Source organism: Callorhinchus milii, unplaced genomic scaffold (genome assembly GCF_018977255.1).
Source record: "Callorhinchus milii isolate IMCB2004 unplaced genomic scaffold, IMCB_Cmil_1.0 Scaffold1, whole genome shotgun sequence".
Taxonomy (NCBI): Eukaryota; Metazoa; Chordata; class Chondrichthyes; order Chimaeriformes; family Callorhinchidae; genus Callorhinchus; species Callorhinchus milii.
In genome coordinates, this window is record NW_024704742.1 from 47032149 (window position 1) to 47148074 (window position 115926).

The window sequence follows — 115926 nt, forward strand, 5'->3', positions numbered from 1 at the left end:
CAAAACATCTCAAAGCACTTCATAGTTTTTTTGCAAACTCTTGTGACTTGTGAGGGAAGGCAGAGAGGTGGGAGGACAACTGAAGGCACGATCGAAGAGGAAAGTCTTGAGACCGGCCTTGAAGGAGGCGAGGGAGGGAGCGGACAGGTTGGCAGGACTCTCTCAGCATGCATTAGAGTGTTAGCTGACAATGAGCACAAAGTGCCAACATGGAGATTGAACCCACAATCTTCTAAGTTAAAGGCGAGAGCGCTACTAACTGAACCAGGCTGACACCTGCCAATACAAAGCCTTATCATGTCCGAATGCTTCAAAGCACTTAACTCCACCAACAACTTGCATTTATTATAGTGCCCTTCATGCAGGTTAGTGTCTCACTTAATACTTAATACAGTAAAACCGTGTGAAAATTTATGGACCTCACCTACAGGGTAGATGAGGGCCATAAATTTTCACTTAGTCTTATAATGGGACGCGATCGCTGGTCACCACTTTTGCATATTAACATCCCTGATCATATAACCAGCAACATTATTGTACATGTACACAGGGGGCTGGCTGGCTGGCTTTTTGCTCACTAAAAAAAGGCTGACTTTACCAAGTTGCCGCCAACATCACTTCCTTCAACACACCCGTCTTACAAATGAACCTGAGTTACAACAAAGTCTGTTTGTAATGGGGTTCTACTGGAGAAAGAATTCCTTTGTTTTGGGTGAGGTAATTTTGGGGGTGCAAGGAATATTGTGTAGCTAATGTATTCAGGAGCAAGAGAGTCAGAATACATGGCAAGGTATGTGCAAATATCAAGATTGTTGAAGTTCGTAGGCAATTGAGACACAATTATTAAGGATCAGATAGTTATTGGGATCTGAGACAACAGAATACGTAGTAAGCTTCTAAACCAGGAATATTTGAATTGTAGACAGCATTACAGATAATAAATGTGGAAGAGACATCCAAAACGCCAAACCATTGCTCAACCTAGGCGTCCAGTTTGACCCCCCCAACTGTCCTTCCTCCCCCACATCTGGTCCCTGACTAGACCCGCTTTCTTCCACCTCTGCCACATTGCCCCACCTCCAACCGTACCTTACCCCATATGCTGCCAAAACCCTTGTGCATGCGTTTGTCACCTTCTGCCTGGATTACTCCAACACACTTCTCGCCGGTCTCCCCAGCTCCACCAGTCACAAGATCCAGCTCATTCATAACTCTGCCGCCCACATACTGACCTGGACAAAACTCCACACCCACATCTCACCAGTTCTGGCCAGACTTCAATGGCTCCCCAGCACAGAACGGATCGACTTCAAGTTCTTCACACTCGTGTTTAAATCCCTTCACCCTCTGGCACCTCCCTATCTCTCCGACCTCTTCACTCCCCAATCAACCACCCAGCACATCCGCTAAACTGGCACCGGCCTCCTGCTCGTCCCTCGCACCCTGGAGGTCATGCTTTCTGCCACTATGCCCCAAAATGCGCATGGAAGACAAATCCAAAAGAGACTTGTGAGAAATGTGGATTAGAATATTCCTTCAGGTGATGCCAGCAGAAGGGAAAGAAAATTATATTTGTAATAAATTTGGGCACTATGCAAGGAAATGTAGAAATAGGCAACAAGAAACTGAGAAGAACTGTGATAGCAGAACAAAAGAGAGTTCAAAGGAGAAAAGGATGCCAGGCAGAAATGAAAACAAAAGGACAAACTGACTGCAGAGAACCAGGATAGAGCAAGTCAGATCAAGGTGCAGCAAAATGATACACAACTCGGATATGGAATCCAGCCGTTGTGAAAAGGAAGACGGGTACATTATTGATGCGATGGTACTTAGAAAGAGAGGGAATGCAGAAGAAGAGGATGATGATGATGATGATGACAAAAAAAATCAGACTGAGTCTGTGAAGAAACCATCCAGAGGCAGGAAGCCAGTGAGTGAGATGAAAAGTACAAAACCTCGAGGGAGAAGACCGAGGGCTGAGAGGTTACCTTATGTCTCTAGCAATAAGAGCAGCTACAGTGGCAGCGATGGAGAAAATTAGATCAGTGACTGGAAGAAATCTGACAAGGAATGGAAAAGGGAGCTGGAGGAATGAAACAAGAAGAAAGAGCTGAGGGAAAAGGAATCGAGGCAGAATGAGAAAAGGAAAAGGAGCAACAACAACAACAAAATTACATTTGTAAAGCACCTTTCACGTCGGGAGGACATCCCAAAGCGCTGAACAGGGATCAGGACCTGAGCATGGTGGGGCAACATTGGTATGAGGGAGAGCAGAGAGCCTTGAGGTGATGAATGCGTGTATGAGGGTTTCAGCGGCCTGAGGGGTGAGGCAGTGGCGGAGTCGGGCAATGTTGCGGAGGTGGAGGAAGGCAGAGTGGGTCATGGCATGGATATAGGGGAGAAAGAGAGTTGAGAGTCGAACAAGACGCCAAGGTTCCTGACTGGCTTGATGAGGTGGAATGTGCTTCCATGGATGGTGATGCTGTCAGTGCCTGAGGTGCAGAGGCACTGGCGCGAGCCAAACAGGACAACCTCGGTCTTGCTGACATTCAGCTGCAGAAAATTGGCTCTCATCCAGGACTTGATGTCTGACAGGCAGTCTGTCAGGACATCAGTTGTCCTGGAATCAAGGGTGGAGCCAGAAAGATAGAGTTGGGTGTCATCCAGAATTGGGTGTCGTTGAAGAACTTGGGTTAAGCATGAACACATGTATATCTGCAACAAGACATACACTGGAGCTGCATAAATATTGTTACTTGTGAGCCAGGTGTTACCCTTGTGAGATCTGTGTGTAAGTCATAGAATAGACATGCACAAGTTGACTCTCAGAAGTTTCTTTACCAGGTTTTTCTAGTTATACTGTAATGACAAAATACGCTTTCCTCCAATCAATGCAATAATCCTTGCATTTGATAGAGCACTTTTCATGTCTTCTAGACGTCTCAAAGCTCTTCACAGAATATACTGTAAAGTGAATTGACTGTATATTTGTGGGTGAAACGCGGCAGCCAATTGCGCACAGCAGTGTCCCACAAACAGTCGTGGATTGAAGTGACTAATTTATTATTATTTTTTTCTTGAGGGATTATTATCAGGCGTGTAGAGTAAGGAAACTTGCGCAAGGTTTCGTCCTGCCGGGAATCAAACCCAGGTCTCTCGCTTGCGAGGCGAGTGCTTTAACCACTGAGTTGTAGGACTCCAATGTACTGTATTTCTTAGAATGAAAGGTTAAATTACTAGCTGTGCACCACTGAAACACTAATCCAACACGCAGACTTGTAAAATTCAGTCATTAATTTCAACACATCCTCAAATACACCGGCCACTTTGATATACTAAATAAGAGTAAAGCACGTGGTGTTCCTGGGAAGATTTATCAATCAGGTTGGTGTAAGGAATGTTGTGTTCAGACCATGTCTATGTTAAGCAGAGGCTGACGAGATACCAGGGAAAATGGTGGAGGCTAGTATACTTGACTCATTTTAAAAAATGACTTGATGCTGTTATGGGGAGGCTGTAGGATGGTTATTCTGGACAAAAGGTATCTTCATCCAAACCTCTCTTGTAATATTGTCAACCACCTGAAAGATGCTAACTCTGAGAGCAGCTACAAGAAGGCAAAGAGCCAGTGGAACCCTGCCTATGCGTTTGTATAGTGCCTTAGGACGTCCTCCCGACATGAAAGGCGCTATTCTAAATGTAATTTGTTGTTTGTTTTTGTTGTTGGGAGAGGCACTTTGAACAACTTAGTATAACACTACTTATGTACATGTTTGCAATGCCCTCAGTCTGAGTATTGGACAAAATGTGGGTCCCATGTTAGTTATCACACACACAATTTGTTCATTGGAACAAGTCCCCTGACCTGAGTAGAATGGTTTCTTTCATTGGTTTCTGGAGTTCAGTGATGGCTCTAGCTGTTTTGCTGGAATCGGCAGAGACCTGCTCCAAGGACAGTATGCGATGATCTAAACTTGAAGGAAAATAGCTAAATTGGATTGTCATGTTTACCACTGAATCTGTCACTCTTAAGAATGAAACTTGCTATATCAAGGCTAATGTAATCTTGAATACCAACCAGTGTTGCTGAGCTTAGTGGAACATTGCCATCTCATGACATTGCAATACTAACATGTTATGACATTGTGATGTCCTTTATCAACCTGTGCAGCTTGCAAAAGCATTGCAGCGAGCCATAGGGAGAGTTTATTTTGCTCCTACCATATATTCGTGGATAGGTGGGGAGGGAGAGGAGGTTAAGTATTATTCTGCTCTGTTCTATAAGTTTTCCAAATCCCATGGCACTATTTGAAAAGAGAAGAAAGTTTTATCCAGGTGTCCTAGCCAACAATCCACCACATTAATTGATCATTCTCTTGATGGGTGTTTGTGGCATCTTGCTAGTGCAAATGGTTGCCATGTTTGCCTTCGAAAACTGTCACTACACAGGAATTAATTCATTCATTTTGAGATGTTTTGACCTGGTGAAGTCCTATAAAAATGAAAGTTCTTTCTCCTTCACTCAGCTGGGAGAACAGTTGGGAATGTTACAATTGGTTCTTAATGTCCCCAGAAGTAGGAAAGGGAAATTCAGGGTTCCAGCTCCTGATTGCTTGGTGAAGGAGGAGGAGGAGGAGGAAGCAGGGAAGGTACATCATTAGTGGTAGAAAACTAACCTCTCGTGACAGTCTAACCAGCTAACGTTCCCTATTAATAGGTGAACAATCCAACACTTGGTGAATTCTGTTTCACATTGATAGGAAGAGACATTGATGGATCTTGCATTTATTTAAAGCCTTTCCTGTCGCTTTTGCTGAAATTCTTGTTTTTCCATTTTAAGCTTTTGCCTTATTTCCTCTTTGGAACTCCATCTCACAACCCCTTCATCTTGCTGCCTCTCTTGCTTCCTTCAAGGCATGACTCAAGACCCTCCTTTTCATCCGTGCCTTCAGCCTCCCTACTTCCTCTCTGCCCTCCCTCATCCCAACGCTGCCCCACTCGCTTGGGTCCTGAACCCCGAGAGTTCAGTGCCTTGGGATGTCCTCCCGACATGAAAGGCACTTTACAAATGTAATTTTGTTGTTGTTGTTGTTCAAGAATAGATTTTATTCCTTTTTGCATTACTTCTTGGAACAGGTATCTGATGTGGGTGTATTTTGTGCTGCCAGTATATCAGCAGCATTTTAATGCAAGCCACTTAAATTGCGAGATACACGTACCAAACCTTCTGTATTTAACAGCACTAACACAATGTTCCACTTCACTTTGAGTCTTCACAGGAGTTAAATTATCCTATCACTGATTTTTGAAAAAACAGAGCCGTATGCATTATGTATTCTGCCTTTGCAGAATTATATATGTATGTTCTCAGTTACCCTACAGACCTGTTCAATGCAGACATTCTCGACTGTTGACTTCAGAAGATGTAGCTGTTTGGAAGTCATTGCATAGCTATATTTGTTTTGTGTGGCCAAGACGTGGGTAGTCGCAAAGTATTTTTCTGGCAACAAAAGCTGATACAATCTCCAATTTAGATATGTCTAAATATTTCTCAGGATTTACACAGTAATTTTATAAACACAAAGGTGCTTTGTGTGTTGCGAAGATTGTTCCCTTGGGTATCCAGACTGAATACTTTGGTTCTTTGGAAATGTGCCTAATAGTACAATCAACGTCATAGTTTTTTAAGTCAAAAGTATATTTACTAACTTTGGGTCCACGTATAATAATAAAAACAATCATCCTTGCATTTGATATAGTGCCTTATCACATCTTCAATACATCTCAAATCACTTCACAGTATATATTGTAAAGTGAATTGACTGTATATTTTGTGGGCAAAATGCAGCAGCCAATTGCGCACAGCAGTGTCCCCAAATAGTCGTGGATTGAGTGACCAAATTATTATTATAATTATTTTGAAGGCATTATTACAGAAAAGCAATCTTCCAACCAACTAGCAACCAGGTTCCTACTTCCTGCTAAGTAAATAGAGGAGTGGAGAGTAAGAAAATTTGCCTAACGTTTCGCCCTGCCTGGGAATCAAACCCAGGACCTTTCGCTTGGAGGCGAGTGCTTTAATCACTAAGCCACAGGATTCCACTAAGACTGAAGAATGCTTTAATTCCTAAGAAATATTCAATTTTGCAATTAACCTGGTGAACTACTGTCACCTCAACAAATATATGAAGTACCAGTCACCCAATCACTCCTGGTTGAGGAGAGAGGCATAGTCCTAAGACATCCCAGATGTATGAAGAGGGAGAGAGAGAGAGAGAGAGAGAGGTGTGGTAAATTAGGATTGAAAGTGTAAAGGAAATTAGAAGATGGCGAGACATGCTAATTTCTGCCTGGGTTACATAGGAAACAGTTGATGCTCTTAAAGATGGCACTGAGCCTGTTCAGTTTTAATAATAATAATCCTTGCATTTGATATAGCGCTTTTCACGTCGGGAGGACGTCCCAAAGCGCTTCACAGAACACACTGTAAAGTGAATTGACTGTACTATGTACATGGATAATAGAAATTCTCATTAGAAACACAAACCATTAAAGTCTGATAAATATACTGTTACACAGAGAATCAAATCCTCATGGGGGAAAAGGGCATGAGTGGTGGTGCTATAACACAGGACTGTTAAGATGAAAAGCACAGGGGTGAAAAATGGGACATTTCATAACAGATTAGATAATTATCAAACCATTATCAAATCTGTTATCAAACATTGCAATATGACCCCACAAATGGTTACAGGAATTGTCTTATTAATGATTTCTCAGCAACAAGAAAAAAGCAGTTGGTCCTAATGGTCAGAGTGTAAAATCTTCCAATATATTCATTCCTATCTGTTTGCTCCATAGTTTCTCCTTTCTCAATTGCTGTTTGATGTGGTTCTTTAACTAGATCCATTTTCCTTTCCCCTCCTATCCATAAATTTAGTTTGACTTCTCATCTTTCTGTAGTTTATTTTTTACCTTTTCTGTCTTCATATAACATTTTATATCAATAATTTTAATGTTTGCTATAAATTGGATTTGGAGCAGGTACCAATTGGGCAGCATCACTGCTCTAGTGATCACCTGGAACAGAAGGTTGGTCTAGGAGTTATATGATTTGTAGTATAAATAATATTAATAATAATCCTTGCATTTGATATAATAATAATAATAATCCTTGCATTTGATATAGCGCTTTTCACGTCGGGAGGACGTCCCAAAGCGCTTCACAGAAGACACTGTAAAGTGAATTGACTGCATATTTGTGGCCAGAACGTGGCAGCCAATTGCAGCCATCAGTCGTGGATTGAAGTGACCGATTTATTATTTTTTTAAAAGAAATTATTACCCCTAGAAAGTGAGCTGCCAATAGAATAACAACTCGGTTCCAACCCAGTTCGAATAACAACCCTGTCACCCAACAGAGGTGTGTGGAGTAAGCAAATGTATAGGATATAAATTGATTCTGGCTGTACTTCCCTGTAGCCTCTCGAAAGCTGTGGGGTGGTCCTAAAATTTTTCATTGGATTTTGGTTTCATGCCATTAAAGAGTCATTTGCGCATTTGTCTCTTTTACTTCATGGCTGTGTGTAGGACATTGCTGTGTGCAAATTGGCTGTTGTTTTTGCCTACAAAATACACAGTCACTTTACAGTAAATCTTGTAAAGGGCTATGAGATATCCTCCCAGCATGAAAGCTGCTATATCAAATGTAAGGATTATTATGAATTAAAAACTATCACTCAATTTTGTTTTGTGTTTTGCATGTCCAAAATAATTTTTCTTGACAGCTTCAACTCAGAGGTGACCTCAAAGAAGTCTATAACATTTTAAATGGGATTGAAAAAGTAAACCCCAATCAATACTTCAGGGTTTACTTTTTCACAAGAGGACATAGGTTTAGAGTAGTAAAGGGCAATTTCAGGACAGACACGAGGAAGTTTTTCTTTACTCAGAAGATGATCAATGACTATAACAGGTTGCGAGCAAAGGTGGTAGAGGCCAGGACACTTTTCTTTTATTTTGCATAAATGTTTTGTGAGATTCATTCTGTGTGAAAGGCTCTATATAAGTGCAAGATGTTATTAGCATGTATTTTCCTCTGTGTTTATTTTCCATTATATTTCCTCCATTATTTCCAAATCATTTTGCTTCAGTGTCTTTTTCAATATTATGGTTGCGTTTTAGGATGTGTCAGTTTTTATTTCTTGCTTACTTCCTGTTCACTGCTCCTGTTTCTTTTGGTTCTGCTCGGAGTGCAGTGGTCAGGATAATCACGGAAGTAATTTGTTGTAATAAACTACTGAAGTGAACTGATGGATCGCTTTTGTTTTCACGGTGACATCTTACAGACACGGAAGAATGAGCAAGGAAGTGTTGGGGGCAGAAGAAGAGGAACCAAAAGCGTAAAAAGCGTATAGCTATAAAAAGTGACTATGAACGATGAAGAGGTTTGTGAGGATTACGGAGCCTTGAAGTTAAATTATACAAAAAACAAAGTATTGGTTTAAGCCTTTGGGAGACAGGGTGATCTCAGTAGGTTGGTGCTTACTTCACCACACAGTCATAAGCGATGGGTTTGTGTCCAATGGCCTACAAAAATACACAGTGACTGCAATTTACAGCGAATCCTGTGAAGAGCTTTCAGATGTCCTCCTGATGTGAATTGGCTGCCGCGTTTCACCCACAAAATATACAGTCAATTCACTTTGCAGTATATTCTGTGAAGCACTTTGAGATATCTAGAACACATGAAAAGTGCTATATCAAATGCAAGGATTATTATTATATGATTAATAAATCACCACATTGCTAAAATGTTGCAAAAAACTACTCTGAAGTCACAGGAGACATTCTGGAACTCTCTCCCCCAAAAGGTTGTGGATGCTGGATCCATTCAAATTTGCAAGACTGAGATGGTTATCTATTTGTCAGGTCAGGGTATCAAGGGATCTGGGGCAAGGGTGGGTAATTGTAGTTGAGGTACAGATCAGCCATGATCTTATAGAATGGTGGAATAGGCTTGAGGGGCTGAATGACCTCCTCCTATTCCTATGATAACGGCTTCTTGTAAGTTCTGTAACTTACTGAAAAACGTCTTCAAAGTTAAGACTAAATTTAACCAGAATTGACCAGAACAATACAAAGGTTCACCTATAAAATACTTAGCAATTACACTTTGCAGCATATTCTGCACAGTCACACCACTTTACTATCTTATGAAGCGTTTTGGGATTTCTTCTGACTTAAAAAGCCCTATAACAAATATAAGGATTATTATGATTATTATCGTATGAAATGTAAGGTATATTTGTTTATTATATAGTACTCTAGATTTGGCCTGAGCACAACACTATACCATGTCTTCTGAAGGACCAGATTTAACTTAAGTTAGCAATGTAGTCAAGGATCCTGTTTTGCCTTATATTACTGCATCACAGTATTTGGACATGCTGGGCAATGAGTAACCTAGGCTTCTTTCCAATTCTCCCTTGGCTATCCCATCCTTTGAGGCTGATAAATGTAAGTATCAGGCTGCGCAGGGATCTGAACACCTAATGTTTGGATTCTAAATCGAATGCTATCCTGCCAGTTAACATTTCCATTAAGAAGAAAAATTGATTGATGGAAGACTTTGCATTTTAAATGTATTTGAAGATTTGCATTTCAATTTACACAAAGCTTGCTCCTGAAAAAAAAAGCATTCAGCGCTGCTCTCAGGGTAGAATCTATAAAATAAGCGAGATTTCATAGAATCATAGAATTATACAGCACAGAAGGAGGCCATTTGGCCCATCGTATCTGTGCTGGCTCTTTGAAAAGAGCTTTCCAATTCAATTCCACTCCCCTGCTCTCTCCCCATAGCCCTGCAAACTTGTCCTCCCCAAATAATTATCTGCTTGTCTCTTAAAAGTTGCTATCGAATCGGCTTCTACCATCCTTTCAGGCAATGCATTCCAGATCCGAACAACTCACTGTGTGAAAAAAATTCTCCTCACCCCCCCCTCTGTTTCGTTTAACAACTATTTTAAATCGGTGTCCTCGGTTTACCGATCCACCCGCCAGTGGAAATAATTTCTCCTTATTCACCCTATCAAATCCCTTCATAATTTTGAAAACATCTATTAAGTCTCCTCTTAACCTCCTAATTTGTAAAATGTCAGTGTAAATACACTGAGGTAAACATGACAGCCTTTCACGGTGTGTTCCTTGTGCTAATTAACACAAGAAACATGTTATAAAATGCCATAAACTTTACCCCACTGACTTTGAAGAGCAAAACAAGCAGTCAACTGAGAGTTTGGGTTTCAAATATAATATTTGGCACTTGGAACATTGACAAGGCTGAATTTCTCAACAAGTGACGATTGACCTTTTAAGGCTGAAATGACTTTGCAAGAAGCTGATGTATGCGTGCAACAAACTCCTGGAATGCAACACTTTGGTACTAACACAGTCCTGCAGATATCTTATTCTAAAGATGCGCAATTGGCTGCCGCGTTTCGCCCACAAATATACAGTCAATTCACTTTACAGTATATTCTGTAAAGAGCTTTGAGACGTCTAGAAGACATGAAAACACTGTACAAAATGCAAGGATTATTATTATAAAGACATTTAGGTTTCTACAACAACAACAACTTGCATTTAAATAGCGCCTTTCATGCCGGGTAGTGTCCTAGATCGCTTAACAGTGAGATTTGGAAGTGGGGAGGGAGGGGGCAAGGAGGAGGGATTGGGGGAGAGAGTTTTAGAGCTTCAGGTCGTAGTGATTGATAGCACGGCCACCAATGATGGAGCGAAGGGGGCAAGGGATGAACAGGAGCTGAGGCCGGACCTGGCTGAGCAGAGGCAGTGGGGGATGAGCAAGTTAGAAAGGTAGGGAGGTGCGAGGGCATAAATAGATTTGAAAACGAGTGAGAGGATCTTGAAGTTGATCCGTTCGAAGTTGGGAGCCAGTGGAGCCTGGCAAGGACTTGTTTAATGAGGATTTGGAGTTTTATACGGGTTAGTATCTGGGCGGCAGAGTTTTGAATTAATTGTATTTTGTGTATGGTGGAGCTGGGGAGGCCAGCGAGGAGGACATTTGAAAAGTCCAGCCGGGAAGTGACAAAGGCGTGGACGAGGGTTTCGGTTGCTGTGGGTGTGAGATACAGACAGAGGGTTTCTAGGGACCCTTTGGCACAGAATAAGAGAAAGGTCTTCAGGTGCGATCTTAAGAAGGGCAAAGCGGGGGCAAGGAGTAGAGATTGAGGCAGTGAGTTCCTGAGTTTTGGGGGAGAGTGGCTGAATGCATAACCACACAATCATTTTAAGGGGATCGGAAACAATTTCACATAACTCAGCACCATGCTCTAATTTTTTTAGAGATGACCTATCTCAAGAGATTGAATGGATGGATAGAATGGATTATATCTGCCCTGTGAGGAAGGGATTCCGTTGAGATGCTGACAAAAAAATTAGATTTATTACTTCTCTTTGATAATATTTCCTGCAAATGTGATCTTCCCGGTTCACGGCAATAGGAATGGTTTGAATTAAGACTCATGCAACTTCACACTTACGAGTTTGTTGTGAATTAGGAGATGGAGCATTGACGAGATCATTTTGTCAAGCTTCCCGTTGCTCATCCAGATAGAAATACCCTACCCTACCCTGGCCATGGGGGCGTTGGCTTGCAGTGTTAGCAGGAGCTGAGTGGGAAAAATCTCTGCTTTCCAGTGACTGACTGACCTGTTTGTCCTTCCATAACTCCTGCCGATGAGCCAGGCTGAGCTGGGCTGTACTGCCGTTAGCAGAGCCCTGGAATACCGCTGACCCGCCTGGCTCAGGAACCAGGTGAACGAGAGAGAGAGAGAGAGACCACTCCAGAGGGTGGAATTAATTCTGAGAGTCAATTGCCAAGTGAGCCAGATTTATTGTCTGAAAGCAACCGTGCTTTCGATGCATAAACTTCCCCCTCTTCTCCAACCCCCTCTCTCCCCCACCTCACTCTCCGAATAAATGATCTGATTCTCCTAAGCCCAGTTGTCCCCCTTTTAGGTAAGTTTTCTAACTCACGCACACATACCTCTGTTTACGTAGCAGTAAGGAGGAACCCAGTTGCTAGTCGATTGGCAGATCACTTTGAGACAGAAAACGTGAAAGGGTGCTGTATCAAATGCAAGGATTATTATTATTATTATTATTCACTGGCACTTATACTACTGTCCTACATATCAGAACTATCTATTTCTTCCATCGGTTCCCTTCCCCCCATTTACACAGACATTATTGCAATGGTTTAGGAAAATAGCTTTGGAAGAGGCAGATTATGGTCAACTCCATGGGTATTTAACTGAACAACTTTATATTTAGACCTATAATTTGAAAATTCAAACTTTATACACTAGTAGACTTTAAATCATTGCAACCTTTTTTTCACCTAATCATAGTGGGATTAAATATCTGGAATGATATTAACACTGGATATAAATGCAATATCCTCTGGTTCTAGGTCAAGTGACAGTTTTAGCATTGAAGATGTTAAGTCACTGAACTCAGCAATGATGGGAATGCAAGTACTCACATTCTGGTCTGTGGTTTGAAAGGCTCTAGTAATAAAGCATATGATACAAGTTGTTGGATGATATTTCAGCTGTAATCGATATTGCTTCTGTTTTGAATAGTAATAAATCTCACCTTTGGGGACTGTGAAAGCGAAACACTGCCAGTAGTTAGAAGGTTTTGAGAAACTATGCAAAAGTGGTATTGTATTTAGAAAATATTCTAGTGCTGTGAATAATGAAGTTTGCATTTTCATTTTTATTTCCCTGGCTAATCGGTGACTCACTCCATAGCTGTTTATGGGGCATTGCTGTGTGAAATTGGCTACCCTGCTTTGCCACAAGTACACAGTCAATCCACTTTGCAGTATTTCCTGTGAAGCACTTTGAGACATCTCAACTACGTGATAAGGGACTATATCAAATGTAAGGATTATTATTATTAATTTTTATTTGAAAGTGGTGTTGAAATCAAATATAAAACAAGTGTTAATCCAGTGCAATGACATCTAATAGGCTTGCATAAGAACAAATCTTACAAACCTGTTCATCAAATTCTCCCTCCATCTGTGGGTAAGTGAGTTATTATAAACCCTTGAAATTAAACAAATCAACAGATTGAAGAGGAAATTAATGCATACAGGAGATAGAAGGCAATAGAGGAGTATAGGAAGGGTGGAGACTTGTGTAAAGTACAAACACCGGCAAGGACTAGTTTGGCTCGAGTGGCCTGTTTCTGTGCTGTAATGTTCTGTGTAATTCTATGACTGGGAATTGCCATTATCTGGTATTTTGAACTAACTTCCTACCCCCAGAACAGGAGACCCTGCAGGGCTGAGTTCCTGGCTGTTTTATTTAATAACCTCTGCTTCATAATAGTTATCAGGAGAGTGGAATGGCTATTAAATCTGGTTAACCCAGCAGTTACATTTCATGAATACAAACAGTCAGGGGATGAATGGACAGCCTGTAACAATCTGTGCTTACTCTTTAGGAGATAGTGGGATGAAATTTGCGGTGTTTCATAACATGATAATTAACTTAATGAACATATTATGAAACCCTGCTAATTTCTCCCCAGTTAATCTTTTGACAGTCAGTGTAATCCAGAGATTAAAAACAAGACCCATTACCAACAACAACAACAAAATTACATTTGTATAGCACCTTTCACGTCAGGAGAACGTCCCATTACCCCTTATACAGTGATGGTATTCATCCTTTAAAAGCAAAACTTTGTAAAGAATTTCAAAAACGTTGACATAAAAGAAATAATTCATCTTTGTTAGTGGCATATTAAACAATAGATATGGGAATATCTTATTATTAGCAAGTGAACAAAACTCAGCTAATAAGAGAAGACTGGGCACAGATTAATCTAGTGCTGAAAGAGAGAAACACAAAAATAACCCCTTTCAGATTCAGAGAAAACTGCTGACAATACACAGGCATTTTCTGTTTTTATTTCAGTTTGCAGCATTAATTTTTTTTATCTCTTGGAAGACACTGGCTTCATTTATGGTTTGTTTTCTGGCGGCAGGAACAACTATCTGGAACTTTTTTCTCATTGGAACAAAGGAGTGATGTGATAGAGGTCTTTAAAATGATGAGGAGTTTTGATAGAGTCATAGGCCAAAGGCACATCTTCTGGCTGTGCATTGCTATCATTAGCTGCTAAAGCTTCCCATCTTGATTAACGGTGTGTCCTTTGCTCACACACAGAGAGGTAGAGCACATAATGCAGTCGATGAGGGCATAGGTCTGTTAGAGGAGAATGCAGCTCTTTCAAGCATCATCTGTCTCCCGGGGGTTGTCATATTTATAAAGTCCACCAAAATATACCATCACTGTATAAAGGGTAATGGGACGTTCTCCTCGTGAAGATAGGTCCCATATTCAGCGGCACATCTTGATCAGGCAACAGATGTTGGGGTATATTTAAGCTACATTCGAAAGATCCAACACATCGCAGGGTATGGAGTCAGCACAGGAACAGCAATATACCTATTTCAGCCGAATGATTCCAAACTTGTTGAAGGAAAGTCTAAAGTTGCTCTTTAGTTCCCAGAATTTGAGTTAATGCATCTATTGCCAACACTGACACATCTATGAATAACATATGAGCAGAAGACTCGTTCTGCCATTGTGTGGAGGAGATATTCTCAGGCAGGTGACTCTCTTAAAAAGCCATTTTCCAAACAATTTCCAGTACACTTTTAAACTATGATTTCTTCCCTTTTCACGGACAGTGGAGGCTGAACAATTGTCAACATCACCTGCTCATTAAAAAGACTAACGCTGTAAAAACTTTCATTTCAATTGTGTGGCTACAAATCCTATACACCTGCAATATGTAAGTGTCAAAAACGAGACAGTTTTTTGTGGAATGTGACATTGCCACAAGCTTAGTGTGGTCTGTTATCTAAGCACATCATAGATAAGGATGGAACTGTCCTATGTTCCTGCAGCTTTGACCTCGAAGAAATGTATATTTATGACTGTTGAAAAAACAATTTCTACATTTAACTTGACTTACTGCCCATTATCATTTCTTTTTCAAAACTTCAATGTTCAGTCGATATATGAAAAAAAACTTCCAGAATACCAGTGAGATGTGTAAGAATCATAAAGGTGTGCTTGTCTTAACACAGACGATAGGGAAGGAATTTATAAAGTTAAACAAGATAAATTAAGGCTTTGAGAATACTACTGCTATACTTGTTACGCAAAAAAATGCCTCAGAATTTCTTTGTTCTGAACAAAGATGTGACCACTGAACAATTTCGGATTTAACTCTTCTGCTGAACCAACAGTAACAACACTTAACACAATTACCTGTGAAGCACTTTGAGAACGTTTCAACTAAAAGTCAGAAATTAGGCCAGGAAGTATTTCTTCACAGAGAAAGCTGTAGAGTTGGAATCAATAGGGATGTTTAAAAAAGAGATAGATATTTGAGCAATGCAGATATTAAGGGCAAAAGGGCAGGGCATTGGGATAAAAAAAATCCTGTTCTGTTTTCCAGTATTTCTGTTTATAGGCACTATACAAATGGAAGGATTATTATTATAATTATTGAATATATTATCAAACATCACATTGTTGGGCTGCATTCCCTCAGTCATTTTCACACATCATTATTATCAAAGCTGGATTCAAATGTTAAGCCAGGCACGTCCGTAACAATTTGTTATGCACATTGGATATAACATGAAGAATAGTCCCGAATGAATAACAGACCAAAGAAGAACTAGCAAGTATAGTACATCATAATTTTGAGCTAAACAGTAATGTTACTCTGTTACTTTGTGATCAGTTTCTCTGGCAGGTATTCTCTTTATATTGTGAGAAGAAATTATAATAATGTATCAATGTCTCAAAGAGCTTTAGAGTAATTACTGTTAAGCCGAATTGGAAATCAATTTTGTACAGCAATGCTGCCCAAAAAAGCCAGATGGTGAATGACCAGATTACTTTGGAGGTTATTAACCAGGGAACCGTGAAAAAAAACCTTCTCTTTTGAATAATGCCATGGGTTATTTAACGTCCACTTGAACAGGCAGATTGGACCTCAGTTTAACATCTCACCCAACCATTCAGCACTCCTCTAATCCCTGTACTGTAGTGTCAGCCCGGACTGTGAGCTCAGACTCTCCAAAGTGGGGTTTGATTTAACAAACCTCTGACCCAAAACTGAGATTGTTAAAAAATTTTACACAATTGTTTGCTCAGTTTTTAAACTCTAACAGCTGACAAATATTAAATATGTAAGTATTAAATAAGTATTAAAGGTAGGTTTCCTCTGATACAGGTGACCAATGCATGGCAGTATCATAATAATCCTTGCATTTGATATAGTGCCTTATCATTTGTCAGGAATTACTGTAAAGTGTAGGGGCTGTATATTTGTAGGCAAATTCAGCAGCCAGTTTGCACACAGACCTTTCCTACAAATAGTCATGAAATCAATGACCAATTTTATTTGTGGGATTGTTGGCCAGGACACCGGGGAAACTCCCTTCTCTTTTTGAATAATGTCTTGGGATCTTTAATGTCCATGTGAATCATTGTGTAGATATGACATCTTCTTACACTATGGTTGCTGTGGATCCTGCTTTAGCTTTACCTGTATGGATGAATTAATTTGGCTAGTTTAGGTCTCATGTTGCAAAGTTGCTAGGAGATTGTTATGCGAGATTTTACCGAGAGCAGCACTCAAAAAGAAACAGCTGTTAAGAGTTTACAAACTGATCAAACAATAATGCAAAAAAAACTGTATCCCACAAAGTGATTAATGAAGTTTACAGTTTAATTCATCTTATTTATATTATAAATGTATATTGTATTATTATACTTCACTATGTGACTTGCCTGCAGATGTTATAATCATCGCACCCCAAAATCAAACTGTGGCTGTGCCAAGTGATTGCTGGTCAAACAGAATAAAGTGTTCACAAATCTGCATCAATTCTCCTAGAACAGGAGAAAGGGATTACTTGGGTGAAACTTGACATTTTGTAGTGATCCAGCCACTGTATTACGAAATGAAATAATAATGCTGTAATTTGATATTGGTTCATAATTTTGAAACATCTCCAGCCCATTTGCGCACAGCAATGTCCCACAAACAGCAGGGAGATTGCAGAGTATGGGCAGGAGCACTGTAACATCAGTACATATCAAGAACTTAATTTTCTGGCTACCCATGATGGCCCAATCTTCTGTGACAGATATGTAGAGATGTGACAGCGGAAAGTATACTTCTTTTCTTGCCCAAGAAACAGCCCGAAAGCAATAAGCTGGCACCAGTTATTGGGGACACCATTGGCTGCTGACAAATGCAAATGCAACATTAACTGAGCACTCTTCAGGGACAAGTGATTTGTTTCAACTGAACTTCTCTTGTGGTCTTGTGTTTGTTCAAGGAGGAGGAAAAAAGAATTAGTTTTGTTATCTTCAAGATGTTGCACCTTGATTCAATTTAGGTCATTTGTGTTTCGTCAAAAATTAAAAGCCTTCAGAGAGGAAATGGGAGGAGACTATTACAGGAAAGTATTTTATAAGAGAGAAAAAAATCCTTCTATTCAAAAGTCCTCTGTGCTTCATTTGTTTTAACATTTTAAAATGGGACTCTACATAGTCTTGAAATCAGAAAACATTAACTCACACAGAGAACTGGGAGGATATGTTGCCTCTCAGAAGATGACAAATCGATTGGGATGTTTAAAAGGCAGATTGATGGATGCTTGGGAAGCAGTGGTATTAAGGGATATGGAGAAAGGCTGGGAAATTAGATTAAAAGATCTGCAATAAAAATCAACATTGAATTGCCTCCTCTTGTCCTTGTATATAGACTTGGAAATTTCATTTATTTGACCATTGCTTGCCTGAGCAATACTGCAAATACTCCACCAATTAATACATACGTATAACTCAATTACTGAAGTATTTTTGGTGCCAGTTTTTAGTGTTACTGATGATTCACGTTCAAAACCTACCTCAAGACATACTTTTTTGCCTTAACATTAGGTCATCTTTTCCTTCCTCACTCTTTAGCTCCCACCCATGTTTCCACCAGCCTCGTGCCCTCTGTTCCACCATTGGTGTCCATGTTTTCAGCACTACGCCCTGAAATTCTGGAAGACTCTTCCTCTATCTCTTTGCTTTGTCCCTTCGTTCTCCACCTTCAGATTGCAACTGAAGACCTACCTGTTTGACCTTGCTTACAGCCACCTCCCCCCAGCTCGGGGTCATGAGGGGCGCTATATAAATGCAAGTTGTTGTTGTTGTAGATTGTGTACCCAGCAAGCAGTGTGAAGCACTTCAGATATCCTCCAATATTAAAGACACTATAAAAATATAAACTGCATTGTATAATGTTAATACTGTGGTGATCAAACTGACCTCCTTTCAAGGTGGGATAATTTCACTGATTGGTGATGATTACAATCATTGCCAGTAGCAGAGTTTTCCCTTCACAGACTTGAATTTGAGATAATTTTAAACACACCAATTAAAAAAATGATCATTTACACCGACATCTTCAGCGTCAGAGCTGATTTAAATTCCTAACGTAGTGCCTCTTAGAATCCCTAATAGAATCAATTCTATTTAGTTAGGGCAGATCAAAGGTCTTTATTTGAATCAAATTAGCCAGTTTTAATAATTCCAGACAAATGGGAACCTTTACTTCATTAAATGAGAAGCTGATACACTGTAGGGGGTGAAGGACAGATCTGGAATCTACACATCGCTCACTGGGTTGTCTATCTTTTACATATTTGCTTATGTTAATGTCTGCTGCTTCCGTGATGTACAGGTGCCTGCACAACAATTTCGGCTGTGCATACTTTGACATTATTACCAGGTACATAGGAACAGGAGTAGGTCATGTTACCCATCTGTCATTTTATTACTTTATATTGTAATTTCTCTTTCTCATCCAAATACCCCACATTTTGTTTTATCCTTTCATACCATTACTTCCCAAGTACCTCTCTGTCTTTTAAACTTTTAAACAGGCCAGTTGATCCACAAACGGCTTTTCCTCCAGCCCCCGCACTGTCTCATGCGGTGTCCCTCAGGGCTCTGTCCTCAGTCCCCTCCTCTTCACCCTCTATATGCTCCCCCTTGGTGACATCATCCGCAGACATGGGGTTAACTTCCACATGTATGCGGATGACACCCAACTCTACCTTTCCTCCTCTACCCTCAACTCCACGACCACCGATGTCCTGACAGCTGCCTGTCCGACATCGAGTCTTGGACGAGAGACAACTTTCTTCAGCTCAACGTGTGCAAAACTGAGGCCCTCCTGATTGGCTCACGTCAGCGCCTCCGCACCTCAGGCGCTGACAGCATCAGCATCCAAGGCTGCACTCTCCACCTCTCAAAGCCGTCAGGAACCTCGGGGTTCTGTTCGACCCTGAGTTGTCCTTTCTCCCTCATATCTGCGCCACAACTGGCACCGCCGTCCATCACCTCCGGAACATCGCCAGACTACGGCACTACCTCACCCCTCACGCTGCTGAAACCTGGTCCACGCCTTTGTCACCTCAAGGCTGGACTATGGGAACTCTCTCCTCGCCGGCCTTCCCGGCACCTCCCTCCACAAGCTGCAGGTCATTCAGAACTCTGCAGCTCGTGTACTGTCCCGCACCAGGCTTCGGGACCACATAACTCCCACCCTCGCTCGCCTCCACTGGCTCCCCATCCCCCAGAGGATCGAATTCAAGATCCTCATCCTCACCTACAAGGCCATTCATGGCCTTGCTCCCTCCTACCTCTCTGACCTACTATCCCCCTACCTACCTGCCCGTACCCTCCGTTCCTCTGGCTCCGGTCTGCTCCACATCCCCCGCCCCAACCGCCCTACCATCGGTGGCCGGGCCTTCAGCCTCTCAGCCCCAAGATTCTGGAACTCCATTCCCCAGTGCCTTCGCCGCCTCCTCCCTTTCCTCCTTCAAGGCCGGTCTCAAGACCTTTTTCTTTGACCGTGCCTTCAGTACCCCTCTCGACTCTCTACCCCCTCCTCGCTCCCTCCCTTCCCTCCCCCTGACCATTTCCCCCCTGCTCGGGTCCTGACCTAACTGTACAGCGCTTTGGGATGTCCTCCCGACATGAAAGGCACTCTATAAATGGAATCTTGTTGTTGTTCTGGATCTACACTCTTCTAGGGCACTGCCAGTTTGGTTCAATTGGGAACACTCGCAGAAAAGCACCTTGAGATGTGAAGTGAGTCTCCTGCAGGGAACCCCATGTACATCACATATTGACCCACCAGAAGTTGGCTGTGAGGTAACCTTGGGTTAGAACTGAGTTCTCAAGGATTGGCTTGACGAACATTAGGTTCGCTGGAGGAAGATGCACGTTACTTCTCAAGATGTTTTTTTCCAGTGAGAGAAGCCATTTACTGTTTTCCTAACAAGCACTTTATAAACACATTATCTTTTCATTCAAAGGTCAAAGCCACCCATAATTTGGTAATACAATACAAATTTACAGCATCTTCACATTGGGAGCATGTCCCAAGGTGCTTAACCATCCTGAATTGGCATCTGAACTGGGGATGGGATCTGAGGAGGTTGGGGAGGGGGAAAATAACTGAAGAAGTTGTCAAAGAGGTAGATTTTATTACAACTTGACAATCTCTCTCTGAAAGCTCAGAAAAATATCTGGAGGTCAATTTTATGTTAGAGTAGAGAGCCAATTACCAATGCTATTTGGGACCAGTTCCAATATGCATTAGCAAACTGTGTGGATAATTGAACATTACACAACATACAAATTGGTTCAGTGCTAACTGAAACAATTGTGCCATCAGAAGTACCGCACTATGCTAGCCCTTTTCTCATTGACTTTCTCTGCATTTATCTTTGTCTCTGACTCTAACCCTACAATGTACAAAACTGAGTACAAATATTTAACCTCAGGCCAAAGAGTCCAGTTGCATGAATTTATGTGAGGTTACTTGAGTGATTCTCGCTGCACTAATCAAATAAAAACATCCTACTAACCTTGGGTGCATTTGCTTAAATCTCATTCAGAAATACTGCAAAATAGATGCTCTGAAGGAGATGTAGCAATGCTCTCGCACATTTTATGGTGAACTGTGTTGTCCACCAGGAAGCTCACAAAGAGTTCCTGATACCTGCCATATACCAAGTGAGGGCTCAAACCTGCGCTTGTCGGATGTTAATTGGCCAATAAGTGACTATCCACCTTGGGGGAGGAAAGCAGAGTCTGACATGCAGAATCATCACCCTGTGGGCACACAGCTTGGTCCCACTCCCTTACCAACACTCTGGGTGGATTTATTATATCAGCCAACCCTGTAACTGAGCTGGAAATACTTGATGTTGCATTAATGGCAGAAACAAGTTCATTTTACAGATGCTGACATACATTACCCAGATGAACAAAGCGTTTGAAAGAAGTTAATAATAACCCTTTGAAGATATTTGATATTTAGAGGGAGCACTGACAATGAAACTCATCTCTTGAACATATTTGATCAAAGCTGTCGCACTAGAATATTCTCTCATTGATGCTTTGAAATGTAGAGAGCGATTCTGACTCAAGTGATCCCATGTGGTGCCTCATGCACAAAAGGCCGCTGATAATTAAATCATATCTTTCGTTTAATGTGTTGATCAGATTCAACTGAGGTGGAATTGATTGAAAGGAATGCAGAATCAGAGCAAGGAAGTCATTGATGAGACCATCAAAGGTAGTCAGTATAGCACCCAAGGTATGGCAGCATCTCCACCGCTTCGATCAAATTGGAAGAAATATAGATAGTGATTCCTCCTTTATCCAGTTGTCCCACCAAGGAGCAGGGTCACTACCAGATCAAAACATCTGATAGAGGAGTGAAATTGCTTTCTAAAGAAACTTGACACATTGAAGATCAAAACATCTGATAGAGGAGAGAAATTGCTTTCTAAAGAACCTTGACACATTGAAACATTTCAAAATGTTTTACAAATAACCAGGAGTAACAATTGTAGTATTTCACGCGCCACATTTTCAATCCCTCCGTTTTGTGTCAAATATAGTGACTTTTTGTTGTGGGCAAAAGCCCACAAAGTACATAGTCACATCTCTTTACAGCATATCCTGTATCGAGACATCTCAACAAAATGCTAAAGAGCTACATCAAATGCAATGATAATTGTTATTATTAAATATAATGTTTTAAAGTTTATTCATTTACTTTTTTTTAGTTTTGCGGGGTTTCCCCCTGACGTGAAAGGTGCTATACAAATGTAATCTTGTTGTTGTTTCCTGTACAATTTTCTCTTATGAAGGTTCTGGCTCACACTGGTTTATAGTGCCAAGGCTATTAGTTGTCCAGCATTATCTCTCCCAAGTGACTAATTTTCATTTATGAACCCAGGTATTAGAGCTGAGCCTGGCGCTGTCCTCATATAAGGTTGATATTGACGTTCCAGTAGGAATACTGTGGACAGTGATCAGGAACTACAAAATCTGATTAATCACGTCTGGGACACCACTAAGAGTACTACAGTTGTCCATAGAACAAGGGCTAGAGAGATAGAACAGAGTTCCTTCTCCTGATTGCTATCCAGAAAGCCTGACTGGAAGTACCTTCGTGTGTATGGACATCAGAGAAAAACAGTTTGGAGCTCAGCTGTAATTCACTCTTCCCCTCCACCACCCCACCCAGTTGAATAGCCAACAAACACTCATTGTCAATAATAATAATAATAATCCTTGCATTTGATATAGCGCTTTTCACGTCGGGAGGACGTCCCAAAGCGCTTCACAGAACACACTGTAAAGTGAATTGACTGTATATTTGTGGGCGAACGCGGCAGCCAATTGCGCACAGCAATGTCCCACAAACAGTCGTAGATTGAAAATGACCAATTTATTATTGNTTTTGGTTTTGGAGGGATTATTATTAGGCGTGTGGAGTAAGGAAACTTCCCCAAGGTTTCTCCCTGCCTGGAATTGAACTCAGGTCTCTCGCTTGCAAAGCGAGTGCTCTAACCACTGAGCTGCAGGACTCCACGAGATACCAAGCAAAGACACCAACCCCAGCTTGACTTTGGCTCCATTTCCCCCAGCTAGTAGCAAGTCAAAATAACAACAGTAATAATTATAATAATCCCGCTCTCTCTAAAATAAATACTTAAATCAAGGTTTACATGTGAAGAGTGGTTCATTTTAGCTAGCTTCCAGAGAGTGAGCATCACCCCCAGAACTGTATTCCAGTAGAAAGATAAAGAAGTCAAATGCCTCAGGAAAGGGAAGAGGAAAAAAATGAGTCTGAAATGTTTTTATATTGAAAGTTATTAATTCAATATAAAGAATCCACTATTAAGCAGTGTGGCGAAGGAGGTGGAGGTTTTTGTTTGGTATGTAAAGGGATAATCTAGTTGCTTACTAACATAATATGTCAGCTTGGCTCATTTGGTAGCATTCTGGCCTTTGAGTCAGAAGATTTTGAGTTTAAAGTCCACATCGGGACTTTGAACTCACAAATCCAAGCTGACACTCCAATGCAATTCTGGGGGAGTGCTGTAATAATAATAATCCTTGCATTTGATATAGCACCATATCACGTCCTTGAGAAGACTCAAAGAGCTCCACAGGATGTATTGTAAAGTGAAATGACTGTATTCTGTGGGCCAAACGCAGCGGCAAATTGCGCACAGCAATGCGCACAGTAATATCACACAAACAGTCCCACAAATTTAACCATAAATTTGGTTAATAATTGATTAACCAAATAATTGTTTTTTAATTTTTTTAAAAATTCGGTGGGTTTACTATCCAGCTGTACTGCTGGAGGTGCTGGGATTCAGATAAGACATTAAACTGGGGACTTGTCTGCCTGTTGAGGTGGAAGTTAAAGATCCCATGGCACTATTCAAAAAGTGAATGGAATTTCTCCTGGTGTCCTGGCCAAATAAAGTTGGTCACTCACTCCATAGCTGCTTGTGGGACATTGCTGCGTGTAAATTCACTGCAGTGTTTGCCTACAAGAAAAATACACAGTACACTTCACAGTATCATTCTTATCAAGTAAGGCACTTTCAGACGGCCCCTAAATGGCACTCTATCAAATGCAAAAAGTATTATTATATTTCAGCTGTCTCCAAGGGGAGGCAAACATCATCCTTACCCCATGCAACATTGGTATGTTTGCTTGAAATAAGTAGTGTGGCTTTGGTGACAACAATGTATTCTTGAATAATGTAAAAACAGCTGTTTAGCACTTCAGGTGTAATTAGCTTGTGAAAAGCTACTAAGCTTGCGTGAATGGAGCCTACAAAACAGATGGTTGTTTTGAGATTTCACTGCATATGAATGAGGGCAGTAACTGTGGTACATTGCACATGTCACAGTACAAAAGAGATGTTTCCCCGCTCCAGTGTTTGATCATCTGCCTCACCATTAAGCAGGGCAAGTTACAGAATAATCTGGGAAACCAATGAATAATATTTTTGTGTGAATAAAGGGTTGTTGTCCGTTAATATCACTGAGCGCTCCAGGTTCACTTTCAGTTCAACTGAAACGGGTTACCAGAAGTTTTACACCACATTCACACCGGCAGCAGCATCAATTTCGCCCACAAAATATACAGTCAATTTCCTTTACAGATATTCTGTGAAGTGCTTTGAGACATAAGGCACTATATCAAATGCAAGGATTATTATTATTAATTTTGTTTGAACATCTTATTCCAGAGCAGCTGAAGACAGAAACCGATGTGTATCATTATCAAACTGCTCTGTTTACTTGCAATGTCTAACTCTTTGACTGCGCTTTTGGTCATTATTCCCCACCTTCCTCAGCTCCCACCCCCGGCTCAGGTGCCAAATCAGTGTTGATGAGCACCTTGGAACATGAAAGGCGCAAGCAATATAAATGTGCCATATTTGTATTGTATTGCAATAGCACACAGCGATGTCCCACAAACAGCCATGGAGTGAATAACATTTTCACATTTCCATGTCTGGTATAAGTTTAATTTGATTTTGTTTCGTATTATGCACAGCTCGTGAAACAAAAAGCAAAGCAAAACAGAATATGCAATATAAATAGTCATAATAAATCATTACTAGTCCAATTAAATCTATAAATTACCACAAGAATTCCATCAATATCCAAAGCAAACTCAGCTTCAGAAGTAGTAAACCAACAAAGAATTAAACTGTTATACAATTGCAGAATACATCTGGAATTGTTTTCATTACTTCATTCCTTTTGCTCTTGCTTTCCTGAAGAAGTTGACTTTTACTGAGGAATTTGTCCGTGGGCACTGTCAGCTTCAGTATCTCACCCAAGTGGCCTTTCTTCATGTATGAGTCAGGGCCAGTGAGTTCAAGAGCATATCTATCTGTTAGGAAAGTAATACTGCTGAGCTTGATGCTGTTCTCATCCAACGTCCACAAACTTGCACTCCATAGCAAGGATCACTAAATAGCAAATACAATAATCCTGCCTGCTGTTTCCCTTTCCTTCAGGTAGAAGCACTGTGAACAGTAACCCAATACTCACCAGCAAACAAAACCTTACTGTATATTTGCTGTTTAGAATTGCAGGAACGAGCTCACAAATAAAATTTAACTGTTTAAGAAATCATCTTGACAATTGAAGCAATTGAGATTCAGCCAGAGATTCATTCAGCAACTATTAGAGGATCAAAATACTAAACAGAGGTCAGACTGAGGTTGAAACACAACTTCAGAATGTGTATGTGCTCTTTATTAGCTAGCTCAAGTGTTTTTCAACCTTTTAGGGTTCAGGATTCATTTGCAAACCTTGATGGCCTGTATTTATTACCTTAAAATAAAGCTTATTACACTGAATTTATTGAAAGCGCACATTCAGCCATCCATGGGTCAGTATAAATATACTCAGATATTTAGAGAACAAATGATAAATGAGATTGCTTCAACCAGAATAATCTAGACTGTTGCATCTTACAAACAAGAAGCATATGAAAGAGAGGGGCTTGAAGAGGTATGGGGATAAGATGAGCAGTGAGATTAAAGTGCTAGCTTTGCTCTGAGATGGTGCATGCTTGATGAGCCAAATGGCCTCTTTCTGTGTTGTAGATTTGTGTTTCTAACAAGCTTGCAAGGGGAGTGCCTTTTTTGTAAACCGGATTGTACTCTGGCATTTATTTAATTATTAACTTGTATTTTGGAGTAAAATTTTCAAAGAACAAATCTTTTGGTTTGGCAGAGAGATTGTGGGTTAATACAGACAATACGGTTTATCGCATGTAATGAAGAATACTAATGATCCTTTTCATTATTTGTTTATAATGGCAAGTCTCAAGGTAAACATGCAATGAAAAGAAAATCACCGTTGATAGTGATCAGCATGTGGTAGACCGCAGTATTGAATCTTGAGTTCTGACTATTTAACAAGGAGCTTCAGTTTAGACTACAACAGAAGGGAAGAGTCATGTGTGGAGATAGGCAAAGCAGACAGAAATAGAAAGAGACAGAGCACGGAAGAAAGAACTGCAAATAGAAATAGATCAACAGCAGTTAAAAAAGGGTGGTGGTAAAAAATAGTAATAGTGTAATAACAAAGGAACTGTCAGAACAGACATGTCAAAGTTGTGTCAAAACAACAACTGGAGAAACAGATTGAGTGAGAAGCGTGAAGGAGGTGCGAGAGACACTTGAGAGATGCAAATTGGGAAGGATGAGTGGGAAAAATGAAGATTGAGAGCTGCCGAATGTAAGATTACAGAAGAAACACCAGAGCAGGATATTGAGATGGAGGGGTCGAACAAACCAGATGAACAATGTGCAAATTGTGAGTATTTGAAGATGTTTATTTTGCAATGAAAACAAAGGACAACAAACTGCAAAATAAGTCAGAGAGCAGAACAGTAGCCAGTGCTTTTTCACACCTCAGGGGCTTTAAGAAATAACAACAATAACTGTCTTTTAACCTTGGATCAACTGAATGGAGGGGAATAAATTTGATTGGCCTGGAAAGGCTCTACATTTTTTAGCCGTGGCTTCCAGGCCACATTTTCCAGTAAACACTCGTGTTCCCTGAGCAGGCAGTAAGGCACTTGGTTTGTCACAATTGCCCCCAACTAAATCAAGCTTTTAAGCATCCTCAATATGCAAAGAAGAAACCCCATGTACAAATATAGTGCACAAATACTATTCAGCAAAGCAGTTTGCCTCTTTGGCATACATATTGGAAAATCGATCTCTGTTATTGAGCGGCAGGCCTATCGTTGAAATTCATTCAGTCGCATTTAAGCTATGAGACCAACAATTTTGAGCGATTTGTGAATGTCCACAAATCTCCTAAAATCAAAATGTTGCCTTCACCACCAGTTCTTGTTGTATATGTCAGAGTGTAAAATGCAGGTTGAGCTAATAATAATAATAATCCTTGCAATTGATATAGCGGCTTATCACATCTTTGAGACGTCTCAAAGCACCTTACAGAATATACTGTAAAAAGAATAGACTGTATATTTTGTGGGCAATTATCATGTACAATAGGAGAGTTCTTTGAGATATCTCAATGCTATAATATCACGAGCTTTGCAGAAATGAATTGGAGTTAACAAAATGAGTCAGTATATATCATATGGAATAAATAATATCAGTTCTCTTATGAAGGCATATGTAGAACCCAAGAACCAAGGCAAATCTGTGCACAAATTAATAATTCATCCACAAAACATTTTATATTGTGTTCTTATATATATTTCAGTACTTGCCTTTTTAGCAAAGAGGTCAGGTTTAGGTGAGAGAAAGAATGTAGTGGAAGTACGCAGTGGGTGTGTTATAAAGAACAATTGGCAGCTGGGATCACAAGTGCTCAGAAACCTGTATTATGTTTGAGTGTCAGAAGGAACAAAATACCAGTTGTTTTTGATGGGGAGGAGGAGGATGTCAAAACCCTAAAGAGATGAATATGCTGTGTACATTCTAAGGTAAAAGATTTAAGAAAATGTAAAAAATAAAGCACATGAATAAAACATTGTGGTTTTACTATGTAAGTCCCTGGTACATATACATGGCATCGACTGCAAGTCGTGAGTTTAAAATCACTCACAATGGTTAAGTTAATGCAGTGAGAATTCAGAGGTGATATTACCCAGACACCATTCAAAGAAGCATTCCTGAACTCTATAGACTGAATAGAGTTTCACCTGCACTCTTCTTCAAATTTGAAATTTCTAGTCATTTCACATCCAATAAACCTTGTGTTCTTCCCACATGTGTGATTTTACTAGCAGTTTACTAGCAGTCCACTGTTTTCTTCTTCTGTGGTGAGGAAAATAATAATAATAATAATAATAATCCTTGCATTTGATATAGCGACTTATCACACCGTTCAGATGTTTCAAAGAATTTCACAGACTATATTGTAAAGTGAATTGACTATATATTTTGTGAGCGAATAGCAGCAGTCAATTGAGCACAGAAGTATCCCAGAAACAGTTGCAGATTGAGAGACCAAATTTTTATTATCATTATTTTTTTCAGAGCGATTGTTACTCGGAAATGGATCCATCAATCAACTAACAACCGGGTTTCTATTTATTGCTATGTAAACAGAGGTGTGTGGAGTAAGGAAACTTACCTAAGGTTTTTGCCCTGCCAGAGAATCGAACCCAGGTCCTTTCACTTAGAATAGAATAAAGAGAAAGGGGTGGAATATAAAGACTGGCACAGACTAGTTGGGGCGAGTGGCTGTTTCTTGCCATATCACTCTACGTGACTATGTAACAAAGGTAATTTGGTATCTTCAGGATGCAGTCAACAGAGTTACCACGAGCATGGATTGCCCAGGCAGGTGGCATTTCACTGGAGACTATTATGCAAGTCACGCAAACCATGCGTAAAATCTGCTGGACATAATGACACGAGCTCCCTGCAATGACAGCTAAAAACTCATTGTTTCCTCACAGACACAGAGGCAGAAAGGAACTCGCTGAAGGAGCATGTGTACCCCAAACTACGGGAGTTCTGCAGGGAGAACTATGGCCTCGAATTCCAGGTAATGGACCCAACATTTATTGCCCCTGATATTGATTTCATTGATTTGATGGAAAAATTCAAACTTGTAGTTTAATATTAAAAAAATTACCCACAAAATGTTTTCCCATTCTTGTGGGATAACAGCAAAACCACAGAACGCAAGCTACCTGTAATTCAGCATCATTACACTAAAAAATTATTTGCCTTTGGAAATATATTGTTTAATTTGCACTTAATTAATTTGGGCGTCGTAGTTTCTTATTTTATTCTGCGAGTGGGAAAAGGAGCTAAAGTCACAGAGAACAGCATTCAAATAATTGGGCTGGCCTTGGGAGCCACAATTGTCCTTGTATATCCAGCCCTGCAGTTTTTTGCAACTATTCCCTGGGTGGGAGGCCAGACATTTCTAGCATATATCTGTAACCACTCATTAAGAGGTACTCAGGATTGGTGATGTTTCCTCCAATCTTATACATCTCCACTAGGAACCTCCTCCTATCAGACCAGAACATTTCATGGGTAAAAAACAGCACAGCCCGGACTTTACAGCTATTTTGAGATCATAGTTTTGAAGAGTAATAACTTCAATAGCTTGGTACTTGGGCTTTGATTCTGCGATGGAAGGACCTACGGGTGGGTATTCTCCAGGGATGAGATCAGATGAGCCGAAGAACCTTTTTAATCCGAATCAATCTTATAATCTTGTTAAGAGTTTCAATTTGATTTTTGTTTCTGTTAAGTAATGCAGGCTATAATGTTACACTCTCACCACTAGGGGGCATCACAGCTAACCATTCTGCAGTGTACTCTGGGTAGGATAATTGTAAAATTATTTGACTTTTCATCTAATTTGGGTTCACAAATAAATTGAGCCTTTTGTTTTGCTTTTAATTTGGAGAAACATTGGTGTAAATAACGTTCCTTTAATGGACCATTCTCTGGCTTTTATTATTTCATATAACCTCACTGAAACCTGGGTCACCTTCCCCCTGACCAAGGCTGCACCACTCACTATACTCAACAGCTTCCACCATACCCCATGACCTAACCGCAGTGGTGGCGGTTTGGCTCACATCTCCCAGTGCCAACTCAGTCTATCCCTTCTTCAGAACCTTCCCCTCCTTTGAGCACCTTATCCTCTACCATCCCTCCAACTTTTCCCTCAAAATCCTCCTCGATTATTATCCCCCAAACCCTCCCCCACCTTTCATTCGGATATCTCCACCTTCCTATCTTCCCTCTTCCTCTGCTCTGAACGCCTCCTATCCTAGGCGACTTCAACCTGCACTTCACCCCCCTCCTGCTCCATCTCTGCTGACTTTTCTCTCCTCTCACAACCTCTCTCTCCACACCCACTCTGCCACCCATATCCATGGCTACCTACTCGACCTGGTGATCACCCGGGGCCTCAACATCTCTGACCTCACCATCATCAACAAAGCGATCTCCGACCATTACTTCATCTCCCTTAACTCCTTAATCCCTCTCCCCACTGCTACCCAACCCACCTCTATCTCCTACCGCCCCTCGAAAAGAATCTTCCCCCTCTTCCTGCTTTGGAGTCATCTGAATTCCTCCCACCCTGGGCTTCCTCCCACAATGACCTAGCCTCCTCGGTCACTCTCCTCCACAACTCCCTCTCCACCACTCACGATTCCCATGCTCCCCTCACTTCCTGAACCATCTCTTACTCACAGACGTCACCCTGGTACACTAGCCACCTCCGGTCCCTTAAGGCTCAGGTGAGTGCCGCTGAACGCACCTGGCTCAAATCCAACTTAATAGTCCATCAGCAGATCTGCCTGGACCTTATCAAATCTTACCACTCCACCCTCGCCTCTGCTGAATCGTCCTTCTACTCCAAGACAATCTTGGAGGCTAAGGACAACCCCAGGCTCCTCTTCTCCATCACCAACCAGCTCCTCCACCCATCCTCTCATGCCTCGCCCATCCTTACCTCAAATGCCAACTGCGAGGTGCTGCTGGCTTCCTCAAAACCAAAGTCGAGGGGATTCGCTCATCTGCCTCTGCCCTTCCGACTACTATTCCTTCCCCATCTCCCTATCACAACCATTCCTCCCTCCACACCAGCGAACCTGTATCCCACTCCTCTCACCACCACCACCATAACCCATATGAAACAGATTACCTGCTCCCTTGACCCCATCCCTACACCTCTCCTCAGCTCCCAACTCCACCTCCATTCCCCTCTACTCACTGGCATCATAAAACTCTCCCTGTCCACTGATACTGTTCCCATCCCTTTAAAAATGGCTGTCATCACTCCTATCCTTAAAAAACTCTCCCTGGACCCATTCCTGCACTCAAACTACCGCCCCATCTCCAACCTCCCTTTCTTCTCCAAGGTCCCCGAACAAGTCGTTGCTTCCCAGCTTCGATCCTTCCCCTCCTGCCACTCCCTTCATGAACCCCTCCAATCAGGTTTCCATGCCACCCACAACACAGAAAGAGTTTTGGTCAAAGTGACAAATCGCATTTTGTCTATCTACGACCAGGACTCCCTCTGCCTCCTCGTCCTCCTTGACCTCTCTGCTGCCTTCAATACCATTGACCGTTCTATCTTCATCCACCGCCTCTGCTTTCACCTCAACCTTCATGGTTCTGTCCTTGAATGGTTCAGATCCTACCTTTCATACCATCTCCACTCCATCGCCACAAACGGCTTCTCCTCCAGACCCCGCACCGTCTCGTGTGGAGTTCCTCAGGGCTCTGTCCTTGTTCCCTCCTTTTCAATATCTATATGCTCCCACTTGGTGACATCATCCACAGACATGGGGTCAATTGCCACATGTATGAAGATGATACCCAGCTCTATCTCTCTGCCTCCACCCTCGACTCCAGGGCCACTGCTGTCCTGACAGAATGTCTGTCAGACATCAAGTCTTGGATGAGAGCTAACTTTCTACAGTTGAACATCAACAAAACCGAGGCTCTCAAATTGACTTCCATCAGCACTTCCACACCTCAGGCACTAACAGCATTACCATCCAAGGATGCATAATCCACCTTACTAAGCCAGTCCAGAACCTTGGCGTCATTTTGACCCTCAACTATCCTTCCTACCCCAGATCCGTGCCATGACCTGCTATGCCTTCTCCCTCCTCCGCAATATCACCCGGCTCCACCATTGTCTCACACCGCAGGCCACCGAGTCCCTCATACGTGCATTATTACATCGAGGCTTGACTATGCAAACTCCCTGCTTGTTGGCCTCCCCAACCCCTCCCTCCATAGGCTGCAGATCATCCAGAACTCTCCAGCCTGTGTCCTCTCCCGCTCCTTGTCCCCATTACCCCCATCCTCACCCGACTCCACTGGTTTCCCATCACACAGAGGATACAATTCAAGATCCTGGTCCTCACCTTCAAAGCCCTCCATAGTCTTGCTCCCCCCTACCTCTGCGATCTCCTAAACCCCTACCAACCTGCTCGCTCCCTTTGCTCAGCAGGCTCTGACCTGCTTCACGTCCCCCACCTCGCCCACCCCATCATTGGCGGGCGGGCCTTCTGCCATACTGCCCCCATCCTCTGGAACTCCACCCCACAGTCCCTCCGCCTCGCCCCCTCCTTTGCCTCCTTCAAGACCCATCTCAAGACCCTCCTCTTCGACCGTGCCTTTGGTCACCCTTCTTCGGCCTCTGCCCTCCCCGATCCCGAGCCCAGCTCAGGTCCAAAACTTTGACTGTCCAGCACCTTGGGACTTCTTCCCGACGTGAAAGGCGCTTTACAAATGTAATTTTGTTGTTGCTGTTTATCTTCATAAAAAACCTGAGACCTCTTACTTTGTCTAATTGTAGATCCTTTGTCACCTCTTCCCATTGTAAGCACCAGTCCAAACAAAATGTCAAGCAGTATACATGTAAATGGATGTTTAGAGACAGGTTATGGGACAAAGGTTATTGAGGCTCCAAACATATCCTGTCATCTCCTGCAGCTTCACCTCAGGGAAGGTGGGAACTGTTATCTAGAAGGAAGTCTGAACTGGAAAACCTGTTGGCATTTTATGTCTTATCATTGTGGAAAATCAGATTGGGTATCAGTGTGGATAAAGTATTTTAAGCATAATATGCTCATTTATTAAAATCAAATGCAGTGTCATCAAACTGATGTTTCCATCATGAAAGTGGGCATTGAATTTTACAGTTTCTTGAAGTAGAGCATCATACACTGAACTGGTGTCCCAGGTGACAATTTATACAGTACTCTGTATATCACTTAAGGTATCGCCCTATTGTACTAATGGCATTGACTTGTCAGAGGATGTGCACACTCCTCCTTCTCGACTTTGAAGCAGTGGTTGATCTTGATGTTGGCTCGTTGCATTGAGTAATCATAAACAGTTTAGCTTCTCAAAAAAAAAAGTTAAAGCAATACTGCATTTCATGCCATTCCAATCCACAAATTTGGAATATCCCATGGGCAGCAAGAGTGGCCCCAGGCCCAGCCTTGTGATAGAATTGGGAAAGCCACCTCTGTGGACCAGCCACTTGTCTTTAGGTGTCAGCTTGGCTTATGTAGTCACAATCTCACCTTTATTTCAGACTTTAGTGGGTGTATAAGCTTGGCTAGCACTCTCGAAGAGTGGAATGGAGGAGCATTATATTGTCAAAGGTGGCATTGATCGAATCAGATGCTAAAAGGAAGTTCTGCCTGCTTGATCAAGTGGTTGTTAAGGATTTGGCACTATTCAAGAAGAGAAGGGAGTTTCTCCTGATAGAGTGGCACACAATCCTTCAAATAAATTGGACATTCATCTCCTGACTGTTTGTAGGATTTGACTGTGTGCAAAATAGCTGCCTCATTTGCCTGCAAACAAGTTACTACATGTTACAGGAATTATTATGATATGCTTTGAGGTGTTTGAAACAAAAGTAAGTTTTTCTTTTGTTAGCAGCAAGACAGTGGTAATTAACACAACCTGGATTGCGATTTCAGCCCTCTGTTGCGATTCTGTTCTAATGTAGCAACAGCCCTGCTTCAGTTCCTTGGTCTCAATGTACTGCATCCAGTTTTCCTGCTGGCCTGAAGACACTTAACGTGGGCTTTCACACAGCTACAGCTAGCAGCAGGAGGGCAAAAGGAAGCCTTGTGCTTGAGATGGTCCTGCCAGCTCCAATCTGTTTGCACATTGTAGCAGTATATGAGCTGCATGGCTCTCTGTGGAGCAGAAATTACTACACACATCACAGCTGTTTTTTTTAACGCCTCTCTTAGGTTCATTTCTTGTCAGATCGTATCCGTAGCAGATATAATAATAATTTTTGAATTTGATATAGGGCCTTATCATGTCGTTGAGACATCTCAAAGCGCTTCACAGAATATAGTGTAAAGTGGATTGACTGTGCAGTTTTGTGGGTGAAACGTGGCAGCCAATTGCACACAGCGGTGCCCCCCAAACATTTGTGATATTTAGGTCAAATATCAAAAATGAGGCTTTCATATTGCATCTTGTATCCCATTCTCATTAACTTCAGCTTTAATGTTGTTGCGTTGGATTTTTAGCACATAAATATCAGCTGAAAACTTACATTCTAAAACCCTGGTGTAATCAGCAAATGCATCACTATCTAAGTGCAGAAATACATTCAGTTCTTCTGGTAATTCTCACTTGGAAAAGATCATCATAAACACATTTAACTGTTTGATGTGTGAGAATTAGCACAATTGTGTACACACTAAAGAGCAGCATCAAAGTTTTCTCCCCATACATACACACACACACAGACACACAGTCACACAAACTTACACAACATGCACACGCACATACAACATGGACACACACACACAAACGCATACAGGACAGGGCAAGGAAGAGGGACTCCAGGATGGAGTTTCAGAGAGCACGGGCAGATTGGCTGAAAAATTGGCCATTAGTGGTGGGCATGAAGCAAACTGGTGTTCCCTTAGTGGAGAGAGCAGCTAGGGTGGTAGGGTAGAGGTAGGGTAGGCAAGGCTTGGAGGGATTTGAACATGAGTGCAAGGATCTTGAATCTGATTCATTGGAGAATGGGGAGTCAATGGAGCCGAGCAAGGATGGGGGTGACAGGGCTCACAGAGTCTGGTGCAGGAGAGGACACAGGCTGCAAAGTTCTGGATGGTCTGCAGCTTGTGTAGGGAGGAGCTGGGGAGTCTGGTGAACAGAGTGTTTGAATGGTCTTTGAATGTGAAGACATTAATGAGGATCTCAGCAGCCCATGGAGACCCAGACACACATATACACACATATACAGACAGGCATATACAAACCCACACATACACACACAAACATACATCTATGTGCATACACAAGTATATGGGATAAAATCTACAGGCTTTCTTAACCCATGGTATTAATTAATGGCAAAGTATGAAATCGTTGGAAATTTGTGATTTAAAGTTGTCTTATTTTATGCCACTATTTAAATGTACTCACAATGTAATCCCTGAGCAGGTATTCAGGCTGAGGGTTATGATGGGGTCAATAGGGAAACATTATTTCCACTGGTCGGAGAATCAGTGTTGAAAGCAAATCAATTTAAAATAATAAACAAAGGGACTGATTAGGAGGAGTTGTTTTACACAGATCATAGAATTATACAGCACAAAAGGAGGCCATTCGGCCCATCGTGTCTGTGCCGGCTCCTTGAAAAGTGTTATCCAAATCAATCTCACACCCCCACTCTCTCCCCATAGCCCTGCAAACTTGTCCTCCCCAAATAATTATCTACTTCTCTCTTAAAAGTTGTTACCGAATCGGCTTCCATCACCTTGTCAGGCAATGCATTCCAGATCCGAACAACTCACTGTGTGAAAAAATTTCTGCTCACCTCCCCTCTGTTTCTTTCAACAACTATTTTAAATCGGTGTCCTCGGGTTACCGACCCACCCGCCAGTGGAAATAGTTTCTCCTTGTTCACCTATCAAATCCTTCATAATTTTGAAAACTTCTATTAAGTCTCCTCTTAACTTAACTTAACTCTGCTCCAAGGAGAAGAATCCCAGCTTCTATTTACCTCCTGGTAAATCTACCCTCTCCACACACAGTCCACTCCCCCCTCACACACACATAGCTCACTCCCACACTCACACAAACAGCCCACTCCCCTCACACACACATAGCTCACTCCCCCTCTCACACACATAGCTCACTCCCCCCCTCACACAAACAGCCCACTCCCCCACCTCACTCACAGCCCACTCACACACAGCTCACTCCCCATCTCACGCAAAGCCCGCTCCTCCTCACACACACAACCCGTCTCCCCTCATACAGCCTGCTTCTTTCATTGCCATGTTTTTTTTTAACAATTACTTTTTGCACATCAATTTGCAGGTGATAGATGTTTACTGGGGACTGGACCCAGAAGAGTGGGATAGCCCAGAGCTCCATAGGACCCGGATGAACCTCCTAGAAGATTGCCTGAAAACATCTGCTGGTCCATGTTTTGTTGTGGGTATATCACCATTTACCTGTAGCTTCTTGAACTTGAAAGCATGATTTGTGACTTAAAATGTTTTCAGCGATTGTGTGTTCTTTTCCATTGTCAGGCTCCGTGCTATTCAATGCCTAGAGTTATATAGTAAATGAAACCTTTGGAAAGTTTGAGTAGACTCTGGAGCAGATGAAAATATGTTTTGCAGGGTAACCCAAAAAAAGTGATGCCATTACAATGTCTAATAAGTCTTAAAGAAATGATGATATTTTGGTGTTTTTTTAGATAATAGGATAGGTATCGCGATTTTTTGGTCACCTTGTCATAACATGTCTCAATTTTCCTTCTAATATTACTAGTGATAGTACGGCACATTGTATTCCACTTGAATCTCACTTGAATATTATTATAGATATAGTGCTTCAGGTCAATTATAGTGAAGTGAGGCAGACACAGCATAACAATATGGACATTGTACGGCAACCTGGCTCAGTGGCTGTACTCTCGCCTCTGAGTCAGAAGGTTTTGTGTTGAAGCTGACACTGCAATGCAGTGCTGAGGGTGTTTGGAATTGTCAGGGGTGCTGTCCTTCGGATGAGACATTAAACCGAGGTCCGTCTGCCTGTTCAGGTAGATTTTAAAGATCCCATGGCAATACCCGAAAAGAGAAGAGACTTTCTCTCTGTGTCCTGGCCAACAAATCCTCCAAATAAAATTGGTTACTCACTCCATGGCTGGAGCCACATTGCTGTGCGCAAATTGAAACTCGCAAACTCGGAAAAATGGACAAACAAAGAATCAAAAATTCAGCATGATTTATTTATACACATATAAATAGTAGCTATAGAAGTTTCTTTTTCTAAAAGCTCATTCAGAAAACATGTATAAGTAGAAATGTGGAGCTATTAATATAGAGCTATATCATGTGGTACTTTGCAGGCAGTTATATTGGTACATCAGCATTTTGACACAGATGGGACCAGCCTGCTGTCTGGATGTTAAGATAGTTCCTAGGTGCTACCCAACATTTGACTGAGCTAGTGAGGATTCTGCTGGAGAGTCAGACATTATAGAGAGTTTACCATATCCATCACTTCACCATTATGACAGGGAGATGAGGCTGGACTGTATGTTATGGGCACTTGCTGTGCACAAACCGGCTGCCACATTTCGCCCACAAAAATACACAGTTTACAATATATCCTGTAAAGCGCTTTGAGACGTTTCAATGATATGATAGGTGCTATATCAAATGCAAGAATTATTATTGTTATTATTAATGTGTACCTTGGATTTTGGCAACGCATAAACATTTTAAACACTTTCCACACCTCCTTTAATGTTACATTTCAGGGGAATCCCAATGCCATCTCTAACACAGTAGAGGATTGTCTCTTTAAGCACTTGCTATTATTATCCATTTTCCATTATGTAGTCTGCTTGGCTTCATCTCCTGCAAGCTTAAAAACCAATTAAGTTCAGCCTGTGTGAAGCCTGCTTGGGACTTATCACATGATAAACCTCAGCACCACCTTCAGAAAGCAACTCCTCTTAGTCTAATAAAATCAACCTGCAGTGTTATTGCTCACTGGTCCCGCACACAGTACAGATTAGTGCTCAGGCAGTGGTGATTATTAACTCATTCACTTGGTCCTAATGGGGTTTCCCATGTTCCGACCTCAATGTCCTCTATACAGCCACAGTCGAAATGCCAAAGGCTTCTTGCCAGGCAATACAATAAACACGTCACCAAACTCTGTGGGACTTTTGGAGAAGACATTAAATGGTGTCTTTAGGAGGTATGAAGATAACTTAATTGCCACACAACATGAAAATACATTTCCGTACTCATTTCCCTGCCTTTTCTTCATTCGCTTTGATACCTTTGAGAAATAGTTACATTGTACACTGATTATTAAGCAGTTAAATGTATAATTATTTAAATTTCCCTGGTGTTCTCCTGGCTTTATTTAGTAAAGTGAAAGAAATATAATGCTAATAAGCTAGTGTCATGAAGTTTAGACTTTGAGAACTGTAATCATTTCACTGGAGTTTAAAGCTGAATGACTACACTGTACTCGCTGACTTATCCAGGCCTGGTCTTGCGTTCCATTCTTTTTTAATGCCATTTTTTCTTCTAAATTTGGTACCGATCCCCACAAAGGGCTTGACTCCTTTTTCCTTTTACTGGGGTATGGTTCCACCAGTGACTGTCAGCTTCCGTTCCCTTGCCCACGTGAGTTTTATTCACGCGCAAGCCTTAATACTGAGTGCTGGTGGACTGTTTGGCCACAAGGCCTTTTTGATATGTCAGCCTGGCTCACTGAGTCAAAAGGTTGTGGATTCATGCCCCACATCAGGACTTTGAACTCACATATTCTATGCTGACACTTCAGTGCAGAGCCGGGGATATGCTGCATTGTAGGAAGTGAATTATTTGGACGAGATGTTAAACCGAGGTCCCATCTGCCTCTTCAGGTGGGCGTTAAAGAGCCCATGGCACGATTGGAAAAGCAAAAGAAGCTTCTCCCTGTGACCTGGCTGACAATTCCCCAAATTGTGTTTGTGGCACATTGCGCTATTCAAATGGGCTGCCACGTTCGCCTGCAAATACACAGTTTCTCCACTTTACAGTATATCCTCTGAAGCATTTTGAGACGTCCTCCTGAAGATGAGAGGTGCTACAGCAAATGCAAGGATTACTATTACTGCAATTGTTTTGCCTATAGGAGTACTGATCCTCATGCCTCTAACCTTGGCCCTTTCCTTTTCACCCACATGCTCCCACTTAGTGATATTATCTGCAGGCATGGTGTCCAATTCCACATGTACGCAGATTATACTCAATTCTATCTCTCTGCCTTTGACCTTGATTCCCGGAAAATTGCTGTTCTGACTGATTGCCCGTCATACATGTATAAAAATGTAATTTTTTTGCTGCTGTTGAGCCCTGGATGAATTTTAATTTCAATATGACTGAGACTGTCCTGCTTGGCTTCCGTCAGTGCCTTCTCACCTCAGGGGATGACTGCATTGACCTGCACAGATGCTCACAGAGTCAGTGCAGAACGTCACTGCTTTATTTGACCCTCAACTGTCTTTGAACTAATTAATCTAGGTTCTTACTCACATGGTTTCCCCTCACCTCTGCAACCTTGCCTGCCTCCGTCATTACCTCTCCCCCACCCCCGGACTGCTGATACCCTCATTCACGCCTTCATCACTTCCAGGCTTGATTATTCCAGCACCCTCCTCACCAGATTTACCAGCTCCTCCCTACACAAGTTGCAGAACATCCAGAACTCTGTAGCCTGTGCCCTTTTCCTCATCAGGCTCCATGAGCCCATCATCCCATCCTCGCTCAGCTCCACAGGCTCCCCGCCCCTCAATGGTTTGAATTAAAAATTCTCATCCTCATGTTCGAACCCCCGCATCCCCTCCCCTCACCCTGTCTCTGTGACTTCCTGCCACCTGCTGTTTCAGCCACTCACTCCCCACGGCAAGTAATCTATCCCACCATCAATGGGGGATCTTTCAGGCACTCTGCCCCTGCTCTCTGGGACTGCATCCCAGAGTCCCTCCCCTTTGCCCCCTCCCTCCCCACTTTCAAAACTCACTTCAGGATATTTCCCTTCAACTATGTTTTCAGTTGCCTCTCCCCCCACCACCAACCCCAATCCCGTCAACCACCAAAGCACTTTTGAGAAATGTTGTGAATGGTGCTATATAAATGTAAATTGCTATTGTTGATGATTTTATTTCTCCCAACATTGAACTCCTCCACCTTCAGCATTTTATTGTATTATTATCCAGTTCGATCCCCAACTATCCTTCCTATCCCACATGAGATCCTAGACCAGGACCACTTTCTTCCACATCCATCCAACCAAACCTCCCACCCAGTGCTGCTGAAACCATGCTTTCATCATCACCTGCCTCGATGTCTCCAATATACCCCTCGTTGGTCTCCCCAGCTCCCCCCCTTCACAAACCAACTGAGACAAAATGCTTTCTTTGATTGAGGCATTAAACCAATGATCCTGTGGCACTATTTTGGAGCAGAACAGGGATTCATATCAATGTCTAGGCCAATATTTCTCTTTCATTCAATTTCACCAGTTTAATTGGTCATTTGTCTCATAGCTATTTATAAGACATTGCTGAAGCAGATTAGCTGTCTACATAACAATAACCAATACACTTCTAAAAGTAATTGATATCTTACATGATAAAGCACAATATCAAGTACAAGGCTGATTTATTTACTTTAATTATAAGACATTTGTACAAGATAAGATTTATCATGAGTTTGATACCAGCGCTCCGCTGAATTCTATCTGCCATTATTCACCTGTTAATTGAAGCTCATCATTGAATGAGGTACAATGACAGCAAAGTACGAAAGCAATGGGCTAGTGGCTGGGAGACTAGCAGTCAAATCCCATCACTGACAAATAATTGTGCTGATAGTTTTCACAATGTAGGTCAGGTTATTTGATAGAATAAGGGGGAAGTATGTGGCACTTCCTTCCCAAATTATCCAAGTACACTTCTGGCAGCTTGACAGGGACTAGAATTGACAGAGCGTTTGAGCTCTCAATCTCAATTCAGCTTCCTCTCACTGGAGGTCTCAGTAACTCCATATGGCCTGGACTCCTTTTTAGGTCACTTTTAGTTTAATGAAAAATGGACGGAAAAGAAAACAGGGTAATTAAATATTTTTAATTAATTAAATGCTACTGGTATTGAGACTAACTCGGCAATTCATATCAAACTTCAACCTCCAGATGAGATGTGATTTAATATAACTAAAAGGACATTGGCGTCACTAACTGAATTATTCCCTGGTGGAGACAAAAGATGGAGGCTGCAATAAATACCAGATTAGTCACAAGAAACATCCTAACAAACATCTTAAGCTAACCATGCTCAAACAACATCAAAGGTTTTACTTCATTTTAAACTATTGGATTTTGGCCTAGAATTTCATCAAATAAAATGCCTCTCAAACAGAAGGCTTCAGGTTTTCATATTGGACTTCTTCAGACAGAACAAGCGACCTTCACTGATCCCTGTTATGTGCAGCTGGTTTGATGGATGGTAGTTCCTGGAGATTCTCATTGTATTGTATGTTGGCGCATATGTTTCACCATCCATTTAGGATGCACTTCAATCTGCATTTTTATGTCCAAAAGAGGGCTGACAATTGGTTCTGGCACATTTAACGCACAATTTAAAAGACTCTGTTTAGATTGCCATCTAGTGGAATATTGATGTAAACATAATCCCTGGGTTTGTACCAATCTCTTGCAAGGTTTCACATATGACAGTATAAAACTATCGACAACAGGAAGCTGTTCATTTGAACAGTTTTGGATATGCCCATTATTTGAACTGTTTCATTGTAAATATAGAATTCCAGAGGTATTGTAAATATCATTGTAAATATCATTGGAATTGAAAGGATTAGTTAGGTACAGATCAGCCATGATCTAATTAAATGGAGGACAGGCACAAAGGGATAAATGGCCTACTCCTGTTCCTATATTCCTAAATATAGAATCCCATGTGTGTCACTCGAAATGATTATAACTCCATTTGGAAGGCAATCTCTTTCCAACTTCCATGAAATAGGATTGCAGCTAAAAAAACTGGTCACGAGTGTCACTCGAGTAAAGATCTTAGCACCCAAACACAGTTCCAAGTACTTCAGGAATTATGTATTTACAAATCCTTTTATCAGTTGCTTCATATTAGACCCCAACTAACTGCACATTAAATCTGGTGCTGTTGTGCATTTAATGTTTGTTGAACTGAATAACAGTGCTATCATCTTTACACATTCCTTATCCCTCAGCAGATCCCTATGACAATATCAAACATAAAATATAAGAAGGAGTGGAAGAGCAAAGGATCTTGGTGGGGGTTAATGTAGATAGATCCTTAAAGGAGAGAAGGCAGGTGCTCAGAGCTGTCAGAGAAGCTAATGGAATCTGGAATCATATATAGTGTGCATTCGGCCTCAACCACCACATCTAGAATGGCATTCCACATCCTAACAACTCTGTGTGTAAAAACATTACTTCTAATGTCTGAATATAAATTAATTGGATGCAAAAAAGTCAAACTCTCAGTTAAGCGCTCTGGGCCACTATCCTGTGTGATGGGGCTCTGTATATCTCTCTATATAATCTATGTATCCTTCACAATTTATGTTGAACTGTTGATTCATGGTGTCTTGGCCGACAATACCAGAAATAAAATAGGTCACTCGCTTTGAGGTTGTTTGTGGGACGTTGCTGTGCTCCAATTGGCTGCTGTGTTTCACCCACAAAATATACAGTCACTCCACTTTACAGTTCATCCTGTGAAGTGTTTTGAGACGCCTCAAAGACATGAAAGGCGCTATATCAAATGCAAGGATTATTATTATAACTTTACTCAATTCTGACATCTTAAATCTCAAGAAGAAAGTGTCTCGCAGGCAAAGGCTGGGTGGAATTTGGGGACTTGCAGGGATGGAGAAGAGGGAGGGGGCTCATCCCTACATCACTGAACCTTTGTAACCGGAGTTGCTGTCTCTACCACCTCTCTTTAGTTTAAGACAACTTAATGAGCCATTTTAGTGTGCATGAGTGCATATTTATGTTTGTGAAGGGGAGGGCACTGAAGGTCAAGGCTTAGCTTATTTATGTATTTTTTTCCTCTGGAATTCCACTCTGTAACTTGAGAATCTGGAAATTTGAAATAATAAATGAAACTCTGTGATACACATACAATACACATAACACAAACATGAATGTCAGGGAAATAAGTCCACAAGAACATCTGATTTTGGTGCAGAGAAATTTCCAGTGTCATTTTCCTGTACAGATAGAACCCACTATTGTATCAGAAGGCTGAAGTGTAAACTATAGATACAACTTGCTTTCCCTACAGTATGGGAGCTTCTCCTGCTCTATTTCTGTCGACTTCTTCTCCCTCCTCTCTTCCCTTAACCTTTCCCTCCTCATCCACTCCCCCACCCATGATCGTGGCCACCCCCTTGACCTGGTGATCACCCGGGGCCTCACCATCTCAGACTTCATCATCATCGACAAAGCGATCGCAGACCACCACTTCATCTCCCTCAACACCTCCGTATCCCTTCCCCTTTCTCAACCCTCCACCATCACATACCATGCATGGAAAAAAATCCATGCATGGAAAAAAAATCCTCCCTCTTCCTCCTGGAGTCATCTGAACTCCTTCACCTCTGGCCCTCACTGACCGATCTCCCCTCCTCACTCTCTTTTCTCCACAACTCCCTCTGCTCCATTCTGCACTCCCTTGCCCCCCTCACCTCCCGAACTGCCTCATACTCCCGTAAATCCCCCCGGTACACCAGCCATCTCTATTCCCTCAAGGCACAAGTGCGAGCTGCCGAACACGCCTGGACCAAATCCCAACTAATGGTCCATCGGCAGATTTGGCTTCACCACACCAAGATCTACCGCTGCACTCTTGCCTCTGCCAAATCCTCCTTCTGCTTATCTTGGAGGCAAAGGACAAACCCAGACTTTTCTTTTCCACCACAAACCGACTCCGCCGTTCACCTTGCTACACCTCGCCCATCCTTTCCTCAAACTCCAACTATGAGGAGATGCTGGACTCCCTCGAATCCAAAATCGAGCGGATACTTTCAACCTCCTCTGCCTCATCCACAGACACCTCTACATCACCTCTCCCTCATGACCCAACCCCCCCACCCATTCCCCGTATACTCCTTCGACCCTATCTCTCCCTCCTCCCTCTCCACAACTGTCTGCAAACTCAAACCCACCACCTGCTCCCTCGATCCCATCCCCACCTCTCTTCTCCCAGTTCCACCTTCTGGCCCCTCTCCTTGTCCACCGGTTCAGTTCCCACACCCCTAAAAAACAGCCGTTATCACCCCCATCTCGAAAAAACCTTCCCTGGACCCATCACTTCTCTCCACTTATCGCCCCATCTCTAACCTCCCATTCCTCTCCAAGGTCCTGGAACGAGTCAGCGCATCCCAGCTCCGCTCCTTTCTTTCTCGCCATTCCCTCTTTGAACCCCTCCAATCCAGCTTCTGCACTGCCCACAGCATGGAAACAGCGCTGGTCAAAGTGACTAATGACATTCTGAACATCTGTGATCAGGGCTCCATCTGCCTCCTTGTCCTCCTCGACCTCTCTGGCACCTTCGACACTGTCGACCACTCCATCCTCATACACCGCCTCTCCGCTTTACTTAATCTTCACGGACCTGCTCTTGCCTGGTTCGATTCCTATCTCTCTTATCGTCTCCACTTTGTTGCCTCTAACGGTTTCTCCTCCAGCCCCCGCACTGTCACATCTGGCGTCCCCCAGGGCTCTGTCCTTGGCCCTCTCCTCTTTAATATCTACATGCTCCCCCTTGGTGACATCATCCGCAGACATGGGGTCAACTTCCACATGTATGCAGATGACACCCAACTCTATCTTTCTGCCTCCACCCTCAACTCCAGGACCACTGCTGTCCTGACAGACTGTCTGTCGGACATCAAGTCCTGGATGAGAGCAAATTTCCTACAGTTGAATGTGAACAAGACTGAGGCCCTCCTGATTGGCTCACGCCAGCGCCTCAGCACCTCAGGCTCTGGCAACATCAACCTCCAACCTCACACTGCAACTCACCAGCCAGTCAGGATCCTAGGTGTCTTGTTCGACTCTCAACTGTCTTTTCTTCCCCACATTCAAGGCATGACCCGCTCTGCCTTTCCTCACCTCTGTAACATCGCCCGACTCCGCCACTACCTCTCCCTTCAGGCCGCTGAAACTCTTGTCCATGCCTTCATCACCTCCAGGCTCGACTATGCAAATGCCCTGCTTGTCGGCCTTCCCAACTCCTCCCTCCAGAGGCTGCAGATAATCCAGAACTCTGTAGCCGTGTCCTCTCCCGCACCAAACTCGTTGACCCCATCTCCCCCACTCTCGCCTGATTCCATCGGCTCCCTATCCTTCAGAGGATCCAGTCCTGGTCTTCACCTACAAAGCCCTCCATGGCCTCGCCCCGCTCTACCTCTGCAACCTCCTAACCCCCTACCAACCCGACCGCTCCCTCCGCTCAGCAGTCTTCGGTCTGCTCCATGTCCCCCGACCCACCCGCCCCACCATTGGTGTGAGAGCCTTCAGCCACTCTGCCCCAACCTCTGGAATTCTATCAGTCACTCCGCCTCGCCCCCTCCTTAGCCTCCTTCAAGTCCTGCCTCAAGACCTTCCTCTTCGACCATGCCATCGGCCACCCCTTTCCCCTCCCCTCCCTTCTCCCCCACTGACCCCTGCTTGGGTCTGTAATGCTGTACACTGTCCAGAGCCTTGGGATGTCCTCCCGACGTGAAAGGCGCTATACAAATCTAATCTTCTTCTTGTTGTTCTCAAAAACTAACTTCAGTTTTTTAAATGGTGAGGTCCATAGCTGAATTTTTATTACAGCAACACCTAGAGGCGGAATTCAATAGTGCAACAACATGAATAAACCTTAGGCTTAATCAAATAAAGATTTTTACTATCTTGGAATTAAAATTAAAAATTCTTTAGGTTCAGACAAATAGAATTAACCAGTGGAATCAGAGAAAACTCAATGTTGACACCATTCTCTTAGGTTTATTTAAACATCCTTAAAATGTATTATTCCAGCACTCATAGTCATCTTCAGTGTCTGCCTATAAATTAAACATGTCACAATTGTATTCCTGTAGTAATATTAAGTGATACATCCAATGATTCATGATCTACAACATTCTACATAACTCCCTGCCAGTATTGTAAACATGGTAATGTATATCTAGGTTTCACTGTAACACACCTTGTATCCTCCATCTATTAAGCCTACAACAAAAACTTGCAATTATAAAGCATCTTTAACAAAGGACAGCATCACTTTGCGCAGAGTCAAGAACTGATAAACTTCACTCAATAGAATCGTAGAATCATAGAACTTTACAATGTAGGAACCATCAGTCCCGTAGAGTGTGCACTGGCTCTCAGAGCAAGCTATACTTTCAATAGCACTGTCTTGCCATATACCCCTTCAAACCTCTAACTTTCATATTCCTGTCTATTTCCCTCTTAAAACCCACCTTGCCAGGCAGGGTGTTCCACATTCCAAAAAACTCTGAATGAAACAAGGTAAATATAATTTGAGGACCGTATTGTTAGGAGCAAGGAGTAAACTCTGGTGAACAATTGGCCACTTAAATGATCACGTAGGGTGAATTGATCAATGAAAGTAATCAATCACATATTATTTATTAAAGTTCCTTGCTTGTAATAGTTATTGTTTCTTTTTAATCTCTGCTTGCTTGGTACATTCCAGTCTGGCCTAATCATCAGGAGATAAGTAGGAGAACTAAATAAATGAGCCTCAAGCTTTGGTTAAGTTTTGGTGATCGAACCCCAGTAAAACACATGTTTTTTTCTCTGTTGTTTCACAGGGACTGTGCGGTGAAAAGTACAGTAGCATCCGCTTACCCGGAGAGATTGAATCTTCTGAGTTTGAAATGATCCTGGATGGTGCTCTGGAAGCTCAACTGGACACAAGAATCTTGGAGGAGTGGTACTGCCGAGATGAGAACTCCGTCCCACCAACGTACTACCTCAAACCCAAGTCTGAAATGCTGAACAATTGCCAGAATGCGGTAAAGGTCTGCAACATTTTAAATGTCTCCAACATGTGGTGAAAACTGCGACATGTAATGTGTTATTTAACACTTTGCTGAAAATTCAGCCTTGTCAATAATTAATTATTAGTTGGTTGTCTGTCTGCTCCCTCCGCTCAGCGGGCTCCAGCCTGCTCCATGTCCCCCGTCAAGCCCACTCCACCATTGGCGGTTGGACCTTCCTACCCCTACCCTCCCTGCCCTCCACCTCTCCTGATCCCAAACCCCAGCTCAGGTGCAAATTCCTGACTGTCCAACACCTTAGGATGTCCTCCCAATGTGAAAGGCGCTATACTAATGTAATTTGTTGTTGGTTGTTTTTGTTGTCTGTGGTTTTCCAATAGCCTCGTGGGTAAAGACAACACTAAACACTAAACCACAATGACCGGGGGGGTCACAGGTTCAATTCTAGGCTTAGCTGAATTCACCCATGGTCAGTTGTTTGTTTGCTCCTGATCACTGTATGGTAACTCCTGTTGGAAACTGTATTGCAGCAGCTGGTGGATTGGGGGGTAAGCAGGTCAGATAAGTAGGGAGGTGCGAGGACATTTGAAAATGAATGAGAGGATCTTGAAATCGATCCGTTCGGTAATTGGGAGCCAGTGGGGCCTGGCAAGGATGGGAGTACGGAGTTTTGTGTGGGTGAGTATCCAGGTAACGGAGTTTTGAATTAATAGTATTTTGTGTACGGTGGAGACCAGCGAGGAGGGCATTGGAATAGTCCACCGGGAATTGACGAAGGCATGGACGAGGGTTTCGGCTGCATTGGTTCTGAGGTACGGATGGAGACGGGCAATGTGATGGAGGTGGAAAAAAGCGGCCCTAGTCAGGGAACGGATGTGGGGCAGAAAGGAAAGTTGGAGATCGAATCTGACGCTAAGTTGTGCACAGATTCGGAGAATCCGAGTGAGAGCCCTGGGAGGTTGAGGAGTTCGGACCCACAGGAGAGAAGACGTTGATGGGAGCCAGGGAGTATTGCTTCCATCTTGCCGACATTGAGCTGCAGTCAATTTGTGCTCATCCAGGCCTTGATGCCTGTCAAACAAACTGGCAGGACATCAGTGGGCTGGGAGTTGCAGCCGGAGAAGGACAAGTAGATTTGGGTGTCATCCGCAAAAATGTGGAAGTTGACCCCGTGTCTGCGGATGACATCGCTGAGAGGAGGCATGTAGATAAGGAAAAGAAGGGGCCCAAGGATGGAGCCTTGAGGTACCCCACAAGTGACTGGGCAGAAGAAAAACCATTTGCAGAGATGTATTGTTGGCGGTTTGTTAAGTCGAACTCGAATCATGTGAGTGGGGTCCCACTAAGATGGATGAGGGAGGAGGGATCCATGGAGGAGGATGGCGTGGTCGACTGTGTCGAACCTGGTGGAGAAGTCCAGCAGAATGAGAAAGCAGAGGGAGCCCTGGTCACAGAGAGAGAGGACGTCATTTGTTACTTTGACGAGCTCTGTCTCCATTGAACAAGGTATCAGAAGTCTGCCAATATGTGGATCCCTACATCAATGAAAAATCAGCACCTTCAGCTTCACTGATAAATCATGAAAGATGTAGTCTCGTATATGCTAGCACTTGTATTGCCTCAAGACAAGCAGCAGCATATGAATCAATCAATATAGGCCGACATATGGTCACAGATGCCTGTGGTGTCTGGAAATTATTTTTTGTCACTTTTCTCCCCTCCTCTTCTCAAGGAGCTGACTTTCAATGATGCTTCCACAAGTGTTTGGGAGCCCTCTCGTACCTCTCAGCCTTCAAAATCCTCTGAAGAAAAATTTCTTTGACTGTACCTTTGGTCAAAGTCTGTAAATCTTCCAGTGCTCACCACTACACTCTTAAGATGTTTCTTTACGTACAATATGGTATATCATTGCAAGTTATTTGTCTCTGACTAAAATAATAATAGGATAATAACCTTTGCATTTGATATAGCGCCTTATCACATCATCGAGATGTCTCATAGCGCTTCACAGGACTTTTACTGTGGAGTGAACTGACTGTTTTATCAGCAATTGCAGCAGCCAATTTGTGCGTAGCCAAGCAGTGAGTGAGCAATTTTATTTGGGGCAGTCTTGGCCAGGACATCAGAAGGAACTTCCTTCTCTTTTCAAATAGTGCCTTGGGATCATTAACTTCCACCAGATCAGGCAAATGGGACCTCGGTTTAACGTTTTATCAAAGGGACAGCACCTCCAATAATGCAGTGTTGCCCCAGCTCTGTATTGAAATGTCAGCCCACACTGTGTGTACAAAGAACAACAAATTAAATTTGATTAGCACCTTTCATGTTGGGAGCACGTCCAAGGCGCTGGACACTCAGGGATTTGGGTTCAGGATGGGTAGAGGGCAGGAAGGGTAGAGGTAGGAGGTGATAGGGCCACAGAGCCTGGTGTGTGAGAGTACACGAGCTGCAGAGTTCTGAATGATCTGCAGCTTGTAGAAGGAAGAGTTGGGAAGGCCGACAAGAAGGGAATTACTGAAGTCGAGCCTGGATGTGATGAATTCAAAGTCCTTATGTTGGGCTTGATCCTATAACCTTCTGACTCAGAAAGAAGAGTGCTTCACCTGAGCCAAGCTGACATTCAATCTCATTCAAATGACTGTTTGTGGGGACGCTGCTGTGTGCAATTGCCTACCGCGTTTCGTCCACAAAATATACAGTCAATTCATTTTACAGTATATTTTGTGAAGCGCTTTGAGACGTCTCGAAGACGTGATGAGGCGCTATATCAAATACAAGGATTATTATCTGCTCACCTAATTCCAGAAAGTATTAGGTGCGGATTGACAAGAGGTAAGGCTCAGGGTCCCCAGAGTGTGTGTTGGAGCACTTCTAGCATTTAACCACATAGCTTGCCATTGTGAACACTGTCGGGCAAGCTTCCTCTAACTCTAGCCTATGAACGAGAGGGCATGTCTGGCAGTTCAGAGATTAAAAATATCCCATGGCACTATCCAAAAACAGAAGGGATTCTGTCCAGATTCCCTGGTAAACAATTGACCAAATACAAAATTGGTCACACACTTCACTGTGTGATTGTGGGACATTGCAGGGGCATTAGCTGCCAAGGTTACCTACAAATACAGTCACTACACTTCACAGTAAATTCATGTGAACGCTTTGAGACATCACGACAATGTGATAAGGCACAATTTCAAATGCAAAGATTAATATTATTATGATGAATTACAGTATATTGAATTTGTTTTTTGTTTATATTTTTAAATTATTTTTAGTTTACTATTATGGGCCTTGAAGAAGACAAGGGAGGGAGTGAGGCAAAGGGACTGTGGGATGGAGTTCCAAAGGATGGGGGCAGAAAGTTTAGGTATTTCTGGATAGTATAACATTCCATAAAGTAGCAAATATGTGACCTGCTCCCCCGGCTCTGTCTGAGCTGTTTGGAGATGTCCTGTATTGGAGGAGCCCAGGGTGACTCACGATCAGTGGGAGAATGTTAACATAGAACGCTGCAGATGAGAGTGACACCGCATCCCTCTGTGGATATGAATGCCACAATTATATATATGTACAATCTTATTTTACATGCCCAATACACATCATAGTGTTTAAAACAAATTGAATGAGACCAATATGTCAAACCGGAAGTGGTTCAATTTCACCTTCTGCAAATAATTCCCTCTTGACCTAATTGGAGTCATTGTGGTTTTACAATTCAGTTCACTACACGTCTCTGGTATGTAAGGCTTATCACCTTTGAGACTGGAGAATGTAGGCATCTTCAGTGCTTGTCAGTGTCTGCAGAGCCAAACTAACAGTGAACTTATTATTTCAGTTTTTGTCAGTGTCTGCGGAGACACTCTTTTAACAGTGAACTTATCGTTGCATACTTTTTTAAAATCTCTGATGTGTACAAGATCGACTATTTGGGGAGATGATTTTCCTTGGGGGGAGGTAAGGCAGTCTCCATGGAGCTGAGCTGGCTTCAAGGTGACGTGCTTGGCAATAAAATGTTGGAATCAAGTCAGCCCTCTGGGCGGTCTCAGTGGTCTGATTCTTGAGCCAACCTCCATGGCACTGCTGATAACAGACCAGCCAGGCTGGCTCATCAGCAGGACTTGGATGGGCAGACCAGATACTGAGAGCAGATATTTGTCTCACTCAGTCCTATTAACCCTGCAGGCCAAAGCCCTAATAGGGTGATCCTAGCAGCGAAACAGCAGGAAACTTGCCAGACAGTAGCTTTCAATTGCAAGTTGAGACATTAAACCGAGGTCCCACCTATCTTCAGACGTTAAAGATCCCATGGCACTATTCTAAAAGGGAAGGGGGTTCTCCATGGCTGTTCGTGGGGCATTGCTGTGCAAAACTGGCTGCCGCGATTGCCCACAAATTACACAGCCAATCCATTTTACACAATATCTTGTGAAGGGCTTTCAGACATCTGGATGATGTGATAAGGGGTGATAACCAAGTGCAAGAATTATTATTGTAATTATGCAGTGCTAGCTAGTTAGACTTGAGCTGTATCCAAATGCACACCCCAAAGTCTTGGCTCTTGCCACTCTGTGCCTAATACTTTCAGAATTAGGTAAGCAGGATGTAACCCTCTATGGAGACAGTATGCATTCCATTCTAGACACAGGGAATTTTTCATGTCTAGGTGGCATACATATATGGAATGCTCAGTCTGTTTCAGATGTGTCAGACATCCTGTTGACCCAAAAACAGTTCTGGTCAGGGATACACACATTCAGGACTGATTATAATGTGTTATAATTTCATGATTAGAATGGGAAATTCCTTTAGTAGCCAATATCAACAAAGGGATGTGCGAAATGCTTATCGGAATTTATACATTTATATTTTATAGGGTATTTGGTCAGTTTTTGTTCTTGTACATCCCACGGCGTCTCAGAGATACTCGTAACAATGAACTTATCATTGCATACTTTTTTTAAAATCTAGGATGTGTACAAGATCGACTATTTGGGGACATGATATTCCTTGGGGGAGGTAAGGGGATCTCCATGGAGCTGAGCTGCCTCCTTCCCTTTCCTCCTTCAAGGCCCGTCTCAAGACCCTCCTCTTCGACCGTGCCTTCGATCACCCTCCTACCCCTACCCTTGTTGCCCTCTACCTCTCCTGTAGGAGATCAGAGGTGGTTTAAAGCTCAAATCCAAGGTTGATGGACCACGAGGTAAAGTATCGGACGAAGCACATTTAAATGGTTAAAGCAAACATTAGTTTATTAAAAATCTAGAGACAGTTACAACAGTCAAAGTTTTAACACTTACAATTGCGGAGGATTACTCAGGGCTTGGAATGATCAGGACCACACCCTGGGAGGCTCAAAGCCACTGTCTTCTTGATGTTGATCAGTTCTTGACCAGAGGGTTACCTTCTCCATCCTAGTCCTTAGCTCTCCTCGCCTTAACAGACAATATCTTGTCTTGTTATAATCTTTTATTATCTCCTGCTCACCTCTGAGTCTTTTGAGTTTTTCCATATATTGAGTTGTTTCCAACTGCCTTTGCAATCACAAAGAGTTGTTCTTCACTTCGTAGCAGTAACCATTAGCACTCTCTTGCTTTTGGATTATAACAATAATAAAATAAATTGGTCACTTCAATCCACAACTGTTTGTGGGACACTGCTGTGTGCAATTGGCTGCCACATTTCGCCCACAAAATGTATAGACTATTCACTTTACAGTATATTCTGTGAAGAGTTCTGAGACGTCTCAAAGACGTGATAAGGCGCTATATTAAATGCAAGGATTATTATTATTACTATCACAATGGACTTCCTCCTTCTGAGTATCTTCCTCATTGTCTGCATAATAGACCAGGCCATCATGCTTTGCAAGCCAGTCTATGGTCAATGACCATGAGGAGTATATTATTTTATATTTACACTCCTGATCCCAACTGCCTGCTTGGGTCCAAATCCCTGACTGTCCAGCGGCTTGGGACACCCTTGCAATGTGAAATTATCCCTGTTAATCTACACCCAGGCTACAGTGAACTTCCTGGGTGTCAGCAAAAACTCTTATTGAAATTATTTCGCATCCTGAATGTTTTTTTCCTGATTCCCAACTGATGTTAACTGTGACAAATTTATATTAATAATTCTGCATTTGACATTGTGGCCTTAAAACTTCTCAAACGCATCACAGGTATTTGTTGTCATGTGTAGTGACTGTGTTCTTTTAGGTGTGTATGTGACAGGATTAATAATAATCCTTGCATTTAATATAGCACCTTATCACGTTGTTGAGATGTCTCAAAGCGCTTCATAGAATATACTGTAAAGTGAATTGATTGGATATTTTGTGGACAAAACACGGCAGCCAATTTGCGCACAGCAGTGTCCTACAAACAGTCAGGAATTGAGTGACCAAATTATGATTTTTTTTATTAATTCTTCACATGTGGGATCTTGCATTTTTTGAAAATCACAAATGAATGTGAGAAAGTTTTCCAAATATCCATACAATTAATGTATTAAAAACCTGAAAAATTGATCTGCTGACAATGGTTTAAAGCTGGCCAGAGGGTGGCATTGTGAGGGACCCAAGTGATTCACCCATTGAATTATAAAATAACCTTGTGTATTTATTGTGCCTTATCACCTCTAAACGTAAGCACAACAGCCATTTGCATCAGCAAGATCCACACACCGCTATTAAGAGAATGACCAATTAATCTGGAGGGTTGTTGGCAGGGAAAAACACCATTCTCTTTTATAATCATTGTTTGTGGGATCTTTTTAATATGTACCTGAAGGAAAAGCAGACAGGACCTCAGTTTTGCAGCGCATCTAATGTTTGGCACATCTAAGCATATTATTCTTGACAATGAACTCAAATCCTGTTGTGGAGCTTGAACCTTCTGACCCAGGAGGCAAGAGTGTTATGAACTAAATCAAGCTAATATTTGATACCTTCAAACTCCACAGAACAAAGTATTCCTGGGGACTACTGGTGGGAATAATTGACATTTTTTTACCAGATCAGCATGACATAGTTATCACTTTGCATTGTGCAGGTAGACTCAACTTCAAATTCACCCGGTGACAAGAAGTGGAATAAAATATCAGAGGAAATCAAGGAAGTTTTCAAAACTGCTGTGACTTTGCTCCAGGAACGTGGGACCATGCAAAGCTGCGAAGCCAAAAAATATCTCCGCTCCGGTAGGATGTTCACCTTGTTTATCGCTGTTACGAAGGGAACCAGACAGTTCAAAGGTGAAAACAAAAGCCTGCAGTTCTGCTGGAAACAATGCAGAACGTAACCAGTCACATCCATAAACCTAAGTACAACAACAACTTGCATTTATATAGCACCAGTCACGCCGGGTGGTGTCCCAGAGTGTTTAAGTAAAGTTCATGGGCAATAGTGTAACAAATTTCTTAATACTATCCTTTAATAAGAAATCCAAGTCATGTAAATTGGGAACTCCTTACAGTAACCAGGCATACTTCACGTCAACCTATAGGAACTTTGTTCTGATAAGTTCTGTTACCGAAGCAGAGATCCCACAGGTCGACAGGAATTTTAGTGGAATTTCTTATAAAAAATACTGCAAATTAGAAAGCGCACCCCCACCCCCCCACCACCCCTGCTCCACCCAGATGAAGTAAAAGGAGGAAATTTCCTGGGGGAAGGTGGATGGTGGGGGGTAGAATGTTCTTCTGTGTAATGAATGGCTAGTACTAATGGCATAAGTTTTAGCTAAGATCTGGGAAGTACCAGATAGTGTTTGTGGCAGATTTTGGAAAATAAAATGTACAATAAGTTGTACATTATGTGGAACTTATAAGTGAGCTGCTGGGTGGACATGAGCTGGTCCTTGAGGAGTAACTGCCTGTGTCTGGGATGCTCTTCTCAAGTCTTGCTCTACAGCCTGGTATAACCCGGGCTGGTATTTGTGGGGGAGTTCATTTCTGTGCCAAAATAGGGAGAGGACCGACTGAAATTAAGACAGCTTATTTCACTGCAGATTCATTGCAAAATTTTAACCTTAAAAGGAATGAATTCACTGGTGATAGCCTGACTACAGTTTATTTGGGATTTGGAAAATAATCTATTGTTTTTATCAATAAGGAACGGTATTTGTAATTTTCTTTCTGCCAACAAAAATCCTCTTAGGTTCCCTTCCTTTACTTTTTACATTTTTGCCAAATTATACCAGGTAAACAGGGACTTCCAGACCATAAGATAACAGGACCTGCTGAAACAAGAGTCCATGGACACAGCAACAAAGACTTGATTCATCATACATTACTTGAGGCATTAGAAATCACCAGAGGTTACACATCTGTATGAAAAGCAATCACACTGACGTTAGGTTCATTTCAACCTGATTTGGGGTTTTGATTATCAGTCGTAACAATTTGTTCATGTCCTGCTAGTTCATAAATCTGGGCTCACATTTCAGTCATTCCTTCCAGTCCCATCCTACATCCTCCAGGCTTATCCCTTTCAGCTCCTCCTCAAGTGTGCACTCCCGTGTCATTTATTGCCAAGTAGCTCTTTGTCTCCTCGGGAGTTCGCATAAACCTAGAAATGCTATTAATCAGTGGTGAAATTCTTCAGTGTTACCAGAGGCTTTTCCACCTAAACTGTAAACATACCAGCCAGAATTCAGAATGGTGCCAAGAAGCAAAGGTCTCTCTTAATTGTACTGTTAAAGTTTGCTCTGAGAGCTTCACCCTTGATACTTCACCCTTGACTTTGGGTGATCCCTTTATCAATAGATTCTGGTTTTCTTTTCTTAAAGCAATCGAGGATGAGTTTGAGTTTGCCCTGGGGAACCAAACCACAGCATTTCTAAAAAAGTGCGTATGCTACATTAGAAGAATTGCAAACATTGAACGCCATGTGAAGATCCCAGAAATGAGCCGCTACGTCGACATCATAGAAGTCAATGGGAAACCTATACGAGACCCTGTGGCCAATGAAAAGCTTGTGAAACTCCGGGAAGAGTTCATTCCCACAATTGTTGCAGCATCGAATCTAAGAGTGTACACATCCATCACCCATTGTGACATGAAGCTCGGATATTCACAGGAAGTGGAGAATCACTATGTCGAGGGCCTTTGTAAACAGTTTTATGAAGACATGATTGACATTATTCAGGCTACAGTTCAACAGAACTTTGACATTGAAACGGATGCACTTTACGATGAGGTTCTGCAGCACTTGTCTCTTTGTAAAATGTACTCCTCTTTCTACGAGTACCAATGTGAGACTCTGAACATGATCCACAAGTACATTCTGCCCAGCAAAGCTGGACGCATGAACCCACTCGTTGTGTATGGTGGGCCATGCACAGGGAAAACACTTCTACTAGCAGAAGTGGCAAAGCAGGTAAAAGCAGTTTATTTCCTTCAGTGTTGCATTGGCTGACCTTTAAAAGATGTGTTGCATATGCCTAAGTCTGTCTATGTTATGACTGTAAACATGGAGTGCCTGTGAATTCAAAGCTGGCTTGGATGAAAGTGAATACTTCATCAGAGTAAAACCTCTCATCTCTTGCTGATAGACAGCTGTTTCAGAACAGGATTCATATCAAGTGAGTGTAAAGCAGCTTGACTTGATCCTCATTCCCCTTACATTCCAACACAGTGACTGTGTGTGTTAATTCAGGATATAGGTGGGTATAATGGGATTTCACAATTTGATTTGGTTTGTTTTAGGTGGAAGAAGGGCTAATGTTCAACATTGATTAGCTGTTCTTTTTTCATTCACTTCATGGTGATTAAGGTGAGGGATGGCTAATCTGAGAAATGGAACTCTAGACTATTTCAGGGAGCCAATGTCAAGTCATTTCCAGGTCGAACATAGTAAATGTCGGACATAGATGTAGGATAAAAGGTCTCTAATTTGCCCAGCAATGTGGCTAATCCCATCTCAGAGTCCCTACAGCACCCACGTTTTTCATTTCTTGCATCATCCATCCTGTGTCCTCTAAGCAAGATTGCTACATAAATATTGAATAAAGGAATGTGGAGTTCTGTAGCTTAATGCTTAGAGTACTCGCCTCGCAAGCAAGAGATCTGGGTAGGGCGAAATGTTGGGCAAGTTTCCTTACTCCTCAAGCCTCTGTTTAGCTAGCAGTATGTAGGAACCCGGTGGTTTGTCGATTGGCAAATAATTTTTCTGGCGTAATAATCCCTTTAAAAATAAGTGATCACTTAATGCACGACAATTTGTGGGACACTGCTGTGCGCAATTGGCTGCTGCTTTTTGCCCACAAAATATATATATATATATACAGTCAATTCACTCTATAGTATTTTGGGAAGCGCTTTGAGACGTCTAGAAGACATGTATATTGAATGCAAGGATTGTTGTTATTATTATACTTTGACCTCACCATTATGAACTCAATAGAGAGTGCGCTAACCCATTTTATAAAAGATGTTTTGGGAGTTAATGTAGCATTTTATGGTATAAATTAGAAATATTGTAATATATCCCATAGCGTTGCTTGGCCTGTGACAGTCATGAGAGTCCACTACTGTATCATAGAAACTGGGGAGAGTGGATTGGCCCATCCAGACTGAATTCAGTTTTTAAACAGTAATGCCAGTAATGTTAACTTGGGAGTGGATTGACATTAGCTGCCTGCACCAGTAAATCAATAATACTAGGGTACTAATACTAGAGTTCATTTATGCATGTGTGTGTGTTGTGTGTAAATGAGGGTGTATTTGTTTGTGTCTATGACTTTGTGCATTGGAATGTATAACAGGTTGCAGCTGGAGTGAGCTATAGCAAAGACCAATGGTGGTTACTGGGGTAGGAAAAGGAAGTTGATTTCCTGTTAATTTAGTGCATGTTCCAGTAATTCTGAATCAGCAGCAATGAATAATATTATGTGACTGTTTTTCACCTCACCAATTTTCTCCCCTCCTCTCCTGAAGCTGTTTTGACTCCTTTGTAATTACACTGAGGTATAGTTCTCTGACCCCTCTTGTACCTTGGCCAAGTGAGCCTTGACATTGAGTATGATCGGACTATGACTGTGGGGGTCAGGGTGAAGTGTGGGTGGTGGAGGGATGGACAAATCTGTCTAAGTTGTGCGAAGGCCGTCATTGGCCACTTGTAAATTGTGTAAATTATCATTAGAAGTTTATTTTCAGCATTTCAACCCATTGGATCTCACCCCTTCAGAATACCCACCCTCCCATCCTCCCTTCACAGCCACAATCTGTTTTTAAATGAATCCAGTGTTCTGGTCTCAGACACCCTTCCTGCTAAACCTGTCCAAGTTGTTAATAATCCTCTGAGTAAAGAAATACTTCCTGGAGTCCTGTAGCTCAGTGGTTAGAGCACTTGCCTTACAAGTGAGAGACCCTGGGTTCAATTCCCGGCATGGCGAAATGTTGGGCAAATTTCCTTACTCCACATGCCCCTGTCTACCTAGCAGTAAGGAGGAACCCAATTGTTAGTCGATTGGCGGATCACTTTTCCGGGTAGTAATATCTTTAAAAAAAATGCTCACTTCAATCCACGACTGTCAATTCACTTTACAGTATATTCTGTGAAGCGCTTTGAGATATGTCGAAGAGTGATAAGGCACTATATCAAATGCAGGATGATTCTTATATATTCCTGGTGTCTGTTCTGAAATTTCCCTTTTCGTCTCTAAACCTGTGTCCTCTTGTTCTGCAGTCTCGGTGCATCTAAAAGAATTGTTCTGGGTTTACTTTTTTAATCCAATTTAAAATCTTTTTTTGTACCTCTATAAAGTCCCCTATAAGATGACTCTTTTCACGACTGAAGAGCCCTGTAATGATAGCATAGTCAGGAAAAGATGTGAGATGTCACTTGATGTTCAGACATATCTCCGCCTCAGCTATATTTAATCCGAAATTGCAAAAATAAAACGTTGAACTTCACTTTGCTTATTCCATGATAGGTGAGGTCCTGTCTACCTTTCAATGTGGATGTTAACGATCCCATGGTGCTGTTGTAAAGAGGGGAGATTCTCCTAGTGCCCTGGCCAACAATACTCCAAATAAAATTCACTCCTTTCACAGTTGTTTATGGGACATTGTTATGTGTAAATTGGCTGCACATTTCACTGGCAAAATGCACACCCACTAAACTATTTTACATACTTTGAGAGACCCTCCCAACATAAAAGGCGCTATATTAAATGTAATTTTTTTTTAGTATGTATGAAATGTCATTTGCCAGCATGTTCTCTCCAGAAGTGCAGAGATGGTGTAAAAACTCTGCATGCTCAAAATACAAGGGTCTCCACTTTAGCGCCACATTTATAGCATCCAGAACTGCAATATAAAGCAACGTGACAGACCAATCCACGACTATTGCTGTGTACAATTGTCTGCCGCATTTCACCCACAAAATACACAGTCAATTGACTTTATAATATATTCTGTGAAGCGCTTTGAGACGTCTTAATGATGTGATAAGGCGCTATATGGAATGCAAGGATTATTATTTATTATTATCATTATTATTTATAATCCAGAATTCTGATTAAAGAAGAACTCAAAAGAAAGAACTTGAATTCTAAAAGTGCCTTATCGCATGAAAATGTCTCATAGCACTTCATATGTAACTACTGTCAAATGAACCAAAACGCCTTCAACCGAATCTCTCTTGAGATGAAACTCTGTCCAGGCTGGAACAAGAAGAGCTTGGATGCCTGTATTAAGGAAAGCTTGTTGTGTAGGAGAAAATCTGTTTTAGAAGAAATGTTCTACTGTGAGGGAATAACAACAGCAATGTGAATTTATATAGTGCCCTTCACACGGGTAGCATCTCAGACCCCTTAACAGTGGCAGAGCTTGATACTGAGCAGGAGCAGGGGGTTAGTGTGCGAGAAGAATTTCACCCGTGAGGTAGACTTTCATCAAGTTACAAACTAATGTCAGTTGTAACCAGACAAGTTTTTATTCAGCTCATTAAAAGTAACTTACCCTTGTGAGATAGGAAATGGTACCCATGTCACCCATCATTAGAGTCCTGTAGCTCAGTGGTTAGAGCACTCGCTTTGCAAGCAAGAGACCTGAGTTCAATTCCAAGCAGGGCGAAACCTTGGGCAAGTTTCCTTACTCCACACAGAGCCTAATAATAATCCCTCGTAAAACCAAAAACAATAATAAATTGGTCATTTTCAATCTACGACTGTTTGTGGGACATTGCTGTGCGCAATTGGCTGCCGCGTTCGCCCACAAATATACAGTCAATTCACTTTACAGTGTGTTCTGTGAAGCGCTTTGGGACGTTCTCCCGACGTGAAAAGCGCAATATCAAATGCAAGGATTATTATTATTATTATTATCAGTTCAAAACACTGCTAAATTTCATGGTAATTGTACAACTGAGACGTTAGGGCAATGGTTTCCAGGGGTGAGAACATGTCTACACTGACTCTCAAAGGGTAACGTGCTGAATGGATTCACCAACATTTAAACCAGTAATTTCAAGTCATTTGTCTGATGACCAACTGATTGAGCTGCCCAATATGTTATCGCTTAGAAGATACTGTAACCTGTAGTTGTGGTTCATTGTGTTTACTTTTGCTTTCTGTAAGGTTTATGTCTGGTATGTGTATTTCCATGTTTAACAGCGGAATTCACATTTGCATACCACATAAAAATATTTTGTAATACAATGCCAGTATCAGTGTTTTATACATATGAATCCATGGGGAAATTTGTAGTATGCTATCACAAGATGTAGTATTTCGCATCCATTCAAAGTGATTATTATCACATCACGTATCCCAAATTGCCCTCCTACACTGTGGACACACTTGCAATGTACCCTAAACGAGTTACTTGGATACAGAACAACAGAGAGAGAGAAAAGGCTGTATTATGAATCAAGAGCAACAGATGACACAGAGACACTGGTGCCTACAAGAGGAAAGTGGTTACATGAAGAACTTAGTCAAATTAGAACATTGAAGAATGTGATTTGTTACCACTAGTTCCACATTGAATGTATAAAACAGAACTTAACCTTAGAAGAAAGGCAACAAAACTCTGGGTCAATGGGCTGAATAGAGAGCGATTGTAGGAAGTACAAGGGCAAAGTCTGGTAAGGAATTGTCCAGGTCACTGATACAAGCAGAAACACATCATCATTTTCATAAGAAAACCGGACAGAGCACTAGATATGCATATCAGTCACCTCTGCACGCAAATATCTCTGTATCTGAAATGGAAATGCCCACGCCATCCCTGGAGGAACGCACCCTGCTTACTTAATTCCAAAAAGTACTAGCAGTAAGCTAGGTTGGCAAGAGTCAAGCTTTGGGAACCCCAGAGTGTGCGTTGTTGGACTGCTGGAGTCTAACCAGCTAAAACTGCATTGCTTGCCATTGAGAGCACTGTCAATGGCACTGCCAAAATTCCCATTGCTTGTCCAGCTAGGCCTATCCTTCCCGTTAGGGCTTTGGTTTGCTGGGTTAACAGGAGCTGAGTGGAAAGAATCCCTTCATCTAATCTGCCCCTGCAGGTCCTGCTAATGAGCCAGTCTGCCTGGTGGGCCTGGCTCAGCAACTGGATGACTGAGTCTGCCACAGAGGGTTGCCTCAATTATGTTATCTCATTATTAACCATGTTACCTTGGAGCTAGCTCAGCCCCAAGAAAACCCCTGTTTACCCTCCCCTAAGGATAGTCACTAGTTGAGATCCAGTTTGAGATTCCTCGCTTGGTAGATAGTAGGTTCTCAGAACTCACTGTGACCCTCATGGTGAACAGCAATGGTGACCAGTTGGAAGTGTAGGGCTTCAGCAGCAGTTGTTCACCTCTTCACACCAATCAAGGTGGATTTTAATCCCTGAACATGTGTGCATGTGCTCATGAACTAAGATTCTAGGTAATGCCATCCAGTAGCTGTTGTTCCAAGTCTCAGAGTGTCTTCATTAGTTATTTGATGGTTAATCTGCCTTCAGCATGGTGGGGGGACAGCTTGTAATGTGCCAGCCACCTTGATATTTGAAGTGTAATGCTTTGAATCAACAACCTTCTGACTCTAAGGCAATAGTGCTACTGACTGAGTCAGGATGACACCTTATACATATAATAGCTTCAAAATAAGGACAACAGTAGGAAGTATGGGAATATTTTTTTGGTAATGGAGTGATGATAGGCATGTAGAAAAACCAGAAAAACTGCTAGTGGAACACTAAACAATAGATTCAAAAATGAACTAGACAAGTTCCTGAAAATTAAATAGTTTCAGGAGTATTAGATGATGAGTTAGACATGTTGTAAAATCATTTGGAAGGTTGGATTGGAAGGCCAGGCGGCTCAATGGACTGATAAAACTGAATAGTAAATAGTAAAATATCCCTTTCTCTCATTGTCAGAATATAATCATCTATGTTGTCAACAATCAGTAGTTCCTATTATATTGTTTAGTAATAATAATCCTTGAATTTGATATAGCACCTTATCACATCATCAAAATGCCTGACAGGATTTCCTGTAGAATGTAGTGACTGTGTATTTTGATAACTGAAGGTAGTAAAACTCCCCTAATGGCCTAGAGAGTAAAGACATTGCCAGACTAGAAACTGAGGAGGAGTGGAGGCTCTTGTGGGATATAAACACTAACATTTAATAATTTGGCCAAACAGCCGTATCACTTGACATAACTGTGTCACAGGTTTTAATGTGTTCTGAGTTAGCTCACCTCAGGAGTTGGGGTAGAGTTAAACAGTGAATCAGGTTTGAGAATATCACTCATTCACTCCACGGTCTAAGCTTATACATGAATGGCTGCTCACTCAGGAAAGATAGGATAACCAGGACATGTGGAGCTGTGCCCACATGTAAGTCAATATATTCAGGAAAGAGGTTGGGAAAAAAGTTGCTTTAAAACAATAAGGTGACAAAGCCTACTCTCAGCAATTCATTGACTTTATATTTCTTTTTTTCAGCACCATGGCGTCTTAAGTAATGCGAACTGTTATGAAACCTTTTTTATCTTGTTGTCAGTTCCAATACTGAAATAATATTTCATATTTCAGGCCTATGCCTGGCTTCAGGAAGAAATGGGGCCCGACTCTGATCCAGTCATAATTATGAGATTTTTGGGATCGACAGAGTTAAGTACAGACCTTAAAACCCTACTGCAAAGTCTCTGTGAGCAGATTGCCATCAACTACCGTTGCCTGATACACAACTATCCTCAGAAAATAAATGATCTGAGGGAATTATTCATAAACCTCCTGAATGAGTCTTCGTTCCATCGCCCATTGGTGTTAATATTCGATGCTCTGGAGCAGCTTCCTGACAGCGAAGAAGCCCGCAAGTTGTGGTGGCTTCCGATCCACTTGCCCCGCTCGGTGCGGGTGATATTGTCAACGCTGCCAAACAAGCACGGGATTCTGCAGAAGCTGAGGTCCCTGTTCCAGGATGATGAAAACTACATTGAACTGACTCAGAGGGATCGAAAGATGTGCAGCCAGCTTCTCAAGCAGCAACTCCTGCGAGTCAAAAGGAAGGTCACCTCGGGTCAGCAAATATATGTCAACGAAGCACTCTCAAAGTGCACCCTTCCCATGTTTGTTAACCTGATTTATCGAGAAGTCATGCAGTGGCGGTCACATAAGGACGTGGATGATACTTCACTCTGCGTGACTGTACATGAAAATATTGAGCAACTCTTCCGGTCTCTAGAAGCCAAATGCGGCCCCAGGCTTGCCTCGAGGGCCCTTGGCTTCATCACGATTGCAAAATCGGGGTTGAGTGAAATGGAACTGGAAGATATCCTTTCACTTGACGGATATGTTCTGAATGAAATCACAGCAACAGCTAAGCTTCAGAATCCACTGCGGATACCATATTATTTCATTGCAAGACTGAAGGAGGAGCTGCGTGGGTATTTGGTGGAGAGGCAGGTGCGAAGTGTCACACTCCTGGTGTGGGCAAACCGCCATCTTCACCTGATTGCTCAGAAACTGTACCTGCAGAATGAGGAAGACGTACACGAAATGCACAGCATTTTGGCAGATTACTTCTTAGGAGTCTGGTCTGGTGGACGCAAAATGTCATTCCACTCCGAGCACCCACAAAACCATATAAAATCTAAGGACATCAATGATCAGAACACCAATGAGGATAAAGAGCCTGACAAGAATATTTTTGACAGGCAAGTCCCTCAACAGCCTTGGGTTTTCCAGTGCAACTTGCTGGAGCCAGACATCTTTTTTGTGAATCACAGGAAAATGACAGAACTTCTACATCATCTGACCAGAAGTGGGAGGACAGATGATCTTATGTATAGTGTCATCATGAATTTCAGCTGGCTGTATACAATGATCAAAATAGGTCATTTGGACAAAGTGCTTTCTGACATCGATCTGGCTTACAACTATTCGCAGGAGAAAGAGTTAAAATTTCTAGCAAGAACTCTTCGAGGGATAAAGTTAAAAGTTTCAAAGAACCCGAGTTCACTTTCTGCTGAATTACAGCAAAGGCTGTTGCCTGTTGTTAGCTCTTTACCGAAACTCAGACACCTTTTATTGGAGTGTGACAAAGACGGCCCAAAATACTGCTCAATTGTCCCATTGCATTCCTCGCTGGATGTGACCTACAGCCCTGAGCGTCTGACTCTGACCACGAGCTACATCCACGTCATTGAGGTGCTTCCCACCACCAGCCCCAATGTGATCATCGCTGCCCTGGGAAATGGCACCATCACCACCTGGGACGTGGAATCACGACAGATCCTCAGGCAGATCACCACAGCAAACTCTGCTATCCTGGGGATGAAACTCACTCACGATGAAAAGTATCTGGTTGTGTCCACCACAAAGAATACATTGTTAATATACGACAATCAGAATTCATGCCTGTTATCGGAGGTGGAAATCAAAGGATCCAAGCACTGCATAATGGGAGGAGGTAGCTCGTTTATTAACGGTTTCACATTATCAATTAACCATGCTCTGGCGTGGCTGCAAGGCAGTAAAGATGTACACGTGATAGACTTAATTTATGGTTGGCCACTCTACCAGTTCCATTGCTGGTATGAAGTCACTTGTGTTCAATGCTCTCCAGATGGGGTTTATGCCTTCTGTGGACAATGCCTCAACACTACCACTATTTTCCTCTTAGGCAGCGGCGAAAAGCTCTCGACAGTGACCTCAGAGTTTTCTGGAGGGTATGTGAAATCCCTACTCATCCTGGCTGCAGCACAAGAGATGGTGATGATCGATAATGAAGGCAGTCTGTCGGTCTGGAACATAGACGAAATCACCAACCCTCAAATCATTGAGGATTTTAACTGTAGAGGGAAAGACAATGAAGTGGTGAGCTTAGAACTGTCAGAAGACCAAAGTGCAATCCTCATCTGCAAGACATTCAGCATCGAAGTTCTGGACACCAGCATTTGGAAGGTGGCTGAAAAGTTCAAAGCTAAACGGAACGAACGTTTCATATCTGCGGTCCTCTCCAAAAATGGTGACTCTATCATTGCTTCAATGGAAGATATGTCATTGATATTTGTGTGGAGGAGAGACACCGGCCAGTGTATGGCGAGTCTGCAGGAGCTCTCAGGAGCTATCATAAAGCTGGTCAAGTCAAACCAACACAACTTGTTGCTATCCTTGACAACCAATGGCACCCTTTCAGTTTGGGACATAGACATCATAACAGCCATCTCAAACATTGACAAGACAGGGAAGGCGATTCAAAGTCTCCTCTTACCGGGAAGAGGGGAATTGATTTACACAGTAGATGGTTCGGAGTCTGTCCACAAGTGGAATTTCAGCACAGGGTACATTGAGGCCGTATTCAAGCATGAAGGCATTGTGGAAAACTGCGTGCTCACATCTTCTGGGGATCTGATGGTCACTTCAGACGACAAGGGCATCCAGTACGTCTGGCACACCATTACTGGCGACAACATCTTCCGTATCAACGGGCAGCGGATATCCCAGCTGCTGATCACACACAACGATCAATTCGTGGTGTCTCTCTCAAACCAAAACGTGTCTCGAGTGTGGCGTCTGTCCACTGGCCACAAGGTGTGCAACATTCTGGTCCCGATGCAAAATGCCTTTATCACCTACCCCAATACGTTCATAATTGGTGTTTCAAAAAACAAGCTGCTGGCTGTCAGCCTGTGGACAGGAAGCGTAACCAAGAAATTCTGCTGTGACGATGGCACAACCATCGTCAATTTCAAGCTCATTCCCGATTCCCCAGACTATGTGGTTTTCATAACATCCTCCGAAACCCTCTTTGTTTGGAGTGTGGCGGAGGAAACAGTGTGCAGGCGAGTCCAGCTACCCAATAATTTCCTTAAAAACCTGGAAGATTTTCAGGTTTCTCCCAACGGCAAGCTGGGAATTCTTTCCCGGGGAGATGACAACATCAACATCATGGACCTGCACAATGGAAAGCTCCGGCTGGTTCCCGCCATGGGGACCATCTGGTGTCAGAAGCTATCACGGGACGGACGATACCTGGTGTACATTTGTTTTAGAAATGGCGTTGAGGACGATGACAACGGAGCCGTGTCGAGCTTAATAGTGATCAGGCTCGCGGATGGGAAAAACATCGGCGCCTGCTCACTGTACAAAACCCCAGCTTTCCTCTGTCTTTCCCAACGGCACCTGAACATCATTATAGGTTTCGATGATGGCAGCATCGGGACCTACACTGTGGTGGATCGGGTCGATGCGGCCTTAAAGATTAAAATTGCCACTTCAAACAGTCGGCAGATATTTAACAATTCCACTCAGCAGATGAGGCCCAGACGCGCATATTTTCCGTGCAAATTGGCCGCAGACTGTGTATGGAGGGAGTCTACTGAGGTGTTTGCCAGGGATAGTCCAGTTACAGTGTCAGATTCCAGTGACACACCAGCCACAACTCCTACCAAAAAACAGTCCCACCTCTTCGATAAACCAGGTTCTGCATTGCAATTAGACTTCGACACAGATAGCTAAGCCATTTTTTGTGTGAGCCCAAAACAACAAAAGTATCACAGAAAAATATTTTAATATATTGAGCATCATTTTGACAAGGCGCTCGAAAATTTTTCTTTTCTGCTCTTTTCCTGGTATTATTCTGATAAAGGAGAACGCTGCCCTATTTCAAGAGGAACGATTCCTTGGAATGAAGTAATTTTTTTTATTCCTTGCCTTTCACAGTTATTTACTGTGAATATTTATCACTGTTTCTTATTCCCCTGGTCAGAGGCTGTTATATTTTCTTATTCGTATTGGGCTCCAATTTGCTTCATTTCTTATGGGATTCATTAATAAGGAATTCTGTTAGAATTCATGTTGACTTGTGGGAATTCCATTTGGGAAATAGATTATAGCAGAGCTGAAATCTTGCAGGTCAGTGGTAACTCTTGATTCCTCAACCGTGCTCACCTGCCAAGGACAGAAAAGTGATCGATGATCAGAGAAACACCTCCTTATAAAGATGCTACTTAATTTTCCTTCAATTCTCAATAAATGTTATGGGAACTAAATAGATTAAATGAATGAGACTCAGACTCTCTGACCAGAGGAAGAAGAAGCACTCAGAAGTCTTTCTTGCATTTCACTGAGTGACTTGACCAATGGTCAATCGTGGTGAGAAAGTCCCATTCTAAGAACATATTGGGGTCTAGAATGCGATATTCCCCGGTTTGAATTAATTATGATTTCCAGATTGTGGAATTCACGGTATGATCCGTCAACAGCAAATTGCTGATTCCAAACCAACAAAGTCCCCCCAAAAAGGCCAAAGAGCCATAAAGTAGACTTTGCTAGTTTGAAATTCACAATTCGCTGTTTGCATAATCCACAATCCAATTGTCCCAATATTAATTTTGTTATTTCTAGCTCAATAAATCCAGTTTGGCAATTCAGGCATCGCATTTTATGGTCATTAAAATCATTCAAGTCACTGCATTCAGTAACAGGCAAAATCTGATCTCCCCCAATCTCCTGCCAGTTCTTAATTGTAAATAACAGTGAGTAACGACTTTAGAGTCAGTTCTTTTTTATACAATAAATAATTTTATTTATTTATTTATTTATTTTTTTTACAGATTACGTCAGTTTACACACAAACACAATGGTGGAGTGTGTGTCCCCTACTATGTGCAGCTCTGCTGCGGTGACATCCAGTTCATAACTTCAGTTCACAGATCTTCACCAGCAAGGCCGTTTCCTGAAGTGCATTCTCCTGTAGGGTAACATTAGGGACAGTTTGTGCTGTAACAGTTCCAAAGATTTTTTGGCTCAAAAAAAAACACTTATTTGTTATTCATTCTGTTAACCAATACTCTATGGCAAAGTTACAAAGGAAACTCTAAGTAATGGTATTTGTAGATCAGTAATTTCTAGATTTGGTCAAATTACATAGTCTGGTATGACTCGCCTACCTTTATTTCCTGCTCAGATTATTTTACCTTTTTAAAAGCGCTGTTTTCTTTTCAAAATACTTTCAAAATGTTTACCAAATAATTGAGTGATATCATCACAGCCTGTATTTTTGTATATAAATATAAGGAAAAATTAAGTGATTGATATTAAAACTACCGGGGAAATGTCCAGACAGATTTCAAGAGAGAATCTTTTAATCCCAAAGGCTCTTTTGCCATAACCTTTACTGAATAACTATCTATTTTAAATGTCCCTAATAGATCCAACCACTACAGCTTTATGGGGCAGAGCATTCCACACCTTCACAACCCACTGTGTGAAGAAATGCTTCCTGACCTCTTTTCTAACTGTCTCAGGTCTGATTTTCAGGCTGTATTTGATTGTAATGGATCCCTCTACCAGCCGTAGAGAAACCCCGAAACACTGTGTTCTGCAGATAGAAATAACAATGGTCAGGATTTGTTCACACTCAAACCATTTGATTATGCAGATTGTTCAGGATGTTCAGCAATGTGACGATTATCACATCATACATCGCAGTTTGCAATCCCATAGTCACATATAGTAGAGGAAAGTGTTTGTGAGGAAATTGATCAAATGTATTGCTTCCTAAATACAGTCATCATGAAAAACAACTTCAACCACAGCATTCAGTTTCTCCACTGGACATCATTCCAAGGTTGAGAAAAAACTACCTAAAAAGTTTGATTACACTAGCTGTACTTTTTGGAATCAATTACACCATGAAAAAGCATTATGTATAAATTCTGAACAAGCTTTTCAGTGAAACTAACTGGAGTGTGTTAAGAAAGCGAACTTGCATTTAACATGGAGAGGAAACCATTCACATGTTCAGCTCATATTATGGTAGTCAACACGATAGATGCATCCGCAGTCACCCTCCATGAGACAAACTCAACAGAAACAATTGTGTAACACAAAAAATTCACAAAGAAAGCAAAATTATTTATGTCCTAAATATAACAGGAAGAATTTTGCCATTTAGCATCAATTTGAACACTGATGTGAATTGCAACACAAACACAAATTACAAATAGTGACAATTGCCTTTGCATCCTCATTGTGTGAGGCTTTGAGACCACTAGCGGAGAAGGTACATATACCTCAAAAATACTATGTTTAGAATAGTTACAGACGTATTGACTTGGTCCGAAATTGATATCAGACCACTCAAGCATATGCAAGAACAAAGCCAATAAAGGAAACTTCATGAAAATCTATTATTATTCCCCAATTTATAGTCTTGCCTACTCCACTCCCTTTGGGAGACCTAAATTTCGGTACTCCTAGGACTCTGCTTTGACACTGTTACTATTCATGGCATATTCCCTTTTTTTACCACCTCACATTTTTCTGCATTGAATTCCATTTTCCACTTCTGCTAATATATCTATGTCCTCCATAGTCTTCTGTGTTCCTCCTCGCAGTTTGCCATGCCCCCTAATGTGGTATCATTAGTACATTTCAACAAATGGCCCTAGGCTTAAATTCAGATAATTTATACATACAGAAAATAAGATGACCCCTGAGGTGTACCACATAATACTATGTACACAACATAGTACAGTATTTGCCTTCACATTTACATAGAGCGAATGTACAGCATGGAAATAGGCCATTCAGATCGGCTGTGCTGGTGTTTATACTCCACCCACTGCATATTTCTTCCCAAACTCTCATTATTCTTCTCTTTTATATGTATATCTTGCTTCCTCTTAAATGCTTCTTTAGTATCTGCTCAACCACCACTTTGAGCACCGAGTTCCACCTTCTCATTGTCCTTTGCATGAAGTAGTTCCTCTGAAATTCTCTGAAACTACAGACAAATACAGAAGAGAAAGACCATAATGAATTCATTCTAAGACTGTGGTTTTGAAAGATATGCAGAAGAACATTGTTATTTGTGTTTACAACTTCAAAACATCTCAAAGCACTTCACAGAAAATGTGTAGTGACTGTTATCGTAGGAGTACTTACGCAAAGACAAGTGGCTGGTAATTCTCTTCTAATCACTTTTATCTTCCATATTTTCAAGCAGTTTAAGTGGATAAACTATAAGAAAATAAGAAACAGCTATGAAGATAAGAAACCCTAAGAATCCATTTCAGCCATGAGTTTAATGCAAATCAATTATATTCTTTATCACTATCATTAAGTGTTAATAAAATTGTCTTTTACCAGGGTTCCCAACAATATTCAGTTCTATTTATCATTCTGCTTGACACTGCTAGGCTTTCCCTAACAGCTGCTAACCTCTCTCATTACAGTTGCTCAGTTTAAATGTGTAACCCATCATATAAGAATAGGGGATTTTACTCATTTCTAACTGCTGACTAAAAATATTCTCATGTAATAGCAAGAAAGCGATTTATTGAAAACTATCTTGTATATATTATACTGCAGTAAGTGATTCTTTCAGAAATCATACTAGGAATACGTGACTTACTAAAATATTTTAGATGGTTGTCAAGTTTCTGTATCCAGTAACATTTAACTCCCCGAATAGACATTCTGATCCTGCCTCTGTATCTTACTTTTTATCTGTCTAATTCCTTGAGCCAGAATAACACAAGTGAAATACTTCAGAAATCTGCACCACATCTTATGAGCTATTTCTCTGAAATCCACAATTGGTCTGGTAACACGGAAACAGGAAAAGAGAAACGAGGAAGCTATTCAGCCCATTGAACCTATTCCATTATCGTATTATACAGTACAATACAATTTACACCTACGTAGCGCCTTTCACATCAGGAGGACATCCCAAAGTTCTGGATTATTCTGGCTGAGGAGGGTGGTTTAAATGTCCTTTCTCCCCCACAGCCGCGCCATGACCGACACTGCCTACCACCACCTCCGCAACATTGCCAGACTCCGCCACTGCCTCACCCCTCAGGCTGCCGAAACCCTCATCCACGCATTTGTCACCTCAAAGCTTGATTATCGAAATTCCCTCATCGGCCTTTCCAACTCTTCCCTCCACAAGCTGCAGATCATCCAAAACTCTGCAGCTCGTGTACTCTCACGCACCAGGCTCCGTGACCCCATCACTCCCACCCTCGCCCGACTCCACTGGCTCCACATCCCTCAGAGGATCGAGTTCAAGATCCTCGTCCTCACTTTCAAGGCCATCCATGGCCTTGTCCCCTCCTACCTCTCTGACCTGCTGACTCCCTACCAACCTGCCCGCTCCCTCCGTTCATCGGGCTCCGGCCTGCTCCATGTCTCCCGCCCGACCCGCCCTACCATCGGTGGCCGGGCTTTCAGCCTCTCTGCCCCCACACTCTGGAACTCCATCCCACAGTCCCTTCACCTCGCTTCCTCCCTTGCCTCCTTCAAGGCCGGTCTCAAGACCCTCCTCTTCGATCATGCCTTCAGTCGCCCTACCACCTCTCTGCCTTCCCTCACCCCTACCCCACCCTTCCCCAATGCTTGGGTCCTGATCCCTGACTGTCCAGCGCCTTGGGACGTCCTCCCTACATGAAAGGCGCTCTATAAATGCAATTTTGTTGTTGTTGGGGGGAGGAAGGAAAGATAACCAAAAGCACAGTCATTAAAAGGAGTAGAAACAACCTTTAAAATAAAAATGTATGGAGACATGCTTTGAAAGAAAGAAAAGAGGGAACAAGTCGGAGGGGACCCGGGAATGGAAATCCCACCCATTGATGGTTGAGTGGATAGAGCTGGGGAAGTGGTGTAGGCCAGTGTTGGCTGAGTAAAAGGAACAGCTAGGGTGGAATAGGTGAAGGATGTTGCAGAAGTAGCATGGGAGAGGCCATGGAGGGATTTCAGTGCGGATTATTATATCTTTACAGATCTTTTAATCCCTTTCATCATATCCTTCAATACCTCCTTAACCCAAGTATTCGTTGATCTCCTTTTTAAACATCTCTATCGATTTCATCTCTACAGCTGAGCATTCTGCATCTTCCCAACTCTCCATGTGAAGGGATGCTTCCTGACCTCATTTCTAGTTGTGATTTTATACCCTTGTATTTGATCCCATATACAAGTCGTCTATGGAGGGTTGGGAAGATGCAGAATTCTCAGCTGTAGAGAAATGCTGTGCGCAATTGGCTGCTGCGTTTCACCCACAAAATATACAGTCAATTTACAGTATATTCAGTGAAGCACTTTGAGACATCTCAAAGACGTGATAAGGCGCTATATCAAATGCAAAGATTATTATTGTACTACATATATATATATATAACGATCAAGCATTCAACTTTCAGAAAATGCTTTAACATTACAGTCTCCCTCGTAGAGTTTTGTTCAGAGAGGACAAATTGAACATAATTTTATTGTGTGTCAGCCTGGCTCAGTGGTAGCACTTTCGCCTACAAGTCAGAAGGTTTTGGGTTCAAGCTCCATATCGGAACTTGGATTGTCACTTGGCCAACAATCCTCAAAATAAAATTGGTCATAGCTGTTTGTCGGACATTATGTTTGCTGTATAGCTGTTTATGGGACATTGCTGTACGCAAATTGGCTGCCACATTTCTCCCACAAAATCCACAGTCAGTCCACTTGACAGTATATCCTGTGAAGCACTTTGAGATATCTTGATGATGTGATAAGGCTTTATATCAAATGCAAGAATTATTGTTGTTATTATTATTATTGATTGAATGGTAAATCCTGCAGGTTTTTGCTTTCTCCTGTGAAATTGATGGTATTGTACAGAACATGTTTTGGTAAATGTGTTTTTTGTGATTTTCTGGTAAGGATTTTAAACCATTATCCATTACAAAAAGAAACCTGACTTCATGTATCATTGTTCTGAGTACTATATCTGTACACAGTGGAAGTAACAGCAGAATACAGTGGACCCATTCAACACATTGAATGAACAGGGTGCGGCACGACTCCAAACCAGTACATGACCTGATCAGTTTTAAGACTATTTGACTGACAGCTACACACCACAGACTGCACCAGTGAAATGAACCAGCCTCATCTTTATAGAAGTGAGAACCCCATATAAACACTGAGATTAAAAAAATCTGTCTGAAGTGAGAATGCTTTCAGGAACTTACATCAGATGCCAGGCACCAATTATTCATCTCCTGACAACCAAGGCAAATCATAAGCATGATCAATGCTGGACAATGGTGCAGTCACTACGTGTCCTTGGCATACAGTCTCTGCCACCAGACTGAAATTCTGACCACCGTAATGTGTTGCGACGTTTGCCGTTGTAGAATTATAATGGGTCTTCATTGACTGAGCTCATCCCTTTCAAGGCCAGCATTACCGATACCATTAGGAGTAATGCCAACCAGAATTTCAGTCCACAGAAAACTTCAAAAGCCTTCACTGGTAAATCATGCATCATTTGACTTAATTGCAGAGTTGTTGTATCCTTTGTTGTGAGCTTTAGCAATCCAAAACAGCAAACTGTGCAGCTACATATCACAATTCTAGTCCTCGTTAAAAATTAAAATTGCAGCAGTTTGTTATTTCAGGAGTACGCACGCTCTTCTGGTTTTTATGGTTCAATGCGGTTTTCCGAGTTTGTCTCCATCCTGGGTACAGTGAAAATATATGTGGAGCAAATTTATTTCAGTTGTTTAGAAACTACAGTTGTGAGCACAACGCCGTCTCAACTCTTTGACAGCTGTGTGCATAGGAGCCGATGTTTTATTGACCAATAAATATTGTACTTGTTCCAGAATCTTGAGATCTATCATAGATAAATTGGTCTAATTTATAACGTATAATTTAATACAGTAACTGGTGTATAATCGCTTCTTGCTATCTTTGGGAACTGCATCAATGGCCCAATGGGGAAAATCAGAGATTGCAAGTTTGCATCTTCGTCTGTGATTAGTTGCCTGATCTCAGCTTCAGTGATGAAACCAGATTAGGGTAAATAGAGATCAGTCAGTATCTTCTCTCCTTCTCCCACTCCACCATTGGATTACAAACAACTGACTAGGAAAGCGTACATTTGCAGATGTTAAACATGTAACCTATCCACCATCAAATAGCTTGTCAACACTCAGTGTCCATGCTCACATATGAAGAATGCAACTTGGACCAGGTACAACAACAACTTGCATTTATACAGTGCCCTTCACGCAGAATAGGGTCTTGGTGGGCTTGACAGTGACGGTGTCTGACACCGAGCCAGGGGGAGAGGGAGGGGGCAGGTGACTGTAAGCACGATCAAAAAGATAGGTCTTTAGTCGGGATTTGAAGTTGGGGAGAGAGGTTTGAAGGTGGGGAGGGAGATTTGTAGGTGGGAAAGTACCAAAGACGCTCGTGCGATCACAGTTCAATCAATGCTCACAGAAGACTATTAATCCAGAATCAACGGAAGTGTTTAAAGAGGAGCTAGACAGAAACTTGGAAACAACGGTTATGATAATATTGGAAAGGGGATTACAAAATAAAAATATCTAAGAAAGTGCAGAGTAGGTTCAATGGGCTGAATGTCCTACTCTTAAGTTTCTAAGAATAAACAACTTCAGAAGAGAAAGAGGGGAGAAATACTGTCTTAGAACTCATGTAAAAGCATGTTATAAAATGGAGCTTAGTCAATGAAGACCCAATAAATAGTTTGCCCCATATCAGAAGCTGCAGTCTATCAAAGTGATATAGTGAAGGAATGCTGTAGCTTGAAAAGATACACATTCAGAGGTCTCAAAGCGATCTGCTATTTTTACTTATCTGTTTTGTTGTGTCACATCACATTACCAAATTGAAAGCAAGAATTATTACTGGATAACCAAATTTGCAGCAAAGAACTTATAAAGGTCATATAGCAATTTGGAAATGTTTAACTTTCAAAGATCATCTAGTTAGTGAAGTGAATTGATATGTCAGGTATTGAACAGTTTTTTTGATTGTGACCCTGGACATACAGAATGTTTTTTTATGTAATAATTTGTACTGTTGAAAATAATCACCCTCTACCTATATGCTTTGCAGAGATTTATATTTTTCATAAATGTTCTATTTATTTAAGGTTTTGTTACAAAGTTGCATTTATTAGAAAGAATAATATAAAAAATGTGATGAGCAATAAAATGCTTTGTGAATGCACTGTTTGTATTAATAAAATTGAGTCCTGGAAGAAAAGTGCACTTGAGTTCTTGAATATTATAATTATAATGATATAGTAATATTGAAATACTGTATTTCTGTTTACACCGTGTAAACATAAGTTCGGTTTTGTTGCCTCTTTTGGGTGTACAACACAGGAGTCATAACCTGGATTCACACAGATCTAACCATTGGATCTTGACACTAACCATATGTGTCACACACTGAGCTACAAAAACATCACTGAAACACAATCCACTTCCTGTACCATTGGGAGCAGAATTCCTGAAGGTGTGTGTGACCCATATCTAGGTACCAACAGATATCAATAATTTACAAATCCAAATCCTGTGTGGATCCAAGTTGTGAATACCATCTTTTCTTATCCCTTTATACCACACACCCATATATCGGACTCCACGCAATGAGTAATCCAGTAAATTCAAGCAAGATGAAAGGCTTCAATTATCATTTCACTGAGGACAAAATTAATTTCAACTGCAAGCTCACAACCAGACAAGCTTGCAAGCAGTACCCGAACACACACTTTGAGGTCTCCAAGCCTTGGCTCTTGCAAACAAATATTCTCTGGAATTAGGGAAGCAGGTTGCGTCCCTCCGAGGATAGAGTGCGTATTCTATTCCAGACACAAGAATTTCCATGTTTAGGTGCTATTCATTGAATTCTCAGACTGGATTGGATATTCTTGGAATTCTGCTTCTGTCAACACCTGGCTGACCAAAAAAATCTTTGCATAACTCACAAGACTCTTTTTGTTAACAGTAAGCAAATCTCTGTTGTGTGTAGCTGGAATTTTCCTACTCCTGTTTCACAAGTAGGTATAAACATACCACTAATGTTGGTAAATCTGGCCAACAATCCACCAAATAAAATTGGTCACTCACTCCATGGCTGTTTGTGAGATATTGCTATGTGCAAATCAGTTGCCTCATTCACCCACAAAATGCAGTTACTGAACTTTACAGTATATCCTGTGAAGGCACTCTGAGATGTCTCAATGACATCTAATGTACTATATCAAATATTGATATAGGATTGTTATTATTATTTTACAGATTTATAGACTTAGTATCTGCCTATGTCTCTTCATATTTCTCATCCTGCCAAAAAGATAGTCATAAAGATTGGGCTTAGGGGGGATTTAAAAGAAAAGGGAAGATGTGAGCTGGAGGGATTTCGGGAGAGAGTTCCCGTGGGAGATAGTAAAGAGACTGAAGGCTTGATGGTGAGGTAGAGCAGCTGGAAGGCTTGAAGCAGGCTAGATTTGGCAGAGAGAGTAAAGAGTAAGATAACAGGAAATAACAGAAATAGAGTAGTGTAAGGCCATGGAGACATTTATAGTAAGGACATAGATTTTACAGTTGATCATTGGAGGGATACAACAACAACAACTTGCACTTATATAGCGCCCTCCATGCAGGGTAGCGTTTAAGAATGCTTAACAGTGGCGGAGCCTGACTCCGAGCTGGGGTGGGTGGGAGGAGGTGGCCGTAAGCACAGTCAAAGAGGAACTTGAAAAGGGGGAGTGAGGGAGCAAGGCAGAGGGATTGAGGGAGAGTGTTCCAGAGTTAAAGGGATAAGAAGACAGTTGAGCCGGACAGAGATGGGACTGATGGGCTCATGGAGCCAATTACAGGAGGCGTTCTATATGGTATGGAGCATGTGAAGAGTGGTGCACTAAAAAATTGAGTCTGCAAGTGACAAAAGTACAGATGAGTGATTCAGTGGCATTGGGAATGAGGTAGTGGCAGAAGCAAGCAATACTGCAGAGATGGAAGAAAGTGGGCTTGGTCAGAACCCAGTCGAAAGGTTAAAGGACAGTAAAGAGTAAACCTGAGCTGACATACCTCAGTTTATTGTCTCACCTGAAAGGCGGCACCGACAACAATGCAGCACATCCCCAGCACTGCATTGTAGTGTCAGCCTAGACTATGCGAGGTCAAAGTCCTGATAATTGGGGTTATAAAACTGATTCAAGCATTGTGTTTTACATTAACCCACCACCTTACATTTTGATGAGGGAGTGCACTGATCAGTAATGTATTACTAATCTGGTCCAAATATCATGCACATTTGTAAACCTTTGTGATTCAAAAATAGGGTACTACGCTCACAAAATATTAATGTGAAGTGCTGGCAAAATAAGTTAGGGAAAAAAATCATAAATCAAGTCATTAGCAAATGGTTTGAGTCCCAGGCTAATTCTTATTCCACACATATCAGATTTCACAATAAAAGCACATTTCACTGCATTGTGAATAACAATATTCCTTGCATTTTTTTGATTTTTTAAAAATAATACACATAATTTTCCACTTATCATTGCATTCTGCATGGGGCACCTGTTTTAAAGTGCACTGCAATTCAGGTGAAAGACCTGACCTCAATTGGTAAGCCGACAGAAAAGCACATTTTTTCAAAGAAAATTTCATTTTCAAATGCATTCTCTTTAGGAATAAATTACCAAGGCATTTGTTCTTCTCCACAAGAGGCAATTTCCTCCCCAGTGCCCCTTCCTGGTCAGAAAAAATAAGAGAAAAGCGAATGAGAAATCCATTTGAATTAATAATCCAGCAGTGCCAACCATCACTGTGGAATGTAAAGAGCTTGAGGCACAGTTCTTCAAATAAACAGCAAATGCACTTCTACTTAAGCTCTAAATTGATGCTGATGGAACACCACAGACAAGCAAGACTTCAATCCCAATAGGAGGAAAATGTGATAATGGGTCTGATTCTCCTGGGATTTGAAGTCTTTCATAATTCTAATAATCCTTGAATTTGATATTACGCCTATTTGATATAACATCAAATACATCTCCAAGATTCTGTAAAATTTACTGACTGTGTATTTGTAGGCCAACATGGTAGCCAGTTTTGACTATGAGCAATCAAAATCCCCCAATGTGGGATTTGAACCCACAACATAATGCTCCAAAGAGGAGGGGTGCTACCAATTGAACCCAGATTGGGCTAACCTCCTGGTTAGCAGACTTGCCACAATGATGTACAACTCAGTGTTGGTGAAACAGCCTTGACCAGTTGAGAATTGAAGAAATTGCAACATAGGAATAATAATAATTCTTGTATTTAATATAGCACATTATCACTTTGTCAAGACATCTCAAAGCACTTCACAGAATATACTGTAAAGTGAATTGACTGAATATTTTGTGGGCGAAACGTGGCAGCCAATTGCACACAGCAGTGTCCCACAAACAGTCGTGGATTGAAGTGACCAATTCATTTTTGTTGAAGGAACTTTTACCGCCAATCGACTAACAACCAGGTTCCTGCTTATTGCTAGGTAACCAGAGGCAGGTGGAGTAAGGAAATTTTCCCAACATTTCGTCCTGCAGGGAATCAAACCCAAGTCTCCACTTGCGAGGCGAGTGCTCTAACCACTGAGCTACACGACTCCATGGACTCCAGGACATATATGTTTACATGTAAATTTACTTAACAAACATCTACCACCAGTCAGTGCAAAACTTTGCAGTCTTCTCTTTATTTTTATTTTCGTCTTACCATTTTATCAACAAACAAACCAAAAGATCAAAGTACACGTGGATATGCTGTGAGAATATGAGTATTGAGATCACATACCCAACAGCATTTTTTATTTGCTAATCAAAAAAGCAATTTAGCCACGTTTGGATTTCCTATTAGCCACAAGTGTCTAGTGGCTAAAGTATTGGACAACCTTGGTCTAGGCTGACACTCCGATATGGGAGGGCATCTCAAAGTGCTTGACATGGTGGCTGGGTTCCTGACACTCCTAGGGTTAGGGTTAGGTTAGGACACTCCAATACAGTATTTTGGAAGCACTGATTGCTAGAATCCCTCTGACTCATCTACTCCCACCTCACTTCCTGCTCAAAACTTGTCTCTTTGACTGCACGCTTAGTCAATTTTCCCCTCCCCCATCCTCTTCAGCTCTCACCCCCCCCCCAACTCAGAAACCCAGCCAGCCATGTCAAGAACTTTGAGATCCCCTCCCAACATAACAGGTGCTATATAAATGTAAATTGCATTGTATTAATGTATCTGAGGTGCCGTCTTTTAGATGAGACTTTAAACCAAGATCTGTTCATCATGTTATTATTAAAAGGCTCATGAGACCATTCAAAACAAGTTTCTCCCAATGTCCTGACCAAGATGGAGGCAGATACATATTTGTTAGGTCAGGGTATTGAGGGATACGGGGCAAGGGCGTATCCTGTACCTCATTAGCTTTGAGGTACAGAATGGCGGAACAGGTTCAAGGGACTGAATGGCCTTCTCTTATTTCTATGTTTCTAAAAATCATCCAGATAAATTGGTCATTTACCATATGCTGAATGTGGGAATTTGTGCTGCTGCTGTTTTTATCTACACGTCCTCCCGACGTGAAATGCGCTATACAAATTTAATTTTGTTGTCGTTGCTGTTGTTGTTCTAACTATCTTAGTTCTGATTTTATGGCTGTGCCCATTTATAATGGATCCCTCTGATACAGGGAAGAGCCTTCCACTATTTCTGTCAATTCCTTTAATCATTTTAAATATCTCAATCATGTTATCCCTTAACCTCCTCTGCTCCAAGAGATATAATCCATCTCCCAGGCCTCTCATCATACCTAAAATATTTTGATATTATACGGGCTACAAAAATTCTTGATATTTATGTATTCTTCCTTTACAAAGGTTTGCTTCTTACATGTTAGTGTCTCAGCCTCAATAGGCAAATGATTTAAAGTATTTCATAAACAGGTTGTTTCACAAAAGGGGTCTAAACACTTGCTTGTTACTGTTTTGAGATGCTAAGCTGTTGATCTGAGGAAACAGTACGATGCTCACATGATTGAAAATTATACAAACTCTTTGTTAACAGCTCTTACAGAAAGTGGTCCACCACTGCAACTGTTCAAAATACAATCATGCAGTAACAAAACAGTCAAAGAAAAAAATATAAGGTCACCAGTGCAAAAAGCTGCTGAGGATAGATTTATTATCTGTAGGTTGGTTCAACAATGGAGTTTAAAATAAGCAATATTCTCAAACCAAATTCATTCTTTTATTTGCAGCTTCTGGTCTGCCAATATCAGATTGCTTTTCTGGGGGTAATAATTCCTTTTTTAAAAAAAATGTTTGTGGGACACTGCTGTGCACAATTGGCTGCCATGTTTCACCCACAAAAATATACAGTCAATTAACTTTACAATGTATTCTATGGAGCGCTTTGAGATATCTAGAAGACGTGATAAGGCGTTATATCAAAAGCAAGGATTATTATTACTATTATTATTGCGAAATTTGTAAACGTTTTACACATTTGCTTTTGGATGCAAAGTTAAACTGAGTGTTCTGACTGTTCAGGCAGACGTAAGACATCTCATAGCAGGATTGCAAAAATAATGTGAGTTTCTCCCTGTGTCCTGGCCAACAAACTTCCAGATAAAATTTGTTCATTCACTTCATTGGTGTTTATATATTGGTGATATAAGATAGGCGCAAATTGGCTGCTGTATTACCTTACAAAATACACAGTCATTAAACTTTAGAGTAAATGCTATGAAGTCGTTGAGATATTTTGGCAATGGAATAAAGCACTGTAAAAAAATTCAAGGATTATTATTATTATAATTATTGTTATTACTTGCTCTTTGCTAGCCTTTGCCAGCTTTCAGGAATCTCCACCGAGAATTTCTCCCGAATTTGGCAATCAGGTGTTCACAAACCAGAAGTCATGAGTAGTCCAGCAAATGATCACTTATTTGACCCCAATGTAATTAAAGAATAAATCAGAGTGTGAGATGTACCATAAGTTAAACTGTTTGTAAATTTGCTACTGTCAGCCTAGGGGACACAAGGCCATTACTCAGCACCTCATTCTCGTTTTGTGCTGAACGTGCATTAATTCAATACAAGAAGAAACTCTGGGCTTAAGAACCGGCGCAAACATGATTGGCAGAAGGGCCTTCTTCTGTGCTGCAATTTTCTATGGTACTATGACAGGAATGTGGAGTCCTGTAGCTCAGTGGTTAGAGCACTCGCTTTGCAAGCGAGAGACCTGGGTTTGATTCCCGGCAGGGTGAAACCTTGGGCAAGTTTCCTTACTCCACACGCCTAATAATAATCCTTCCAAATCAAAACAATAATAAATTGGTCATTTCCAATACACGACAGTTTGTGGGACACTGCTGTGCGCAATTGGCTGCCGCGTTTCGCCCACAAATATACGGTCAATTCACTTTACAGTCTATTCTATGAAGCACTTTGAGATGTCGAGACAATATGAAAAGCGTTATATCAAATGCAAGGATTATTATTGTTATATTATTATTATATTATTCTGTGAAGCGCTTTGAGACGTCTAGAAGACATGAAAAGCACTATATCAAATGCAAGCATTATTATTATTATTTATGCCAATACTTGTGGCCTAGCTTACTGCAGCCTGAGGAGAAAGTGGTCTAGGCTGGCAGAGAAACTAATTCAAATCTCCAGCAGCAGCACTGCCTCTTAGAAGAGCAGCTAGGTTTACATTGCATCCTGATGGCATAGCATATATGTTCACTAAAACACTGTCCAATAAAGTAATAGGAAGGGCTCACTATTAAGACAAGGCAACAAGACTAATATCATAATTTCAGTTATTTATTTATATCTATAAAATGTAAAATGTATGTGCAAAAGATGCTTAAATACTGTGTGTATTACATTAGGCAAACAGTGGAAAATTTGTCAGGATTTACAGTGGCAACCAGCGCACTTTTAGCTGGGAAATAAACATTGTAGGGACCCCAAGCCTTGGGTCTTTGTATCGTGTGCCTAAACTCTCCAGAATTAAACTTGTATGCCTCCATGGAGAGAGAATGCACTCCATGAAGACAAATGGAAATTTGTATACATATGTGGGACTTTCAGTCCTTTGGTATTGCTGCTCTTCAGCATGATGATGGGTTTCTGAGTGTCTCAGACATCCGGCTAACCAAAAAATAAAGTGTTCAACCACCCCCACACACATACACACACACACGGGCACACAGCTGCGCACACACATACACACAGCTCAGCACAGCTCACTGCAGCAATTAGTTTGAGTGCAGCCACTTAAACAAAATGAGGGATGGGTTAACAACTAGGACATCTTCAAGAACAGAATATCCCAGAATATTTTAATGATCACAGATCACATCACACAGTGCATTTTGCACCATTTTGTCAGACTTTTTTATCACCTTTTACTAAAGTACTTCTTTTGCATTTCTATTCTCTTTCGATAGCCTTATTCTGAAGACATGATATTTGCTGTTGAATTTTGTATGCATCAGAAAACCATTTCCGAATCCAAATTTCCCAAATACATCATCTTAAATGCCTCGATCATGTTGGGTTCTGAAGCAGGAAGTTGGCTGAGAATATACAAATTACAGGGTGTTGTTAAGACAATATGGAAATATGCATGCAGCTGTGTCTATGACTTGTGTCAAGCACAGTGTTGTTGTTTTTATGTCGAGAATTTCACTTCCAAAAATGCAAAAGGGAAATAAAGCACATTCCCCCTAAAATAAGTTTGCTTGGAAAACAACTGGAGAAACGATCTATAAATCATAAATTGGATAGGGCTGGTAGAAACCCAAATAAGTAACTCAACAAACAATCAGGTAGAACTAGTTTAATTTTTAACTGCTTGAAGCTTGCAGCAAGAGTTTTCCACAGAAATGTAATGAGTATCATATCATGCAGTAAGCAAAGATCTTTAGATAGCCAGTAAGATAATATATGATAAGCATTGGCTGCAGGCGAGGGCTGTATTCTTCAGTTAAACTTGTGTGTTTGCTCCAAAAGCTACAAAAAGACTTCTAAGTATTCTGATTAACAGGAAGAAAGAATAGGCATAATAGAAAGCTCCTCTCTATAAATTAATAATAATACCTGCAACTGAAATAGTGCCTTATCACATCGTCAACATGCCCTGAAGTACTTCGCAGGATTTTACTGTACTGACAAGACAGAAGCCATACTCCTAGGATTCTATCAAAATCTTCTCACCGGCAGTTCCAAATTCCTTGATCTCCCTCTGGCCTATCTCTTAGACTTACTTGTGTACAACCTCAGCATTAGGTTCCATCTCCAGCTGTCCTTCCTACCCCACATCTGACCCCTGACCAGCACCACGTTCCTCTGACTCTGCCACACTAGTCATTATTATTTCATATTCGGTTCCATTCCCTCTTCTTTCTCATTCACCACAGCAATACTTTTCCGGTAACTTGAACGCATGTTGAATTTAGCACAGTGGGAGATAAGAATTACTTTTGGGCCCTCCTTGAATAAAGGACAAAAATGTGCAGCGCTATCACTCAGCTAAGATAAGGTTTTAATTCTTTAAATGCTCCAAGAAGGGTATTATATAAATGAAAATTGCTTTTGTTGAAACAACAAAAGGAGTTGAATGTTTTGCGATGTGCTCCTAACGTGAAAGGTGCTATATAAATGTATGTTGTTGTTATAGTTGTTGCACCATACTGCTGTTGTGGGCTCAGTTTATACACTCAGTAACGTGCTGCAAAAAAAACCTCAGGGACAAGAAATAAACTGTTGAGAAGTTGCTGTTCGTTATTCTTATTGTCGTGGCTCTACGCAGTATGGAACATATCGAATTAGAAAAGATTCATACTCTCTATTTTAATGTAAAAATGAACAATATTTAACTTCTCATAACTGAACCGATTACATCACCAAATAGCTATTGTCGCTGCTTTTGCAATATGGTTTTGTTGCCAGACTCAAGGTTTCTAATGTTTTTCACAATTGCCATATTCCAGGAACTGCCTTCAGTAAATAATGTTCTGTGTGTGCAGCAGCGCTGTGTTGACACTCTTGTGGACGTATCGCAATAACAGCACAGCTTGCCTGAATGCCTGAATCATCATTAGAATTTTATTTTGTGATCTAAATAAATTGACTGACCAATAAGGTAGCCATACACTTTATAGTAAATCCTATGAAGAAGTTTGAGACATTTCAATGATGGGATAAGGTGTTACATTAAATACAAGGATTATTATAATCAAAAGCAGTAATAGAGGATGAGACATGTGCCTGAAGATCAGGTGACTTTGCTCCTGGCTCTTTTCACCTTGCTGCTACCATGACTTAGGTGGCACAGATCACAAGAATATATTAATGTCAGTTTGGTAGTTGTGAACATGTTGACATTAATGTGGTAGACGTACAACAGCATCACACATCACCAGGGTCTTAGATGGCATTTATTGGAGCAATATACAATACATTGCTCTCTAGATTGACTTTACCCAGATAGAAAACACCCAAAAGAATGATCTTAAATGGTTAGAAACAAATGGCTTAGCCACCTGGCTTCATGCTTTATTCTGTCAGATGAGTGAACTCTTCAGCCCCTATTGTACTCATCTACTTGTTGTAAGAATATCGAGCCTGGAACAAGAAATGGCTAGTTAGCCACCAAGTTCACTCTTTGTATTGTCCATGCATCATTAACTCCAAATATACAGGCACACTAATACAGACACTAACACGTAGGCACAAACTCTTATACACACACATTATCACATACACTAACATATAGACACACACCCATATATAGCGTCTTATCATGTTGTCCAAACTCATATACATATATAGACTCAAATATGCACACTGCCATACACTCATATATGGACACCCACATTTAAATATAAACACACTCACATAAATATTGTACATGTATACACTCACACACTGACTCATCTTTGAAAACATCACATTGCTTTTACCGATAGGTTTATCAATACAACTGACTAATAATTCAAAACTTCACCAAGAAATTTCTGTTCAAATCAGATAAATATAACTTCTACTATTTTCAAAAAAAAAGAAAGTCTTTTTGTCAGTCACTCTCAGCGCCTAGCAGCTGAGCAGAACCACCATTACTGCCTTTGCCCTTCCAGCTCCTTCTCAGGTGCTCCTAGGTTTTGAATAGCTCTTTAAGATTCTAATTATGGTGAATTGGGCATCAATCATTGCTAAAATAAACTACAGTGCTTGCTACATAATCCCAGGCAACTTTAATATGGTAATAACCAAACTTTTGCTGGAATAGAAACTCTCCATCTGGCTAAAGGCTGCATATGGTTCAACTTTAGAGTGCTTATTCTGCCTAACACACTGAAAGGCACAGTATTACCATCCAGCGGTAGATAAAATATCGGATCAATCGAAATAAATAATATTGAATTTAATTGCTTGAAATTGTGTCGAAACGAGCAGCCTGCAGATTCTCACCATTACACATTGCAATCCTGTGGCATCAAAAGTGACAGTCAGGTGGGATCTTGTTTTGAAGAGACACTGTACTGCCCGAAACCTACACAAGAAACTCTTGGGCAACAGGTATCCGATACATCCTGTTCATTTCAGTAATGTTGAAAGTAATTTATTTTTTAAAAAAAGTAACTTATGCACAGCTGATGTCAACTGCTTGGCAGGTAAATGAACTCTACCTGGCTTTAGTTCCATTGTGTTTCTTCTCAGAACGTGACCTCTTAAAATGCCTATTACCTGCTCACTCAGTCAATTGGATATGTTTATTTAATTTGTCTAACCACTAATACCCTTTCACCTATACTGTTCTAGGTTCATCCATATTTATATCCCAGACATGTTATGGACAAAATACAAACTATAGCCAGCTAATGTTTAGCATGATGTAAAAATACAAAATCCTTGGGTAAATTAAAGGCTATAATTCAATCATGGGATTCAGCTGATGTCTGAAAGTCACACATGTTTTGCTCTTGTGGTTCACAGTAGTTAACTCGTTCCCCGTCCTCTCCACAATCGGCAGCTGCGCTTTCAGCCACTGTGCCCCGAAGCTTTAGAACTCTCTCCTTTAATCCCTCCATCTTGCCCTCTCCTTCACCTGTATTAGATCACAACTGAAGACCTTTCTCTTCAACCATCTTTGTGGTCACCTCCTCCCTCCCCTTATCTCGGCATCAGACTCCACCACTGTTAAGCGCTCAGAGACCAAAATGCAAGTTGTTGTTGTTGCTGTTTTGTCAAAACCCCTCAATTGAATTGGATCCTTGTAACTCCTGCCTAAACCCTCTTACATATGTTTATATTATATATATACATATATATATATAAAAAGCATCCTCTTTGTGTTTGGGTGAGAGGAGAGTCAGAAAAACATCGTAAAGACAAGGTGTGGAACTGATGCGGCAGCATTTTCTGATGTGCTCTACTTTTATCTACAATAAAACAATAAAAAGGTTTGCCGAACACATTTTGCCTTGAAGACAATTCCCCTTCTAAACAGGGGTTCTGTTTTAAACTCATTCTAAAATGTAGCTGTTGTGAAAGGCTGTGTTTCTTTGGCTCTAAGTATTGTACACAGACATTGTGCTTTATATGTACAAGGGATTTGGGAGAGTGCCAGGTTGCATCCCACTTCCACGTTTGACTTCATCGGCATAGCTTTGTGAAGTCATGCATTTCATAGGCTGAAGGTCATACCCAACTTAAGGAGGCTTAGTGCAATACATCACACTGTGGGTTTGCAAGTCTAAATAAATGATGATCATTTTCCTTATGTGGCAAATGAAATTTTCAATGTTGCCATGTGAAAACTTAGAAAAATTATCTAAGTTAAAATACAGTAGTATCATAAATTCAAAACAAAGTTATTTTCTCACTCACCAGCCACCTAAACAAACTGTACAACACCAATCAGTTGTAACATTAGAATTTGAAGATCAATTATTTGCATTCTCTATGATATTTCATAAACCAGCTTAAGTAAAAGGCTGAGATCGGAGTCCTGGAATCTTTTTCTCATTCCTCTTATCAGATGAGCGTTGATTCATATTATGTAGATACAACACACACTTTCATTCTACCGAGTCGTATAATAATACTTGTATTTGATATAACACCTTATTACGTTGAAGCAATTCAAAGTGCTTTGTACAGGGAGTTACTTTGATGTGTGGTGACTCATTATGTAAACACATCAATCTATCTGAGCCAACCACATCCCACAAGCAGCAATAAATTAGTGACTAATAAATTGTCTGTTTTTGAAGATTTGGGGAGAATACTGACCAAAACACCGAGTGAATTCCCTGCTCTTTGATATTGTGCCCTGATTCTTCAATATAAATCAAAACCATCAATGCAGGCAGACATATGAACATATTTTATCTAATATTACACTGTGTATTTGAGTAAGTCACAAACACAGTAGGAAAACAATCAGAATTATAGGAAAGAACATGGGATTAAAGCAGTTAACTCAAATGGAAGACCTTGCATCAGAATAAGAAAGCCATCTCCTGTGTTGTAACTTCTTTGCTACACAGTTCATTCTCTTTACGTCAAGGTTATTAGGCCAAGTACTTCAACAGTGTCAGTCGAGATGATGAGCTCAAGTACCAATGTGGGGTTTGAACTGACAAACCTTCTGACCCAGAGGAGAAAGTGCCACCCGTTGAGCTACACTGACAAACCTAATTTACTTCAAGTAAATAAAACTATTAGTGCAAAATATTCCAATATCAAATATAAAATACTTAACAGGTAATTTACTATATTAGTCATTTTAAACCAGCCGCAGATTTTAGCTAAACCATCCTTTTTAACAACACACTCAATTGTTTAGTTTTTTGGTTTTTCCTGAAAGCATTTTCTCTCTAGGTTGCCTGGCTTCAGACATGTTGCACATGGTTGAGCTTGGGGGATAGGAAACTGTTCCTTTGACAAATAGCTACTAGAAATCTGCCCTCTTATGCAGCATGTAGTGTGAGCCTCCAGAGGCATGAATAAGCAAAGCAGAAGTGGAAGTACTAACAATGGGGGACACCTTTCATCCTCTTTCTGCTCCTCACCCACTCCCCCCAAAGGTCCCACCCCTTTGACCCCTCCACCCCCAGGTAAGGTGCTCACCTTGGATTGTCCAGCACCTTAGGACGTCCTTCTGACATGAAACGTGCTATATAAATATAAGTTTGTATTGTAGTGTGTTGTAAATAGACTTTTGTTGATGGCCCCCACACAGAATTGGACCAGCAACAAACTATCAGTAGTGGAGGCCAAATAATGCCTGTTTTTTGGTCAGCTGGTTGTCTGACAAATGCAGAAACCCATCACTGTGCTTAAGAGTATCCAAGCAGGTGCAAGCGTTCCATATATATACTGCCACCTACACATGGAAATTAGTTAAGTAGGAAGAGTCATGGAACCCAGCAATTGGTCTTGCCCTCCAAGTCCTGCCAACAAGCCAGGCTGACTGGTCTGTCATCAGCAGTGCCGTTAGTGCCTGCCTCGCTCAGAAATCGGATGACAGGGGCCACCACAAAGAATTGACTCAATTCTGATATTCCATTGCCAAGCATGTCACTTTGGAACCAACTCAGCTCCAAGGAGACCCCGCTTACCTCCACCCTGAGAGAACAGTCGTGAGTTGGTCATTTGACGTACTGTAGGCGCAGGTTTGAGCCCTCAGTAGGTGGATATTAGGTACCAGGAACTCCCTGTGAGCCTCTTGGTGAGCAGCACAGCTCAGCGTGAAATGAGTGAGAGCATTACTACTATTCACCCACAAAGTACATAGTCATTCCACTTTACATTATATTCTGCGAAGCAATGTGAGATGTCCTCCCAATGTAAAAGACGCTATATCAAATGTAAGGATTATTATATTTTATTATTATCTTCCTGCCCACAGCTAAAGAATGTAGTCAGGCACACTCTGTTACAATTTGGCATGTGAATAGAAACTAGACTAGCAGTTCCCAGAAATAGATTATGTCCCCTACAAACTGAATTGTTTTTGGTCAGCTAGGTGACTGACACATGTGGAAACCCATCACCAAGACCGCCATCCAGGGCAGGCTCAATTCTGACATTCCGTTGCCAAACATGTCACCTTGGAGCCAGTACCAACCCCCAAACTGGAAGCTGATACTTTCCGTTGTAAATGATACATTAAGGTAGCACAAGGTCTAACAGTTGACCCTTAGGAACACATACATGGAGCTCGATTAAGCATATGCCTCATTTGGAAAGTTGTAAACAACAGAACTCAGATTTACATGACAAGTTACACAGCAGAATAGGTATTATTTGAAAACCAAGACTATAATACTAGGTGAATGCAAAAACATTGTGGTGTATCATATGCTAATTTAGAAAATTAGTGGGTTTTTTTGCTATGTGCTTGTATTGGGAAATCCTGTTACAAACATAAAATTATAGGATAAATGGTGTTCGTGATTGGTACATGGTCGATTCCAATATTCATTAGAGAAACTTTGATTTCAGAAACTCTGCACTAAAGCAATAGGTTTCTTCAGTTAAGTCCCTGGATAGAGTAGCTGGCGAGTCTTGCAGTGCTCAGGGAGCCCTAGGTCAGACAAGCATCTTAAACAACAACAACAACTTGCATTTACATAGCACCCCTAATGCAGAGTAGAGCCCCAATATCAAATGTACAGAGTTTATCATCATCTTCTTAAAATACAATCTTTTTATTGTACTTTATACTAGGCACATGGGCTCCCAAACCTTGATTGGGGCTGAAAAGACTGTAATGTATATTTCTTTTTGCCACTAAATGCTTTGATCCTCCATCAAATGTTCTTAGACTGAATTTTTAAGTATTCATTGTGTAAAAGAATTCATCTTACTATAACTTTGTGTTAAAGTATATTAAAGATACTCCAATGCAGTGCTGTGCCGTGCCATGTTTCACTCACAAACTATACAGTCAATTCACTTTACGGTATATTCTGTGAAGTGATTTGAGACATCTCAAAGATGTGATAAAGGCACTATACCAAATGCAAGGATTATTATTATTAGGAACACAGCATTGTTGGTGATGATGAACATTAAACCAAGGTCCTGTTTGCCTGTCCAGATGGTCTTTAAAGATCCCATGGCACTATTCAAAACGTAATGGGAATTTCTCCTCGTGCTCTGGCCAACAATTCTCCAGATAAATTAGTCATTTACTTTATGGCTGTTTGTGGGACATTGCTGCATGCAAATTGCCTGCCACATTTGCCCACAGAAATGCTATAAAGTACTTTGATATGAGAGATGGTACAAAAAATGCTAACATTTTTTACTATTATTATTCCAACTAACATTAGCTAAGCATAGACCAGAGATCAAACAAGTAACCTTTGATCCATATAGCTCGGTGCTACACTTTGTGGTGACCTGAATACAGAAACAAAATCTTAATAACTACACTTAAAAATCTGCAATACTTCGATGCAGGTTTAAAATATTCTTGGTAAAAATGATGAGAAACCTTTTCTCCACCCAGACACCACCACTTTAGAGGAGCTAGTAAAGTTCCACTTTGTGTGGGAAATAAACCACACTGAAGCTGAAAATAGCAATATAAAAAACATGTTGCAAACTTTATGGCAGCCGCCACTGTCACATCAGCTGCAGGTCAAACCCGTAATGGCAGTCAATCTGGCCACATGCGAATGGAAATTTCAAAACAGCTTCATCCAAAAGTGTCTTCAATACATCACAAACTTTCTTTTATAGACACTGTTTACAGTGCTAATGGGAGCAAAATGGCTAAATCAGTTGATTTCCATTTGCTATTATAAACAGTTTAATGTTTGTAGGACATTGCTACATGCAAATTGGCTCTCCCATTCTCAACAAAATACACAGCCACTGCATTTTACAGTAAATCCTGTGAAGCGCAGCCCTTTGAGACGTCTCTACGACCTGATACATTGCTATATCAAATACAAGGATTATTATATAACAAAATCCTGTTTTCCAACAAAGCACTGTTCCGTTTCTGAAAATTAAAGGCTCATATTTGTCTTCTAAGTCTGACTTTCCTACCACTGTAATAGGTGACATACAGCTTCTTCCCTCCAAGCCTGACTGACAGACCCGCAAACATTTGTAATTGATTTTATTTGTACAAAATGCTTTGTTTAGTTATGGAGTAATGCACATTCCATGATGTGATAAAAGTACAAATATGTACAATGAGGATTTTGTATATTTTGGTATATTTAGCTAGTATTGTTTTAAATTGCTCACATGCAAATATACACTTTGTGAACACAATGCATGCACTTTCAACCCTTTGCCCAGTACCAGAGAGGTATGTATCATGCTGGATTAGTTGGTAGTACTCATGTCTACGGACAGGAAGTTTGTGAGTTTAAGCCTCATGCTGGGAGTTTGAGCTCGTAGCCTAGGCTGACACTCCAGTTTAGTTCTGGGGGAACGCTGATTTATTGGAAGTGCCAGCCTTTGGGTAAGAAGTTACAACAAGGTCCCATCTGCCTGATCAAGTGGATGCTTAAGATCCCATGGCACTATTTGAAAAGAGAAGGACATTTTTCTCCCAGTGTTCATTGCCAACAACCCTCCAGACAAAATTTGTCATTCAGCTCATGGTTGTTTGTGGAATAATACTGTATGCAAATTGGCTGCCACGTTAACTACAAATTATACAATCACTACACTATGTGAAGTACTTTGAGACGAATCTGATGTTTCGACACAAGTTCAAATACAAGGAATATGATTAGGTGTAGGTAAAAACTACAGTATAAGCAAGCAGTTTGGGAAGGTGAAAGTGAGGGAGTTGGCTTCAACCAGTCACTAGTATTGCATGCTACCATCACCCTCGACTATGTAATAGTTACGTTTCCCAGCAAGAAAGATATTTCTGAAAGTGACTCAGTACAATAAAAATCATAATAATAATATTCCTTGCATTTGATACAGCACCTGATCATGTTTTTGAGATGTCTCAAAACGTTTCATAGAATTTTAATGTAAAATGTGGTGACTGTGTATTTGTAGGCAAACTTGGCAGCCAATTTGGGCACAACAATGTCTCACAATACGGTATTTGTAGAACTGTACAAATATTATTTTACAAAAATCATTGCCTAAGTATGTTTCCTCTGGTAAGCAACTAACTCTGAGTTAGCAAAACTGGCATTTTTTTTATCTTGCAGGAAAATGTCCCCAGAGGGTAAAGAAAAAACCAGTGAGGGGTTAAAAGACGTGTTCAGTGGTGAGTGTACAAATTCAGGCACATATTTTGGTTTCCAGTCACATGGCGCTTTAATAACCAATGACTTTAGTCAAATTCTAACACCAAGAGGTCGTGCGAATCCAGAGCTAAACAGTCTGAAAGATATTTTTCATTCAAATGCAGATGTTTGCAGGAAATTGAGCCATGGGAGATTATGATCAGAACAGAGCTTCCCTGACTCAACAGCACTGAGTCTCAGGTGAGAAAACTTTTTTCTCTCTCTCTCGCTTCCTGTAACTTGGCTCAGCAAGTCTCCAGCCAGAGATTTCAGGCGGTTTAATGATTAATTCGTGATACAGCGCGTTTTCTGCTGGTGAAATGTCCCTTTGTTTGACTGGAATTACACAGAGCGTTGGAGCAAGGTAGAACTCCTCACTGCTCAGCACTACCTGCTCAACAGTCTGGCTGATCGTCCTCTGATAGCACTGAGCAAATCATCAGCTCTGTTGTTGTGCTTCTTTTGAAAGATTCTTCCCTTGTAATGGATCCACTTGACTGACCTGTTCTTCACGAGTGTGGAACACACCTTAATCTACCAGTACCTGTGAGCAGCACCTCAGGCAGCTCAGGGTAAGGATTCTGACTCAGGATATCCATTAACTCCTCTCTCTCTGCTGTATATATCTGTCATGTTTTGGATCTAAGGCAAATGTACTTTTATCTTTTAAAGACGGGCAATGGATCAACATCTGTGAAACATGATTTGAGTGGAAATTGAGGTTGTTGTGTAACTACTTTCTGGCTTGCTCGGAGTCTGTCCCAGTATTGTATCTACAAGAGTAGCATTGTGCTTTGCTTCAGAAGGGGAAGGCATGGAAGGAGTTTAGGAGGTCATGAACTGGACATTGATGGCATTGTAGGATTCAATGTGTTTGGTTTTTATAACTGTGGGGTTTGTAATTGCATATCCTGGTTCGTGCCATTAACAGAGTTTATCCCAAACAAACATAAATTGAGTTGGTGCCACACCTTAATGTGAACCAAAGTAGAAGAATTGCTTCATAAGTTCATTGTAATAAACCTGAAGGATTAGACCGGCTGGTTATCGCTCGGACTCTGGTCAGCACTGTTAACATATACCCAACATTCACCTTCAGAGGTTATAGTCTGCTTTTACATAGGTATCAAGCTTGGGGCAAATTTTGGTGAGATGAAATCATTAGGCAAAGGAACGATGGAAACTATGGGAGTTACCTGGATACAAAGTTAGATGGAAGCATTACACATGAGAGTTTAGCTTCAGTGATTTTTTAATACCATTTCCCGGACCCTGAGTTGAGATTTTAGGGTTAAAATCATTCCGTCTTGTTACTTTTTTAACAGGGTGGTTTTATTTTGTTTGTTCCTAATAGAGTATTATTGTGTGGAATCTGCTCCTCTCTTTGACCATTCCCCACCCTCCTGTCATTTGCATGTGACGACATCAGCTCTACAGGATTAGCAACCAAGACCCAATTGTCTCGAGTTACCAAGCAATAGCTTGTAGTTTATTACCAGGAAATAACATACTGTAGTTGGTATATGTCAGAACAATTTTCTGACTGTTATTGGAGACGGTACTTTCTAGGGCACTGAAGAAACTCATCCCATGCAGAAAATTGTAATCCAATATTTATCATTTTACATTGCATAATTGCTTAAGTTTCATTTAAAATTGACATATTTCGCCTCAAAATATTCTAAACTGCCTATAAATAGCACTGATTGTCAGTGTTTGCTCTGAGGCATATCACAGAATCAAAGTGCCTTAAATCATAGGTTTGCTGGCCTATTTTAGACAAAAAAATTTGTCACAAGAATGTTGACATGAAACAGGGCAGGAGTTTAAAGTCAACAGGTGTTTGCAGGATGTGAGCTGTTAAATACTAATAATATAAGGCAAGTCTTTGGATGATTATTTGGTTTCTCACTGGATTTGACTTGGATATGGTACAGAGGGAGGCAGAACCAGTTGAATTGAGGCGAGGTAACCTGTTTGCCTTTTCGATGAGATTGGTGCTAGATCAATTACAAGGACTATTAGTCTCATTGTGTTGACCAACTAATGACTATCCTCCTTGGAGGAATGTGGGCAGGGGTAGCTGAACTGGCTCCAAGGATACTCAACTTGGCAACAAAATGTTGGAATCAAGTCAACCCTCCATGGCAATCTCGGTGGCCCGGTTCCTGAGCCAGGTGGATACTTGAGTATTCTGATAACAACCCAGCCAGCCTGGTTCATCGGGAGGACTTGGAAGAGCAGACCAATTACTCGGCTGGGATTCTTCCTAATTAGCTCCCGGTAACCTCAGAAGCCAAAGCCCTAAGGAGTAGAGTGGTCCTAGCTGGAGAAGCATCAGGAAAGCTCACCAGATAGTGCTTTCAATGGCAAGCTATGTGTTTTTAGCTGGTTAGACTCCAGTAGTACCCCATTGCAAACTCTAGGGTCCCCAAGCCTTGGTTCTTGCCAAACCGTGCCTAATGCTTCATCCAAAACTCTGCCGCACTAAACTCCATATCCCCATCACACCAGTACTTGCCAGGCTCTACTGGCTCCCTATCACCAGACGGATCGATTTCAATATCCTCGCAATCGTCTCCAAATCCCTTCATGCCGGAACCTCCCTATCTTTCCTACTTCTGCATACTCCCCAATCTTCTACCCGCTGCCTCCACTCGACTGGCTCCGGCCTTCTGCATGTCCCTCGTGCCCTCCATGCTATCATCATTGGCTGCGCTTTCAATCAGTACTCCCCAAAGCTCTGGAACAGTCTTCCTCTATCCCTTTGCCTTGCCACTTCCTTCCCCATCTTCAGGTCGCATCTGAAGACCTTCCTATTTGACCGCGCCTACGGTCAACTCCCCCTCTCCCCAGCTCTGTGTCGCTCCACCACTGTCAAGTTCTCTGGGACACTACCCTATGAGATGGGTGCTATATAAATGCAAGTTTATTGTTGTTGTTATTGTAATATACTATCCAGAATTAGGTAAGCAGGAAGTATCCCTCCAGGATACTGGAATTTCCATGTATAGGTGGGAACTCAGTTTGGTTTGCAAACTTTTAAGCATGTTTCTGCATGTGTCAGACACCCGGCTGATCAAAAAAAAATTCTAAATCATTTCAGGGAACACAGCAACACAACTTTTCAAATGAAATTCAATAGAAATGTACAGGATCAGAAAAGATGATTTTAAACAGTGCTGTTGAATGTTTTCAATTGAATTCTTTGTCAGATTCCAGTCAATTGTATGATTTTAAAATGATTTTGTTCCTTTAAGTCAGGGTGATTCAACTGGCAGCCCACGATTTCATCTGGCCCGCAAACCATTTCCCACTTCATTGTTTTACCTCTCCCCTCTCCGGTTGCACCTCTCGTCCAGACCAGTCTCCCTTCTGCCTCATGTCTGGTACAACCTTGTGAGAGGCAGCGCTGGGAACAACTGGAAGAGAGGTGCAGCAGCAGAATTTTGCGTATTTTGCAATTCTAAAACTATGAGCCTCAGTCAGAAACACAAGGTAGATTTGGAAAATAGAGGGCTTTGAAGCTCTGGTTCAAGAGAATCATTTTCCAGTGTTATTATTTTGTTCTTTGTTAGGACTATTAAATTATGTGCATTTTAATTCACTTGGTTATTTGTTTCACTTTCTTTACTCAGGATTTAATGATGATTGTTGCATATATGTACTTTATTGATAGTGTATTGTTTTAAAATTAGCATAAATTTTTATGTTGCCTATTTAAAGTTTGCATTGTAACTAAAATAGTGAAATTAAGCAAATGCCGTTACGCAATTTAAAACATAGGATTTCTATATGATTATTACAGGCTATGTTTCTGGAAGGGAAACACAAAAATAATGCTTATGCGGCCCACAGACATTTCTCGAATCCGGCATCCGGCCCTCAGCAGCCAATCTATTATTCCTTTGATTTAGCTTTAGGTTTTTAATGCAGTTACTTTATTTAGTATTCTTAAATGTTGCTGTTTATGTGCAGGCTGATCCCTGCTGCAGCATGATCCCCATTCTAGTGTGATTGCCCTGTGAACCCACAGTATGGCTTATTGCAATGGAGCAAAATGGTGACTCTTCCATTTCTGAAAGCACTTGTGAAAATAGTCACTGACTTTGTGCGTATGGTGCAACAAGAAATATATCATTGGCGAGTGACGACCTGTAAGTGCTGACTAGTGGCTATTTTTTATAGCACCCTCAAGCCACTAGATGGTGTGAGTTTGTGGAGTCCCATAGCTCAGTGGTTAGAGCACCCGCTTTGCAAGTGAGAGACCTGAGTTCAATTCCAGGCAGGGCGAACCCTTGGGCAGGTTTTCTTACTCCACACGCCTAATAATAATCCCTCCAAAACCAAAAACAATAATAAATTGGTCATTTTCAATCTACGACTATTTGTGGGACATTGCTGTGCGCAATTGGCTGCCGCGTTCGCCCACAAATATATACAGTCAGTTCACTTTACAGTGTGTTCTGTGAAGCGCTTTGGGACGTCCTCCTGACATGAAAAGCGCTATATCAAATGCAAGGATTATTATTATTATTATGGACCCAAACAGTCATGTGGTGTAGGGGTCTGCCTGTAGAAAACAGCTTCTTCTCACTTATCAACAGTTAGTACCAATTTTGAACCAGTAGTGAGATATATAAACACTTCATGTACAGTCTGGTTTATGTGCACTATCTGATAGACCCACTGAGGTAAGGGCGCAACTGTGTGGAGATTCACGGGGAGACAATCTAAACCCTGTTACTTTTTGTGCTAAGTATGGTTGCAACCAGACCCACCCTCTACCCACTTTACACACATAAACAACCACCAGGAATAATTATTTCAAAAGGAAATAATACTGAAAAAGTAAATGGAACTCATAAGTGGAATAGTCACCAGACCTAGAATATCAACTGAGGTCAGAGAGAAGTTGGAGGTAGAGTTTCTGATAATAATTTTCCAAATATCTTTTGGAACAAATATAGTATTGAACAACTGACTCAGTGGATAAAATGTATGTACATGGATCTCCTTATCCACATCATCCTTAACAACCGCCGGCTCCTGCCGCGGCAGATAGTGAACCATGCGGCTGATTGGGAGAGAAAGGGATTGAGAAGGAAGGAGGAGGGAGGAGAGAGGAGGGAGGGAAGGGGGAAGAGAGAGATAATGATGGGGGCTGGGGAGTGTGAGAGGCAAGAGTGAGAGGGAGAGAGAGAAAGCATGTGTGAGAGAAGAAGAGTGTGTGTGAGAGAGAGGAGGTAGAGAGAGTGTGATTGAGGGAGCGAGAGCATGAGGGAGAAGGGGGAGAGAGAAACACAAAGAGTAAGAGAGCAGAGAGAGAAAAGAGACTTGAGGTTCACTGTCAGGACAGACCCTCAGAGCTTCCCAGGGCCATCGCTCGCTCTTTCTCCAGTGAAAAACTTCTCTACGTCTTTCATTCCACCTCCCTCCCCACCCTACCTCTGCAACCTCACAACCTGGCCATTTTGCAGAGCAAGAGAAAGCTTACTTCATGTCCCCCAACCCGATCTGCCCCCCCATCACCATTTTGCCCCCGCTCTCTGCGGTTCTGTTCCTGGATTCCCACCAACTCACTCCCTCCCTCCCCTCTTTCAAGGCACGTCAAAACCTACTGTTTGACCACGCTTTTGCTCATCTTTTCCCCTACCCATCCCACCTGAGTGAAGCAGCGGAGGGAGCAGGCAGGTTGGTAGGGGGTTAGCAGGTCACAGAGGTAGGGAGGAGTAAGGCCGTGAAAGCTTTGAAGGTGAGGACCAGGATCTTGAACTGTATCCTCTGTGTGATGGGAAGCCAGTGGAGTCGGGCAAGGATGGGGGTGATAGGGCCGTGGAACCTGATGCAGGAGAGGACATGGCCTGCAGAGTTCTGGATGATCTGCAGCCTATAAAAACATTTGAATTTAGGCTTGGGGAAAGATGTCAATTTGTTGATGTAAGAAATTAGGGGACATGCAAAAGTGAGGAAGAATGCAGAAATCTACAAGTGACATAGGGATGTTTAGCTGAGTGGGTAGATAGGCGGCAAATGGAGTTTATTGTAGAAATGTGCAGGAGAAAGAACCAACAACAACAACAACAACAAGATTACATTTCTATAGCGCCTTTCACGTCGGGAGGACGTCCCAAGGCGCTGGACAGAGTACAGCATTTCAAACAAATGCCCCCTAAATGTTGTCTTAATGGAGTTGAGGAGTAGATGACCTAGAAATACCAATACAGAGGTCTTCAAAGGTGTAAGTAGACGTGACTATAAAAAATGAAAACAGAATTCTAGATTTTATTTAGAAGTGTAAACATGGCTTTGTTGGTAGCACTCTCGCCTCTGAGTCAGAAGGTTGTGGGTTCAAGCCTCACATGTCAGGACTTTGAACTCAAAAGTCTAGGCTGACACTCCAATGTAGTACTGTGCTGCATTTTTAAAGGTGTCATCCTTCAGATGAGATGTCAGACTGAGGTCCCATCTGTCTGTGGAGGTGGTTGTTAAAGATACCCTAACACCATTGGAAAAGAGAGGAAGTTCCTCTGAAGAAGGAGGTGTCCTGGCCACCTATATCCCAAATAAAATTGGTCAATCACTTCATGGCTGTTTGTGGGACATTGGTGTGTTCAAATTGGTTGCTATGTTTACCCACAAAACACACAGTCACTAAACTTTATAATATATCCTGCTCTACCAAATGCAAGGATCATTATTAAAACGAAAGGGGAGGTTCGAATAATTTATTTCATGCAGGATTGTTAAAATATCAAATTGGAGTCCATAACATCAGTCGAAAAGGAATTAGGTACTTGAGAAAAATATTAAAGCTGAAGGCCTGGCCACCGATGGTAGGGCGGTTGGGGCGGGGGATGTGGAGCAAACCGGAGCCAGAGGAACGGAGGGTACGGGCAGGTAAGTAGGGGGATAGTAGATCAGAGAGGTAGGAGGGAGCGAGGCCGTGAATGGCCTTGTAGGTGAGGATGAGGATCTTGAATTTGATCCTCTGGGGGATGGGGAGCCAGTGGAGGCGAGCGAGGGTGGGAGTGATGTGGTCCCGAAGCCTGGTGCGGGACAGTACACGAGCTGCAGAGTTCTGAATGACCTGCAGCTTGTGGAGGGAGGTGGCGGGAAGGCCGGCGAGGAGAGAGTTCCCATAGTCCAGCCTTGAGGTGATAAAGGCGTGGACCAGAGTTTCAGCCGCGTGAGGGGTGAGGTAGTGCCGTAGTCTGGCGACGTTCCGGAGGTGATGGAAGGCGGTGCCAGTTGTGGCGCAGATATGAGGAAGAAAGGACAACTCAGGGTCGAACAGAACCCCGAGGTTCCTGACGGCTTTGAGAGGTGGAGAGTGCAGCCTTGGATGCTGATGCTGTCAGCGCCTGAGGTGCGGAGGCGCTGACGTGAGCCAATCAGGAGGGCCTCAGTTTTGCGCACGTTGAGCTGAAGAAAGTTGTCTCTCGTTCAGGACTCGATGTCAGACAGGCAGCTGTCAGGACATCGGTGGTCGGTATCAGCAGCTAACTTGAGTAATTTGAGTAATTGGCTGCCGCGTTTTGCCCACAAAATATACAGTCAATTCACTTTTTTAAGACATTTCAAGACACAATATCAAATGATAATAATATTAAAATATTAAATATTAAAAATATTATTAGCGTTGAAATGTCTCAAATGTTTCACAGTATTTTACTATAAAATAGAGGGCTGTGTATTTGTAGGCAAATGTGGCACCAAGTTTACATACAGTAACCTCCTATAAAGTGGAGAATCATTTTCTCTGGGGTTTTTACATCCAACTGATCAGTCAGACGGGAATTTAGTAAAGATGGTCAACATCTGGCCTTCAATGCTAATCTTCTCCCCTTCATTATAAAAGGCACTGAATTATATTTGTTGTACAGTGCAGTGGATTCTGGATTCTGTACCTTGCCCATGTTTGTTTGAGACAGAGTGAGTGTTAGCAAGCAGTTTTAACCTGACCTCAACTCATGCACATAGTGGTCAGCAGCAGGATCTCTCGCTATTTGTTTTCCTCCCTCTTCCCTAACCCAGGGATACTGAAGCCAATTATAACACCCCATATATCACCCTAGCCTACTCTCAAATTACTTGACAACTTGCCTTACCTTGTCTCCCAGTTGGTTCTATAAAATGCTTTGAGACGTCCTGCTGAAACGAAAGGTGACGTATGTATTTACTGTGTGTTTATCTAAATGTCACAACTGTGTTTAAAACTGCCTGTACTGCCAGCTATGATGTCAGCATATTTACAGTAATGGAGTTGTTTAGTGTATATCAAACTAAGAAGCGAGCCTGTTGATATTATAGATAAAAGTCAAAGAAAGAACATTCAAGGTCATCAAGTATTGAATGCTTGCCAGTGCAATCTGTTCTTTCCTTCCTTTTTGATAACAAAAGGATGATTGTTTTTGCATCCAAGAGAAAACAAAGTGAACCTTTTCTGCTAGACTGGGGGAGGTGGGGGGCATGGTTAAACCCCCATATTTTAAGGACAGATCTTTCAATTTTACTAAGTTTCGATTGTAGTCCCAAACAGCATCTACAAGAATGAAAAAAATTGAGGGTAATATTATTAACTAACATTAGAAATGAAAAATATTCACATCAGTTTTAAATTTTTTAAGTTTGCATAATTCAAATAGGTTTGCAATCTGCGTCACTTCTGGTAAATGTGAGTCTAAATGAGTATTAATAATAATAATCCTTGTCATTGTTCTTATTTGATATAGAACCTCATCACATCATCATGACTTTTCAGATCACTTCACAGAATATACTATAAATGGCTTTGACTGTGTGTTTTGTAGGTGAAGCGGCAACCAATTTGCAAACAGCAATGTCCCAAAAACAGCCACAAAGTGAAGGACCATCTTTTTATTTGGGGTATTTGTTAGCCAGGACACCGGGAGAAACTCCCTTCTCCTTTCAAATAGAGCCTTGGGATCTTTAACATCCACCTGAACAGGTAGAGAGGACCTCGGAGATGTCATCCTTCGGATGAGATATTAAACCAGTAATGCAGCACACTCCCAGCACTGCATTGGAGTGTCATCCTAGACAGTGTGATGTCCTGATGTGGGGCCACAACCCACAATCTTGTGACTCAGAGGTGAGTCACTGTGCCAGGCTGACACACAAGGATGAGGAATAACAATCATTATTCTTCGCTATTAAATCACTTTTCCACAATTCCAGATATTACTACAATTTTTTTGTTTAATAAATCAAATTCTTGTCTTGTATATTTAAGGGAAATATGATTTATTTGGATTGACTGTTTTTGGAATTCCGAACTTCCGTCATTTAATTCTTTTTTTCCTCATGACAAAAGTAAATTTCCACCTTCAGTATGTGCCGCAAATTCTTATTCAGATCCACTTCAATGTGCTGGTAAAGCACCTGTTCCACAGGTTCCATTAAAACGAAGCACTTCATCTCAGAGTTTCTGCTGCCTAATGTGGCTTTACTTAGGCAGAATCTGTTCCCTTGGGNTTTTTTTACACAGTAAATCTCACATATGTTGGTATCAGTTGGGACCATGTATTTAATATGATTTCTGCAAAGTATGAGTTATGTCAAACTTCAAACTTAGAATATCCAGTCTTGAACAGGACTTGGACAGATGTATGACTTAGGCAATTATACAATTTATACACATCAGATGTACATGAGTTTTACAGTCATAGGAGCCCAAATAATGACTATACATGATTTATCAGATCTATCAACTAATATTAGAAATTAAAAATAGTCACATCAGTTTTAATTTTTTAAGTTTGCATAATTCAAATAGGTTTGCAATCTGTGTTACTTCTGATAAATATAAATGTGAGTAAATGTGAGTAAATGAGTATCCAGGTTTCACATCTCTGGTTTCATATAGGTGTCTCAGAATTGACTGATCCTCTGGTTTGGTCTTCGCAAAACATATTTCCTGAATAATCTGAATAAATTTATATTTTGTTATATTATAAATTAATAATATTTTAAGTGGAGTCCTGTAGCTCAGTGGTTAGAGAACTCGCCTCGCAAGCAACAGACCTGGGTTCGATTCCCGACAGGGGGAAATGTTGAGCAAGTTTCCTTACTCCACAAACCTCTGTTTATCTAGCAGTGAGTAAGAACCCAGTTGTTAGTCAATTGATGGATCACTTTTCCAGGGGCATTAATTCCTTCAAAAGAATAATAATAATAAATTGGTCATTTGAATCCATGACTGTTTGTAGGACACTGCTGTGTGCAATTCGTTGCCGCATTTCGCCCACAAAACATAGTCAATTCACTTTACAGTACATCCTGTGAGGCGCTTTGAGACGTCTCGAAGACGTGTTAAGGCACTATATTAAATGCAAGGATTATTATTATTTATCTTTTAAACCCATTGTGTCAAATCTAAGATAAACTAATAAGCACATGAGTTGACAAAGAATTGCATCAGTGTCTTTTAATTGAATCGAAAATCCAATTTATTAATGAATCACACTGAATAATTTGATTTTGTTTTATCAAATGCTTATGACACCAATTTATTGCTCTAGTAATTCTGCTAACATTATTCTTCAGTATGATAAGCACCAAGGTGAAGAATTGAAGGTAATCCTGAAATTCTCTCAGAGCTCAATGAGTAAACCTCTTGCATGGTACACAATCATTGTAACAGTTCAAACCCTGTGTTGAATTAGCTCATCTCAGATAGGGCAAACACGCCTATGATCACTTTACCCTCCCCCTCCGCACTGTGCAGCACTCGGAGATGCTGTCCTGCCCGAAGCTGTATAAAAGAAAGTTATGGTGGTACACCATAACTCAGTTTAGTGGCTTTGTCAAGGGAGGAATGAAAGAAGTCAGGATTCCCATTCCTGATCATTATTTAGTCTGCGCCGCAGAAAAGTGAACTTTCCATAAAATTCCACCTGAGTCTAGATTGACTATTAATGTAGATGGTTTTCCTTAGTTCTTAAAAAAACTTAAAAGAAAACAGGTTTCAAAATCCTTTAATCCACTTTACAATATATCCTGTGAAGCTCTTCAAGCTGTCTCAACAATGTGATAAGGTGCTATATCACATGCAAGGATTATTATTATTACTATACTAAAATGCTACATTAATAATTTAAATCTAAACTAGAATGGAATTTTTACTACTACGTGGGAGCAGGATTGAGCCATTCCTTAGCCTGACAACAATGCTATTTTAGGCCACTTGGGTGTGTTGGGCTGTTTAATCCCTGTAGAACTGCACCCCAACATGTCAGCACTTTCCAAAGAGAGAGAAATTGAGGGGATAGAAATTGAGAAAAGAAACATGTTTGCCATTAAACTTATTCAAAAAAGATTGCCTCTTGGTTTAGTCTGACCTGCCATTATGAGCTGTCATGTGTGTGGNAAAAAACCTCTCTATTGCAATTGGTGTCATAATTGTTCCGAACCATCCCAGTTTTACTTCTGCCAGTAATCTCTACTAGTAAAATGTAACTTTTGGCCCTCCAGCAGTTGTTCTGGATAATCGCTTGTCAAAGCCATCTGTAAAATGTCTCTGAGATGGTTTAAACATGCGTCTTTTTCTGTAGAATCCGTGGCCCAACATATAGTGGTTCTGAAATATAAAAGCATCAATAATAAATGTTTCTTTATACCCAAGCTTGTCAGTTTCTGATAATATATATTTTTAATCGGTAATTCCGATTTTCACCAAATCGTCTAATTGATTCCCATTGGTAAACAACCATTTTTTTTAGTTAAGAGGAAGACTTTTTTTAAAGAAATTATAGAATATTTGTAAAATAGTGCTGGAGACTTAGACCGTGTGTAGTTGGGTTAAAGGTGAGCAGCAGAGGGAACGGTACAGATTTGCTGCAAACAATCCCCTTTAGTGAGTATACCGTAAAGTGCAGTGACTGTGTGATTTATGTGCGAACATGACAGCCAAGTTGTGATTAACAATGTCGCACAAACAGCCATGGAATGAATGACCAATTTTATTTGGGAGATTGTTGGCCAGGACACTGGAAGAAACTTCCTTCTCTTTTCGAAACGTGCCCTAGGATCTTCAACACCCACCTAAACAGGCCGAGAACAACAACTTGCATTTATATAGCATCCTTCACGCAGGATAGCGGGCCCTCAGTTTATTATCTCTTCCAAAAGCCGGTACCTCCAACAATCCAGCACACCCTCAGCATAGTTTACAACATAGAGGAGGTTATTTGTTACTGTGTTAGTGCTAACAACCCCACCCTTGCTAGAACAAACCATTCTTCTGCCCTTTCCTAAACCTATTTTGATATTTTTCTTCCAGGATAATTTGTGGTGTATGTCTGGTCACATATAAAAGCATAACATGGACATAAACGTGTATGTGTTTAACTGTTCTAATTCTGTGATTTTTTTTAACAGTTTCTGTCTTCCAAAATCTGAATAAAACTGCTCAGATGGGGTGCAGATGCTGTAGAATGATAAAAAGGTAAGAACATTTAGCTTTTTGTAGCAGAGTGTATTTAGGATGCTGCTGAACCTATTCTTTAAAGACAACATAATCAAAACTAACAACATCAGCATTTTGAAGGATTACTTATGCAGTTTTTGTTTCCTCGTCCAGTCTTCTTCCTTCTCCTCTGAAGATATTTGACTCTTTTTTCCTCTCTATTCTATTAGTTGTGCGGATGACTTGACTGAGAGTCTTGGGCCAGTGATCAAATATACACACAGGCTTGAACCAGGATTTGAGCAGAGAATTGTGACTTTTAAATATGTACGCACTGTGCTTATTTATTTCTCTTTGTTTCAGCTACATTTTTGGACCAGCTATTATAAGAGAAGTGCCTCCCAGCAGTATAAGAAATGAGAAAAAACAGAATGAAATTAAACGGGAGATCTCAACTCACAATAGCTGTCTCAACTCCAACAACTCTGTTATTTCAACTTTAGACAAAATAAAAAACTTGGCAGAAGAAACCAGTCAACAAAATGTGGGAATAATTGAAAAGGAAAGTAAGTTACCACAAGAGAAAAGCACAACACGTGTACAAGAAGCAGTGAGAAAAGCTAATGATGAAACTGAAAGTGAAGGTAAATTTCCTCATCATAACGTATTAAAACGTCTGGATTCCCATGAAGTTTTACTTGAGGATAATAAAGGTAGAGCAACCAGTAGAGGTGATTTCTCCTCCACCAATAAAACGGATACAGCTAAAGATGACGTGGGAGCAGAGACCAGTGATTGTACACTTAATGGTCTATCCATTGTACATTCTGCTAAAGTGGAAGATTTCCATGAATTTCATACAACCAACCAAGCAGATAAAGAAATGCCAGATAATGAAGTTGACATTGTAAATGTCAGAAATGTATCACATATGAAAAACGAATGTATGTTGGATACAATGGAAAAAGAGTTGAAAATAACCCGTTTATCCAAAACTTTTAATGAAGACATAAATACCTTAAATGGATACAAAAAACTAGAAATTACTGAAACAGACAGTGGCAAAGATTATATGAAGCGGTACTTTGAAAGTAATGGTGAAATTATGCTACAAGTCTCAAGCCTAACAAACTCTGAGTCCAGTAATGCAATCTGTTCTCCAGGTAGTGACAGAATAAGAAACGTTAACACAGAATTCATCAAAGACCTGGTGGAAGAAAGGAAACAAACTACAGAGGAGGAGGAGGAGGATCCAGAGGTGGCAGCTGCTCTTGCAGCATTAGAGGCAGCAACGGCAGGAGAGGATTTTCTAGATGATTGGAGCTAAATACATAGATGTTTATCATCAGCAGCTTAAAATAAGTCACATGGTTGCAACAATCTTGGTGTACAGATGACAAAATCACAAGCATCGTCTGAAACATAATTATGTTGTGTATCGGTGATTTATTCCAAGCTCCTTTATTTATAACATATACAGTCTTTTCAGATTAGTTCCTTTGCCTACATTTGCAGGTTCTGCTGTCGGGATAGGGCATCATGTGCACATCCCACATTTCAGCATTCAAATGTATTTTATCTGCAAACATATCTTTTGCAAAATAACAAAACAAAGTTGTCATCATGTGACAATTGAGCTAATACGTTTTGAGAATGTGCCCAAGAATAATGTGTTAAATGCTTTTGCCTATATGTGAAGAAAATGAGTGATTGCTTTAACTCGTCAAATGTTGGCACTAGTTCTTTGGTGAGAAGTGTCAGTACAGTTTTGAATTCAACAGTTCTCAATTCCAAAACAACATGCAATTTCTTTTAAGGTAAACTGGAGTTGGCATCTTACAATGTCCTAGCTTAAGATAATTCATGGGGAATTATTATATATTTTTCACAGACCTCAGTCCTGCGTGGAAAAATATTATTAGAATGATGTATTCTAATAATAACGATGGACAGAAGCATAGACATTTGCATTTAATAACAAGTTGCATTTATATAGCATCCTTCACACTCCATAGTTTCAAGCATAATGGCTGAAAGCAAGGACACCGATGATGGAGCGGAGAGAACGAAGGACGTGCAGGAAGCCGGAGCCAACTGCGTGAAGGCAGTAGGTAGTGGAGTGGGGTATAGGAGGAGGGCATTAGAATAATCAAGGCAGGAGGTGACAAATGGGTGGATAAGGGTTTTGGCTTCATCGAGGGTGAAGGAAGGGTGGAAATGGAAGAAGCAGTTTTGATCAGGGACTAGATCAGGGATAGGAAGCACAGGTGGAGATCAAACCTGCCCTTAGGTTGCTCCCAGGATCAGTAAGTCTGAGGGATAAAATGGGGAGATTAAGGAGGTCGAACCCACAGATGAGAAGACATTGACGGGAGCCAGGGAGTATGTCTTCAGTCTGGTCAACATTCAGTTGCACAAAGTTGGATGCCAGTGAGAGAAAGATGATTTTAAAGATATTACTCCTGTAAAGAAGAAAGCACACATTGGCATACATATTGACTGTGAATGAAGCACTACCATATTATTCTGTTCCCAGAAAATGTGGCAGGTTCAGCACTCTGTTAACAAGTCCAATGGCTCTGAAGGGCTTGGAAAATTTATGTACATAATGTATTATACTCAACATTGTATATAATGACATGTATAAAATGTATATCTGCAATTGATAAATGTAAAGCTTTTAAGATGAGATTCATGTAGGTCAGCTAATAAATGAGATGAAAAAGAGAAAACACACTACTTTCTATTTATAATTCTGTGCTAATGTCATTTAATAATGAAAACATGAGATGACAATTTATTTCTGTGCTTTTTGTCTGTAATGAAATATTTTAACCAAAAATGTAACTGCTGTATTGTACNAAAAAATCTTCCAGTATAAAAAGTAATGTTTTTAAACACTGAAACTTGAACAATTGTTTACTGGATACCACTTGTTTCCATTATTTAAACACCTTGATTCGTAACTATATTCTTGAACTCTGAGCCATTACTAGCTAGATTAAATCTGGTATAACAACAACAACTTGCACTTATATAGCTCCCTCCACACAGAGTGGTGTCTCAGAGTGTTTAATAGTGGCGGAGCCCGTCTCTGAGCCGGGGGGGGGTGGGGGGGTGGCTGTAAGCACGATTGAAGAGCAAAGTTTTCAGGCGGGACCTGAAAGAGGGGAGAGAGGGGGCAAGGCAGAGGGATTGAGGGAGAGTGTTCCAGAGTTTGGGGGTATAGTGGCTGAAAGCAGATCCTACAATGGTAGGGCTGAGGGTGTGAGGGACGAGCAGGAGGCTGGTGCCAGTTGAGCGGAGGCGCCAGGTGGTGGATTGGGGAGCGAGGAGGTCAGAGAGGTAGGAAGATGCCAGGGAGTGAATGGATTTGAGCCTGGCCAGTGGAGCCTGGCCAGAACTGGTAAGATGTGGACACGGAGTTTGGTTCGGGTCAGTATGGAGGCGGCAGAGTTTTGAATGAAATGGATCTTGTGAATGGTGGAGCTGGGGAGACCGGCGAGAAGTGCGTTGGAGTAATCCAAGCGATCACTCCAACGCAGTATAAGCTTGCTTTTACTGATGTTTGTGTTTATTTTACACACAGGCAGTTCTAATTTTCAGAAAATTTGTTAACCGGGGGCAGGGAAAGGTGCTGTAGATTAGAATGGTTATCAATCACCAAAATATAAGATTCTCACTCCCTAGATTTGAGCTCAACTATTTGAGAATTGGACACTTTTTTAAAAAAAACACAATTTAAAAACTCTTTTACTATCTTTTTCTGACATTGCCCAGCTACAAATTGCAGTTTTGCTTTCATGTCAATTTATACCTGGTTAATCACAAGATGTTGGGATGGGCATGCCCCTTTGAACTCGTCCTTCCACAATATCTCCGCATCCTCCCATTAAAGCATCAGTTTCTCAAATGTGCCCTCAGTCACCCACCTGGCAACCCGTTTGTTAATTACTTTGTGTAAAGAACTACTTCCTGTTACTTGTCCTTTGTAATTGTGCCCTCTTGTTCCACTGTTTTAGCACATCTTATTGCTCTGGGTTATCATCCTTGATGTGAGGGCTTTGAACTGCATTGTTTTATCCTCCTGGGGGGGGTGGGGGGAAAGCATGGTCGCTTTGGAGCTGAACTAGCTCCAAGATGACATGTTTGGCAATGGAATATTGAAATCGAGCCCTCTGTGGCGGTTTCAGTAGTTCCTAAGCCAGCCTTGTCCATCGGCAGGATTTGGCAGGGCAAACCAGTCACTGAGGGCAGAGAATCCTGCCACTCTGCTCCTGTTAACACTGCAAGCAACCAGGTAGGGTGGTCAACATCTACATGCTCCTCCTTGGACATTCGTAGACATGGAGCCTACTTCCACATGTATGCCGATGACACCCAACTCTACCTCTTCACCTCCACTCGCGACTCTAGGACCACTGCTGTCCTCATAGACTACCTGTCGGACATCAAGTCCTGGATGAGAGCTAACTTTCTTCAGTTGAATGTCAACAAGACCGAGACCCTCCTGCTTAGCTCCCGTCAGCATCTCCATACCTCGGGCGCTGACAGCATCATCCTTCATGGATGCACTCTACATCTCATGGAGCCATTACCGAACCTCAGCAGATTGTTCGACCCTCAACTGTCTTTCATACCTCACATTCATGCTATGACCCACTCCACTTTTCCCCACCTCTGCAATTTTGCTCGCCTCAGCCACTGTCTCTCACCACAGGGCATCAAGACCCTCATCCACATGTTCCTCACATCCAGGCTCGACTATGCAAATTCCCTGCTTGTCACCCCCCCAACTCATCCCTCCACAAGTTGCAGATCATCCAGAAGTCTGCAGCCCATGTCCTCTCCCACACTGGGCTCCGCAACCCTATCACCCCCATCCTTGCCCGACTCCACTGGCTTCCCATCACACAGAGGATACAGTTCAAGATCCTGATCCTCACACTCAAAGCCCTCCACGACCTTTCTCCCCTCTACCTCTGTGATCTCCTAACCCCCTATCAACCTTCAGCCTCTCTGCCCCACCCCCTGCAACTCCATCCCACAGTCCCTCCATCTCATCCCCTCCCTTGCATCCTTCAAGACCCATCTCGAGACCTTCCTCTTCAACTGTGCCTTTGGTTACCCTCTGACCACTACCCTCCCTGCCCTCCATCCCTGCAGATCCCAACCACCAGCTCTGGTGCAAATCCCTAACTTTTGCACATTGGGATGTCCTCCTGATATGAAAGGCACTATACAAATGTGATTTGTTGTTATTGTTACTATTGTTGGTTAGTGTTGGTCAGAACTTTGCAGTTCGTATACTGTCCCGCACCAGGCTTCGCAACTACATCACTCCCACCCTCGCTCACCTCCACTGCCTCCCCATCCCCCAGAGGATCGAATTCAAGATCCTCATCCTCACCTACAAGGCCATTCACGGCCTTGCACCCTCCTACCTCTCCGACCTACTATCCCCCTACCTACCTGCTCGTTCCTCTGGCTCCGGTCTGCTCCACATCCCCTGCCCTAACTGCCCTACCATCGGCGGCCGGGCTTTCAGCCTCTCAGCCCCTAGGCTCTGGAACTCCATCCCCCAGTGCCTTCACCTTGCCTCCTCTCTTTCCTCCTTCAAGTCCGGTCTCAAGACCTTTCTCTTCAACCATGCCTTCAGCTCCCTTCTTGACTCTCTACCCCCTCCTCGCTCCCTCCACTCACCCTGACTATTTGCCCCCTGCTCGGGTCCCGACCCAACTGTCCATCGCCTTGGGACGTCGTCCCGACATGAAAGGCGCTCTATAAATGCAATCTTCTTGTTGTTGTTGTAGCTGGACAAGCAGCGGGAAAGCTTGCCAGACAGTGCTATCAATGGCAAGCTACTCAGTTTTAGCTGATTACACTCCAGCAGTGCCCCAGGACATATTCTGGGGACCCCAGGCCTTGGCTCTTGCCAACCTGTGCCTAATGCTTTCCAGAATTAGGTGAGCAGTATGTGTCTCTCCAGGGAGAGAATGCATATTCCATTCCAACAATCTATCTCTGGGATTTCCATGTGTAGGTGGGATGCATGGAAATCTCAGCTTGGTTTGGACAATCTTAAGCATGGTGATGGGTTTACCCATGTGTCAGACACCTGGCTGACCCCCCAAAAAATATTGTTCTGGGTAACTATCAATCTCATTTAAAATCTAATACACCAGTAGGTCTGCTCTGAGACATCTCTCTTCAAGATTGAAGAGCCTTATCTCATCAATGCTCATAGGTCATTCCTTGAACACTGATGATCAGCCTCACTGTTATCTACATTGCCTCTGGGGACAGAACTATGCATTACTTTAAGGTGTGGCCTGTTCAGAGCACTCTATATCTCAAGTATAAAATCTAGTGATCTAAACTCAAGTTTATTTGACAATATATTTGGCAGCATCTAGTTTTCATTGTTTCTTGTTGCCTTATACTGTTTAGATATGATTCAACTGATATCCCTTGGTCTCTTTCAGCATCTCCATTAGCAATTTGATACGGTTCTGACACCCCTATATGAACACCCATGATATGGCTCCCTCTCTCTCGCAGAGGGTACTGGGTGGCCTTTGTGTTCAATCCTCACAAATGAATGCAAGTCCCTATAAGTAGGTGTAAATTGAATAATGAGTTTTTCCACATCAATCAATCAGAGGTTTATTTTACACCTCTGTGACCGAGGCTGAACTGGTTTGTGTATTCCCTCCTTCTTCGATTTATACAGAAAGCTTGAGAAAATGCAGTTAAGTAAACTCAATGGAATTTTATTCTAGCTTTGATGAAATCCACAACCCTCTGCATTAAATCTTAAATGACACGATAAATATCCACAAACAACTATGAGGCAACACATTTAACCACACTATACATGCTAGCAACCACTTGTAATGAATTTAATGTGAAGTGTGTGAAGAACCAACTTCTGGTGACTCTTCATCAAGTCAGAGCAAGTACCTTTGTCTCCATCAAATAGAAAAATAGCGACCCTGAGGACATGGCGCTCGTTCTTCTATGGGCATTGAGCCCCTCCTCAACTTAAGGTATCCAATGGTAATTGTATTGCACCAATTACTTGAAGTAATTTGTGCCTTTGTTATGGTCCAATAGGGGTCAAGTACACTTCCAAACATATATTTGCCTATTAGAATGCTAAGTTACCCCGACAAATTGTTGCAACCGATGCCTTTGGAGACCTGATCAACATAAGTATAAAAACGTTAAATATATAAAAAAGTATTTAAAAGTCTACTCAATATATTTATAAAGCACATGCACCAGCTCTACCGAACTTTGGCACTTTCCAAGTTTCCCCAAGCACAATCGGTAATTACACTGGCTAATGCTTTTAGCAAACACAAACTTTACAGAACATATTTTAAACAGACAGGCATAGAAAACAAAGGGGTAACCGTGACAAACTGATCCATAGAGTATCTACATTTCTTATTCTTCTTCTAATACCATTTATCAGTATCGGACTTCATTTGTCGGTCATCATCACGTGAAATTCCCATCAAGCTCTGTGTAATACCATTGCCGCCGCCTCCGTTTCTAGTTTCCCCCAATTTGATGTCATCTTCAAATTAGCTACCTCACACAGGGTTTGCAGATCCGATGTAATCAGATTTGATAAACCTGTCTGCCTGTTCAGGTGGATGTTAAAGATCCCATGGCACTATTCAAACATCCAGGTGTCCTGGCTAATAATCCCCCAAATAAAATCATTGATTCATTTCATAACTGTTTGTTAGGACACTGTTGCGTTCAAATTGGCTGCGCATTCACCCAGAAAATACATGCTTCACTTTTCAGTATATACTTTGAAACGTTTGGACATCCGCCTGATATGAAGTGTTACACCAAATCCAAGGATGATTATTATTTATTATATTGCTGTATGGCTAGAAACAGCAATTGAACATGGTCACCTTTATGAAAAGCAAAACACTAGCATCTTCCCATTAGTGACACCCCTTTTAATGCTATGTGGATTGCACGGTTTTCTCCTCTAGTCTGTGAACTTTATTTCCACAGCACAAGCTACCTCAAGAACCTCACCTTATTCGACCATGCCCATTTTCCCCCCAAAATATCTTCATGGCCTAATTATCAACATTAAAACAATGAAGCTAGTCAGTCAAAATAGCTAAAATACTTAAAAAAATAGTTATTGTACATTTTTCATTAGAGCTTTTAAAGGGTAGGTTGTTGATTGATCAGTAGCTAGAGACCAAGGAAGGGTTAAGTAAGGGCTTGTTAAGGGGATGATGACAATAGTTTTGAAAGAGGGAATCAGACCCAGATGGAAAGAGATAAGCAGATGCATTTGGATCACCCTAATGCATGCGCCAAATGGTCCCTTCTGTGCTGAAAATTTCTGTTTCTATATATAAGATGGCATTAGTGACGAAGCATAACATCTGGTAAAGAAGCAGAGGATTGGGGCATTAGGATTAGGCCAAGAGATCAATGGAGAAAAATGATAGGAATTATGGGGTGCTTTCTAAGGAGGAAATGGCCAGAGTGGGCCAAGGAAAAGGCACTGAGGTGTAGTAGTGATGGTAAAAGTATGGGGATGGTAGCCAGACAGACCAAAGTACAATTGATCAATAAGGGTGAAAAATATATTTTTTAAAAATCACGACAAAAATTATCAAAAGTTCCTAAAAGGTGGCCAGCGAACCAGACTGCAAAACCTTTTCATCTGGAATGTGCACATCCCAGCTGCCAGTGATATCCCAGTTAGGCAGATTGATAAATTAGGTAAGTGGATGTCTCTGAATAGAATTGTAAACTCTGGTTAACTTGCTCTTGCTAAGTACTTAAACATTGTCTTAACTGTATGTGCTCAAAAATTTCTAGGGATACTTCTATTCGAACTTCCAAAGAAAGTAAGATTACAGAAGTGCTTAGGTTTGTAGATTTTATTCCAAAAGAAATTCCATGGATTTTATTCATAAACATTATTATTATTATAATAAACATCACTGCCTATTATTAAGTTTTATAAGCATTCTAAAAGGACAAAACCCCTTTAGTCAATCTAAAGTGACAGTTCACTAGTATAATCATATCTATATATGCCTCTGTAGTTTTAAGTGCACATTTACATTTTGAAAGTTCTGATTTCTAAAAAGTACATCACTGTAGTTTATCCTAAACATTTTTTATTCCAGTTAGTGTTTTCTAAAGTTAGTTTTTTTAAAAAAACATTGTTCTAATTTTCAAAAATGTTTAAGTATAAAAAGACTTTTCATACACATGCCAAAGACCTTCAAAATTTGTGTACAACAAAAAATATTGTAAAGCTGACGTTGGCAAAGCATACAGTGGGTTTCTAATTATACAAAAGCAGACACTAGCAAACAATTAACTTCAAATATAGCAATGTACAAACTAAGTATGAAGGAACAAAATTTACAATTATGTTAATGGTTTGCATATAAAATCTTAGAATATGAACATATAAACACTGTACTAGCACATACTAATCATATCTCAGGAATGTCAGTTCAAGCAGCACGTTATATTTAAATATTCCATATTGCACAGAAAAACTAGACTGCATTGTTTCTTAAAGGCAAATTTAAAAGATGCACACCTATGTAGTTGTATCAAGTTTGTCATTGCTACTCACAGGAACTAAATTTGGTGTCCTAAAAAACAAGAATTTAAGTTAAAAATACTTGTGGTAAGAAACCATAAGTTTCTTCTGTTTAACCAGCTCACATAAATGTGTACAAGTTGGTTTTGCCATTTGAGCAGGATAACCAGGTGGGCATGTAATTACAGTGCAAATATTTTTAAACTGGACATCTTCAAAGTGAAAGATGTGAGCAAAAATAAAACCATGCAGGATCATAAGGAGTAAATATAAACAAATTGCCAGTTTGACACATTGATGAAACAATGCACCACAGCAGTGAACCCCATCTTTTTATTCCTCATATCCCTTCATATTGCACATAAATACAAAAAAGTTCCTATAAATATTTTACTGTGCCTAAACAATGTAAACTATTTACAGTGGTCTGTAGCAGAAATAAGCACTAAGATGCAGACCAAGGATAGGATATTGTTGCAGGATACCAATATTTAGGATAAAACAAAATTAAGACACCTGGCAACATGTTAATTGAGGCAAAATGTTGTGAACTGATGAAAGTTGTGCACATAATATCAGCTCAGATTTCAGAAATGATGCCCTGTAATCAATTATACTAGGCAATGATGTTTATGTAGTAAAGCTGATGCATTTTACTCAAACCAAACCATGGCCATCTTTGATGCTGACCTCTTTAGAGATGGTCTAAAATAGTTGATAAAATGTTTTAATTTGACAGATTGACAAATTAAAATTAGAAACATCTTATCTTGAAATGTTTCCCTGCTTGTCATAATATTTGATTTTTTTGCCAGATGCAAGAATTTTCTTAAGGCAGCTTTGAAATACTTTAACACAGGATTAACACAGATTTGTTTAGAACTCCGCTGCTTTTGACTAATATAAAAGTATTCATAGCAATCAATTCATAGAACAGAGAACATGCGATTCATTTTGGGATGGTTTCTTGCAATTTTTGTTAACTTGATGTTCTTTAGAACGGAACGAGGCAAGGCAATAGTTAAATTATATTTTCTCATGATAACTTGTAAACTAGTCATATTTTCCTTTTCATCCCAAGGATATATTTTCTCCTTAATATTAACCACATACATTAAAATAAATCAAGTACTGGGTTCTAAAATTTAGT

At 41.3% G+C, this 115926-nt stretch overlaps 2 protein-coding genes and 1 non-coding gene across 3 annotated transcripts; all 3 read left to right on the top strand.

The window, feature by feature from the left end:
• The first annotated feature begins 21728 nt into the window (after positions 1 to 21728).
• Positions 21729 to 67104, top strand: LOC103175890 (NACHT and WD repeat domain-containing protein 2). Its single transcript, XM_042340047.1, has 7 exons — positions 21729 to 21792; positions 28978 to 29066; positions 36380 to 36496; positions 46960 to 47163; positions 54198 to 54342; positions 55932 to 56521; positions 63175 to 67104. The coding sequence occupies exons 1-7, from the start codon at positions 21729 to 21731 to the stop codon at positions 67102 to 67104; spliced, it is 5139 nt and encodes a 1712-aa protein (XP_042195981.1).
• trnav-uac lies at positions 58466 to 58538 on the top strand. The gene has a single exon. It is a non-coding gene; the product is annotated as a tRNA-Val (tRNA).
• A 27789-nt stretch (positions 67105 to 94893) lies between the features above and the next one.
• LOC103175846 lies at positions 94894 to 107176 on the top strand. The gene is made up of 3 exons (XM_042341315.1): positions 94894 to 94910; positions 105136 to 105202; positions 105527 to 107176. Exons 2-3 carry the CDS (start codon positions 105171 to 105173, stop codon positions 106488 to 106490), a joined length of 996 nt encoding a protein of 331 aa, XP_042197249.1. The 5' UTR covers positions 94894 to 94910; positions 105136 to 105170; the 3' UTR covers positions 106491 to 107176.
• The last annotated feature ends 8750 nt before the right edge of the window (positions 107177 to 115926 follow it).

Coding starts and splice junctions, on each gene's coding strand:
- LOC103175890 (XM_042340047.1), top strand. CDS start 21,729: ATGCAGAATCAGAGCAAGGAAGTCATTGATGAGACCATCAAAGGTAGT. Junction 29,067..36,379: donor ACTATGGCCTCGAATTCCAG/GTAATGGACCCA, acceptor ATCAATTTGCAG/GTGATAGATGTTTACTGGGG. Junction 47,164..54,197: donor TGAACAATTGCCAGAATGCG/GTAAAGGTCTGC, acceptor TGCATTGTGCAG/GTAGACTCAACTTCAAATTC.
- LOC103175846 (XM_042341315.1), top strand. CDS start 105,171: ATGGGGTGCAGATGCTGTAGAATGATAAAAAG. Junction 105,203..105,526: donor TGCTGTAGAATGATAAAAAG/GTAAGAACATTT, acceptor TCTTTGTTTCAG/CTACATTTTTGGACCAGCTA.